This window comes from Phalacrocorax carbo, chromosome Z, assembly GCF_963921805.1.
Source record: "Phalacrocorax carbo chromosome Z, bPhaCar2.1, whole genome shotgun sequence".
NCBI classification, from domain to species: domain Eukaryota; kingdom Metazoa; phylum Chordata; class Aves; order Suliformes; family Phalacrocoracidae; genus Phalacrocorax; species Phalacrocorax carbo.
The window spans coordinates 65,894,277-66,038,455 of NC_087548.1; positions in this window are offsets into that span (position 1 = coordinate 65,894,277).

Below are 144,179 nucleotides of genomic sequence, written 5' to 3' on the forward strand. Positions count from 1 at the left end.
CTAATCCACATAAAAAGATATGTAAAAAGTTCTGGAAAGCTGTGAAAAGAAAGTGGTGATGCAGAGTAAGGGAATGATAAAGGGATAAGGAGCATAGATGTTGAATTTCTAGGAAGAAATTCTGATGCTGCTTAATATAATGCAATTGGCTGTGGTAGGACCCTATTTTCTCCCCTAGACTGATATGAAGGATTGCAAATCTTTGTCTTTCTTTGCAGCATGCAACTGCTTAAGAAGTATAAAAGATATCTTAATAGTAACTTGGGCCTGAATTCAACACAGACAATGTCTACAGAATTAGAAAATATTGCTGCAAGGTTATGTGAACATACTGAGTGAGGATTGTCATTATGTCAAGACATGAGCTTTATGAAATTCTTGCTCCATACAATAGTTTAGAGTGATAAAAATACTGATTTTATTTGTTTATCCATACAACGAGTTGCAGGATAGGAGAATGCCATGAAGATTTTCTAAGACTGCAATAAACATAGACCATATGTACTGCTTAAAATAATTTTATTTCTCAGAGTCTTTTGCTGACCGGTGTACTGAACTATGAAAAATAGGGATGCCACATCAACTCCTACCTATATTACATATGGATGCCTCAAAATAAATTTGTATAAATATTATTGTGCTCATCAGTAGGTTAGTATGTGTCGAATCATCCCTTTATTCAGTCCAGCAAATAGCTCTGATGTAGAGTATATGATGCTATCTCACTTATATATTTATGTCTGCTTAGGAAATGAAATACAACCTTTTTGTGGGATCTGTTCTGACTTGGGAAGCTGTTACATTAAATAAATACTCAAAGCACCAACTAGGTATAAAAACATAAATCAAGTTGACATCAATCAAACATGAAAACATAAATCAAACTGACATGACTTAAATTGCAATACGTAATACATGCAGCCTCAGACTGATTGTAATTCTTTGATGTTCTTTTCTAAATAAAGGGAATTAAGGAGACGTGGCAATCTAGAAAATTTCAGTAGGCAGGAGACTGGAAAGCCTGTATAGAATTTTTACCTGTAGTATTTTCTTTCCACAGGTACATTTTGTTTTGCTAGTGGCTCTTGGCAATAGCTCCAAATCTTAGAATCGTAGAATCATAGAATGGTTTGGGTTGGAAGGGACCTTTAAAGGTCATCCAGTCCAACCTCCCTGCAACGAGCAGGGACATCTTCAACTAGATGAGGTTGCTCAAAGCCCTGTCCAACAAGACCTTGAACATTTCCAGAACTGGGGCATTGACCACCTCTCTGGGCAAACTCTTCCAGTGTTTCACCACCCTTATCATAAAAAATGTCTTCCTTATATCTAGCCTGAATCTACCCTCCATTACCCCTTGTCCTATCCCTACAGGCCCTACTAAAAAGTCTGTCCCCATCTTTGTTACAATCCCCCTTTAAATAGTGAAGGGCCACAAAGATCTGCCCACAGCCTTCTCTTCTCCTGGCTGAAGAATCCCAACTATCTCACCTTTTCTTTATAGGAGAGGTGTTCCATCCCTCTGATAATCTTTGTGCCCCCCCTCTGGACCCGCTCCAACAGCTCCATATCTTTTTTGTATGGAGGACTCCAGACTTGGATGCAGTACTCAAGGTGGGGTCTCACCAGAGTGGAGTAGATGGGCTCCTTCTTTGTCTGAAGGATATATTAATCCATAGGTGCACAGATTTGATAAATATTTAAAAGACAACCTGTCACTCACAGTCTATATCATAAGAATTCTTTACAGTTACAGTTACAGTACAGTTAGATTTGGCTGTACTTCTCATTTAAAAAGTTGAAAAGTCTGTCAAAGACACTACAGTTGTATCTATTTATAGTAATAGCATTAGCACAAAGGAAAAAATCACTCAAAAAATAAAAATAAAAACCCCCTTCAATAATCCCCCTTAGTTTTCTATTCTGTTATTGTGACAGTTTGTGTTTGGCACAATCCTGTCTGTGACATCATTTTTATTTGATGATTCAACCTATACAAAGCATTTTAAGGGAGTATGTATATATCTAGAATTGTAGGAGTATGTATGGTCTTACTAATGGGTTAGAGTTGAAGTTTTAAAATGTTTTCCCTTGTAAGGTATCATTTTAATGTTGGAAGGCCTGGTACTTAAGACTAGTTTTAGGCAGCACAGTTCAATGGCTGGTAAAAGTGCTCAGAAAGCTCAGGTTTCAATGCCATCTCTGTCTCTCTTTTGATTTAGAGGCTTGATAACTCATCTCTGTTCCACTTTTCACAGCCTGGATGCCTTGCCTATTTACATGATAAGGTATTATATATGAAGACTGTCTTAGTAGTCCTAATTTCAGTTGAAGATATAAAATTATATGGCAAAATCTGGTTTATGGCCAGCAGACCAATGATCCTATTCAAATGGTGAGTGTGTGAGTACTAGTTAAAATGAGATCCCAGGAAAACCGTGTGTGCAGTGGGACTGTGTTCTCACTGATTTTGTATGCTCGCATGGGGGACATGATCATACAAGGTCTTTGGCTGCAGTTGTCTCATACAAGATTTTCTACATTCAGCTAAAGGTTCAGTGACTTAATCAAGTAATTTTTTTTTTTGTGCACAGAGACAAGTATATTTGCAAGTAGAGTGGAAGATTTTTTTTGTCAGAATTTGCTTTGTGAACAAGACCTACGTATCTCGCAATTTTACTAGATTTATAATATTTTGCTCTGTTTTCCTCTCAGTAAAGACCAAAATTTATTCCCCCTGAAATGCTTTGCTTTTAGGCAGCCTCCTAAGCTGCCAATATCTAGGCAAGACACATCTTTTTGAAAGTTTATTTGAACTGTGTAAAAGGAAACTGACAAAATACATGCATGACAGTATCTCAGATTGCTTTTATATGATAAGGACATCAGACATTATCTCACACTAAACAATGCCTTCCACTTTAAAATGCTGGGAGGTGGAAAGAAAGTATATGAAGTGGGGAAGATATATGAATTAAATAAAGGAGCACTGCAAGTGTATTTTGTCTACTTTTTTGTCATTTAGAAATTATAGTATAGGAAAGTAACAACAAAAACCACCTAAAATTACACCTGTCATGTACAAAAACATGAATTAATGTGGTAGATTATACATGTGCATAATAAAATTCAGGCTTAAGCTAATGCTGTGCCATCTGGAGCCCAGCCATTTCTGTCAGAATATTTGTCTCCAAATGCTTTAGGTTTTACTTCACTTTGCTCTTTCCTTCCTAAAAGAAATAATTCAAAGTTACTGCAAGCACTCTCTAAACCTCAGAATGTAGGGAAGTCTGTCTTGTCTTGCAATAATTAATTGCTGTCCACATCTGGCCTGTAAACCAAGGTTAAAGTGTCAAAAGTGTCATGGTGTTTGGTAGCCTGTTTACTGGAGTATGAGCATGTGATAAAAAGCATTGCTGAGAAATACTAGCAAGTAAGGTATTAAAAGATGCAACTTACTCTAAATTCAGGTTGGTACTTATGGGGAGTATCAGCCTGCACGTGACCTTAGAGATTCCCCTAAGCTTTGAGTTTTCTGGCACAGAAATGTGCTTGCAGCTTAGCGGATAACAGTCATTCTTGTCTTCATATTTCTTTGTAGAAATGAATATTCATGTAAAAGCTGAGGTCTTAATGGTATGTTTTTAGAGTAGAAAGGGAAAAAAGGTACATTTAGTGGCAAAAATATCTTTATGGGAAGTTCAGCTCTGTCAAATTCAGTTTACTATTTCTGCACACTGCCATGATCCTAGATGTACAATAAATGTAAATCCAACTTAAATATGTTAACCCTGTGTAAGGAGAGGTAGGAATGCCTGGAAACTGATTAAAATGCTCTGCTGGAAGACTGCTGGTCCTTCTGCAGTTTAAAGTCACAGAGTATTAGCGATAATTCGTGCTATGGATGTAAATTCTCTCCAGAATTTACAACAAAGAAGAGCTGTGTATACCTTGACCTTTCTTCTTAATTTTTTTTTATATACTTCCTAATATGTGTTCCTTCCCTACCCTGCATCATCCTGTCCTTAGGGGGACAAAACAATTTGTATATAGTGCAGTAGACAATAATTCTGTATGGATATTTTCTAGTTCTTTAGCTTCCACTACAAAAGTAGTACTTAGTCAAAATCTCTTATAAGAAGATAAAAATGAAAGAAAAAAATATATTTTATCAATATTAAAGTATTTTATACACAGATGGATAAATTCAGCTTCTTTTTCGCTTCTTTGAATTAGAACATAAGTCCTCTAGAGCTGACATTTATTTGAGAAAATTATTCATTCAGATAAAATGTATAGTTTGAGGTGGCTTTCAGGACACAATAATGTCAAGTTACCCTTATTGCTCTTACTTGCCAGATAGTTGCTAGACAAACTTTTTTTTTGTTTTCCAGAACTCTTCAAAGCACAATCACTTTTAATATATGGTGGCTCTGTATTATGTCTAGCTTTTACTCTATTGTCTTGTAATAAAGATATAAAGAAAAAATAAAATATTTTAAATGTATTTTCAGTTGAAATCAAGATCATTATTCAGAGTATAAGTCATGAGGACTGGTGAATGTTCGTCTGTGTTCTGCTTTCCTTTTTAGAAATGGTGTGTTCCTGAGCAATGAACTACTAAACTAACTTTGGGTTTGATTGACCTCTAAGTGAACAGAGGTCCAACTTCAGAATCCACCTGATAAAGGCTACAAAGGTCTTCCCATTTTTTTCCTTAATTTCCATTAATTTCCTTAATTCCAAAGAATTAATTTCCTTAGTTAAAATTTTTTCCTTAAATTATAAAATATTAGATTTTAATTTAATACATTTAGTCTTTTAGTCCACTCAGTCTTAACACTTTTCCTATGGACAAAATATCCACTAGCAAAATGCCAGTGTTTGCATTCATGTTGATAATTAACATGATCAAACTCTTCCCTCTTCCATCACTTCTTAGTACCTGTTTCCTGCTTAAGCAGGTGTTCCATCAGCGTAGAAGACTCAAGTGCCAGGTAAGAAAAGTTCACTTTTCCATTTTCCATTTCCTAATTTCTCCAAGTTACTTAATGAATAACATAATTATTTTTAGTCTTCGATGGCACAGACTGGCTTTAGAGAGTCCAACCATGTATTACTTCCACCTGTGGCCAAATCATCTCATGTGCATATGTGATGAGATACCTCTTTCATCAATAATATGTACTCTGAATTCTAATCCTTACTTTTAAATTTGGTACAAGTCTACAAATAGTTTGTCCATGACAGTAGTTGTCTAGTTTGGCTGTTTCTGACTGAAGAAGGGGCTTCAGCTCATCCCACAACATGCCTTGTCTGCTCTCCCAGAGAAAGAGCCTTAAAGTTCAGCTGTAGTCCAGCTGCCAGCTTCTCCTGCTTGTGGTCCCAATGCACAGGAGAGTCCTGGCAGATCTAGGCATCAACCTTTGCTATGATCTCTGTTGCTAAGTTAATGTGCACCTCAGTCATATTTAGCAAGCCGCTAGAAGGTCAAGGACTAAAGCAGTAGCAATTTGATTTCCAGTGTCCATTGCCTAAGCCATCTCATTAATCAAGCGTTCTGCTGCCATCACTGATTTATTACTGCCAAAATTCACTTAGAAGTTCTCAGAACTAAGCAGGTTTTCCTAACAGCAGTGACCCAGTGCCTGGTTAGTTGACTACTGCTCTAGTAAAGTAGGACCCACGCACCTGAAACGCTTAGCTGGCATATATCCATTCCTATGAAAATTACTGTGTGTCTGTAATGGCTCTATGATTTCTCCTGTCCTAGGCAATTGCTTGAAGGAAGACTGCAGTCCCCTAATTCTGTTACTTTCCCTCTGTCCATTTTATTTTCAGTGTTTTTAACTGAAGATCACCATTGATAAAGGGACATTTCCTATCCAGACAGTGCATTCAATCTAGTCCTTATATCCATTTGCTGAGATTACCCCAGAAATACACAAACAAAAAAAGGGTACAATATTAGGAGTTGGAACTTGTGGTAAAAAGTACATTGCATGTATGCTACCTGTGACTTTATTAACGTTTGGGCTGTATCACATAACTTGCTAAGACCCACTATCAAATATTGTCCAATAGAGATACCAGTTCTGATAAATACAATATAATTCAAAATGCAGTGGAATATGTAATTCAGAATCTTAGTCTGGATTTGGATTCTTAGTTCTTAATAGAATTCTCTCTCCAATGAGAAGTAAACCAAATCTCAATGTCCTCCCTACTCCCCCAAATGCCTTGATGTCTCAAAGTGGATTTGAGAATCACAGCCTATTGACCATTGACTCTTGAGTTGCTGCATATGTCAAGCTTCCTTCTGGAAATGCTAAAATAGGTTTTTATTAAAATTACTCTTCAATCGGTGTGAGATTAATTGAAATTATTTCAGTAGCATGAGGTTCCACTCTGAACTGCTAAATGAATTATTCTGTTAACTCTTTGCTTAGTTTAATCTATAGGTTGCAATGAATTAATAATTCAGAGCTCTTCTTGAATACTACAGAAATTGCTTCATCTTTAAGCCAAAAGCTATCATGAAAATTATCTGGTTTTGAAGTTGCCACTGCTATTGATTTCCTTCCAGGATGAGCACTGAGCATTTTTTGCTTAGCTTTCTAATAATCTGATGAGATGTTACTCCATGACAGGGAACACCATAGTTTTCTTCATTAGCTTCTCATACAAACATTTCTGAAAAGTTCAAATGCTCAGCAACTTAATTCACAAATTCTCCTTGATTGACTAGTTTGTTAAATCTTGCAGAGAATTCTGATGGAGTTTAGAAACAATATATTTTTAGAAGCTACACAATATGCCATCTAGCAGCAATACTAATAATTTTCTATTAATTTACAGTTTCAAGCTAGATTCTTATTGAAGAGACTAAAGATTTACCTTTTTTTTTTCTACATTTTTATTTTTCCAGTATAAGAACTGGAGGTGAACATGTAAATGAAGTGGTGATAAAGGCAAGATGAGCTAAAGGAGATGATAATTCACACAAAATGGCACTAAGTTGTCTGTTCTTGGCAAAGGGGTCAAAAAGCCGGCAACCTGTTTCCCTAGTGAGAATAGGAAGGGAGGGCAATTGTCATGGACCAAAAAAAAGTTTCAGGTTGAGGAATTTCAGTTGATTTAATTTGTTACCAAATTAAATCAGTACAGTACAAACTACTGATTTGATGTTGAGAAATAAAAACAAATAAACGAACACACATTGGCTTCCCTCTGGACACCTCTCCTTCCCCCTTTCTGGTTTCCAGTCATCTGAAGACAGGTCCTGAGGCACAACATGTGATGCTACAGCCTTTACTTGGATTTTCTGGGCTGGTTTATTGTGAGTGAGGCCACTCAGTTGATAAAGAGATAGGCTTTCTTGGCTGAGGTTATGATAAGGATGGGGACATGGGTGATAGCCTGGGCAAGTCTGCCAGAAGAAAATACTGCTGTGCTGTATCCTCTGCTGTATGTTGTATGCATACTTCAACTTGGAGGTACACTCAGGACCCCAGCAAGCCTGTTATTTTTCTATATATTTATTTATTTGTAAGTAGTTATAGATGCTTAGATATGTTTGGTATAATTTTCATTACTGGGTACCTTTGGACATTGTATTCAGTCACTGGTAGGTCCAATGGTCTCAGTTTGAGTAAACGTGCTCATGAATTTTCACTCATACAAGCCCATTCCATAGACATATGCTTCTGGCCAATATCTGGGACAGAATATGAGGCCTTTTGTGTAAAAAAAATAGTCAATTGCTCTTCTCTTTTACCTGTTACTTCTGACAATAAGTTACTGAGAGGCTGAAACCACTTAAAATGCAGTCAGTGTACAATATTTTTTTACTTGAATGGAAATTTGGAATATTTAAAAAAAAAAAAATTTCCAGAGCCCAAGCTCTGAAGAGGTGTATATGAAATACACAGGGTGCCTGGCTCAGTGCCAGAGGGAGGCTGGGCACATGAGGATGGACTGAGCTCAGGCTATGCCCTTTACCATGTTCAGTATCTACCTGTGTCTGCAAAAGAGCAAATCATCACTGATGTCAGGGACTCAGTGAGGGTAAGATTGGTGCAGGAGCATTGGGGCTTGTGTTGCTGTTGCTCTTTTTTGGGTATTCTGCAAGTCTGAAAACCAGAGACATATAACACACAATGGTGCTACTGAAATTATTGTACTAACAACTCTTAAACTTTAGGAGGAAATATTTCTTCTATAATACTGCTGCTTAGCTGCTACTTTTATGGCCCTTTTGTATTACTTGCCCCACTCCCAGATACACATGCAGGTTTCTAAATCTTCCCATTCTGAACAAGGACCTTCATTTTCTTCATGGAAATGTTCAATAATGATAAAAAATGTTCACAATACAAGCTAAGCAATTTTGCTCATAACTTGCCCTCAGAGAAGGAGGCTACAATATTAACTGCTGATTCATTTTATGTAGAAGTAAGCTAAACCATTTACTGGAAATGACTGCTTTGTTGAAGCGGTTTTAATAGTAATTTAAATATATTAAAACAGCAATACTATGAGGGTCATTAATGAAAAGGGTTATGCTTTTACATGGAGTCTTACACATTTTTGCTCATCTTCCTGATTAATGGACTTCTGCGCTAGCCTTTTGCCCCTTAATATATTGCTCTTTTCCAATTTCAGACATTTTAATACTCAGTTTGCTAGTTCTGTATTATTTAGGGAAATTAGACAGTTGAGTTTCTTGCCCTCTGAGACTCTCATTTATTACTGATCTGTTTGTTGGATCACTAAGCAGAATTTGGAAATGCGGTCTTACAGAGCTATGCAGTAGGAAGGTAAAGGTTTATAGCAGATTGGGTTCAAATTACATTCATATAAGTAATTATCAAGTATCACTTAGAGAAAAGGAGTCTTTTTGTTTGTTTGTTTCTTGCCCTTCTGTAGGTAATTTGAAATCAACAAAAATTTATAACTTAGGGAGATCTCAGAACTATTAAATGATTTTATTTTGAGGCAAAATGGCAGTTTGCATGAGCTTTTTGGAATTTTATGTGGCCAAGCTCTTCAGTGAGTCCAGGTGTAATGAAAATGCCCATATGGGCATCACAGAGTGGTAGGGGTTGGAAGGGACCTCTGGAGATCATCTTGTCCAACCCCCCTGCTTGAGCAGGCACACCCAGAGCAGGGGGCACAGGAACGCATCCAGGCGGGGTTTGAATGTCTCCAGGGAAGGAGACCTCACAGCCTCCCTGGGCAGCCTGTGCCACTGCTCTGGCACCCTCACAGGGAAGAAGTTTTTTCTCATGTTTAGCTGGAACTTCCTGTGTTCCATCTTGTGCCCATTGCCCCTTGTCCTGTCTTTGGGCACTGTTGAAAAGAGCCTAGTCCCATCATCCTAACACCCACCCTTTAGGTATTTGTAGGTATTGATGAAAACCCCCCTCAGTCTTCTCTGCTCCAGGCTGAACAAACCCAAGTCTCTCAGCCTTTCCTCATATGGGAGATGCTCCAGCCCCCTGATCATCTTGATAGCTCTCCCCTGGACTTGCTCAAGCAGTTTCACGTCCTTCTTATGCTGGGGGTTCAAAATTGGGCACAGTACTCCAGATGTGGCCTCACTAGGGCAGAGCAGATGAGGAGGATAACCTCCCTCAAACTGCTGGCCACACTCCTTTTAATGCAGCCCAGGATACCATTGGCCTTCTTGGCCACAAGGGCACAGTGCTGGCTCATGATTAACCTGCAGTCCACCAGCACTCCCAGGTCCTTCTCAACAGAGCCACTTTCCAGCAGGTGAACCCCCAGCCTGCACCGGTGCATGGGGTTGTTCCTCCCCAGGTGCAGGACCTTGCACTTGCTCATGTTGAATTTCATGAGGTTCCCCTGGGCCCAGCTCTCCAGCCTGTCCAGGTCTCATTGCATGGCAGCATAAGTTGTGATTTGATTGATTTACTTAGAAGGGTCTCCCTCCTCCCACCCCCCAAATATTTTTCATCCAACAGGATATTAAAAACATTATTTTTGCAAAAGAGATGAAATAAAATCTTCGAGCTGTTGCCAGGAATTTGAGCCCTCCACCAAATATATTATACCACTGTTTCCATTTGCACTTTTAAAACCTAATCTTGCTAGTGTACTTGGTGTATGTGGCATTTGGTTGTGGGAGCAAGTGGAAGCAGTTTTCAGACCAAGGTGAAATACTTGCTCTACTCTCTGTATTCTCTCCCTTTCTTGTATCTCTTCTCTTCCTCCCCCTATCTCTTATAAGTAGGTAAACTTCACTGGTAGTGAAGAAGGCTGGAATTAACCACAAAAAGGGTTTCAATGCTGCTGCAGTGTTGAGGGGAGAGGTGCTGGACAGTGTCTGGGCCTGCAGAGCCCACAGTTCCCTCCCTTCAGCAGGGAGGAGTATCATGGGTTCAACAGTGGTTTTTTCCATCTATATGAATATGCTATCTCCTGGACCCAAAGGGTTATCATTAAGCATTTGAAATGTGTGGACACCCTAGAAAATGAAGGGGTAGCAACTACATTAGAAAAAGCACTCCTACAACAGCAGTAGCAAGTAACTTTCTAGCAACTACTGTGCAAGGTAAGACTGCGTGGAAAGTAAAAAAAAACAAACTCAATTTTCACATCTGCAAGGATACGGATGAAGAGATTTTCAAAGGGACTGGAATCAGGTGTCTGACTTCAGATACTTCACAGGGACAGATTTTAAGCCAGTGTGTACTTTATTGTAAAGTCAAGTTTAAGCAGCATATAATCTTGATTGCCCTCATGGTTAAACAGACTGATGTCCATGATAACTCTGGCTCAAGCAGTTACCTGTCTCACATTCTGTAACTCTATAAAATAAAATGTACTTTGCTTTTGTAAAACAGCTTCTTTCTAGTTATTTCTGTTGGTACTTGAATGATCAATAGCAAGTCCTCATGTCCAGGTGTTTGTTGGACCAGTTTGTGATAATGAAACAGGTATTTGATGAATTTGGTAAAAGAGTTTAGGCGTGTTCAGGATTTTCATGACATACTGAGCCCCCAACATTTATAGCAGTATTGCTCATAGATGAGGTTTCTTATGAAAAGTGTCCTGTCTGTCACAAGCCCAAGATTATCCTAGATGATCTTTCTTACCTCCCCAGGAATATGAATTAACCCTCTAAATGACAAGTAGAGATAATGTAGAGTAGTTGCAAAAAATGCCTTAGATTTTCTACTGTACACTTTGTGGTTACCTGTGTTTCAAATGTCCATTTTGGGTAACTTGCAGATGTTCCTAGTAAGATGGTTACAATGTCAGCATGCATTTCTGCTGAAAGCCTTAATGTAAAATAATCCTGTCTTTCAACTTGGATATATATGAGTTCAGTGAGTGGACAGAAAGAAGGAAGAACAGAAGGAAAATAAGTGATTATGACTGAGGCAAACTTTAAATTGTATGTATGCATGAATCTCAGAGAATTAATAACATGAATAACATTAGGATTGTTTTGTTATTCTTAATGTTATGACAAGACAATTAATTGTTGTAGGTGAGATTGTACTGTTGCCTCAGTAATAAGTACAAAGTATTAGAATGCGGGCTTGGCATTCCCCTAAGAATTTGTGCTGTATGAGTGCTCCCAGGAATTGTACTGATTGTAGGATAAAGTGCCTTTTAAAGTTCTTTTTGAAGCTTACATTTACTGAAACCCCAGCAAAGCTTGTGTGATATTCTCATACTCCTTCAAACAGGTATTTCAGTTTCACGTTGAGTCAACTAAGAAGATATTTGGAGTTATTGACAGGCAAGCAACTCTGTAAATCAATTCGAACCAGTTCATATCATTGCCAGCCTATATTGGGCAAGGTCTTTCTGCTGCAAATGTGATACAGAATGAAGCAATATTCCTTCAGATGGAATGAAAATTTTAAAAAGGCAGATTTTCACCACTTAGAAGGGGAACAAAATAACTCAAAGTGGCAATGTTATTTATGGTTTAATCCAGAGGAAGGCAAAATGTTCTAATGATTTAAAATAACAGCTTTTGGTATTTACATATACAGAACAGTTAGTGACTTGTTCCTCTATTTCCTGTAAGAGCCACATGAAAACTCATATAGATTTTGATAAGTGATCTGAGTGCTAAAATGTGCTTTAAAAAGTGAAATTTATACAATTAAAATGCATTTTACATAGATTTTATATCCATTAAGAGCATTAATGATGTAATAGAATACCATAGGATGTAATGCAATAAGCATGCATATTTTTCGGTGTTTAAAACTCATTAGAGTGAAGCAATGGCTTCTCTAGTTGGCCTATTAAATTAAACACAGTCAGAGTAAGCGTTGTCCAGAAATCACACAGGAATCTGGAACTGTTTGATTTGAATATTATTGGTGTGTCTGCAAGTCATTCAGACCCTGATCTTTAAATTTTTGTACTTTATTTCCTAAGGCTTCTATTTTTCCAGTAATTCAAATGAAGTTAAGTAATGATTAGCTTTGGGAGAATATGTTAATATTTTCCTCAAGCTCAGGGTAAACATGTTACGCAGGGTTCTGCTCTCAATTTTTTGTTGGTTGTTTTTTTTCTCCCTTCTCCTCCTCCTTAATTCAGTTAAATATGTAAAAGAAAAAAATTGAATTTTCACCTATGTCACTTCAGTACTTAGTGAAAAAATGGGAGTGTATTAGTGCTAGAAAAGTATGTGAAATAATGTATTTAAGGTTTTTATATATTTCACATGCATGAGACCCCTTAATACCTTGCTTTGCCAACAAATCTGTGGATCAGATCCCAACTTTAAGGATCAGGCCCTGAATGATAAACTTGTACACGGTGTATGTATAAAATTGAAGTGTTGCTTAGTGCTGAGAAAAAACCTGAAGATACAATATTTGGAGAACACTGGTATTTCCTGCCTTTGAATTGTCAGACTGATATTTACTGACACATATATTCTACAAGACAGGCAGAGACAGTGGTTTATTATGACTGATGTGGAAAGCCTTTACTCCCTTCATTTTTCAGTTTCTGTGTGTAATAAATCTCTTTTACATCTTCACTTTTTTTTGCTTCTTGTTCATTGCTGAAATGAACTGGCGCATTAAGTTTTCCAGCAGTTTACTGTGTTATTGCTGATTCTTGCTCTGATCTAATCCCTGCTTCCTTGATTTTGATGGCATTAGAAATAAAATCTGCTTCCTTACTCATTAACGTTACCTTGGGTTTCCCAGAAAGGTCAAATTAAAAATAAAATCAAAAAACCAAACCCTCTATAATTAGAAAATGTCTCCTGACCATGTAATAAGTACACTTTGTGAGCACCCTTAGGCAGATGTTATTTTAAATACTTCCTCTGCCTCAAATTTTTATTTTCAGAAGGTATGTATTAAAATGAACTATCCAGGAAGGTGGAGTCTGGATTCCTTACAATTGCATTGGCCATCAGAGGTGTGAGGAGTGTTTTAAATGTGCATTATATAGGGGAGACATTTGGCAAGCAAACCTTTATAAAAGGTAGCAGAAGATAGCAGTTAGTGTATTACAGAGGGTTTAGCGACCGTGGGCAAAGGGAGCTGGTGTCTGTTTTGGCACACCTCTCCGTGCCTTTGTTCCAGCTCCTTTCCTTCACCTGACATTAAAGTTTGTAACCTTTTTGGGAGAAGGGTGGTTCATACTTTGCTATTATATAATGCTTTGCCCAGTGTGATATAACTTGTATTAAGCTATTTATTTTCTACATCTTCGGTATGCAAAGGTGTAATCTGTATTAAGGCATGTGACTATGTGTGTGTACAAATGTATCACACACACTTCTACTTACCTATGTATGTGTATTTATAGAAACCCATACACACGTAATAGCCAACACCTATTTGACACTTTTTCAAACAGTTTTTTGAACAGAGGTAAACGTCTCCAGAGACTAGAAGGCTTATATGCTCATAAAATTACTCATAAAGCCATCAGGTCAGAGGTATTTATATGGTTTTATGTTTTGAAAAATCTTATCGAGTTTATGAGAATGTGAAGATGACTTCAGTTAGAATCCTTATAGACAGAAATTTAGTATTAATGCTGTCACAGTTACAGACTTGTCACGTACCTGTTTTAGAAAAATTCACAGTGAAGTACCAACAAAAAATATGGGTTTTAGTATTTGTAATATTGATATTTGTGTTTGTGACATCTACTTGTGCCAAGACTTAAGGATGACTTATGGGAATATGAACAGTTATTTTCAGTGTCCAAATACCCAAAATCGTTCATATCAGGTCTTTACTTTAGAAATAGCGGTTTTGTTTTACGAGGTTTATGGAACATATAGCTCCCCTTGAAGCCGGTTTCGTTAATGATTATTTTTAATATATATGAATAGCATATAAGTAAAATATATGAATACATTGTTGAGGCCCTGACATAATGAACTCTCTGTAACAATTGAGTCTTTTTCAGTAAAAGAAAAATTAGCTTTTTATCCCTCCAAAAAATTTCCAACAAAACGTCACTATTGTTAGTTTGTGGTGTTTTACAGACAAGTTTTTTGATAAATTCTCAGCATCTCCAGAATGGGTATGTAATCTCTCACAGGGACAAATTTTGGAAGGGTGAATGAAGACCCTTGTTAACTCCCAGCTAACTGTTTGACTGGCTGTGTCAAACAGCCAGTTAGATGCATCAGCTATCAAAGATTTCAGACCAAGTAAAATTAGAGCAATTTTGGTAGCTACAGGGTGCTTTAGAAATGTGATTTGAGATACAGATGTTTATGGAGATGGCTGAGTAGGGACAGTCTATCAGTTGAGGTAGGAGAAATAAGGTGTGATGGGAAATAAAGCCTTTTTACTGCTGCAAAAGGGAAGGAGGTTGTGCCTTTTGACTGCTACTTTTCTGTTTAAAAGAAATGAGGGCTTGGATAAAACTCTTTGGATTTTTTTATATAAAATTTAATTCTTTTCATGCTGAGGGGATGAGTCACTCAGCTGAACAGACAGAGAGAGTGTAAAGGGGAAAAGCATCCTCTGAGAAGGCATCGCAACAAGTAAGTGCCATGTGATGGACTGGGAAGCTCTTGATTTTAGTTTAGTTATTAACGATTGATAAAGCTCTATCTTATTCAACCAAACCCCACTAAGTTCTTAAAAGCTAGTGTAAAAATAAGAGGGCATAGTGTAACTAAGCTGTTGAATTCAACTCATGACTACAGGGCAAACTTGGGTAGAAACATAAGCTCAGATTTTTTAAATATTTGTAGCCCAGTGATGGCTTGGTGAAATACTTGTTGGCAATTGTTCTGCTCAGGTTTGCTGCTTTAGGGCTTTGGTCCTCCTCAGAAGTTTAATTTCTATTACAGCAGTAGGTGCTGAAAGGTATTGTACAAATGCACAGGAAGAGTCAGACACTGTTTGTGTTTGGGGAAAAAAATTCTGCTTGACGCAGAGGGAGAAAGATGCTAAGAAAACTAAAATTACTTCTGTAAGTGCTCTCTCTCCCAGCAAGATGAATGAAGATTAAATGGCTCCAGAGATTATCCTTCCCCTGCAGCTCTCCCTCCTGCTTCTTTCTCAAGTAGTCCAAGCTGAGTTGCTGACAGAGCAGCTGTTGAAGCTTGACATATCAGTAATAAAGCCAATTCTGCCCTGAGGTGTTGAAAAGGGTGCAGAAGAGACATACTAACTGATTTTTTCACCTGACCTGACGGTGAGGAGGGGTGGGAAGCTGTGGCTGCTCTGGTTTGTTGTGTTTTTTTTTTTTTCTTCTCTTTGTGAATCAGGGAGTGTTGGTTGGTCTTACTCAGGTTTGGTGTTACATCGCAATTAGGCTCCTGAACACGAGTTTGTCCATTCCCTTGGTCAGTAGAGATGTCTTTTTGTGGTTAACTTCCAATACTTATGCATGTATCAGTACTCTTATAATGTGATATTATCTAACTTCCAACTCCACAACTCCTCTTATTTTCACGGTATGTATGTGTAGCCTTACTTAAAAGGTAACTTCACACGTAGGGTAAAGCAAAACTTGCTCTCCCCAGCCTTTTATACTTCCGTAGGCAAACTTAATTCTTTAGGATGAAGTAATCTCTTAGGTGTTTTGAGCTGTGACTAAAATAACAAAATGAAACAGTATAACTCTTTGAGTCAAGTCAATTCTTCTAGTGCCTACTGAACAGCTTATAAATAGCCAGCTCACCATGTATTTAGTACATGAGATAGCGGGTTATGCTTCTACACAAGCAAGGCTGCCAGTCTATACTGTCCCTAAATTACTTTTCACAGTCTAAGCTGGGCTATTGTCCTCTGTTAATTTGTTAACTGCTGAACTGAAGCTGCTGGGCATGGACCTGTGTGAGTTCTCCTGTACCAGTGCGGCTGCTGGTAAGCAATAAACCGGTGGGTGAGGAAGAGATCTGAGGACTGTAAAATCTTGAACCAGAATTTGCTGTTAGCCTGTAAAATGCTGTCTTAAATTATTCTGTGTTAACAATACGAAAATCTTCCTCCAGGATGCTGTATGTCTTCCTGGGCCCTGTGCAGAGCTGCCCTGCCTCACCAAGAAGGGAAGCCAGGCACCTTCTTCTACTGCTGTGATGGAGCCTGGGTGTGTGTAGGTACAGAGTGCTGTGACGTACAGTGGAATTTTCTCCCAAATGTGCAAAAAGTGATTGATCTTTAACAAAGATCAATTAAAAAAAATTACCGGAAAGCTTTTTCAGACTCTTTTATTGCTTAGGATTTGAATTGCTTTTGTTTGCATTGGTCTCCAAAGAAATATTATTGCTTCCCTTAGCTAGAAATCAATTGTTGTGTGAACATTGACATTATAATTATTTTTAAAATTATTCAACTGAATAAACTTACAGTAGTTTTGACTTCTGACTGTCCTTTGAAAGTCATGGGAATGAACGTTGAAAGTAAGTTTATTTTGGACTTAAAGTGAAAACTTATTAAAAACTAACCTTACTCCTAAATATCAGATAATCCAGTTATATTAGAGTCTCACAATCACTTTAATCCAATACTGTTGCTAAAAGTTATAATCCTGATCCTTTCCCTGCTTACAGGGGATCACTTCTCCCCTCTGCGCAGACATTTCCCTATGCCTGCACAACTCAGTGTTTATTCAAACCACATGAAGGAAGCAAGGCACATTAAGAGGAGAACAGCTTATCCTCCCACGGCTTTAAGTTATTTCAGTTCAGCTAACTTTTGTATATTTGGCCTAAAAAATACTCATGCTGTCATAGAAAGGGAAGGGAGAGGGAAAGCAGTGTGAGAATGAAGAAATGAAGACAGAACGGGTCTGCTGTTTATGGTGGCAGCAGCTTGCGCTGTGTTAAAATTGTTGAGGTGACATGAAACTGTAGGCTGGTAATGTTCTATCATGAAACTATCATCCTCTGTCCATAGAGTGTGGACACGAAGACTTGATCTGTGTGCAGATGTTTAATTCTTGCTGAAATTTATCTGATTTCTTGTTTTTCCGTGTGACTGTTATTGCAAACACAAGAATATTATGTAATGTTTAAATACAAATCAAGGTGGTTGGGTGTTGTGAATGATTTGAGATACTTCTATGAGTATGAGGTTTCTCAAATATTCAGGTATTTTTTATCTTACCTCACGATTTCTTGTTAAAAAAAATTAAAGAACTGATGAGCTAATCTTCAAACAGTATGCTAAGCAGAACTAGTCCTTATATCTTTCTGTGTGATGTGGTCTTTTCCAATTTCCTGTGATTCTTTAGTAATTTCTTAGTAACAACCATAGCATTTAAACTACAGTTTGTTAAAGAGTATCACTGAAGAAACGGTGGAAAAAGATGCTGCCCCTATTTTTTTTTCTTTCTTACTTACTGAGTATTTAATATTCTTGTAGAGATCTGAAATTATTTATCCAGTCTCATAGCAGGTGTCTAGCCCTCAAGTTTTCAATATAGGAAAACGTGACAGTTTTCAAGCTAAATGAGCCAGAGCTAGCATAAACTGTTTAAATACCTGTGGCACAAAAGAGATTGAGTTAGAACTGGTGCCCAAAAATACATATCTTTTAATTCACATATGTCCTAATACTGGAGTACCCGGGCAGCCCTCTCCAGACATAGTTAAATGCCCAGAAAGTATTGCAATAGAACTTGGTGGACCTCTCCATGAATAGGATGAATGTCATGAAGTCTGATAGGAGTAAAGAAAAAAATCAGTGGAAGTCTTCCATGACTCCAACACCATTTTCTCTGATGTCCTACCAGCACGAAGCATAATGTTATGCAAAGCATGGCAACATCATTTAAAAACTAGAGCAATACCGGTTTTTTTTGTGTACTTCATATTGTGATTTTGAGTATTTGTGAACTAGCTTCCCTTTTTAATACTGCTTAAAATGTTACAATTTTTTAGCCAACTTCCCCTATCAGGAATGTTTAATACATTTTCTTTTATATTTCTATTAAGTTATGAAGTATTGCTTTGCTCCTCGGTCAAGGAAAAAAGAGGAATTTTTCATTTTTTGAGAATTTGAAAAAACTTGGAGTCTACTGCACTCAATGCTTTTTCTTTTTTTTTTTTCTACTTCTCATTTTGTTTAGTTTCCTGCAGCCTTAGTTATAATACTGCCTTAGCTGTAACAAGCAAAGAAGAGCTGCCCATTAGAATAATAAGCAGTGTTGCAAACACAACTCTAACGGTGCACAGGAATTCAGTTAGACAGAGAGAGTGATTGGCAGAAAGCAAGACAAAATGGATCTTACTGTGTGTGCTTACACAGGCCCAGCACTTACACACCTGAAAATGTCTCACATTTACATTATGTCTTCCAGCTGAAGCCCTCCTGTAGTTCATGATCCTCCTAAAAACCTGGATAGTATAGTTTAGGTTTTTTCCTTTGTTTTCCTATTAACTTCACACTTTTACCAGCTGTCTAGGGATTGCTTCAATGGGATGCTACATAAAGGTGCATTAGTCTGTGAAAATGTTAAGAGAAAATTTTGAGAAACTTGCATCAGGAACAGCAGTGACTTGCACTTAGGTAAGCCCTTTCGTTGAGGATCATCCCAAAGAACTTTTAAAAATTTAGGACTTGACTTGCCTATCTGAGCTGTGCTGAGTGAACAGCCTCCTGTGTTTCTGTGAACTTTGAATGTCTTGTCTGCTAGGGAAATAGTCAGCATGTGCAGAGAGGTAATGTTCCATTGCAGTGTAAGGAACTCTATTTAAAAATCTTGCCTTGCAATTTAAGACTGCACAGTAGTTGCTCTGGTTTAACAGCAAACATTTATTGCTAAAAGGGAGGAAATATATTATGTTCAGTAGAACCACCAGGAGATGGATTTGGTAATCAAGCTTGATATTTGCGTAGGTTATGTGGCTTATGTACTTTGTTCAGCAAAAATATGTGACTTTACACAGTTGTTATGTATTAATCCATTCAAAGATTACTGCTAGAATTGCAATGGCTAAGGACAACTGGGTGCTGCCATGTTAAGGTGTGATACAATAAAAAGGTGATGATTGAGCTTCTATTGCAGTTTTGCTGTATGCTTTCGAGTTTATAGACAGGTAGACTGTCATAAATAACTCTCATCAACAACATCATGTATTTTCCTTGACTTATGTTTTTCTACTGAATGATTTAGTCTACATTTGATCATCTGTGTTGATCAGTTATGGAAGCATTTTGGGGTGACAATTATCTTTTCATGTTGCTGGTATATATCATGCTGATCCACTACTTTTAGGAGGCAGTTAACATACAGCTTTTTAAGCCAGTAAGCTGTATGAGTTAAATATTGCATCAAACTTCTAGTAACACTTGATCTGTAATATCACTACTGCTGGATTAATGTATTAGACCTCAGTGCTGTAACAATATTGATGCATACCAAAAGAGTATTTGGAATGAAACTACGAAGAACTAAAGGCTCAGTTCCGAAATTCCTGGAAGGCATAAAAACCATTTTGCCCTAGTGCATATGACTGTGAATCAGACATAAAACTGACGTTCATTGCTGTTCTTGGCTAGTTAAGAGGGCATACCAGGGACTTTCCTATATATGCAGGTATAGGGTAATGCTTGTGGTGGGTTGACCTTGTCTGGCTGCCAGGTGCCCACTAAGCTGCTTTATCACTCCCCGTCCATCAACAAGCCAGTTGGTGAAAATACAATCAAAAAGCTCATGGGTCAATATAAAGACAGGGACATCACCCACCAATTACCATAATGGGCAAAACAGACTAGACTTGGGGATATTAATTTAATTTATTGCCAGCTAATTGAACAGAGTAGGATAGTGAGAAATAAGAACAAAACTAAAGACACCTTCCCCCACCCCTCCTTCTTTGCAGGCTCAGCTTCATTCCTGACTTTTCTACCTCCTCCCTCTGAGCAGCACAGGAGGATGGGGGTTCAAGTCAGCCCAAAATGTTTCCTTTCTGTTGCTCCTTCCTCCTCACACTTTTCTCCTGCTCCAGTGTGGGGTCCTTCCCATGGAAGACAATTCTTCCCATGGAAGGCAGTCCTTCATGAACTTCTAAAATAGGTGTCACTCCCGCAGGCTGCAGTTCTTCATGAACTGCTCCACTGTGGGTCCTCTCCACAGGGTGCAGACCTTCAGGAACAGACTGCTTCAGCGTGGGTCCCCCACGGGTTCACAGGTCCTGTCAGAAAACCTGCTTCTGCATGCGCTTTCCATGTGGTCACAGATTCCTTCAGGGCACATTCACCTCCACCAGTGGGGTTCCCCACAGGCTGCAGTATGGACACCTGCTCCACCGTGGACCTGCATGGGCTATAGGGGAACAACCTGCACCACCATGATCTTCTCCAGGGGCTACAGGGAACTCTCTGCTTTGGTGCCTGGAGCTGCTTCCCCCTTCTTCTTCAGTGACATTGGTGTATGCATAGTTGTTTCTATCCCATTTTCTCACTGCTCTCTCACAGCTGTTGCACAGAATTTTTTAATCCTTTCTTAAATATGTTATCACAGATGTGCTACCACCATAGCTGATGGGCCAGTAGCAGGTCCATCCTTGACCTGGCTGGACCGGCTCTGTCTGAGAGCTTCTGCTGTCTTCACAGAGATGCTGCTCCTACAGCACCTCTGCTACTAATACCTTGCAACAGAAACCCCATAAAATGCTCTACAAAAAATTAGCTAGATTATTGCGTAGAGGACAGCACAAGTGGAGGTTATCATGACTCAAATGAGATACATGGTTTATGCAAAGAAGACATGTACAAAATCTGTGAGCTATTCCTGCAAGGATAATGTAGGCCTCCTCTGTGAACATGGATTGCGTGTGCCAGATGAAGGAATCATACAAACATAGAATGGTTTGTGTTGGAAGGGACCTTTAAAGGTCATCTAGTCCAACCCTGCTGCCATAGGCAGGGACATCCATTGCTATATCAGGCTGCTCTAAGCCCTGTCCAACCTCACGTTGAAGGCTTGCAATGATGGGGCATCAACAGTTTCTCTGGACACTCTGTGGAGACTCACAAAAGTGGAATAGAGGGGGAGAATCACCTCCCTTGACCTGCTAGCCACACTTCTTTTGATGCAGCCCAGGACACAATTGCCTTTCTGGGCTGCAAGCACACATTGCTGGCTCATGTCAGTTCTTCATCCACCAGTACCCCTAAGTCCTTCTCTGCAGGGCTGCTCTCAATCCCTTCATCCCCCAGCCTGTACTGATACTGGGGGTTGCCGTGACCTAGGTGCAGGACCTTGCACCTGGTGTTGTTGAACCTCATGAGGTTTACATGGGCCCACGCCTCAAGCCTGTGAAGGTCCATCTGAGATGGTGGGATGGCATTCCTTTCCTCAGGTGAATCAACTGCACCCCTCAGCAAACTTGCTCCCAATGTCTATGTTGTTGATGAAGAAATTAAATGGTACTGGTCCCAGTGTGGACCTTGAGGGTTGTCACTTGCTTGGGTATGGATTGATCAATTGACTCTATCTCTTTGAATGTGGCCACCCATCCAATTTCTTATCCATTTAACAGTCCATCCACCAATCCCATATGTCACCTATTTAGAGGTAAGAATGTTGTGGGGGACTGTATCAAAGGCTTTACAGAAGCTGAGGTAGATGGCATCCGTAGCTCTTCTCTTGACCTCTGATGCAGTCACTCTATTGCAGGTGGCCACTAGATTAGTCAGGCATGATTTACCCTTGGTAAACTATGTTGGCTGTTACAGAGGGTAAATGGAGCCTTACAGAGGAAGTGAGTGGCAGACAAAAGGAGAGTGTCCAGTGCTGTTAGCACCATCTCATACTTTTGGATTCTTTAAGTCCCACAGCACAGTTGTGGCCTGACTATTGAACAAGTCCTCACCCTCACTCCAGTATAGCTGGCTTGAAAAAACAATGTTCTGCACATGCCATTTGACCTCTGTATCTTATAGGTTCTTGAAAATTATTAAAGAGCAAAGGATATACCTTGATTGTACCAGGTACCATGCAAACAATCCATACTTACTTTCTTAGAGCTTCATCCACAGAAGTTAATGAAACGCCTTCTGCCTGAGAAAATGAAAAACTGGATCTCAGCAAGGCAAATAAATATATCAATGAATGCTTCAAGAGTAGGGGTTAGAGGAATGGGAGGTTGGGTGAAACGGCAGGCCTGAGAAGAAAGAGATGACATAGAAACTCTAAATGTAAGACTGAGTTTATGTGTGTAACTTAGGCATAACTATTCATGATCTTTCTCAACAAAAACCAATAAATCCTGAGCTCTTTCAGCATTGGGTTCTCTGCTAAGTGGGAATTATGTCCTGCAAGTTAACTTGGTCATATGTACTGTGTTCACCAGCACCTATCATCCACCTGTTCTTTGAATAAAGTTGCCTGAGAAGATTCTTATATTGAAACGGTTGCTACCTTTATGCTCAAAATTCTTTTTGTTAACAAAAGAAATTTACTTATTAAAGTGATTGTGGATTCTCTAGTAATGTAGAATGTAACCACATGCATGGCTTCCTGCAAAGAGCAAATAAAGATGGGATATTAATTTTACACATAGCTCTGAGGCAAAAATATTGAAATAGTTGGCAGTGGTGTTTAGACTTTGAGATCAAATGGACTAGTTTGGAAAGAACATGGAAGAAGAGGTCATCATTCTATAGGTAGGAAATGCCTGTCAATGTTCAAGAAGCCCTAGGGAACCTCTCATGAAAAAGTCAGTGGGTGGTGGATATACACAGCCCCCAGAAAACCTCACCAAACCCTAATCCAGGAAGTATTCTTGCCTTTTTAGGTAGTTGTAGGTCAATATTAGGCCAATCTTAGGCAAAGAGAAAGACATGGAAGAGTTTTTTGCAGCTTCAGAGCATAGTTGCTGTTGTACCAAAACACCAAACTGAATTGGAAGAAGCGGGCACTGGTAGTAAAGACTGCTAAGTACTATGCAATGTAGTCTGGAAATCATGGAAGATTACATGGTCTGGTAAACATGTATTGTACTAAAACCCCCAAAACCTCTAGTAAAAATAAAAAAGATGCTATTAGGCAACCTTAACCTTGATTGGATGATTTTAGAGATAGCCATAGAAATCCTGTGAAGGGATTCAGGACGTGTGACTTCAGGTGTGGCCGTTTTGGCTCATAACCAAGATTTACCTGTCTTCCTCCTCCAGGTGGATTGATGGCATGCAGGGAGAGGGCATTTGCTTAGAAATTGTAACTGTAAATTTACATTACACTGGAATATTAAGATATTACACTTTGGGACAGCAAAAATGCTTATTTCAATATCCTTTTAAACACTGTATCTCTGGCATGACCCCACCATAATGTGATTCTCTTATGTTATCTCATTCTGGGCAAATAATATACTCACTGTAAAAATAAAGCTTTTATGGTAACAAACTCTTTAGATAATACAAGTGTGTAAGACACACAGAGTCCTTGTTGAAGTAATTGAAAGGATTTTTATTTTTGTTTGGGACTGTTTGTTTCCTCCTGTAACTTTTAATTAATGCTGCTGTTACCTCTTTTGACCTGTATACTTTTCAAACTGTCATGCGACAAAGATGACTTTGCAGTTTTATGAACCGGTAATTGGGAATCAATGTGCTTTAAACTGTGGGCAGAAAATGTAATAAACAATCTAGTCTACGGGGACAAAGGATTATTTGTTAATAGTATAAAAAGGTCAGTGCTACAGTAATTAAATTAAACCTGCAAGGCATTCTAAGCAATACATTGGAATTGTACTATCACAGAAAGAAATAAGGTGCTTGACAATTATATTCTATTGAATCTACCATGGGTCATGTCCTATGTAAATGAACATGTTTAAATAGCTTTCTGTTTTAACACTTGATCTTAAATCTGCAATATTTGTTCTTCTATTATGCAATGCTGTAAAGTCCTGACTAGCTCAGAAATTAACAGTATTCAGCCCTTCGCAGAGCCAGATTAAGAGACAGCCCATATTCCTCTAGTTCACACTGTGTCCATGAAGTCTTGCAGCCTTACACCTGTGTAGTCTTGCACCAGAAGCTTGATCTTGTTTGCACTGAAAAGCAACTGAGGATCATCCTTTTGGTGGAAGTGGTGAGCATCAGCAGTTACACCCAGTAGATTCTCAGGATTATTTCTGCTGGAATTAAGCTGGATGTGATGTGCTATAATAAACAGCAAATTCAATATGAAATACTGCTGGAGCACTTGAGACTGCTGTGTTCCTTGGATTTTGTGTTTACTGCTGATCTACATGTGATAGAAATAAAAAGTGTGATCACCAAAGTAACTTAATGAACTGCAGCATGGATTGTTATGAGTGCAAGATTTTCTTTCTTTGTGCATTTAATACAAAGTTGCACAGTTCTGCAGTTCAGCTGTAGCAGTAAACTGTAGCTCTTCTACGTTCTCTGGACCTTAAAAGAGCACCTCAGGAAACAGATATAATTAATCTTGGGATAAAAACTGTGTGAGATAATTAATTTACTTTTAATTAGTAATAACTTCTTAGTTAAGTTCATTACTGCTGACAACTACTTTATATTAATGAAGACTTTAATCTGAAAAATAAAATCAGAATACATTATTTGGCCAGCCAGCCCAGAAAAATGGAAGATAGCTGAGGCACACGTTCAAATAGTCCATGTTACATGGATTGGGATTTTTTTCTGATGGCAGTGGGAGAGCTCAGTTCTTGGCTATATCATGGCCATGCTTCTGAGTTTCTGAGAAATTCACTGATCCAACACCTACAACATAGCACCAGTTTCTTTTTCTAGCACATCTGGATTTCATTGATAGGGGGAATAGTTTGAGAATAAGTTACATTTTGGCTTTGAGTTTTCCAAGACTTGATGGTGAGAGCTCGACATTAAAGACTTACGCTCTGAGGTGAGTTTTTTTGTTTCCCTTTATGAAGAGTAGGAGTAAAAAATTTTGTCTCACTCTTTAGTAAAGATCAATGAACAGAAGACAGTGGGAGGAAAAAGTGCTATATAAAATCTAGGTGGTACAGCTATCAAACCTGAGGTTTCGATTGCTTAATTGGTTTCAGTTTAGCAAATGAGATCTCAAATTGGTTGCATATTATCTGTGAATCTTGAAGTATGTTTGTGTGCACAACTCAGAAGATTTCAGGTCCTGGATTTTAGAGGAGAGAGCTAACATCAAAGTGACTGGCCATTATAATGGACAAAAAAGAGGTTGCATACACAAGGTTTGGGAGCTTTGGAAAAAAGGGCTGGTCTGCTCAGCGTGCAGCTGTCTATAACTAGGCAATAATGAAATCCTGAGGACGTTGTACATCAGCTGTTAGTTAGCATACCAGTCACGGACAGATTCATAATTGTGGAGAAATCTCTCAGAAAACAGATAATTGGCTTTGAATTTCTTAAAGCAGACAGGAGTCTCCTGAACGCTGGGTAAGTTGTGGTTTTTTGGTTTTTTTTTTCCTTTTTCTCCTACTGCATTTTTTTATACTCCTCTTATGATAAAACCTCTATATGTTTCTCTGATAAAACAGCTGTCTATATTCAAATTCCATAGGCTTCTGAGGGATAGGGAAGAAGTGAGAGGGATTACTAATTAAAAAGACATTAAAACCTTTCAGTTACAAGTTGAGTAGGATTTAAGTCCATGAGAACAAAAAGGAACGCAAATTCAGAACACCTTTAAATGTGCTATTTTGAAGCTTTTCCTTTTTCTTGTTATGTGATAGTATATTGGTTCCTAAATGCCAAAGCGTAATGTAAATATTGGAGCCAAGCTGGTGTAGCTTTGATTTTAACTCCTGTCAATTTTTATTTTTCTCTGTAGAAGGGAAATGTTTGGCGATAGTGGATTTCACTGCTCCTTCTGTCAGTAGTTGCTGCTGGAAGACCTTGAAAATGATGGATTGTGTTTTCCATTGTTCATAGTACTGTGCGAGAATGGTAGGCATGACGTAGATGTGTGATGCCAGGATAGTATTCCCGATGCCATATATAACATCGTGAAAAGCAACAGAAAACCAAAAGAGAATTAAAGTACATGACAGGCAATTAGAGCTGGCATAATTGAGAATGCACAGAAATCTGCCCAGTTTAAGGTGTGAGGTATCAGCCTCTGAATTGCAATTGATTACTTTTTTTAAGGCAGTGGTGTGGCAGACTGGGGAAAAGATGTTTCAGAATGATGTCATGTTTACAATACCTATTTAAAATGTAGTAAATAGACTGAAGTGGGAAATGTTAGCAACATCAACAGAAAGTCTATGAGCCCAGGTGTGTGGGTAGCATGTGCTTTTAAATGCATGCATGGGAACATATTGGGTATGGGTTGGCAATGTGTGCTTGCAGCCCAGAACGGCAATTGTACCCTGGTCTGCATAAAAAGACGGGCGGCCAGCAGGTCAGGGGAGGTGATTCTCCCCCTCTACTCTGCTCTTGTGAGACCCCACCTGGAGTACTGCATCCAGCTCTGGGACCTGTCACAGAGGGTCCAGCAGATGGTCATGAAAATGATCAGAGGGCTGGAACACCTCTCCAATGAAGAAAAGCTGAATGTTGAGATTGCTCAGCCTGGAGAAGAGAAGGCTTCAAGGAGACCTTTTTGTGGCCTTTCAATACTTAAATGGGGTTTATAAGAAAGACAGAGAGAGACTTTTTACCAAGGCCTGCAGTGACAGACAAGGGGCGATGGTTTTAACCTGAAAGGGAGTCAGTTTACATTGGATATAAGGAAGAAATTTTTTACAGTGAGGGCGGTGAGACACTGGAAGAGTTTGCCCAGAGAAGTTGTGTATGTCCCATCATAGGAAATGTTCAAGGTCGTGTTGGACAGGGCTTTGAGCAACCTGATCTAGTGAAGGATGTTGTTGCCCATTGCAGGGGGGTTGGACTGGATGATGTTTAAAGGTCCCTTCCAATGCAAACCATTCTATGATTCTAATAATTTGGGTGTTTATAAGGTTTCAAAAGATACATGTTTTTTCTACCAACCTGCAGTGACAGCTCAAGAAGCAAGATAAGCTATTCTGAGTTGGCTTCTTGGTAGATAAAGCTAGCGTTGGCTGCTTGGTAGATAAAGTAGGGCTACCAAGCTCAATCTCTATCCTATACTAAAGCACTTTGGCAAAGGCACCCCAATGTGTAGTGTTTTATTATACGTCATAGAATCATAGACTATTTCAAGTTGGAAAGAGCCCATGAAGATCATCAAGTCCAACTGTTTCCTGTTTCAACAGGAAACAAACACATGTAGGAGGGTGGAAAAATTAACTTTTTTTCTTGACATTCTGTGATTGAGATGCAAGCAACAGAATTGTCTTGCTGATACTAATACTACTGGTTTATAATCTGATTCTTGATTGTGTGATACTGTAGAAGAAAAGATATTCTCCTGGACTGCGTATTTTTAGAAGGTAGCTGAGACAACAATTTTGTAAATTTTTTTTTCTTTTTGGGAAATGTGTGTATTCATGACATGAACAACCCTGTACCAAAGTCTTTCCTCAGTAACCTGATAGTTACTTTGACATATCAAGGTGGCATACAGCAGTTTTAATTTCTAAGATATTTTGGTCTTAGACTATAATATGGTATCAGAAGGAAACGGATACAAAGAATGCAGAAAGCTGTCATTGCAGTAAAACAGAATGTGGAATTCAAATGTCTGAACATTTACAGAGAGATGAAAATTACACAGCAAAAAATACCCATCTCTTATCTCCGTGGATGAAGTTACTGTGCACATAAAAATCTTTGATTATTTACATTCGACTTTGCTTGGGAAACAGCAGCAGGTACAGGCAATGTGGCTGTGGTTAGGAAGACTTGTCTGCAGGAGTGGTTCTGCTGCTTCACTGTTGCATATTCTCTGATGTATAACCATCAGAAGAGATCAGCAAGTTAGGCTCATTAGAAATTTATTCTTGACTGGGATGTTTTCCTGATTATTGTACCAAGACATAGAATAATGTGATGTTTCTATTTATACTGGAGTTTTCGTAGTGAAAAAATGGGAAGATTTTTCAGACATTGCTAGAAATCATTGTCATACAAACTATTGAATGTAAATGATTCACTTGCAACTATATAAAATTTTATTCCTATTTTGGAGGTCTTACAGACTACTAGCCCTTTACTAGTTAAGAAATATGAGCATCCTCTAGAAAAATCACATATTCTAACATAATTGTTATTTTTACCTTTTCTGTATCAAAATTATCCTAGGCAGCATGGTAAGTGAAAATGTTTTTTTAAGTCTTTTCTCAGAATTTATGTGGAAAACTTTGGCTGACAGTTAGTGACTATTTTTGAAAGGTTTGCTACAGAGCAGAAGCTATCTCCTCTCACAGTTCCTCAATAAATTCTGGTTTTCTTATATAACTAGGAATGTATTCATATGCTTTATTTGCTCTGTTTTCTCATCCTACCACAGCTTTACAGAGGTAGATCATATAATCTGCCACAAACAAAACCCCATCTTGTCATGTGAGTGTCCTGGAGTAGAAACACTTAGTGTGTATTATGTTGCATTGAAGGTTAGCCTGACTCTGTATTAATACCTTTGTCATGTGGTAACACTGTAGCTGGAAACACACACAATTACATGCATACTGCTGTTTAAAATTAAAATTTGCTTAACTCAAATATATTATTAAAAAAAATTTTTTCTTCTGATTCCTGAGTTGCAGCAGCAACACGTGGCTTATAACAAATAAAAAGCAATGTCTTCTTCCTATGGAAGGTGAGGAAGGACTTGCTGAAGATGAGTACTGGCATTGATCATACACATAACCCTAACACAGAGTGTGTAAGTACATGGATGCCCCCTGAAATTTCCCAAGCACATTTATCTGTCATTGACATTACATTATATACTACTATCTAATGCCCCAAATTGCTGTTCCTGTTTAATCATATGAACTGCTCTAGGCATCAACTTGTTCAAAAGAAAATTAGGTTTTGCCATTACAAAGTAGCATTTGTCTCTTCTAATAAGAATGGGTTTTTCTGGTATTGGCCTACATAAATGTAACAAATCTACATAGCTGTTTTAGGAGATTGCCATGACTGGAGAACCTGGAAACAGCAGGGATACACCCTAGGCAATCCTAATCTATAAATACAGGCTTACTTATTATTCTCTAGGGGCTTTTGGGAAAACATCTAACTCTTGGGTTCTAATTAATGTTTAAATCTTCAGGTGTTTAATGCAGTGAAGACCAAGAAAACTGCAAACACCAATGAACTAGAAAAAGAAAAACCAAAACCACAAAGAAACTTCCACTAGAATATACTTGTGAAAGTAAAGGTACCATCTGTAGAGAAATAAGATGATGCCTGAAGTGAGAAAACTGTGAACACTTTCACTTTTTTTCATGCATGTCTTTGTAGAAGATCTGAAGATTTTAATTCTGAAGAAAATTTAATACTTCTGAACTATAATAATATCTGATTTTTGGTCTCTTATTCACATGTTATTAATCTTCATGACTTACCTAATCTGTTTTCTTTGAGCAGAGAGAGAATACTGTAGTTGTCCTTAGAGGAATGAGTACCGTCAATGCGTGGAAGCTGAAGCCAGATAAAACTCTGATTCAAGCGTGGATTCTATGTATTTAATAGTGACAATTGTTTACTATTGAAACAAAGTATCTAGGACAGCATTGCTCAAATTATTGAGCTTAGTACAAAGCAAAACAAATTACTTCCAAGGACTTGGAAATCACAGGTGAATTAAGAGTGTCTCCTGATTTTGTGAAGCTCCACATTATGTAGTGATATTATTACTGATTGGCTGGTATTCTGATTTTTGTCTTATCAAAATATTTTCAGATGAATCAGTATTCAAGGTTGTATGCAATCTCCAGGCAATGAGATCAGATGAGTGCAGAGTATTTTTTGACCAAAGAGTTGATCCAAACTCACATTCATTTTTCTTAATGCTGCAGACTTCTTGGAAACATATTTGCAGTGATGCGTGAGGCCAGACTTGTATTATGTACCATACCACTCAGTTGAGTCACATCACATCAAAAGTTACAAAATATAATAGCAAAGCCTCACCTCAAGAAAATATGGGGTATCAAGCATGTCAGGATAGACAGATAAATTTAGAATACTTAGTTGGCTGAAGAGTTAAATCAAACACATGTTCAGGAATAAAAACAAGTTCTCCCTGAGGCTTTACTGTAATAGTCCTACACCTCTGAATATGAGTGAACTAACCTAATCACCAGATGACAATCAGCATCCACTTAGAAAGTAGTCTGCCTTTTCTCTCTTCTTTCCCTACTATTACCTTTTCTTTGATTCTATTTCAGTGGTTGCTAGACTACCCAGTAGTGTAGTGTCAGTACTTTTTTCACTGTGAACCTATACTTGTGTCAGCCTGACCATACGCAAAACAACACAGACACAGAGATCACTCTTGTCCTGTGTTCCATTGTTTTAGTTCTTGATTAAATTTACAGTCCATTCCTACTCAGTTCCACTGTCTGTTAGTTACCACTTGAGTTTGCTACTCTATAGTGAAAGGCACTTGCAAGATCTTCCACCCTTCACTTCTTCCATTTCTTGATGCTGTAGACAAAACAGCTAATTGATTTAGGTAGTAACATCAGGGAAGGCTTGGAAAATCCTGCATTTTTCTAGTAAGCAGTAAAAATAAAGTCTATTTAAATTTTAAAGGTAAGGCAGTGATTTTTCTTTTCCTTTTTTTTTTTTTTTTTTTAAAAACTGCTGACCCAATTATTCTCAAACTGATCTGACTTTTGAAATTCCTCTCTAAAGTTTGGCAACAAGCCACTTTGGCAGCTAGTTTAGTGAAGGGATAATTATTTTATAGAGCTATAGTACAAGTTACACATTCAGTCTTTTCTGAAAAGACAACATGACAGACAGATATAATAGGAGAACCTCTAATAGGTAGTCATTTAAGTTGCGGCAACTGTGTAACAACTTTGAAGCAATCTTACCAGGATGTTCAGATAGTGTGAAATTTACCCTTTAACGTATCAACGTACTGTAGTTAAATCCTTGATACAACTGTCTACAGTTTATCAAAGAAAATTCCACAAGTATCACCTGTGGTTAATGTTTATAGCCTTAAATTCCTTCTTTTATTTAACATTAGCATGAGACTTTAGGTGGTCTATTACAGTATTATAGCTAGTGTTCTAACATCCTAAGACTTACTTAACAACTGTAGATGTACTTGGTTTAGTTCTGCCAGATTAAAGTACACTGGGATAGAGCTAAACTCTGTTGTGTAAGTATATTTGCATCCTTGATCAGGGTGAAAGGATTAATAACAAATAGAATATTGCTAAAAAATTGAAATACTGGCATATCCCCCATTTTAAAATTTGCATCTCGAAAGAAAGCACATTTGATGATAAACATTCTTGATGTTGCAGGCTTCTTGGAAACATATTTGCAGTGACGCATGAGGCCAAATAGCTGCCTTGTAATGTACCATACCACTTGACTGAGTTACATCGCATAAAATGTTATGAAATCTAACAGTAAATCTTCACCTCAAGCAAATAGGGGATTATTAAACATTTCAGGTAGACAGCTTGTTGCCCAATGTCCACCCAAAATGACTTCTCTTAAAATAGGCTAACAAACACCTTTAATTTACAGCACCTGAGAGTAAATATTTTCTTTCCCATTACATTCTCTAGCTGATTCATTTTTCTTGCACGGAGCACTGATTCTTGGCAAGCAAACTCATTTACCAGCAGACATTCAGACAGAAAATTATTGACTGATTTTTTCAGTTACCTTCCTCTGTGTGAATGCAGCAGCAGCCCAGCAAAGGTTACCTTCAATTTATGCTTGCATCATGGCATTTCAACATCCTCCACTTGCGAATGCAGTTAGCAATAAATGGGGAATGAATAGTGAAGTAATGAAAGTCTAGACTTCTGGTGGTGCTTCAACTTTTACTGACGCATGCTTACTTTCATTTCAAGTTATGGCAAAACATATGTCCTGTGAAAGGCATCCCATTCACCATGCATGTGTGAAAAAGATTTTTGCCCAAATCCATTAGCCGAATAGTTCTCTGGGTAAGCTTACCTAAGCTAGCCCTTTACTGCTGGAAATTATGCCTGTTCTTCACCAAAGTACATACTTTGGTGAACAGCTTAAGCATCTCCAAGGTGCTGCAGCTGGGTATGTAGTAAAGGAGAGGCAGCTCTTTCATTAGAGGAATTATATTAAAGAGATGGTGTGAAGGCGTTTCAGTATTTTGTAGGACTAGCAATTTATCTTTTTCATTTGTCTGTCTTCCTAAAATACTCTACCTTCAATAGTGATATTGATATGAACACCAACTGCCGGTAAATGAAAGGTTTGAGATCAGATTAGCAGCATACATCCTCTGTATCGCATGCAAGCAGGCAAGCGGTGCCGGTAATTGCTTTCTGAATTAGACATTTCTATGCACAGAAACAAATTAATGCAGCAACAGAGAGACTACAATTCAATAAAACTGCAAATTTTTCTCTAGTTGGTCAATAAGATATCAATTATCATACCTTAACGCAGGTCAATGAACTTAAATTTTATTGGAACTGAGGTATTTAGATTTAGAATTACAAAGTATTTAGTGCCAACACATTTCTATTACTCAAACCATAGCTTGACTTCTTGTATGGGATTACTAGGCTGATCAGCTGAGCATGTCCAGCCAAATAATAATTTTCGGGATATCTGCAATTTCAGTGATATTGCTGATAGCAAATCAAATTTCATTGGCCCTTGTTACATCGTGTTAACTGAACTGCCTTTATGAATAAGTCTAGTCTTACAGTCCAGGTCAGGTTTACATGCACTGGTTCAATTTTCTTTTAAAAGAGAAAGCTTATATTTCCTGTATTCTGGCTTTTACCTCAAAGTATTCAAAGGCTGTTTAAATAAATGAATCATTTATTAATTTCTTTGGTCCCCTTGTCACTTCCCCCATTGCATGAAACAATTGAGGTAATCAAGTGTTTAACAATTGACTTTTTTGTTTGTTTGTTTTATTCAGTAACTATAAAAGTCTGTGTTAGGTGGCTTTCAAATTATTTGGTTGTTGAATAATTCAGCCTTAACTACAGTAGAGTTGCAGAACTGCTTCCAGTAGTAATGAAACAGGGAGTTATTAATGGAAGGTGCTAGATGAGGAGGGTAATTGGACAAAATTACTTTTAATTCTTCAAATCTGGAGCTGGCTCTCAGGGAAATATTAGCATTCATCCTGATTTTCCTATTGGGGTAAGAGAAACTCAGAAAATGGTTGTGGGTGTTTGTGGTGGTGCAGGCTCCTGGACCACTCTGGGATCCCAGAATAAACCCTATTGTGCCATTATCTTGGTCATAATGACTTGGGCACCAGGCAGTCTCTGTCTATGCCTGGGACATCTGCTCCCTGGCTTGTGTACTAGAATTGTGGCCAGAATGTAAAATATTGACCATTGCCAATCATCTCGATCCTATAACTAGTGATCCAAAAGGGTGACCCTTTGAGGCCTCCAGGACCACAGAGGGCCCTGTGACACTGTATCTCCCCCTGGGTTGGGATGTCTCGCAGGGTAGATTTCGCGAGGATTGAAGTATCTTCTTGTGATGATTTCATGAGGACTCAAAGGCTTGTTTTTGTGAGGCTCACTGGCTGTGCACTGATGAATGACAGCACATAAAAGTGAGTAATTTATGAAACTCACAAAAAGGGAAATTTTTTTCACAAGTTAACCTTGAGGCGTGTGTGTGTGTGTGTGTGTGTGCAATTTGACTATATACATATATTATCCCTATTCACATAAACAGTTGACCAAGTCTGAGACTAAAATTGGACCTAGCTGCACCTAGACTTCTAGAACAGAAGTGGGGCTATTCTGAACCTTGTGACTCAATGAGAGGGTTCTCCTTATCCCCTGCATCTACGATCCCTCTGTGAATCATTCTAACTTGAGCATGACTGAACTTTCCTTTGTGCACTTCTTCCATATAAGTAATCAAGTCAACATTGCCATTCTCAAATCTTTAACTAAGTTACTGTGTTGATTGTAAAAAATTCCATCAAATTGCCATTTTAAATTGCCTGGTGTTGTTAAGAATTATACAACCTAATACTGTGATTTATCTCAAAAATATTAAGAAATCTTAAATTGTTAACCAAAGGTGTGTAACAAATCATATTCCTGACAATCTGGTGCAGTCAGCCATATCCACAGATCTGTATTTGCGACAATTTGGTGTAGCTGGACAGTGTTGTGTAGTTAGTTTTTTGTTGTTTGTTTGTTTGTTTGTTTTGGTTTGGTTTGGGGTTTTTTTTGTAATTTCAGCTACTAACTTTGAAAGACTACTTTGACTCCCTAAAGGAAAAGAGGGAAAATACAAAGTAAACAACAATTCATTTCAGAAAGATTTTGGTGAAGTGCTGACAAACTACCCTGGAACGTGTAAAATGATGACTCATATTGGGTTGGGCAGTGCAATGGTCTATCTAGTGTCAGAACTGTGGCACTACCCTTATTTAATGACACAAATCATGGAATTGAGCCTATGTCTGTTACATAAGGCCTCAATGCTCAGCCCTGAGCAGAGCCCTTGGCCTGTACAATGAGAATTCCTGGCAAAATATCTATAGCTTCCTTACAGTGTGTGGGGATGAGGGGAGGGATCCTAGCAACAAGGATTTGAGTCTTTTAATACAAAAACTTCTTACAGGGAAATTATTATCTAAGCGGTGCCTAAAATCTTTAAATGTCTGCATGTAACAGCTGTGTACAATCTTAATTTTTTTACTGGAGTGCTGTGGCCCCTATGGTACAAGCTACTGGCAATCTTACTGAGATCAGCTTTTTAGTCTGCAAGTGTAACATAAATGGGAACTAATTACACAATGGCTGTATGTCTTTGTTTCTTTCAGTCAGGAAAAATGCCTTTCAGAATTGACATGTAATAGTCCCAATGTGGATTGTAGTGGTTTGGGCAAGTTCCTCTGAACTGCCACATGCAAGCGTGTATACCCGACTATAACTGAATTTTTTTAATTTGTCCTTTCTAAGCCAGGGGTGGATGTGTGGGGTGGAATAGCCTCCTGTGGCACAAATGCTACAAATTTCTTCAAAGAGCATTACTGTTTCCTGAGTCTGAATACTGATGGGTAGGGTGGCATGAGGGAGATAATGTATTGTAAATCTTCTGGTAGCAGTATACTCTTTTGTTCTTGGGAATATTTTTTTTAATCTTTACAGAATTTGTGGACCCACTGTACTTGCTGCAACTTGTGGGAAGATACTCAAAGGAGGAAAAGACTTCATTGTGTCTGACCATCAAATATAGGCTTATAGTCCTCATTGCTGTAAAATTTGGAGAATCTGCTGGTAGAAGTCCTCTTCTGCCTCACCAAACAGTGGTAAAGACATTCTTTTACTTTCAACCTCTAAAGGCATATGCTGGTACTGGTCGCCCTAGCTGCTTGTCGGTAGGTCTCAATGACAGTTATGTCATTTGTGCCTTTCTTTGTTTCTAGCATTTTAAAACAGATGCAATTGTAGCTTTCTGGTGTAAGATGAAACTGAGGTCAGAGTGGTTGCTCTGGATGCACCATATCTCTTTCCCTTTGGCATTGGCTCCAAAGAATTACTGCATTTTTCTTTAGTTCATATTTGGTTTTGTCATATTACAATGAGAATGGTAAGGAGAGGAAGGACCTCAAAAAGTCATTTACATCTATTTTTCTACTCTTTTGCTCAACTTACTGGCGGTCTGGCCATATCAGGTAACTGAGCCAGGGGATTTGGGTTGTGCTAAAGATTCATGGCTGTTCCCACCTGCTTTTCGTCTGGTACCTTGGCTGTACCCTGCTTAAGGAGAAGCTCACTTCTAAAGTAGTGTTTCACTTTACTCTTGCTGCAGCTTTGTAATGTGTAATCAGACTTTGTTCAGGGTCTCCAGATAAATCATTTAAAGGAATTGTTTCTTACTGTTCTGCATATATTCTGGTCTTCTCACTGTAAAAGGACATAATATTTGTACAAAAGCTCAATCATAAACAGAAGAACATTTTAATCTGACTAAAATTAACCACATTTAGCCATAGAGCAATAAATAGAAGAACATGCTGTGTGCCTTATGTAAAGTCAGCTGTCAGCTTTATTATTCAGTAAATTTTTGTGGGGTGTCTGCAAGAACAGATGAAATTTGTATTTTTCAGTGTACTTAAACTGTTACAAATGCAAGTTTCAATAGAAAGGCTAAATTTTGAGGAATAATTGTGGGAACTCTATCTGTATAAGAATCTGTACAAATGAATGTTTCTGACTCAAACTTTCCCTCATGAAGAGAAATTAAATTATAATTCACACGTTATTAGAGCCTAATGTACTAAATACTTGAGAAACTTAAGGATTCACAGATACTAAATGAACAAGGAAGGAAAATAACAGACTGCAGACTGCATGTAAAGAAGTTCTAGAGCTGCTAGCACAGTGTTCAGTAGAAAAGTATTTCTGAGGAAAAGCAGTTTGCCAGCACAGGGACCATTTGTTTGTTTTTCTGGTGGCTGGTCCACTTGAAATTGCAGTTGCTTTTTAATCTTCTTCATTAGTCACCATCCATTCCCAATATTTGTATAGACAAGTCTTTGCCTGTACACAGCAGGATATACACATTGCACATGGTTCCACTGACTTCCAGGGAAGGAGTCACTATGTGCAAGATTAACATGGATCTACTAATTTTCTGTTTACCTGTGTATTTATTAAATTAATTTAGAATGTCCTTGGGTAACATACTCTTTAACCATGCTACAACATGCTTTTAAACAGGAGCCAAAAAACAAAATACTGCACCAATGTGATATCTAAAAATACTAACTCTCAAAAATAAAGATCATGATTTCTCAGTTTTTCCCATCCCCCCTACTTACCCTGTATAAAATTTTGATTGAAAAAAACCAAGGGCATTTTTGCCTCTATTTTTGAGGTCCATCCAGAAAGTGCATGCTGCTGGACACCCATGTGACTTGGTAAATTTCTTCAAGCTTTTGTTAGAAAACATATGACTAGTCAATACAATTTTTTTTAGAGCAGCAGAAATATGCTCTGTTTTCAACCTGAGTGATCTTAGAAACTGGATAAATCCAGCCAGCAACAGGTATTTATTTCTTTGAAAGAACACTTTGAAAAGGAAAAAGTATAGAGTGTGCTGATTGGCATCAAGGTAGTTGCAGCATTTGCACCAAATACAGAAAAACTCTATTTGTATAAACAAATGGGCAATATTTCTGTTCACAAATGTTATTTAAACAGTCCTTGATATCAGTAAGTCAGAATACACTTAGTTAATGTCCATTATGGAAGCACAAAGATATTTGCCTTTGTGTGTCTCCTCTCAATATTGGGTAATAGCCTTGTGCCATGTTCTGTCTATATTTTACAGCAAAAGTATTCTGAAGTTCTTAACCTTTTGTTGCTTTGCCACACTGTGTGGCAAAACTCTAGGTGTTGTGGTAGCCTGTAAAATTTTAAAAAACAGCAATAAAAAGGTACAACAGCATATCCACAAAAGCAGGACATGAAACAGCAGTTGTGAAGATGGGCATGCCTCATGTTGTTTTGGAGAAAGAAGTCTCATCAGTCCTTTAAATGAAAAAGAGCAGGTATCAGATGTTAGAATGTTTTGAGTAAGACAGCTGTCTGCAGGTTTTGGTGGAGGACCTAGCAAGAGATCAGAAGCTGTCCTTAGTGGAGCATTGGTCTTAGTGTGCCCATGTTAGCTATCTTTCAACATCTTTCTTTAAAAATGTGTAAACCCAGTTTCTCTGCTATGTCTTTAATAGGAGAATATTAATCTACATGAAAGCAGTGCTACAGGGCCTGTATTATACAAGGTTGTCAAGTGAATAAATGCTTATGTCTGGATCCTAACTGGTAGAATGTCTTACTGCAGAACAGTTTGCTTTTACCATCATGATTTTGCTTCTAATAAAACAAAAAGATTTTTAAAAGAAAATTAAGCTTAAAACTAAAAACTCAAACATAATTCCTGAGCTGTCGTCTTAGAATGAGAAAATTTAATTTTGTGGTACAAAAGTAATGGCTCCTCACATGTGATAATCTAATTTGGGGGCCTAGGTTAATGAATATTTCTTTAATTCTTTTTTTCTTACAGTACTATTTGGTTTTGCTCTCCTTTAAATGACAAAGTTTTATTAGCTGTACTTTAGTCCTGTGATGAAAATTAGCGAGACTCTTAAGTGTTGATACAGAAATAAGATTTTAAAATTTATTATCCCCCTACTTGCTCCACTCCAAAAAAGAATCAGATGGGTGTCACTTTTGTAGCTTCTTTTGAGCTTTAGTTTTTCTTTCTTCCAAGGATACAGAAAATATCTTATTGTAAATTTCTCGACTTTTACTGTACACCAATGTTTTTGGAAAAGTTATAGTAATGAACAGTACACTGATACTGCAACTGCTTGTATTTAAAATGTGGTTGGGGTAAGCTCCCATTACTTGTAATGGTGAGGAAATGGTATATCTCTGAATCTCTGTAGTTTCAATGACAGAGTGTTTTTTTGTGGGTGTCTGTTTCTTTTTGTCAAATATCATTGGCTTTTAGTGAATTGTTTTTTGTGGTTTTAAAATTATGTTAATAGATAAATGTATTTCTTTCTATTTTGAAACAGCACTGTACCTTTGCATCACGTTCTGCAGTAGTTTAAAAATATGTAACTTGTTTAAATGCCTCAAAGTGTCAACAGATCAGTAAGCCTTCAATATTTATAGTATTATGTATGCAGATAAATTAACTCAGATTTAACAGGAAAGCAGTTAAGAATTTTATAGAAGGACTGAATTTGGAGTTTACTATTTATTCTTTGCTCTACAGATTTTGTAGGTTTTGTTCCTGTGCTTGAGTCCATTCATTTATATGACAATCAAATGTCTGTCAAACATGATGCAGTCCCAAAGTCCTTTGTAACAATCATTTATTCATTAACAGATATGCTATACATGGAACATGTTAGTTTTACTTGCAAATATACTAAAACATAGAGGAAGAATTTAGTTAAATAGATATGTCCTTTCTATTGTTAGGCAATGAAGCTGATTAACTGGTCTAAAATTTCATTCCTATTGGAGAAATAGTTCATGTGGTGAAATCACTCCCGTCATCCAAAAATATGTAGTGCATTTTAGAGACCCTAGTAATCCAAGGAAAGCTTGTGACTAGGCTGATAAACTTAAGCTTCAACAAGAGAAGGTGACTGCACCATTAAAGTGTTGATCAGGTAGAATGATGTTCAGTAATCTATTTTGATTATCTGTAGTAGTCTTGTCAGGTAGATCCACAGAAGGAGAGAAATGCGCATGAAAAAAAGCAAATTTCAATTTCTTTTTTCAGCTCACTGGGAAGCTGTGAAGTTAAATATCCAACAAGAAATGCCAGTTAAAATTGAGTGAATATATGTAGCACTGTGTTGAATATAATGCCATAAGGATTTTCAGATATATTACACATCTTCCTAAACCTCTTAATAACCAGACCAAAGAGAAACAGCATAATTTTTTTAACTTAGAAAAGTATATGATTAGTATATGCATTTGAGTGGTGTATGAAGCTTTTTTTTTTTTTTGTAAGAGTGTGTGTCTAATATTGATATTTAAATCTGCATTTATGCACATAATCAGCTAAACTAATATTAATGGAATACTGAACATTCAAAGGTCCTGTGATTTTATTACTTCTATCTGCTTTAACTCTCTATATTTGAGAAGCAGTGTTCAGTTTTGTATCAGCCAGCAAAGGATTATTCTTTCTCTTTGAAGAAATCAGATTTGAGAAATTTACCTATTCAGTAGTATTACAGTTTTATTAAACAGCAGAAAACCAGAAGAAATAATGTCTCTATTTCAGAATAATTTATTTCTGTATAAAACAGTGCTTTTTCTGTCAGGAAGGAGATTATAAAGTAAGCTAGTTAGAACAAGAGATTACTTTATAAACACATTGCAAGGCATATTATAGACCTTTTAAAGTCCAGAAAAATAACTACTCTTGAGTCATAACTTTCTTGTTCAAGGAATGACAATTCTTGTGTGATGAAGATCTGTGTGTTTGTATTCTCCTATGTTTTTTTGCAATTTGGTTCAGATGGGTTACCATTGACACTTTGTCTTTTTTCTCTTCCTCACAGATACTTCCAACTCTACCAAGCATAAAAAGTGAGGCAGGACTCAGATAAAATAGCATGTGTTTTGTTTGTTTGTTTGGTGGTTGTTGTTTTTTTTTTCTTTTTGACCAGAGAGGTTTTCTTGTGTAGGCTGATTAAGAAACTGCTATAGAAAACAAAGTATCACTGTCTCCTTTTTATCTTTGCCCTTAAGGAAGGAACACATCATAGCTGTGATTGCACCTGCAAGTGCAGCTGTGTCAATTCCATTTCATAAATGTGAGCATACATTTAGCTTTGAGAACCTTGAAAATATCTGTAGAAAAAGGGTATGTTAAAACATTAAAGAATATGCCAGATTCCGATCTCTTTCCTTCTTCCCTCATTCACAGATAGCGTGTATTGATTTAATTTAGAGTGACCTATAGACTGAAATTCCTGAAGCATGCCTGTGCATGCTGGAGAGACAGAGGGTAGATTCAAGACCTACTGAATCCTGGGGCAGATATAGTTTTCATGCAGACAATTTCACTCAAAACCCGAGAGAATTAGCTGAAAATGTTTCTCCCTTTGCTGTTGCAAATGCTAATCAGTGGTCAGTCGTCTCTTTGTTAACATACCAGGCCATCTCAAGCTAGCTGATGAGCTAGATTCTCAGTGAGAATTAAGTAAGTGGTGGCCTCCCACTGCCCTATCAATACCAAAAGGAATCTTCAACTAAATAGCAAGTGCAAGAAATCACATGTTAAAATGAAATTTTATCTTTGGACAAATGTACAAATATTTCGTTCACAAGTTAAACTGTGACCCACAAACCTTACAGGAAGTTGTATGTGTAACTTGTTTAATGCTTGGGAAATCTCATAGCCATATTAAAATTAGATGATACCTGAAAATCTGTCTAAGTTTATAAATATTGGAATGTGCTCTGAAGACCATTAAACTTGATCAGTGGTAGGGCAAGTGAAATGTATTTCAAGTGCAAGTGCCATATTTCATTATTTATGTGTCTTTTAAAGGTATCTTTTCAGAATCCTCCTCACATTTTAATAAGACCATTAACTGATAATCTGCCACAAAGTCTTAAGACTAGTTAACATTTTGCAGGTTGGAACCAACACCTTCAAATTAAGTCTAGGTCAGTGCAGGCTGCAGAACTCTGGGAAATAATGGGCTTCCTCTCTGAAGCACTGCTTAATAACTGAGCTGCTGCCAACAACTTCTGTACTGCCTTCAGCGTCATTAATTTATGAAGTGAGACTTTGGACTGTAGGCATGGTGAGGGGAGGAAGCAGAGTTCAATGCTGGGGTGGCAAAAACATAGATGGTTGTGTCAGAAAGATCTTTGACTCAGCATAAGCTTTAAAAAATATTGTTGCCTATAGAATGAGTATCCAGCAATGTCACTCACAGTGAATTCACACAAAAGAGGGTAGATATATCCCCCCACATGAATATATTATCATAGTTCCTTGTAGAATCCATTTTCTTCCTCTGATTCTTCCTCCAAAAAGTCACACTTATGTGAGCTGAGAATCAGCCAGCTCTTCCTTGTCAAATCTCACCCTTTTAAGAACATACATCTTGTCACATTATTTTGCCAGCAGACACAGCTTGCTTTGCTTAATTTAAGGTGTGTAAGATTCATATGCATTTGACATCACATTCATGATGTACATGCAATAGCCCTGTTTAAACATATAAGTACAGATATCTACATTGCTGCAAGCTCTGGTTCTATTCCAAACCATTTGGTTTCATGTGGCTTCCTTTCTTCTTGAAGTCAAATGGGTGAGCTTTTGTCTGCTGTACTATGACACAAAGATGTGTCCAGCATCTGTTTCTTTAATCTGAACAGTAACCTGTCATCCCATATACTCATGGGAGTGTTCAGATAAACATGTTACTCTAGATTAATGCAAAATTTAATATACAGTGTTCTCCTGTACCCTCACCTTGATGCACTGTACTTTGATTATTATGGAATCTAGGTTCTTCATCAAGACTATTTGAAAATCCCATGTACCACAATATTATTAATGTCATCTTAACTATCAAATAAAAAAAAATAAAAGAAAAAAGAAAAAGGAAAAATATTTTCACTTTTTGTACCAAGTAAAATTTTTCATTGAGTTGGTAATAAAGTCTCTTCTACTCCCTACATCAGCTATAATGTGCTAGACAAAATCCATAATGTGGATTAGATATCTCAGTTACAATTAGCTTGACACAGACCCTATTGCTGACTTTTGCCGTATCCTGGAACTTGACGAAGAATTTGGCCAATACTCTTATAATGGTTCTAACTACAAAAGCTTAACTACACTGATGTAATCTCCCACTGTGCCATCAGGACAATCCTCTAGTATAAAAGTGGCTCTTTAAACTAAGCAGAATTTTCTGTCAGTTACCATAACTCAAGCTGAAAAGGATCTCTTTATCCTGGAGTAAATGTTCACAGAAGTATTTATTGACTTAAAGATGGTAGTATGCCAGAGTTAAATTACTACAAGCTGAAGGGGATAAAGCTTCACTTAATATTTTTAATCTTTGCCATTTCTTAGCAACGTGTACACCATCATTGTTAAGACCTGTATCTGTGAAGAGTTGTCCCAAAGGAATACTGTTTTCAAAATGCTTGTGGCATTTGCTCTTGCTGGTACAAATACTAATTCAGGTTGTTATGAATAGCGGCTAACTGAAAACCTTGCTTACACCTGTGAATTCAGATAATTTCCAACCTATTATACAGTATGGGCAACTCCTCCGTAGTATATGAGAGAACGTGCCATGAAGAGAACTTTTTGGATACCTCCCTACTGTCATCTCTATCCTTCAAGTTTCCCATATGTTCATTAACCTTTTTGTGAAATCTTTGTAGTAGTTTGTCTCCAAGCACAAGGTGGCACTTCACATTTCCCCTTGCTTTCAAAGTCTCCATGTTCTAATATTATATAACTTGATGTTAAAGTCTTACTTGATTTTATTTGGATAAAATAAAAATTAAAGATCCATTTTATGTAACTGTAGTGTACTGTGGTCTGCCTGTATCCAGAAGTGACTTTTTTTTTTTCTTTTTGCTGGCTGACTTTAAAGAGAGAGCCATATTTCTTATACTTTTTGCTATACTTTGCCTGTTTTCTTTTATTTAAATTCTATCTTGTCCCAGACAGTTCATATTACATTTTTTTAAAAAAAGTGTGAAACATTCTGGGCTCTGTAACACTTACCTATGTCAATCAATACTTTATAATGTCAAGCACTAATATTGAAATTCTGAGTTGTACATAGGCAATATAAGCAGCATATTAATTATTTGTAACACCATTAAAATGTGAAAGAATTGCTGCTGGTCACCCTTCTTTGTGATATACATTTTCTAATGAAATCTATTTTAAGAACTTATTTTAGCATTCCATCATAGAAATTAAAAGGCAAAACCTCTTGAAAGAAGACCTCTGGGTAATGTTATTCAGAGTACAGAATATGAAATCGGGCCTTAAGAAACAAGAAGCTCACCAAAGGTGTCAGCTGAACCAGAAAAACAAGGCTCTCACTTGTTCTCCAGAGTCTATTCCAGTTTACTTTTTAATGCATTTAGCTGTTAAGCCTATGAAGAAACCTTGAAAGTAAGTGTAATTATATAATTACTGTCCATCTGAATTTTTATGGAAGCTGAATACTTGCTCCAAAGTGGCACTGTCAAAATTATTTTTTAATGACAAATATGGACAACTTAGGTAAAGATTTGCAATAGTCTAGTATGAAAATTATGCGTCTTAACATTTATTGTGAACTTTAATTAAGGACATTTATTTAAATAAACTTCTGAAGATATTCCATATTTTGGAAAATTGTGTATTGTTAGAGTGTCATTGTGCATCATTTTCAAATGCAAAAGTGAAATGAAGCTTATACAAATGCACAGCTCCATAAATCACCTTGGTTACAGCTCACATAGGACAATATGTCAGCCTCTTCTTACTGTCTCAAACCCAAAATTTTTCTTGTGATGGAATATTTCACAGTAAGAAGTGACACTTTTAAGAAAGTGTTCATGCAAAATCAGCTCCCTTTTTTTTGCAAAATCTTGTTCAAGAAACAATATTCTGAAGTGTTAAACGTCCATTTAATTTCAACAGATTACCACTTGTATGTGAATAGGTCATATTTCTGACTTGTTATAAACAAGCTCACCAAAGCGTGCAAGAAGAAAGAGGCCGTGATATTAGTATTTGTCCTGTTTCAGAAGAAATACACTATTGGCTTGCTCTTTGACAACATTTGGGAAAGTTTAAAGGAGTGTGAATACTTTCCATTTAAAACCCTTTTAGATTCAGTTACTGTTCTTAATATATGTAGTATTTAACCTATAAAAAACTAATTTGCTTTCAGTAAAATATTGCCGTCCAAAATAGCTTGATAACATAAATATACATCAGAGTACAACCATAAAGGTTGATATGATCAAACCATTTAGCCACAGATGCATGCGTAATACTCATAAAACTGTGCTTAAAAATTCTTCCTTTATAAAAATTGCCTGCTTCACTTACCTATGTGTGTATTAGCATTGCTTTACTGAGTTAAAGCAGTAAAGTATATATTTAAAAGGTGAATTAATTGCTTTAAAGCCCAGTGTTGATATAGTTGTCCTGAGTGTACAGAAAAACTTCGACAAAAGTTATTGATTGATAAATTATCTAAACACATATGGTAACTAGACGGGTACAGAAATAACACAAATTAGTAAAAATGTAATCACATAGGAAATCAATTATGCAATCACATACTTGTATTATGACTGAGAAGAAAACCTCATTTTGGGGTATTGTCTAAATACTGATTCTTTCTGAAAGTTTACTTGAAGCTCAGTCAAAACTGATTTAGCAAACAGTATGTCCTGGTTTTATTAATAAACTGTTTGTGAAATAAATGTGTTGCAGATGTGATGGGTTGACATTGGCTGGCTGCCAGGTGCCCACAAAGCCTCTCAATCACTCCCCCTCCTCAACAGGATGGGGGAGCAATAAGATGAAAAGCTCATGAGTAGAGATAAAGGCAGTTGAAAGAAGAAAAGCAAAGGCAGCACATGGAAGCAAAGCAAAGCGAAAAGATTTATTCTCTACTTCCCCTTAGCAGGTGAATCCCAGCCATTTCCTGGGAAGTAGGGCCCCAGGATGCATAGTGGTTGTTTCAGAAAACAAATACCATAACAAGTTCCTCACCACCCTCTTCTTTTAGCTTTTATGGCTGAGAAGATGTCATATGGTATGGAATGTCCCTTTGGTCAGTTAGGGTCAGCTGTCCTGGCTATGTCTTCTCCCAGCCTCTAGCTCATCCCTAGCCCACTGGCCTTTGGGGTTTGCAGGGTGAAGGGTGAAGAAACAGTCCTGACGCTCTGCGAGCACTGCTCAGCAGTAGCTCAAACATTGTGTTACAAACTGATCTAGCCGCAAATATAACACACAGCACCATGAGGGCTGCTATGAATCATAGAATCATAGATTCATTTATGTTGGAAAAGACCTTAAGATCATCAGATCCAACTGTTAATCTAGCACTGTCAAATCCACCACTAAACCATGTCCCTAAGTACCACACCTACATGTCTTTTAAATACCTCCTGGTATGGTGACTCAACCACTTCCCTGGGCAGCCTGTTCCAGTGCTTGAATACCCTTTCAGTAAAGAAATATTTCCTAATATCCAATCTAAACCTCCCCTGGTGCAACTTGAGGCCATTTCCTTTCATCCTAACACTTGCTACGTGGGAGAAGAGACCAACCCCCGCCCCACTACAACCTCCTTTCAGGTAGTTGTAGAGAGCTATAACATTTCCCCTCAGCCGCCTTTTGTCCAGGCTAAACAACCCCAGTTGCCTCAGCTACTCCTCATAGGACTTGTGCTCTAGACCCTTCACCAGTTTCATTGCTCTTCTTGTCGTGAGGGTTCCAAAACTGAACACAGTATTCGAGGTGCAGCCTTGCCAGTGCTGAGTACAAAGGGACAACCACTTCCCTACTCCTGCTGGCCACACTGTTCCTGGTACAAGCCAGGATGCTGTTGGCCTTCTTGGCCGTCTGAGCACACTGCTGGCTTATGTTCAGCTGGCTGTCAACCAGCACCCCCAGGTCCTTCTCTGCTGGGCAGCTCTCCAGCCACTCTTCCCCAAGCCCGTAGTGTTGCATGGGGTTGTTTTGACCCAAGTGCAGGACCTGGCACTTGGCCTTGTTGAACCTCATACAGTTGACCTTGGCCAATCAATCCAGCCTCTCCAGGTCCCTCTGTAGAGCCTTCCTACTCTCCAGCAGATCGACACTTCCACCCAGCTTGGTGTCATCTGCAAACTTACTGAGGGTGCACTCGATCCCCTCATCCAGGTCATTGATAAAGATATTAAACAAGCCTGGCCCCAACACTGAGCCCTGGGGAACCCCACTCGTGACCAGCTGCCAACTGGATTTAACTTCATTCACCACCACTCTTTGGGCTCTGCCATCGAGCCAGTTCTTTACCCAGTGAAGAGTACACCCATCCAAGCCATGAACAGCCAGTTTCTCCAGGAGAATGCTGTGGGAATCTAGGTAAAAAACGTCCACAGCCTTCCCCTCATCCACTAAGCAGTCATCTTGCCATAAAAGGAGATCAGGTTGCTGAAAGTTAACTCCATCCCAGCCAGACCCAATACAAAATAGAGAATATATGGAGATAAAAGTTTTTTTAAAAATTCTAGATTACATTAGGTCTCAGACTCAAAACTTTTCTTGATTTTATTTAATTTTATCTTTTTATTTTTAATCTGAGGCAAAGAATATATATATTTTGGATTTTTCAAATTCAGTTTTGGAATTTTAAAATGCTGTGCATAGAAATTTTATTCAAGTCTAAAGAGTTCCTTAAGTACTTATTCTTATGGCCTATATTTATAGGAGATTTGTTGCATGAAATTAATATAATTATTAATGTTTTATCATGGTTTAAGATCAGTGTAGTTCTTTTTTTCCTGGTATTTCCAGGAATTCGTTCAATGATATGCTTTTAGATATAGGACCCCATTTACCTGTTTCCATCTGGCTGGTTTCTTCATTTCTCTGGAGGAAAATGATAAACACCCATCTCTCTAGTTGGATTTCAATACCTCCAGATTTTGAAAGCATTGCCTTGAACGTCATAATTTTCTTAAAAGGAAGCTTCTTTTCAAAGGATTAAAAATAAAAGAAAATAGCAAAAATAAATACTACTGGAAGGATTGTCTTGCAGCAAAGCACTTGAACTTTAGATTTCCATCTGTTTTGAAGAGGTTACATAGGGAACTGGGCAGAGCTGTAGATTTACTTTGTAAATATTTGGTACTAGTGACTGACTCTTCCTGCACCACTGATCAATGAGTAGTTTTGTGGGGCTCTGATCTAGGTCCAACTATTTTTATACTACCAAAATTGCACAGGAAAGTATTTGACTTCTGGTTGCTTGAGCTGAATCTGACAGCAGTTTAAATGTCTGTGGGCTTAGTGGCAAATAAGTATGAAAACGATCGGTACAGAAGATGAAAGCAAACGAAATAAATCTGCTGAGCAGAAAATGTTTACAGAGTCAGTATTAGTGAATTTTGGCACAAAACAAATGTTGCTCATGTTACAACATTATAGACATAACAAAGACTGGTTTGTGGTGTTACCCTTGAGATGTTGGAGTGCATCTGGCCTGAGTTCTTCATCCAGAAGTTTTTTTTGGCTGAATGCTGTATAACAAAAATGCAAGTAAAGTGCTACAATGATTCCTACCTTAGGTTTTGTATGCTTATATATCTGTGAGTGATAATATATGCACATTAATAGTTATAAATAAACACTGTAAAACCTAAATGACTGTCATGTCTAAGTCCTGTGATGTTTTCCAGGATGTAAGAATATTCACTGTGTTGAAAACAGATGACTTGAATGATTAGGTGCAACACCCAACTGCTAATATAACAGAAGCTTTTTTCTCTGATTTGCTAAGAGAATTTAGCAAAGACTGCTAAAGTATTTATAATTTGGTCTGTACACTAAGCTCTATGTAAAATTTTCTAGTTTTTTAATTCTTTCTTCCACGTCACTTCAATTACTGAGAGAGTAAACATTATTATAATATTGTCTAATATACCTCTCTTTTCTAGACAATATAGCTTTAACGACTTCCCTTTCCCAGAATGTGGCTTCCATTTTGGTGGCTGTGATTATAGCGGAGATTGTATTTCAGTCAGTAACTGCTGGCTCAGATGGCTAAGTTTTGGGTCCATGGTTCATTACATGCCAGTAAATCAAGCACTGCAAAACAGTTTGAGAATTTATTAAAAAAAAAAAAAAAATTGAACCTGCAAAAGAAGGAAAGCTACTAATTGAAAAATTAAGTCAAAATATATAGTACTCTCTATTGTTGACAGTGGCTGGAAACTCAGTCATGGAAATGAAAATCTATTCTGCTCTTCGCTGAAAATAGCTGTTCCCTTTTATTCTTCTCTCTTTTTATTTGAGTGACCGTCTGCATCTAGGCTAGTTGAGTTCCCCCAACACTGTGAATGTTGTAGCTGTGTGATGACAATGTATAAACCGTGCATAGCCAGGCTGCCTTGGTAGATTCTTTTAGAGCACATTTGAGCAGCTGTGGACCTGAGGCTGCAAAAATTATGGAGCAGACCTCAGAACTGATCTGGAGAAACAGGGACAAAATTCCTCAAAATTATAGTATGAAAAAGGGAGCAGAAAAACTTAAAATTCGCATTATTTGTTGAATTATGCTTCCTACATAGCATGATTAATGAACTATCTGGAGCACCTAGAAATGCTAAAATAAGTTCTTTTTTAAAAAATTATCTTTCAAAGAAAAGGTTGTGTTAGTAGATTTCAGTCTCAGAAAGTTGGTCTGGTAGGCAAACTTCATGACAGTGCCTCCATTACAGCAACTTCACTTGTCTCAGCAAACTTTCAATACCTACCTATTACTTGCAGTGTACCCACAGCAACGCACTGCTGATTGTAAACAGCAAACTGTTGAGGCAGGCTTAAGGAATATTCAGGGGAAATATTTATGGAGAAATAGTTCTAAGATTAGTGATATATCTGCAGTACTAAAATATCCAAGACAGTTTACATCTTTTGAACGAGCTGAGAGTGTAACACAGTCAATGTGACAAAGGTGAAAACAACAAAACCCTTGCTCCTAAATTGGAGAGATATGGGATTGATGGATCAACTGTTGGATAAAAATTTTTTTGGATGGTCATGTCCAAAGCGTTCCGGTCAACTTCTCAGTGGCCAAGCAGAAACCAATAATGAGTGGTGTCCCTCAAAAGTCCGTACTGGGACCAATACCATTTAATTTCTTCATCAACAACATAGATAGTGGGATTGAGTGCACCCTCAGCAGATTTGTAGATGATATCAAACTGATGGGTGCAGTCGATTCACCTGAGGAAAGGAATGCCATCCCACCATCTCAGATGGACCTTCACAGGCTTGAGGCGTGGGCCCATGTAAACCTCATGAGGTTCAACAACACCAGGTGCAAGGTCCTGCACCTAGGTCACGGCAACCCCCAGTATCAGTACAGGCTGGGGGATGAAGGGATTGAGAGCAGCCCTGCAGAGAAGGACTTAGGGGTACTGGTGGATGAAGAACTGACATGAGCCAGCAATGTGTGCTTGCAGCCCAGAAAGGCAATTGTGTCCTGGGCTGCATCAAAAGAAGTGTGGCTAGCAGGTCAAGGGAGGTGATTCTCCCCCTCTATTCCACTTTTGTGAGTCTCCACAGAGTGTCCAGAGAAACTGTTGATGCCCCATCATTGCAAGCCTTCAACGTGAGGTTGGACAGGGCTTAGAGCAGCCTGATATAGCAATGGATGTCCCTGCCTATGGCAGCAGGGTTGGACTAGATGACCTTTAAAGGTCCCTTCCAACACAAACCATTCTATGACTTTATGAAAATGTTAGTTCTTGGTATCATTTCCCAAGTGTCATATTGATATGTCCTGTCTAATTTTGGAATGTAATGCTATGATCGTTAGTTTGCTTTATTTTAACAAGTTTCTGCCACAGCATTAAGTAAAACTACAGGTGCATTTTAAATCCTGCTTTGGCAAGAAAAATCCTCATTATGTGTAGGTAATTATTTGATTTACTAAAAATAATTTGCCTTTGCAGCGAAAAAGGAGAATAGCAAACCTGTGCCTTGGGAAAAAATTTTAAATTATGTACCCTTACTCTTGAAATTGGAAAACTTTGCACCAAATCAAATGAAATACGAAAATTAAGACTTCAAGTCAACATATATGAAAAGAAAACAAGTCTCTGTAATTATACGTCATGAGTTGTAAAAGACTGGGGTTTTTGTTTGAAGAAAACCATACAGACCTTTAAAAAATACACTAATAGAATTTATGAAGCTTTTCTTTCCACAGTTTATTTCTTCCTACCCCATTTCTTTCTCTACTGAGAACATCCCGGAGTCATTATCTATTCACTCCTTAATCATAACTTTCAATCTAGTCTACTATTGAAAAGAAGCAAGACCTTCACCCACTGCAGCACTCTGTGAGATGATGTGGACTCTCTAATGTCACTGTTTTGAGCTGAAGACCACATACTGTCCTTGCAGCTGCAAAGAAGAAATAATCTTCTTTCTCCCTAGGAGATAATTTGAAAAATGCAGCAAAACTAAATCATGGCGATTATGGCTGTTATTTTGTTAGCAATGGTAGTTCACAAGTAACACAATGGAATTGGTCAATGTGTGTAGGACAGTAATGAAATATCTAATGGGAGCAGAGGGTCTGTTCAAGTATGTTGGTTTATTTTGCATCTTGCCAGGGGAAATGTTGGGCTCTTGCTCAGCTTGTCATGCTTAAATTTGACAGAATTTTTTTCCTTTATTTTTATTTTTCTTGAAACAGAAGAAAAATGTGACATGACCATATTTAAATGAAGTCTTCTTCAATTTAATGAGATGCACTGCATAAATTAAATAATTCTGAAAAGAATCTCATGCAGCTTGTGCCCAGCAGCCAGTCTCTTTGTAGGGTTGCAGAGTAGATGATGTACTGTAAGACCACACCTCAGCTTTCCTGCAGAAAATGGCCGTGCTCTAGGACAAAAGCAGTTTCCTGCAGTGATCCCAAAGGAGAAGTGTGGCAAGTTTCGCTGAAGCTCTCTGGTCAGGCAAGTGTGTTCCCCAACATTTTTGTACACCGAACTGCTGTTCAGTGGAATGCACTTCCACTGTTACATATCTTAGAGAATATCTTAAGGAGTGAGGATAATCAAGATAGCCAAGGTCCTCTGCAGAAAGCTTTAGTAAATCATCTAGTGAGGATGGCCTAGTTGCTTTTTGCTTATGTTAAAACTACACTTAAACTAGATCAGACTAAAAATGTACAAACTAAAACCACTTCACGCTATCCAAGAGAAACAACATATTTATCAGTATGTATAAAATAAAGAAAGGCAGGAAGGACAGCAGTAAATGTGGATGTGTTTCTCTGGGGTTTGTGAGTTGAGTCAGCTTAATAAGCAGCTGAAACAGCAGCACAGAGAGAGCAGACCCCATGCAGACAGGAAAAGAGCAAGAGTTCCACTTTACAGTGTCACGGATCTGCTTGCCATCTTCTGTAAAACCAGTTGAGTTGCACAGACTGTCCTGATAGAAATTCCGTCTTTCAGCATAACTTATGCTTCAGGTACTACCTACTAGCAAGGGCAGTTTGCAAAGCTTGAGTACCCATCTCCCCATCTGTCTGGATGCACTGAAGGAACAAATATTTCTCTACTAAAATCTATTTATCATAAAACCTCCTTATCATAATGGTATTCTACCTTTCTTCTTAATTGAAAATAAAGCATCATTTCACTTCTCTGTATACTTAAAAAACATGTTGCTAGATGAGACAAGGTTTGTAAGTAAAGGTAATTTCTTATTAATAGTCATGTGATATAGCTAGAAAAATCAGGAAAGCTTATGGGCACATAAACACTTTTACAAGATCTAAGTATCATTTTCTGCATTTTACTTCGTAACTGACATATTTTTACCTGAAAAAGCATAAAATCTTCCATATTCCACTCCTCTTTGGTTATTTTTTTAATGTCTCAAAAAACCCCCAAAGAACTGTGCTTTTGTTCTGCATTCAGTTGTGGGTTATCATAGAAATTCATGTGTCTTATTACTGGTACTTCATTAAGCAAAGCCCTAGTCATAGACCTGACTGGAGCTATTTTTCTGAGGTGACATCTTTTCTAAAGTTTACAATAAGAATTAGGGGGATCTGTCTGTGTTTAACATACTAGCCCAATATATTTTACTCAAATGGTTGTAGATACAGTTTCCTCTGTGTCTATAACTCCACGTGTATATTCACCTATCTGCTGTTACATAGCCCAGGCTATTTATTAGGTGTATGATTTTGTACCTGAAGTAGCAAGATTTAGATTATATTTCACCCTGTAGGGTGCAATGAATACTTATCAGCCAATGTATGGAAATGAAACTAATTTTCACTCTTTCTAGTAGTGAGTTGTGCTTACTACTGTTATTTGCTTTTTGATGTAATTGTATTAATGATTTCACTGATTTTGTTCTGTGTTCTACAAACCGAGGGGTCAGTTTGCTTCTGCTTTGGTCCAGATTTTCTGGGTTGATAGTACATCTAATGGTAGCTTTTAGAGTTTGTATGCAGAGTGTAGAAGTGATGAAGCTGAATAAACAGCTAAAACTGAAAAGTAATGTGGTGCTAACATGGAATTTAAATTTAGAACGCTTTGCATGAACTCTCTAGATGCAGTCATCCTGTGGCTGCTGCGTACCAATGTACCACCTGGTGGTGCTGAAAATGCTAAGAAAATACCAGGGGGAAGCCAATATGATTTAATTTTTCAGTGCTTCATCTAATAGCTGTTCTGTGGGCAAAAAAAAAAATGAGGACAGAATTCTCCTGAATGCCACAGGAAAAAAGAAATGTAGTCTGTTCAATATACATATAAACTTTGCCAGATCTAAATCCCTGAGCCATTTCTTTGAAGAGTCAGATCTGTTTTCCACTGCTTGAGTTTTTATTGCCAGAGTAACTACTGGCCAATTATTCTGAAACTGATCTGTTTAATCTGAGAGTTGCAGGTTTATTTCATAAATTAGGTTTCTAAAGAAAGTCTGTGTTATTGTTCTCAATTCAACAAATAGAGAGAAGACTGTTTTGTAACTGGAGGATCAGTTGTGTTTCCAGGGGCCATGAAGGACAAGATGGCGTATTTTATTTGTAGTCTCCATAAAAGAATTTTTTGTGGATTATATAAAATGGTCACAAAATAACTTAAAACTATGGGTTTATATATGCTTGCATTATATGCTCTTGTGTTGATGATACATTTGGAAAAAGAATAGAATTTAGAGATGTTCATACTATATATAACTTACTCCTGAAGTGCTCCAGTGACAAACTCATTTGACTAGGTGCAGTTATGCAGAGCCACTGAGATAATGTGAGATTTTTACAGATTATTTTACAGCGCAGTGAATGCACACTTTATTTATTAATTACTTTATTTAAAAGTAAATGTTCAGACATTCAGATTCTTACCTTGTTTCATAGCATCTGTGGGTATTAGTCTGTAACACTCATCAGTAATGACTAAAAAGACCTTTGTTGTTGGACTTTTTTGTTTCACAGATAAATAAAATAAATGCAGGGAGGAAGTGAAGTGTGGGATGGATTGAATACCTGCCAAACTTACTGGTAGAGTACTGGTAAAACTGAATTGTAAACTCTCTCAGTATGAGTGGTTACATGAAAATAAAGCTGTTAAAATAAATGATGTATGACTGATTTGACAAATACGTTGAATTTTCAAATTTATAGAAATAAATAGGTGATTCAGAATACAGTCAAGATGGATGAATTAAACTCTTTTAAGCATGTCCCAATTTTATGATGAGATTCCTTGAAGGGAACTGGTAACACTGTAATCTATCAAAATACCTAGTCTCTGATTTTTGTACAATACATAATATCAGGTGTAAAATGTGGTCTGGAAATATCCTGAATAGGAGAGCAATTAAAAGCTCCATCATGGTTCAAAGTGGTCAGAAATATGGAGAACTAAATGAGAGGGCTTAAATTTTACAACTCTGTATATGTGACAACAATCACTACCAGTAAGAGAGACAATAAGCAGGTAGCCTTTTCTTAAAATCTTTTAATAGATTAACAGACAGAATACATTAACTCTGCATGTCTTATATATTTCCGACTGTGAACTGGTTTCTTAAAGAAACAGTAGGCAAAACCATAGATTGGGTAATATATACTAAATGCAAATAATAATAAAATTGATAGTAAGTTGTAGAGGACATAATTCTGGCCTGGTCAAAGTGGATGCTGCTGAGGGTCTGGGAAAAGATCTCATGTCTTCTGATAGTCTGGAATTAAAACTGGATAGAGAAATTAGAATTTGCTGGTTTGGGTTGTTAGATTAATGCCAATTGTCTCTTGTCTGGAAAGCTGGTTCTGCAGGCTGAACGGTGCCTTATACTGTAGGCGATTACAGAGAAACCAAACAGTATTTGAAAATAAGCTTGAAGAGAAAAGTGGTGTGGATAAAGTTGTTTGAAAACAAACCTCAATGTCATGGAAGCTGGGCAAATGTGTAAGTGTGTATTATTTAAATTTGGTTTGCTATTGACTAAATGAAAACAAAACCAGTTAAATCAAAAGCACCCAGAGCTGTAGCTGCAACCATGGAGGTGTTACCCTGTCCAAGAATGTTGTTTTCAATAAACAGTTGTAGGTTGCAGCAGAGCTGTGAATTTTGAGCAAATTTAAATGTTCTTGCAGCTTACATGTGGAGAAAGGGAGAACCAAGGTTCTTGGAGCAGGTAAAGAGGGGGATAGAGAGAAAGGGGGCTTTTGGGTCCTAGGGTCCTTGAAGCATGACGCATGCTCATAGTCCCAGTAACCTGCCTGGGGTTTCTGCCCTGAACGTCTGCTGCTTTTCTTTTTTCTGTTTAATGTGGTCATTTTCCTTGCTTGTAAGGGTGTACTTCTACCACAAGCAGCAATGGCCATCAACAAGTTGTCCCTAGGCGTCCGTTTTCAACCTTGTTTGTAGTTTCAAGGCCTTTGCTATTATCCTGTGCTTGAACCCTACATCATAGGAAGAAGTACCTGGCACAAAGCTTCAGTTTGCACAAGTTCTCATATTAAGTTGATAACAAGCCTAACAAGCCAGGACTGGGGAGAGCAAATTCAGCAGATGGCTAAGTTAGCCTAAGGTCTGTGGCATGTTGCTATCAATAGCAATAATATTTTAATGGGCAAAACCACAATTTTTTTTAGATTACTACTCAAAAAGTGTATTAGACCTCTATCAAATTCTCAGCTTTCAGTCACTCCGCAGTATCATCAGTTAAGCTAAAAGCAAGGCCATTATATACCATAGGTGTATAGTTCCATTAGAATGTAGAATTGATCCATTCTCCTTCTATAAATTTTTCATGGGCTATTTCATATTCATATCTTTTTTCTTCAAGGAATTTTCAAGTTTTTTGAGAGGATATGTTGACACTTTAAAATCTGTGAAAACACGGCACTCAGTTTCTGTAAAGTACGGCTTGGAGACATTATACTTCAATTTTGGAGTGAAAATGGTTGAATGGAACTTCACAAAATAAATTAGTATTTATTTTAACATTTAACTTTCTTGGATATGGTTCAGGCTGCCATGCTTCCGTAAAGTATGAGGCAGTTTTTTTTCACATAAGCATTTAAAGTGGTTTTTATCTATTTATAGCAACTGTGAATATCCATACAACAAAGCAGACACTTATATTGGTAGATGAAATAACTCTCACTAAAGACCAAGGGATCCTGACTTTTGAAGTGGCTAATACCTTTCTCTACAACTTCTTCTTTTAGTACTAACCAAACAACAACTATGTGTGTATGTGAATTTATCTATTATGTGTTCTGTTACAGAGGCAGTCCAAAATGATAAATCAATAACTTTTATTTTACTTTATTTTATAATTTTTTGTTTGGTTGGTTGGTTTGGTTTGGTTTGACTTGGTGTTATTTTGTTTTATTTTGCTTTGCTTTGCTTTATTTTATTTATTCTTCCCTTTTGTTTCAATTGTTATTGTTGAATCTTGCTGTTAAGTCATAGTCAAAGTATCTCTTGTTCTGCATCATGGGTATAGGAACCATGGTGTGGGTCTTGAAACTAGGCTAATCAGTGACAAAAGACTAAATAAGCACAGTTGTTTCTTTTTGTGAGAAAATATAGAAGTCTACTCAAAGTTTTAGTTGTATTTATAACACTTAGAGCTATTTCTAAGTAAATATATGCAGTCTTAGTAAAATAAAATTGCAAGCAAACAAACCATTAGAGATAGATGACAGCACACTCCACTGCACAAGAAACAGAATTATCTGTTAACCTCCTTACATAGGAAATGATTAACGAACTTTGGTTAAAGAAGAAACTAATCCTGTGGAACAATTTTGCAAAGGCCAAAATCATAAAAAGAGGGATATTCATTTAACATTACCATTATTCACTGATAATGCATAAAAAGTGCCTCATGTCAGATGATATCTGTAATTTAATATTTTACAGAAGGATAAAGCTGAATTATTCACTGCTTTTAATATGTGAGGTCTTAATTTATTTTTTCAAGTGTTTCAAGTGTTAGATTAATAATCTAAACAGGTTATCTCTTCCCAACTTCTATTAAAACAATCCTTAAGTCACAAAGCAAGATCAAATGAACATTAGTGTTATTGTTGTGTGTTCCTTGCAAAATTATTAAAATTTATGGCTTTTAAAATACGGTCATAATCTCATATAGCTAATGTGGTGGAAGTATAGTGTTATTCAGACTTTGTTAATCTGAAACCTAAAAGAAGAATATGTGTGTCATCACTAAAGACCACAAGCTGGAGCCTGTGGATGTCATCCTGGTGCTCAGTACCATGAAAGGATTCTTTTAATATAATTTAACCCTTAATGAACCAGAACTAGTTCAAGGAGCTTCTTTCTTTCCTTCAAAAAAGTAATTTTGCGAACAGTTTTATTTTATACGTGCTGGTAGGTCTAAACGATTTGAAATCAGAGCTGTTCTTACACATACGCTTACATGACAGCTGTCTTGCTGAACAGCATCAAGTAGTAAATTTAATGGCCATGATCTTTTAATTGTGGCATTCTTCATAGCACTAGCTGAAGGCAGTAGTACTTGAGGGATCAGACACAGAAAGTTTGTAGGGATCAAGCCTCACACTGACCTGAGAACCAGTTGTGATTTAATACTGTAATAGTGCATGAACTGAGCAGAAGAAACATGCACGGTAGCTTGCTTGGTGCTGTTTTCTGCACACAAATAAACCTGGATATTTATTAACTGCAATATTTAAATATGCAGCATTGTTTGTTGTGTATCCCAGATACAAGACCCCAAACTCTGTCCAGTTCCCCTTCTTCTGTTTCTCTGTCTTTCTTCCTTCTTTGTTCCTCCCACTATGCCGGTAATGCCATCCTTTATCATTCCACTTATGTTCTTTATCTATAAACATTTTCTGGTTTGTTTTTTCCCCCCCCTCTTTATCTCAAAGGGTCATGAACTAATTTCTTTAAAACCATAGCAGTTTTGGACAAACACATATGGAAATTAGGAAGAGGCACTAATACTATGCATAACTAGGGAATTTATTTTCTTGTAATACAGATACAGATGGGCTTCAAAAGTATTAAACATGACATTCCATTTATTAAGTACAGGGTTTTGAAATTTGGAACTCAGCTGATTGAGAGAGCTGTAAACATAAGCCAGTTGGTTGAGTTTTCCACCACCAGTTTCCTCTTACTGATAACTGATAAAAGTCTCATTGGAACTTGCATAAGCTTTTGGTGACTTTATTCCATTAGACAATACGTCCTAATGCCCTAGTACTAGGGCAGTATCACTTCTGTATGCGACCTGGGAATAGTAAGGAGGATGCTTCTGAGGACAGCACCCAATCTACTTTAACTTGCATTAGTCAAATCTTATGCTACCATTCACGCATTATTAAAAATTGTTACAATATTAAATTCTCCCAATTCTTTGATAACAGAATTAGATATTTAAATCACTTCTGAGGCAGTGGGGGTTCACTTAAACCTTTTGTCATTTAAAAGATTTCCTGAAGTAACTTTAAATTGCAAGAGCTTGTGTTATCCACAAATCCTTTGAAAAAGTATTTTTTTTCTCGATCAATTGCTGTGATTATCATGAGTTCATTAATAAAAATAGTGAACAGTCCTTCAAGGATTCTGTAACTTATGCTGCATATTTGGCAAAAATAGCAATGATAAATACAATTATGTCTTCTATGTAGTTGCACAAAACTACTTTAGAAGGATGGAAATTCTGCCACTTGACATTTAGGCAAAACAAGGTAGCTTGAAATTCCATTTTTTTCATCTTGCATACAGTCTTGATAATATAGACTTTTATGTAATTGTGAATAGTTAAACAATTTCAGCTAAAACTTTCTCTGAAATTCATGAGATAGACAATTTCTCTGAAAAATTTCACCGTCAAGGCTGAAGCAGTAACTTGGCCAAGTAATAGGCAACTGAAAAGAATTTCTTCGAATGGGAAATACCTTGTAGGCTTAATAAGAAATCATGTTGAAATCTTTATTGATGATGACTCGCCACAGTATGCTGACTTCAAAAATACTTCTTGGAAAAAGGATCCTGTAGAGGGAGCCAGATCCCACCCTTAACAGCTCAAATAGTCAGAGAACCACTGAGATTAGAACTTTCCCCTGGAAAGGAAAACAAGCTTAGCCACGGTCAATGGGAACAAAATAAAGTAAGCTTAAATGATATTTAAATTACCAGATTCTACTGACAGAAATCTCTATGGATTTACAATTAGAAGACTGTATATTTAGGTTAATCTTCACGTAGGTCTTGTGCCCCCTTAAGAAATACTACCGTAAAGCACTATTTCCACACTTCTACTGTGTTTAAGCTATGCAAAGATGCATGAAGAAGAAATTCCACTGCTTATTTTCTCTTGACTGTTATTCCTTAAATAGGATCTGTACTCAAATGACTAAAATAATTTTGTGGATATAAGACATCTTCAAAGGCATGAAAAATAGGTTTGAAACTGTTACTTGACCTTCTGATTATCTTTTCAGCAGAACTCATAGAAGACCTGATCACTCTAATGGCTTGGCAAACTGCTTTTAATTTAAGCTGGATATTTCCAAGCAATGGAAGCATATCTCTGTCACTGACTTGAAGTGCAGATTCCCAAAGATATTTAGAAGCTTAATGGCTGTTGGTATCAATGAAAGCCAGGTATTTCAATTCCATTAGCAGTCTCTGATTCAAGAGACTGCTTCCTTTAATAAAATCATAAATACTGGAGCAGAAATGTGTTTTTAAATGCACACACAAATTACATTATATCTACTGGCTGAATTCAGGTTTTTATAATGCTTGTAGGTAAATTATCTTCCTTCATATTTTCCCTTTTATTTTCCCCCAAAGATGTTAGAATCAATATTTAATCTGTATGTTCAACATTCTTGATTTTGCAGATGCAGGTAACATTTCTCAAAACAAATAGAGAAAATGGAAGTTGGAAATGAAAGGTAAAATCTTTTACCTCAACAGTAGTTTAACTCTTTTAGCCAGAACTTCCACAAAAAAAGAAGACATGATGGATAATTTAAACATTAAATGAAAGAATTGAATCCCAATGATTTATGTAAATGTTACAACAACTATAAAGCAGGATGTGTACTAATTGGAACTTGTATTTCTGAAATAGTAGAATGTCTTGGCATGTACTTTTGAATTACTGTGTATTGCAGTTAGCAGAATGATACTGACACAGATATTTTGACCAACAAATTTCTGTGCATGACAGTGGAGTTTAGCAGGATGTTGACTTTCATCTTCAGCTTTTGGAGAATTTTAAAATAAGTGCTGACTGGCTGTTTGACCTGGTATTTTTATAGGCAATTGCACAAGTCCTTTAAAGATGAAACGTGGTAAGTGAGCAGTATGGTAATGTAACAGAAACAAATCAGGTTTTTTGAGTGGTATTTTACCACTCAATGACTGATGGATATCAAGGCTTGCTTTTTGTCACAAGATGTACAGGTCTGTGTACTAGTACTGACAGATCTTGTAAAAAACTCTTCTGAACATGGAGGTGGCTCCAGCAGAGGTCTCAGATCTGAACCACAAAAGACGGAGCACATTTGGATCAATGGCTAAAGGACACAATAATTAGGGAGAATGAAAAACCTGAAAAAAAACATGCTGGCTGGTCATAGACCTTTCTTACTTGACAAACTGCTAGCTTCCAGCAGTACACAGACCCATTGTACTTGTTCGTCAGGATAAATCTAAGGCAGTGTTTGGATCCATCTTAGTTTTAGGATATATTTTCTGTTTTAATCCTAAGCGATATCTAAAATTCAATGTGAGGACTGCTTATGCTGTGCCAAGGAAATGACCATTTGTTGATATTATGGTTTACATATTATGGTCTTTCAGCTGCAGTATCATGATGCAAAGGAATTGGTTGTGCATAGGGTTATTGTTAGGAGGCTGATCACCGGTGAATTTTGACTGTATACAGAAAGATAGCCTGAACCATAATTCTATCTTCTAGAATTACTTGAATCTTCATCCAGAGTAAATTGCCCCAGAAAAAGCCTTTACCTTACATTTTAATGGCAGCTTCTGTTCCAACCTTGAAAGGATTTGGAGTGGTAGGTACTTTGGTACAAACATGACCACTTTAGCAATCAAGCTGATGTTGCTTAATCCAAAATAATATATAACAACATGTAAATAATATAAAACAATCATTTAAATTTAATATAAATTCTATCATATTGTTTCCCTTTAAGTTACAATTCTATAGACAAGATTTTTACTTCAAGTAGTTCTTTAGAGTACAATATTGCACATTTAGGAAAACATACAATTTTTTGCAGAGAACTGTAATTATGTTCAATCCAAATCTATCCTCTCACAGTTTAAAACCATTGTCCCTTTTCCTGTTTCTACAGACCCTAGTAAAAAGTTTCTCTCAATTTTTCTTATAAGCCCCCTTTGAGTACGGAAAACCACAGTAAGGTCTCCCTGGAGCCTTCTTTTCTCTAGGCTGAGCGACAAAAACACTCTCAGCCTTTTTTCATTGGAGAGGTGCTCTAGCCCTCTGGTCATTTTCATGGCCCGTCTCTGGAAATGCTCCAACAGGACCTTGTCTTTCCTGTGCTGGGGACCCCAGAGCTGGATGCAGCACTCCAGGTAGGGTCTTACCAGAGCAGAGCAGAGGGGCAGAATCACCTCCCTTGACCTGCTGGCCATGCTGCTTTTGATGCAGCCCAGGACACAATTGCCTTTCTAGGGTATGAGAGCATGTTGCCGGCTCATGTCCAATTCTTCATCCACCAGTATCCCAAAGACCTTCTCTTCAGGGCTGCTCTCAATCCCTTCGTGCCCCAGACTGTACTGATACTGGGGGTTGCCCCCGTACAGGTGGGGACTCAGGTGAAGGAACTTGCAGTTGTCCTTGTTGAACTTCATGAGATTTACATGAGGTTACTCCTCAAGCCTGACAAGGTCACTCAAGCAAATCGGCTGCATGTGTCAGCTTGACATCATCCGCAAACTTGCTGAGGATGCACCCAATCCCCCTGTTTATGTCATTGATGAAGGGACTGGCTGGCACCAGAGACTGATGCCAGCAATGGAATTTTGGTTTTTTTGATCATGGGGCAGTTTACATGGCACCAGGCCTGCGGGAGACAGATGGGGCTCACCTGTCGCAAAGGGGGAAAAGGATTCTGGCTCAGGAGTTAGCAGGCCTCGTTGAGAAGGCTTTAAACTAGACACGAAGGGGTATGGGGATAAAACCAGGCTTGCTAGGGCTGAGCCTGGGGGTGGCATGCCTGTGTTGGAGAAGAGATCAATAGATCAACTGAAGTGTATTTATACCAATGCACGCAACATGGGCAATAAACAGGAGGAGCTGGAAGCCATTGCGTGCCAGGGAAACTATGATGCGGTTGCCATCATGGAAACATGGCGGGATGACTCACACAACTGCAGTGCTACAATGGATGGCTACAAGCTCTTTAGAAGGGACAGGCAAGGAAGGAGAGGTGGAGGGGTAGCCTTGTATGTTGGAGAGTATTTTGACTATCTAGAACTCAGTGACGGCAATGATAAGGTTGAGTGCTTATGGGAAAGGATCGGGGGAAGGCCAATAAGGCAGATATCCTGGTGGGAGTCTGTTATAGACCACCCAGCCAGGATGAGGAGACAGATGAAGTACTCTACAAGCGGTTGGCTGAAGTCTCACAGTCTCTAGCCCTTGTTCTCACGGGAGACTTCAACTTACCAGATATCTGCTGGAAGTACAACACAGCAGAGAGAAAGCAGTCTCGGGGGTTCCTGGAGTCTGTGGGAGATAACTTCCTGACGCAGCTGGTAAGCGAGCCAACCAGGGGAGGTGTCCCGCTGGACCTGCTGTTTGCGAACAGGGAAGGCCTGGTGGGTGAGGTGGTGGTCAGAGGGTGTCTTGGGCTCAGCGACCATGGCATGACAGAGTTTTCAATTCTTGGAGAAGTAAGGAAGGGGGTCAGCAAAACCACTACCCTGGACTTCAGAAGGGCAGACTTTGGATTGTTAAGGAGTCTGGTACAGAGTCCCTTGGGAGGCAGTCCTGAAGGGCAAAGGAGTCCAGGAAGGCTGGATGTTTTTAAAGAAGGAAGTCTCAAAGGCACAGGAGCAGGCCGTCCCCGTGTGCCGGAAGTTGAGCAGGTGGGGAAGAAGACCGGCTTGGCTGAATAGTGAACTTTGGCTGGAACTCAAGAAAAAAAGGAGAGCTTACTGCCTTTGGAAGAAGGGGTAGGTGACTCAGGAGGACTACAAGGATGTTGTGAGGTTATGCAGGGAAAAGATTAGAAAGGCGAAGGCCCAGCTGGAACTTAAATTGGTCGCCACCATTAAAGATAACAAAATATGTTTTTATAAATATATCAGTGACAAAAGGAGGGCCAGGGAGAATCTCCCTCCTTTGTTGGATGCGGAAGGTAACCTTGCCATGAAAGATGAGGAGAAGGCTGAGGTACTTAACGCTTTCTTTGCCTCAGTCTTTAATAGTCAGGCTGGTCATCCTCAGGGTTGTCAGGCCCCTGTGCTGGGGGATGGGGACAGTATGCAGAATGAAGTCCCAGTTGTTCACAAGGTGGGAGTCACCGAACTGCTTCTTCACCTGGATGTTCACAAGTCCATGAGGCTGGATGGGATCCACCCAAGGATACTGAGAGACCTGGCAGAGGAGCTCGCCAAGCCACTTTCCATCTTTTATCAGCAGTCCTGGTCAACCGGGGAGGTCCCAGATGACTGGAAGCTAGCGAATGTGACACCCCTCTACAAGAAGGTTCGGAAGAAGGATCCAGGGAACTACAGGCCTGTCAGCCTGACCTTGGTGCTGGGAAAGGTCATGGAGCAGATCACCTTGAATGCCATTATGCAGCACATGTGGGACGGGACAACCAGGGGATGGGGCTCAGCCAGCATGGGTTTATGAAAGGGAGGTCCTGCCTCACTAACCTGGTCTCCTTCTATGATAAGGTGACCCACTTAGTGGATGAGGGGAAGGCTGTGGACATTGTCTACTTGGACTTTAGTAAGGCCTTCGACACTGCCTCCCACAGCATTTCCTAGAGAAGCTGGCTGCTTACGGCTTGGACAAGTGCACTCTGCGCTGGGTTAAAAACTGGCTCGATGGCAGAGCCCAAAGAGTGGTGGTGAATGGAGTTAAATCCAGTTGGCAGCTGGTCACGAGTGGGGTTCCCCAGGGCTCAGTGTTGGGGCCAGGCTTGTTTAATATCTTTATCAATGACCTGGATGAGGGGATCGAGTGCACCCTCAGTAAGTTTGCAGATGACACCAAGCTGGGTGGAAGTGTTGATCTGCTGGAGAGTAGGAAGGTTCTACAGAGGGACCTGGAGAGGCTGGATTGATTGGCCAAGGTCAACTGTATGAGGTTCAACAAGGCCAAGTGCCAGGTCCTGCACTTGGGTCAAAACAACCCCATGCAACACTACGGGCTTGGGGAAGAGTGGCTGGAGAGCTGCCCAGCAGAGAAGGACCTGGGGGTGCTGGTTGACAGCCAGCTGAACATAAGCCAGCAGTGTGCTCAGACGGCCAAGAAGGCCAACAGCATCCTGGCTTGTACCAGGAACAGTGTGGCCAGCAGGAGTAGGGAAGTGGTTGTCCCTTTGTACTCAGCACTGGCAAGGCTGCACCTCGAATACTGTGTTCAGTTTTGGAACCCTCACGACAAGAAGGACATCGAGGTGCTGGAGCGTGTCTGGAGAAGGGCAACGAAGCTGGCAAAGGGTCTCGAGAGCAAACTTTACGAGGAACGCCTGAGGGATTTGGGGTTGTTTAGTCTAGAGAAGAGGAGGCTGAGGGGAAACCTTATTGGTCTCTACAACTACCTGAAAGGAGGTTGTAGCGGGGCGGGAGTTGGTCTCTCCTCCCTGGTAACAAGCGATAGGACAAGAGGAAATGGCCTCAAACTGCTCCAGGGGAAGTTTAGGTTGGATATTAGGAAAAACTTCTCCACTGAAAGGGTTGTCAAACATTGGAACAGGCTGCCCAGGGAGGTGGTTGAGTCTTCATCCCTGGAGGTGCTTAAAAGAAGGGAATATGTGGTGCTTGAGGATATGGTTTAGTGGTGGACTTGGCAGTGATAGGTTCGTGGATGGACTCAATGATCTTAAGGGTCTTTTCCAACCTTAATGATTCTATGATTCTTTGATTCTATTAAATAGTATTGGTCCCAGTAAGGACCGTGAAGGACAGCCCTCGGTGGTGGTTTCCACTTGGCCATTGACTACATTGACTATAACTCTCTGGACATGGTTAACCAGCCAGTTTCTTATCTGTCTAACAGTACATCTGTCAAACCCATATCTCTCCAATTTAGTGGCAAGAATGTTGTGGATGGACCTCATCAAGGGCCTTACAGAAGTTGAAGTAGATGACACCCATAACTCTTTCCTTCTCCGCTGATGAAGTCACTCCATTGCAGAAGGCCACTAGGTTAGTCAGGCACAATTTCCCCTTGTTGAAGCTTTGTTGGCAGTCTTTAATTTCCTCCCTGTCTTCCATATGGTTCAACATAACTTCCAGGAGGATCTGCTGCACGATCATACCAGTCACAGAGGTGAGGCTGATTGGTCAGTAATTTTCAGGGTCCTATTTTTTAGCTCTTCTTAAAAATGGGCATGGTGTTTTTGTGGTCACTGGGGACTTCTGAGGACCATGACTTTTGAAATAGGACTGAGAATGGCTTAGCAACTGCATCAGCCAATTAACCGGACTTCTGTTTATGTACCCATAAAATTTTCAGGAATCTTGTAGGAAAGTAATTATATATTGAGCTTTCCTACAGTGCTTAATTTGAGTGAGTTTACCAGGGTACCTAAAAGTGACGTGTACATATACAGGCACACAGAAAGACACCAAATGCATAAGCCTGTTTTTTGTAAGGATCCAGATTAAAAATGTATTACAAGAAGTTTGTGGGGAAAATGTTCACACAGTCTTCACTAGCCAAAAATAATAGGTTTTGCTTTTCTGGTTTTTCCTTCTTTATTTGAAGCAGCAACATATGTTCTTTTTGACTTTTCCACCTTCGAGAAGAGTATGGACAACTTTATATGCAGTGTCATTTCACAAAATTCCCTCTTAGCCCTGTGTGTAAAACTGCCAGTAAAGGCACTAAAAAATCAGTTGACAGCTGTTGCTACTCTTGTTACCTGCTATAATTCAAATAAATGCACTGCATTTTTAAAGAACAAAAACTGGCCTCATATTTTTCTCACTTAGTTTGAATTGACTAACATGGATTAGGGGCTGAGGTCATAGTATCTCTTGAAAAATTATATGCTCAAATAGATCCAAAGTGTAAAGTATACTAAAATGTGGATGGCTATTATGTTTATGGTACTTTTAACTGGGTTCTTGTATCAGGGAAATTGCATATGTGCCCTTACTTTGTATTTGCATAATTTGTGTTTCATCTCCATATGTATGTTCTCTATATAACTGGCAACCCACTGTAGTGATCTAAAAACATTTCTTCCCCTATCTATATCTCATTTCTGGAAATAAAAGAACATCTTCTTTTTCCTTTAAAATTTATTGATGAACTTCTCTAGGATTTTTTCTGTAGTCTGATGTAATTGCTAGAGAAAAGTAGGTTTTGTAGGATTACTTCTTTGTGCTCTGCCCAGTGATACTATTTGGCATATTTGAACATTACAACACTCCTGCTTTCAGAAATACATATTTGTGAATGCTCGCTTTCTTCGTAAAGTCAAGTAATTGGCTTATGATTCTCTCTGTTATGAACCACTTGAGTGTGTATGTTAATTAATTTTTGATTCTGTGATATTTGATAAATGAGTAATTTGTGAAATGATTAATTAACCAATAACAACTGAGTTATTGATTAGGTCCTGATAGAAATAGAGCATTGCCATGGCAAGGTGAAAGCATTTCCCTGGTGTGATTATCTCCTAAACTATTCTGTTGTTCTACATTATGTAAAATTTTGATGTCTTTTAAAGATATCAATTTTTTTATCAGCTGTTAAAAAGATGAAGCTAGTAAGCTTAAAATAATTATTTCTCTATAGAGAAGTAATCAGCAACATTTTAAATCTTAAAGCACACATCTCTGGAAGGGTATAAAGTATCAAGCCTTCTTACCTTTGTGTCTGTCAATGATGACAAGAAAAATGAAACTGTATGAACAAGAGTTGAGAACTGAGTTTGATATTTCGAACTGACATTGATATTGCAGACACTCCTGTCTGCAGATTTGGAAGCACTTACATAAATTCTGATAAGTGCATCTACCCAGCCTGAACACATTTGGAATGATGCTATTGTCTTACATAATTACTTCTCATTGAGGCAGTAGGAAGTCACTTGGAAAGAATAATCCTGCTGAGAACTTGGCTGGAAGGAGATTACATAGGAGCAAATTTTTGCCTCTGATTTCTGCTTACCAAAATGTCCATGGGAGAGAGGTGTGCCTACCTTCTATTAATTTTGGCCTCAGTTGAATGTAGGTTTTAAGTACTGTAGAGTTGCTCCTTATTGAGTGTTTTCCTTCTTTCGTTTAGTACACCAGTTTAGAAGTAGGACTGTTAAAACTTCTCAGCTGAAACATGCCTGCATCGAGATCAAGTGGACCCTCTGAGCAGACTATCTATCAAGAGCTTATAGTTGATATCCCAGGGATGGAAAGGTTGCTGTGCTTCTAGATTTATATGTGCTGTGAGGGGATCTGTAGGCATGGATATTGTTCGTGAATTTTTTATGTTTGGCTTCAGTGCTAATCCATTCCAGTTGTTCCCTCTTCCCTATAATTGTGTGTCTTACTCTCTGCCTTTATTTTTCCAATAGGTATCATGGTGCCAGATCATGCCTCAACATCGAATATTTGAAGCTGGTAAAGAGGAATGTGCCTCTGTAATTCTGAAAATATTAAATGTTAAGATCTTGATTTTGGAACCTGTATAATGAAAAAAACCCACAACTTGATTGCTTGTAATATATTTTTCTTCATTATGTAATATATGAGACATGTAAATATCCACTAAAAATATTCATCTTGTCTGTTGATAACTTGTAGATGGAATAGTGTTTTGAAAAGCAGTGACATGATGATGTTTTGCTATATAAAGTGAAGTTTAAAATGTTTGATTTAATTTATATTATTTTATCTTTTTGTTAATTTCTGTAAACAATTCCATTACTGCCTTGGAAGTAATTAATCAGTGAGTGGATAATTTCCCATTCATCCTTATAGCAAAGAAGAACTATTGGAATCATTTCAATGTCTTCCTGTTTCTGAAGCCTCAGGGCCATGCTCTTTTCAAGCAAATCCCTAATTATTTTCTCAATTGAAAGCAGTACTTGTACATTAAAAGCAAAATGCAAAGCTTTTATTATACTTTCAGTCTTTCATTTTAGCTTAAATATGGAATCTTGCAATACAGTGCTATTTAATTTGCTGACACAGTCCAGTAATCCACCTCATTACTATGATAGCTATGTTATATTAATTACTATGATGCTATTACATCAATCCTGTTACTGTTGCTATACCTACTATTACTGTATGCTTACACAGCTCTCGTGGCAGCCAGTATTTCTTGTTCATAGAGCCATACTGGAATGATCTTCTTTGGCCCTACCTCTTGCTGGTATATTTGATAGTCTGCACTAAGCAATGAATAAATTCCTTATTTGTGAGCTGTAATAAGCTGTACATTAACAATTACTTCCTGTTTTCACAGAATCACAGAATGGTAGGGGTTGGAAGGGACCTCTGGAGATCATCTCATCCAACCCCCCTGCTTGAGCAGGCACACCCAGAGCAGGGGGCACAGGAATGTGTTCAGGCAGGGTTTGAATGTCTCCAGGGAAGGGACTCCACATCCTCCCTGGGCAGCCTGTGCCACTGCTCTGTCACCCTCACAGGAAAGAAGTTTTTTCTCATATTTAGCTGGAACTTCCTGTGTTCCATATTGTGCCCATTTCCCCTTGTCCTGCCAATGACAGCCATTGGGCACTATTGAAAAGAGCCTAGTCCCATCATCCTGACACACACTCTTTAGATATTTATAGGTATTGGTGAAATCCCCCCTCAGTCTTCTCTTCTCCAGGCTGAACAAACCCAGGTCTCTCAGCCTTTCCTCATATGGGAGACGCTCCAGCCCCCTGATCATTTTGGTAGCTCTCCGCTGGACTTGCTCAAGCAGTTTCACGTCCTTCTTATGCTGGGGGTTCAAAATTGGGCACAGTACTCCAGATGTGGCCTCACTAGGGCAGAGCAGATGAGGAGGATAACCTCTCTCGACCTGTTGTCCACACTCCTTTTAATGCAGCCCAGGATACCGTTGGCCTTCTTGGCCACAAGGGCACAGTGCTGGCTCAGGGTCAGCTTGCTGTCCACCAGCACTCCCAGGTCCTTCTCAGCAGAGCAGCTCAACAGTAGTTCAGCCCCCAGCCTGTACTGGTGATGGGGTTGCTCCTACCCAGGTGCAGGACCTTGCACTTGCTCTTTTTGAATTTCATTCAGTTCCCGTGGGCCCAGCTCTCCAGCCTGTCCAGGTCTGGTTGGATGGCAGCACAGCCTGCTGGTGTATCAGCCCCTCCTCCCAGCTTGGAATCATCAGCAAACTTGCTGAGGTTACATCATCCCATCATCCAGGTCATTGATGACATATTGAACAGGACTGGACTCAGCACTGACCTCTAGGGAACACCACTAGTTATGGGCCTCCAACCAGACTCTACCAGTTCTCTGTCCACCTCACTGTCCACTCATCCAACCCACACTTCCTTAGCTTGCCTGTGAGGATGCTGTGGGAGACAGTGTTGAATGCCTTACTGAAGTCAAGGCAAACAACATCCACTGCTCTCCCTTCAACGACCCAGCCAGTCACACCATCATAGAAGGCTCTCAGATTGGTCAAGCATGATCTTCCCTTGGTGAATCCATGTTGACTACTTCTGATAACCTTTTTTTTTGATCCATGCTTCTCAGTTCACCTCCTGGAGTGCAAAAGCTGTGCATGGTGACTAATGTCATGACTGGCAATCTATGTAGTCAATTTCCACTCTTTGGCTTTTAACAACCAAGTTCTTCAGTAACCAAGTTGTGGCCTCAGAGAAAGATCTAAGACCATATTTAACTTCTGTTCTCTCCTGCAATTTTTTCTTGTCTTAATTTTCATCTCTGAGAATTTCTGTGTGTATTTCTAGTTCCACTATAAGCTTGTGAAGTTGTCCTTCTGTAATATACCCAGCAGCTCTAAACACATCAACAGATCTCTACAATGAAGCTCTTCTGGTACTGGAGCCCCTCTCAGTCTATAGGCTTGTGAATTCTGATGTGGAAATTTAAAGGCCATGCCAGAGTTTGCTTGTCATTGCATTCTAAGCTCTCCCTGCATACAGCATAATCCAAACATCTTAAATACAGCAGAATAATGCCCATGAGTCCGAATTAATATTTAAGAGTACACTCCCAAACTTTTATTTCAGGTGAAGAGGTCAGTGGTGCCACAATATGAAAACATTTACCTTTCTTTTTACTAGCTTTTCTTAGAAGAAAAGGTTCCTGCAGGCTGAATTTGTAATTGGAACTTGCTTTCAGTTGACTTTGCTTAATGTTGCTGTATAAATATTGATTCCTCCTTCCCATTAGTTATGCAACCAGTGGATGAAGTAAAGAATGGTTCTTGAAATAGGGATGGTTGATAACTCTGCCTCACAGCTGCAGGAGAAGGATTTTAGATTGAATACAAGAAAGAACTGTAAAATAAACTCCAACAAATAACCATATTAGTAGAAAACCAGAATGGCAAATGGTAAGCCCTTAAAATATATGGGCACAGTATATTTAAAATAAATATAGAGTGATTGCAGTGTCAAAAGATAGATGATTAAATTAGTCCACATCACAAAATCTTGCATTACAACTGTGACTGCTGGATATCAGTAGAAGGCTTATTGGGTCAAAGAATAGAAAGTTTAACAAATATAGGCCTAATCACAAAAAATAGACTGAGTATTAGAGACATTTCACAGCAAATGTCAGTGACAAAATGAATACCGTAACACAGAAAGGGTCTCCAATTAAGATGGGTATTTGTCATAATAAAAACAAAGGGTATGGTTCAATCATGAATGGGTTTGTGGTAAGGCAGGAAAAGCTTACCATTAAAAAAAAAAAAGGGTAAAGTTGGTATTTTGAAACAGGAGGCTTGTGGATACCAGCAACTGCCCACACATTTTTCATTGCATGTCTTCACAGTAGAGTGGGTTAAGAAATGCCGATGGTACTCTTTCCAGTGGTTTTGCCTTCCTTCATCAGATTACGGGTTATGTTTACTTGATTTTTACCGTCACAAAAGCTGAATAAAATAATTTTTCAATGCTTTTTCTTCAGTGGGTTTAATGGGCTTTTCAACCTGTTACATTCTTTGCTCTTGATCATAACATATAGTTCAAACTACACCAATTCTTGGCATACCAATAATTTTGCTTTATGACTGAATTTTGCAGTGTTTCAGTAAATGTTTTGCATTAAACAAAAGGGTTTATACAATGAAACACAGGGGATAGCTGCTCATATCCTCCAGCTTCCTCTTTTAAAATACATGCTTTATCTGTCAGGGTAGTTCTCCCTGACAACTTATTTCATGAGTCAGACACCAAAAAAAACCCGGTCAAGGAGAAAGTCAGGGAGAGCAGTGATGATTAAGGACAAATATCTAGAGAAGTCAGGATTTGTTGTAGATAGGGTGTGTCATTTAAAAATGTCAAATTGAACTGCAGGGGAGATGGGCAGGAAGCTTACCAAGGCAAACCATTTTCCATGTCCAGACTGCATGGCAAAGAAGACACATGTTGCGCCAAGGAAAGAGTTTAGTGGCAGTATCAAAAGAATTGCTTCTCTAATTGATGTAATAGAAACCTTTCCCCATCCTTAGAAAACCAGTGTCACTTAAGGAGAATAGGAATGGTGTCTACTCTACACAGACAGGAAACAGAACATTAAAAAAAATATGTACCATGAAAGATTAAAAATGTGCAGTTTGTGAAGTTTGGGCCTTATCTACTGCCTTAGTAGAGAGCTGTTCTACTTTCAAGGTGCTTTCAGATAATTTCAGAAACAATAATATATCCACCACCTTCAGAAATGTCCAGTTAGGCAGTGTGGGAGTCCTGAGGATCCCCACTAGTGAGTATTGCTGCCAAGTCTGCTTTACCAGCAAAGAAGCTATTACCCAAAATTTTCACTTCTGTCACTCAAGCTGCAAGTGGTTATCTGTGCTGGTAGTCATACATGCCAAGTGATTCAGTCACAAACACAAAGAACATGTAGCCAATTTTCCCCATAGTTTGTTAGGATTTCTTGTGTACCTAAAATTAGCATTTAAATTCTCTTTTAGGCACATAAACACATGGGCTCATTTTCAATCCTGCTGGGTTCTCGTATGTTTGTCTTAAATTCTCTGTGTGTTAAGCAGGCTTAAAAATCGGCCATAACTTATCTATTTAGAAAGGAAAATCAAAGCTAATCTATGGGAATTTTAAATTAATATAATCACAATAATTATTTTATTTTGCCATTCATGTTTAAAATTGTTTTACATAATCTGATTGCAGTTTCTATTCCCTTTGTTTTTACTATACACATCATGGAGGCATCAGCATATCAAAATATTCTGTCATTTCAGCCTCTGCAGACATGCATGGATTTCAGTTCATGACTGCTTATTTATGATCATTGAAGATGAATTTAGTATTCAACTTCCAGAATTCTGAAGTTGGAAAATAAAGCTAACAGAAACTGAAAAGAAGTATTTCACAATGCAATACAAGATAATCATGCCTGGAACTTGACTGATTAGTTGTTTTTGCTATGAGTTCACTCAACGCTAAAGATGAAGTACATTTGCCTAAAGTAGATAATAAAACTCTCAGATCAGAGATATTATAGTTTTTATTTATTTGAAATTGTATCACCACTTAGTGTTGAAAACAAACAGAATACAAATCCACCACATGCATGCATTTCCTTTGGGTATTTTTTTATACATACCTTTTTAATCTAACAAGCAAGGACACATTACTGGTCAGTGCATGGAAGGCAGTCTAGTTTCTTACCACACTTACAATACAAAAGCCTTATTGATAGACACACAAAGAAAAAATAATGCATTTTATTAACATTATTGATGGACAATATATTAATAAGAGGAAAAATTGGTTTGTGTGGATCAGGAATGATCAAGACAGGAAATACATTATTTCAAAATCAGTGAAAATTGCAAATCAGTGAAAAGGTGTCTTCTTTCCGTTATGGAGTTTCATCACACCTTGACGAATGTAGAGGGATGAAGCAGACTTGGCAAGATGAAGAACTCTATCTATCAAAAGGTGAAAATAAAGACTTTTATTATGTGAGGGTTTTTAAATTCCATTTAATAGCCCTCCTTCCATTTTTTGCAATAACTGTATAGGTCAATAAATGTATTGCAAGATTTATGCAGCTATGACAAACTTACAGATGGTCTTGATAAAACATTACAAAAAAGCTTAATATTTCCACAATGGAAAATAACAAAATGTTTCAGAATACAGGGATGGGTTTAATGTATGAGTAAAAGAGTAAAAATGTTATGGATACCTCAGAGATTTTTTTTTTTATTTTTAACTTCTAGGAACCAAAAAGTTCAAATTTTATTTTCTTTTTCTCTGTTTAATGTCAATTATATTGGGCTTGTGCATAAACATTTGAAGATGTTGACATGTTTGATAGGCTTTAGAGATTTTTCTATTTTACATTCTGACTTCAAGCAGTTCTGTTAGATTATACATACCTTTTTTTTTCATCTTCTGGATCAATATATTCTGTATATATTGAAAGATAGTGGGGTATTTTACATTTAAGCACAAGCTTTGACTTTCTTAAATGTTTAAGATTTATTTAGTCCTGGTTCAGCTTATAACATTTTGATGTTTCATCAGTCTGGTTTATCTGAGATGCTGGTAAATTTTACAGATTTTCCATTTTCTAAGTTTAAATGTTTCCACTTATCCTGTGTTAGTGGAAAGTTCTACACGTATTGGGGAGTAGTAAAACTCGGTAATGTTGCAGCCTTCACCAATTGTAGCATACTACTCATCACAGCCTTCTCAAACTGGTGTCATGCTGAATATATTTATCTCAAATGAAGACTGAGAAAAAATACAGGGCAGGATCAGATAATGGATTTATTCTCCACATATTTGGATTTCCAGACTTCTGAGAATCAGATGTTTCAAAATCAGTAAATGGCTGTCCAGAGCTTCAAGGCAGAAAGTGGCCGCCTACTTTATTGTGGTTGGATGGTCTCCAAAGAGATCTGAAAGTTGTTTTCATGATTGACTGTATTATAGATAGTATAAAACCATAGGGGTTTTTTTACATAACAATATTAATCTAAAATTACAAGTCAACATCTAATAATGGATTTAGTATGCACAGGTGAAAAAAACAGAGCTTTACAGCTGATACTGAAAACAGTTTTTTGTCATTGTTTCTGCACATAGCAAAGAGAAACTTTTGAGAAATTGGAGTTTGGAAACTGAGAGTTGTGTGATAGCTATGATTATCCATATTCAAGAACCGACTAGTGAAAAAAAAAAACTTGCTAAAACTGTCTAATCATATATTTAAGGGCTAGTTTTGTTAAAGAAATCTTTTTGAATTATTAGCAGAAAAGTAACTCAGCAAGAGATATGCTAGTGCACCAGCATGAAACTGAAAAGTGAAACAAAACAGTTATAGATTATTTTCAGTTTAAATACAATCCCTAGAACCAAATTAATTGAGTAATAATCCCTGGGCTATATGCATTGTGCCATTTATACAATATTTTCTTGAAGAAGGGTAAATTTTTGAAAGTGGTTGAGGTAAGTAATGACATGGAACTGTTGGAGCGGGTCCAGAGGAGGCCACAAAAATGATCCAAGGGCTGGAGCACCTTTCCTATGAGGACAGGCTGAAAGAGTTGGGGTTGTTCAGCCTGGAGAAGGGAAGAATGCCAGGAGACCTTATTGCAGCCTTTCAGCACCTAAAGGGGGACTATAGGAAGGAAGAGGACAATCTCTTTAGCAAGGCCTATTGTGACAGGACAAGGGGTAATGGTTTTAAACTAAAAGAGGGTAGATTTAAACTGGATATAAGGAAAAAATTTGTTGCACAGTTTTCCCAGAGAGGTGGTAGATGCCTCAACCCTGGAGACATTCCAGGTCAGGTTGGCTGGGACTCTGAGCAACCTGATCTAGTTGAAGATGTCCCTGGCCACTGCAGGGGGTTTGGACTAGATGACCTCTAAAGGTCCCTTCCAACCCGAACTGTTCTGTGATTCTGTGATTCTATGATTCTAAGCTCTTCAGAAGAGCAAGGCCAGTGAAGAGAGCTCCTTAAGCCCCGCACCTGAAGATCTGAGAGCCTTGTATTTATTTCTAAATATTTTTTCTAGGCATCCTATCCTTCTTTCTGATTTACCAGCTTTCACCATATTACTGCCCGATTAAATACTTCATGACATAGTTTTATTAACTCCCAAACCATCAATAATGAAAAGATGGAATGGTCCATCTGCCAGTGATACCAGAAGCAGAGGATTGCTTCTGATATGTATATACTATTTTCCAATGATTTTTTCTTCAAGTGCTGAGATCCTAAGTAAGGTCAAACCCTATATTAATTTCCTAAGATGAACCAATGGTTAAATAATAAAATTGTTTTCCTGAAGAGTTATGGAAAGAAAATTCAAAATTAACTGTACAGAAAATAATCTTATTTAAGTATTATGAGAGACAACTTTTTTTTTTTCTAGAAAGTAGATTCATGTTCTGTTTCCTCTGTTTTGTTCTTTCTTGTTGAGGAACTTCTGTAGAGAGACAGTAAGTGGACTAAAGCATAGAATAATTAAAGTGCTCAATTCTAGAAGGACAAATGTGTCAAAAGATTTCTGCTTACCAAAACTGTGAGATGTCTCAAAGCTTCAGTGAAGAGTGGTGTTATATTCCAGTCTGAGAAATCTTCTGAACAGTTAAACTTAACTTGTGCCTTTGGAACTTCAGTCAGTCAATTAAATCTCAAGATGACAGTGGAAATAAGAGCAGGTCTGTCATTGTAAGGCTCAGAAGTGGAGGTGGGCCAAAACTTAACCTTTCTGAACTTGAAGAAAAGCAGAGTAAGATAATTTCATTTATCTCTGTTTCTAAATGAACAGCTGTGGAAATGGTAAAACAAGGAAAACCAAAAAAATTCTAGACTATGTATACTGAATACAGTCTGTAAAATATGATGTATGCCTATGGTCCCCAGGGACAGCATAAGAATTAATTGCCAGTTCCCCTTGTTCATCTCCAGAGCAAATTGTCATCCAGACCTGCTGTTAGTTTCTTTCTGTGGAGTATACAGTTGTCCAACTACCTTTTTTTTAAAAAGTGGATTTCTGGTAACAGCTTAGTTTCTGTCCTATGGTTTCATCCCTCATGCAAACTTGTGCCTTTTCATATGTTTAATATGTTATGATAGGTAACCACATTGTCATGACAGCAAAATTGTTTAAGATTAAAAAAAACACAACCTTTTGTAGATAATTTCTGAAAATTATCTGATCATTATGAATATGACATTTGAAAGTGGCATGAGAGATCCTTTATTAGCTCTCTCTTAAAAGGGCTGGCATGATTTGGTAAAGTACCACTTTTTCTTACAACAGTTCATTACCCATTCTTTGTGGGTGATAAAGCTAAAAGAAAATGAAAGTTCAAATAACTTTTCTTGCATGTTATTTCACGAAAGCTTTTTAAAAGCTGACTGTAATGGATTCAGCCTTAAAGTTATGTCAGAAGAAATAAGAAATTTGGCTTCATGAATTACTCATACAAAAAATAAAGTGAAATCAGAGCTTATAAATTACTTATAAAAGCAAGCCTAAAATCAATAAATTGCCTGTAATGCATACAGAAGCAGTTTCTCCAAGACTATAACATGCTGACATCATGATTTTTTTGTGAATGAGAGCTGTACAAGACTATTAGCCTGAAACTACAAAATTACTTATCCTTAGGGTTTATTTAAAAACGTCATTTAAATCTCTGCATTTGGTTGAGAATAAAAAATACATTGTGAAATGCAGACAGATGTCCATACCAAGGAACTAAGAAAACATTGTAGAGTGTAGTTCATAACACAAGCGTCCCTGGAGTTTCCAATTATTTCTAGGTTAAAAATAATTTATGCATAATATTCAATGCTAACTAAAACTTGCAAGATGAGAAAGAGGCTAAATGCTAATTCGAATGTTTAATGTACTAAAATTAAATTCCAAATTGAGGACTATCCATCATCCATCTGCCAGAGGGATAAGTAGCGTTTGTATACAAAACCATTTGCAAATAAAGAAAGTTGGCTTAATGTACTGAGTCTATCTCCTTCAAGAAGAAAAAAAAAGCCAGTACTTGAAATTCAGTTTCTTGGTGGCCAGACAGCTGCTTTAATAATATTGTGGGCCAAGGAAAGTTTACAGTTTCTGAATTTGTTAATATTTATGCACCTAAGTTGGCATCTTTATGCTGTTATATTTGTGGATGAACATTAAATACTGCAACAGTCAAAGCTAATAAATGAAAACAGTAGTATTCTGTCCTAGTGTAAACTTTGAGCAAGAAATGTTATACTGGCAAAGCAGATGATCTTAGTGAGAACTGTAACTATTCCCTTCTGTTTTCTTACAACAGGGGAACTTGAGAAAGCTGGGTAGCTTCAGACGTATTTGAGAGAAGGATTCTCGGCTGTGCTTATGGACAGAACAGAGGTGCAAAATAGGAAATTCCACCCAACTGCCACCGGAATTTTTGTCATGTAGTGCTCACTGCATTGCTTTCCTTGACCATAGTTTACCTCCATTTACTTGAATGATAAATGCTATTAACATATCCCACACTTTCTACAACAGCTTGGTGGGTAATGGTAAATAAGCAATGAATATTCCATGCAAGAGTTTGTGAACATGTCCCTTTATATGTGCTTTTGTAGGGTTAATTTTGGAAACCTTCATTAATAATTGTTCTATGGAGTACTACGCATAATAACAGAACTTATTTCAGTATTCAATTGGACATTAGTATCAGTAAGCAGGAATTAGTAAGAACTGCACTCCAGCAGAACCAAACAAAAAGCAATGCAACGTTCAGGGAAGAATTTGCAGCAGGGCAGCTGAGAAAATCAAATCCTATTAATTACATGGATGAAATTTGCTCTCTTACTCCACTGGATATGCAGGGTAATTGTCTTCACAATACTAAAATGGATAAAATTGGATCCAGCGCACTGCGTTTGAACAGTAAGCTTTTCCTGGTAAACACTTCTGTGCATTTTCAGGAATGTGTTTTTAGTTCCATTTACAGAAATACCTCAACCACCACCAGTATGAAAATTTCTCCAATGTAGGCAGGACCATAAATAACTTGTTTTTATTTCCATATATTTTTAATGTAATAATTGGAACAATAGAATTCAGAGCAACAATTTTCATATAGAAAAAGGCAACTCAGGAAGAAAAAACCTCATTGATCAAATAGAATGAGTACTATATCTAGAAAATAACCACCTGTGTAGACTCTCTTATATCTTGCAGCTGTCAAAGTCACCAGCAATCAATTAGCAATTGGATGCAGCAATATTTTGCAGCATTATTATTCACTTCTCAGTGCAGAATGTTGCATTCAGCTGCTTACACACTCACTCACAGCTGGCTTGCACGAGCTGTGCAAGCTTTCAATTTAAGAAAAATGCATTAATAGAAAGTTTGACCACACAATGAACAAAACAAATAAAAAGGTATAAATGAATGCCAGTACCTGCCACAAACTGAGCATGTAACAAGGAAGCAGAGTTATGTGATGATGATTTTAAACTGTTCAATACATTATACAAAAAAGACACAGAGATTAGATTTTCCAGTAAGCTTGACTAGTACATCATACTTTAAAAAAAATGATGAGGCTTTTATTATTTGTTTATTCTGGAAGTCCATTCTTTTGGGTTTCTAAAACACCCAAGTTGAGTGATCTTAAATTCTAAGAAAAATGCAGGCTTGAGAAAGGAAATAAAGAATAAAAAATTTACAAAATACAGAATAATACAAAACAAAGAATGCAAAAAACTATTAGGCAAATTAATTAAATCTAAATTCATAATAAAAAGAGGACACCCTTGAAGAGGATCATAATTGTGGACGATTGTGTGTAAGAGCTGTACACATCTGATCTGGAATATAGGGGAGTATGGCTTATGGCATGAAAGTGATTATATGAAGACCTTTTAAACAAGAAAAGCAAGCTTCAGAAACTTGATAGGTGTTAATATGTAAAAGTTACACAAAGGTGAACAAGAGAGGATGTATTTCAAAAATCAACACAACCTTGTGACCTTTACATTGTTCTCTGTGAGAACAATGAACATTAGTTAAAAATTCTAGCTGTTGAACTTTTTAAAAGATCTACCATACAGCCTGAGAAAAAAAAAAGCATAACTACTTAGGAATTCAGAGTTTTGCTATCCAGGTAAATGGTTCTGGTTTTCTTTCCAATGTGTTCCTCAACAACATACGAGTAAACCCCTCAGAATACACACAAGGCTTTCCATTTTTTTCTTAGGATTTTTTTACCTCACAGCATTTGGTAGGTATAAGTATAGAAAATATTTTGCTGCATTTCTTCCAATTTTCTTTAACATGGAAAAAATGTATCTTTTCGCTTTTCTGTCTAGCAGATGTAAGAATATTTGTGGTTGAGTGCAAGTCATAATAAATGTTGAAAGCTGTAAACCCTGTCAAAGGATCTATGCATCAGTGAGTCACCTCTTTCTCACATGTTGATGATAGTGATGTTACTAAAAGCTTGGGCTGCTGGAGCTCCTAAGTCTTGCCTTTTCTTTTACTTGATTCAAGATTTCCTGGAGAAGAGTTTAAGAATAGTTGTCCTTAAGGAGTTACTCATCTATTACGGCTTGAAGTGCAAAAGATGTGAATATTGGTGTTAAACTCTTTGGTAACTTTTAAAACGTTGTTTTCTCTCTTTTCATTGTTCCTTGATGGACAAGTTAATGAGACACAGCTCAGAAGTATTTAAAATGTTCTAATTTCACCTCTTTTGCAAACTATTTTTGTAATTAAATAACAGCAACAATAACAACAACAAAATTACAGGAAACATGGAGACGGAGATAGAGAAATTAGTTCTTGTTAGTCCCTGTACTGTACCTACTGTGACTGTAACAGCTAGCACGGTTACGGAACTGGCAACTCATTTACATGTTGCTGATGTGCTATTATATTAAGAAAGTCACAGAATAAATTATTTTAAAATAGTACATGTAAGGATTTAAACAGGAAAAGTAGATACTTAGGTTAGTATAAGTAATTGAAGCATGTTTCTAAGTGCTAACATATGTAAACTTCTATTTTGAGATGTAAAAGGCTTATTTCTTACAGGAAAGAAGATAAAGAGTTTTACTTTGACCACAGAGCTAGTTGTCACTTACTAATATTCTTGGGTACATTTTTCAGTCACTTTGGCAATTTGTCGTTGACTAAAGTTGCATATCATTGCAGAATCAGGCACTTACAGAAAAACTTTTGAATTGCTCCCAGTACATCTCATGCATAACAGAAGTCTACTTCTCTGTTAAAAAACAGAAAAATCCCAGCTTGAACTGAAAGTGTTTTAATTTTAGTCACATCAATCATGATTAAAAGCTATGAAAACCCCAAAAGTTTCTTATTTTTCTTGCAGATTTCAGCATAATTTCTTACAAAAGTATTCACCACATGAAAATGAATGTATCCTCTTGCCTTGTAATTTAATCCTTATTCTTAACTCTTCTGATTTAAGTATATTTTAAAAGAATTTTCTAATTGTTAAATTGTTAACAAATTTCTGATGACTGTTAAAAGGTAAGACTTAGATGACAGCACAAAATGCAATTGAATCTATGAAATCTTTTCTGTGAAATGTCTTATCACATGCTACTTAAAAGCAGGGCTATGCTGAGCAGCGTCAGTTTCTAGTGATCTAACCTTGGTGATGATTAAGATCATTAAGTGGCAGTTAGTGTACAGCTAAAGCTAAATTCATTTTGGATATGGTCAGAAGGGATTTCATGAGACAGTACTGTTAAAACGTAGGAAGCTCTTTGCATTCACTGACTTTCTTGCTGCTCCCTTACTCTCCAGACTGCATATCCCTTCAGAGCAGATAGGCAGCCTTTTATCCAGGCCTGACTCTGGAGGGATTGTGCATGATTGTCACAAAAGAAAAAGGAAAAAAAAGAAATACCTTTGAAATATTACTTGATAACAGTGTTGCAAGAGTTGAAATCCTTTCTGCATGCTGATTCAACACGCATGTGCAGTACAAACTCAGTTCTGGGCAGCATCTAATACATGACTGTCTTAATGCTAACTATCACACATGTAAGATCATCTGCAACGCTGTTATGGAATTGCCACAAGTTGCTGGAAGTTCCTGTGTGTAACTCCTGCCTTAATAATTATCATTTAAAGTTGTCCTAAAATCCTAGAAAGTCAAAGGCAACACAGGGAAGAAGAGCACTGGAAGACTTAATTAAAATGTCCCTGCCTTTGCAACACAGGTGAAATACAGCACTTTTTAGTGATATTGTACACTCCTAAGCAGCAGAGCAAAGACTAAAGTTACATTAGCGATTGCATTTCTGTAAATATAAATAGACGTTTAAGCAATGACTGTAGAAGGATGTGAAGTGAGACAAATTATGGCTAATTAATTTGCACAAGGCCACTTTTAGGAAGCTGTGAACTAAGAAGAAAGTTAAAATATCTCATTTCCCTTAACTAAATACAGGGACAATAAGAAGCAATGGATGTGGGGTAGAAAGTGTTTGTTGAGGAAGGATGACTAATCAGTGTGGTTATTCTTCCCTAACCTAACAAATTCTGTGGGATTTGCTTCTCAGAGGCCCTTATGGCCTTTGTCCTTCACTTGTAAACTGTACCATGTGGCAGTTTGTCTATGCAAAAAACCCATCTTGCACTTCCACAGACCTCCTAGAACTGTTGTCTCTAGACTCAACTTTACTGAGGCTCAGAAAGGGGAATCTGGATTTTTAATCTCTTGTTGATTGTAGTAATTCTTTATGCAGCTGCTGTGGCATTTCATAATAATATAATATGACCTGCAGTTACTCTTGCTGTCTGTAAATCAGATCTGTCAGATGCCTACTATTAACTTTAGTGAGTAAACAACAGAGTTTATTGAAGAAATTACTCTACATTGTACCCATAAATGAGTGCTGTGCTTTCAAAGGTTATTTTAGGCAAATTATTTTGAGGTAACTCATCAAATTATTAGAGAAGAGGCAGGTTAGCTAAATACATATTTAAATCATGTTGAGAAACAATAAATCCAAATGCTTCTGGCTTCAATATGATACAAAGGCTGCATTTAGATAAGCTCTTACGGAAAAACAGCATCCATGAAGCTGAAAAGATGCTAAATATTATATCCTGTGGTAATATTCATAGAGGTATTCAGAATGCAGAGGTCTGATCTGACTAGAACTGTGGACTTGGGTAGCTGAAATGGAGTACCAATTTGGCAAATAAATGTCTTTGGGCTGTGTTAAAAAAGAATAGCTATGATGCTATTGCCCCTTCCACTTTCATCTGTGGTTAAAAAAGAAATTTGCCAATAAAGGAGTGAGAGGCAGCTTCATCAAGATCAGCATTGGTGTTCTGATAGTTAGGGAAAGCCATCTGCTGGCCAAATCTGGCACTGGGAATTCACAAAATGTTCCAAGTAATCCTTCTAATAAACACCCCAAGCTTGTTCTGAGTATTTAAATCATGGGATGCCTTTTTAATTTTTTTTTTTTTTGTGTTCATGATTCAAGTAGTGCCTTATTAGTAGAATTATACAGGAGAATAATTTACCCTGTTAAAGCTAAAAGCTATCAAATGGCTTTGGAACAAGTTACTGCATTATATACAGAAGAATCAAACAATATTTTTGAAAGAAAAAACATTAATTTCTCTGTAAAGTTATAATATTTAACATTAGAAAAAATTGTTTTGTGATTAGTTGCAGCCTTACATCATTTCAAGCTACATGGGTACTAAGTATGTCAGAATTACTGAGTAATTTTTTTGACACTTCTGCCATTTGGTTTGTCAAAGAGAGAATGAGAGACGCATGCAGAAAAATAATTTCTTTGAAGTTTGTATAAATCACTGAATTCTTAACAACTCTTGAATGAAGATGATTTGGGTACCCTTTTTTATATTTTTTAAAATCTTTTTTATTGGAAAAATATTATAAACCCAGGGTATATATGGGATACAAATAATCATTAAACAATTCTAATAGGATTAACAATCTATGGTTTTTTTAAGGACATAGATGACTGGACATCCTTTGTAAGGGGTGGTTACATACAGTATGAGTCAGGTTAGGTGGCTGAGAAATTTGGAGAAGAAATATTTTAAGCAAACCAAAAGGGCTGGGATGATGTGTGAACTTCTGCTTAGGGCAAAAGCCTGGGAGTTAGAAGGTCTTGCCTCCCTGCAAACCCTAAAAACGCTTACTCTTGATGTGTCTGTATCTCCAGCAGATGATCTTTTTCTTTTAAACTTGCTGAAATATTGAGGTGAAAAAGATAGAAGAATATTATGTTCACAGATTCTAAATTACTTGTGAAAGCTACCATAATCTTACATCTTAGAAGTGGATTAATCTGAATGAAGGAATTATATCACTCCAGAGGACATTTGCTGACACTTCTCCTAGTTTCAACTCTTTTCCAGAAACAGTACATGACAAGAACATAGGCAAAGTTCACATCAGGTGTGTTGGTACAACAATGGTGTCAGGAGCATGATTTGGTATGCTTGAATGAATTAATTACTGTTAGGAGATGAGTTTTGAGGAATTTTTACTACCATTGGTAGTCTCAAGCAGGAGAAAAAGTTGAAAAACAAAATTAAAGATGCTTTGTCTCAGCCATGTAATTCCTCCAAAATATAGAAATACCTTCTTATAGTACAGGTTTTATGTTCCAGATGCTTACCAAACATCCTGTAAATGTAATTCAGAACATTACTGAAATAGTGTCATAAAATATTTTTTGTCTTTTACTAATTTCTCTATTTTTAATTGAATAAATCCATTTCAGTGAGGGTCTTGGAGGAAAACTTTTGAAATACATACTTGCTCACCTAATAACTATTTTTCCCATTTTTAATATAAAATTTATTCTACTTTACAATGGATCAGCCTGAGTCTATTTACAAGTAGTTCAACAGTGTGGTTTTCATGTGTGGCTTAATAAAATAAGCATGTCTATCAGAATAGATATTAAGAAGAACTCCACTTTGCTTGGAAAACTTGTGTATGACTTCTTCAAAATAGCAGGTGGTTCAGAAAAGTAGTAGAATAAATGTTCTTGAAGGTAAATTGTGTGCCTTTGTAATAATTTCTTACTATAAATAGTTTCCTCTCTACTACAAATAGATTTCTATCTCTGTGTGTCCAATATAGAATTTTTATTAATTATAATTTATTAGAAATTTATAGTACCTGAGTACCTATGCTTCACCCTCAGCCAGCTGAAATGCTTTTATTGAACAATTAAACTTGTTCTTCAGCCTTGATGAAAAATATTTCAATAGGAGTGTTGTAACTGTAACAAAATTAAAAACTAGTATGAATTCAAAAGGTCCAATTTTAGTTGACCTTTCTCTGAAATCACGCAGGTGAAATGACACACACCGAACATTCTGCTTTGTATTTTCTTTCTTCAAGCCAGCCTTGTATTTTTTTTTTATCTGAGTCTTAGAAACACAAAATAATTAGAGTTGGAAGGGACCTCAGGATGTCAGCAGGTCTCACTTATCTGCTCACAACTGAGCTTACTTCACCAGTGACTCAAGCTACTTAGGTCATTGTATAGTTGATTTTTTAATAACTCCAATTTATTTTTTTTTAATGCTTCTCTTAAAACATGACACCTTTTTTTTGTACCTCTTTTGTCCCTAAAGAAACAGGTTTACTATTATCCACAATAAATAACACAGTCAACAACAAATGGACTTTAGTGGAACCTTTTCAATATTCCTGATTAGTGGCTTCAAAATAACTTGTCTAAGGTATTATTTGGGGCATATCTGGACAAAAGATGCATATAGGCAAAACTTCAGTTTTTGTCTAGTCCGAGCTGGCAGAATGTGGTGGTCCACTGAAAATCTTTTACAGCTGAAGAAACAGATGTGATCCATTAAAACGATATGTTTGTGTTTACTTAGCATCCAAGTACAAGGAGATTTTCAGTAAAACAGAGTTTATTAGTACAAAGTAACTTCTGAAAATGAGATTTGAGATCCAAAGTCACTTAGGAATTTCTGAAAAAATTACTCTACTTCATATATCCTAAATTTGTGAATATGAATGAGACTGTTAGGAAGTGGCTGAAGGAGTTACAATGAAACGACTTATATACTATGAGAGCATTCACTGAGCTCTGAATCTTACTCATTCTTTTCTGTGAAGTTAACTAAAAAATGTTGAAAAATAACTGAAATAGAAAAGAAAAAGAGGACTTCTAAAAGTCTTTCTTTTTTCTTTATGATCAAACTCAGTTGTACCCTACTCCATTATGTAACTTTTTTTTAACAGTGATGTAATCTTTTTATTTTTTTATACGCTGTGAGCATTTGTTTTTAATTAATGCAAAATAATGTTACAGGTAATACAGCAGCCCATTGGAAGTGCTCCTGTTGCACAGCTGTCTATGTGAACTTTGATCTTGGAGAAAGCTAAAGAAATTGTCTTCTCCGTACTAGTGTCTCCTCTAGGGTTAAATGGTTTATTTAGTATTAGTGTAGAGACGACAGACATTTATAAAGCTAGTTCCCTGACCCAAGGACCTTAGCTATGCAGAAAGGGAATTTATTGCTTGCTTCCTTTATTCATGCCTACTTCAGGGTTTTACTGTTTGCGAAGTTGAACTTCAGATATTTCTTTGTTTTTCCAGGTTTACTGCTTGCATAACTACTTTAGTTCTTCCTTTCCGATGTGTAGAAAAACATAGTAGCTTCTATCCATAAACAGAATTCATCTACAAATAAACAATATATTAATAGTTTTAAAAATCTTATTTATGATTGATTTTTAAACCATCCTCAAGCATAGGACTTTTGTTAAAAGAAATTTAGCAACTTTATAAGCCAGGATCAGAGTCCCTTTATACCACCAACATTGCATTCTTAAACTTTTTCAGCAAACCATATGGTAAATGTAGATAAGGACCAATACTACTATCTTCCCACACAGGGTGACTTCCATAATCACTGGAACTGGTAGAAGGTTGGGTTTCCAGAGATACTGGCAGTCTAGAGAGTCACATGTAGCTCTTGAGGTGTTTAAAAGTATAAGGCTGTCTGTGTTGTGCTAGAGCAAGGACCCATCCAGTCCAATACACTTCTCCAAGGACAGGGATATGCTTAAGACCAGAAGAATAAGATGAGGAACACTTTTCCTCTAGTATGTTTTCTAGTGTGCTGTAGTTTAAGAAGTTTTACCTGTAGTAGTACATGATCAATTTCTAGCCTACAAAGTCCCACTGAAAGCAGTGTGATGGGTCTTTACTGGTGTGGTCCAGCCCTGCCTTCCACCAGCCAAGGAGCTGCACAAGCTGTAGGGGCAGACAGGGGCAGAACCCAGGTCATGACATTGAGCACCTCTAATTTTTTTGACTTACTTGGATAACGCAGTTAGTTGGGTCAACTTATTTAGGTTCCCAATCTATTTTTCACTGCATTAATTAGAGAATGGCATTATACAAGAAGTTCATAAAACAATGGTATTCTATTGTGGCTATTGAATGATGTGCTCCACTGAGATGCTTTTAGAATTTGTGTAAATGTAAGTATTGGGAAGTAGGTGCGTGTGCTTGCATGTGCAGGGTCAAATATCTAGCTCTATGAGGTGGCTGATACCTGGAGAAACTTCTGGGTATGTACATGTAGCTCACTGGCATAGCTGAAACCACATATCACAGAATCACAGAATCACAGGTTGGAAGGGACATATGCTTTTTTTTTTTTTTTTTTAAATACTGTACATTTGATGATAATGTATACTGTATAAATATTCATACTTTTTGTAACTCTGCTACAGTATGTTACTCAGAATCTCTTCATACTGAAAATAACTTGGGCTAAACTACTTTTATTCTAGTGCTTCATCTACTCAGCGTTTGAATTTATATCATTCACTACAAAACAATTTTTCCCTTGGATCCACCTAGTTTGGATCACTAATAAGTCGCAAGAGTTCTTTGACACATTTCTTCATATCAGCCATTTACTTTTCAATATACACAATTAAGCCTCTCTCATGACAATCTGTTGTCATTCAGCCTCTCAGTATGCTATCATGAAATGAAAAGCAAAACAACACTGAATTCCAGTGACGCTCGTGATTGTTATCCTATTGCAAAACTGTTTCTGCTTGTCAAAACATGACATATTGACTGCCCAATTTTCAGAAGAGCAAATTCCACTGTGAAGACATATGTTGTTTTGTGCCTCTTAATAGTGGAATATGTATAAGTGTGCCTTGTTTGGATATTCGTTACTATAATTTATGACTCCCCAAAAGTGGAACTGGTGAAAGGATATGCTGAGGATTATTGAAGTGAGGGAGACCTGATACTCTGTCAAGTAGTAAGTGAAAGTTTACTGGGTATACTTTCCTAAGCAGAGCTGAACTCCTAGGGCTGAGCCCACAGCACATAAATCCTATACACCTTCTTTTTTTTATGCAAATAAACTGTATGTGGTGACAAACAGTGCTATTGAAAAAACACCAGAGATAAAATTAAAGCTGATATCTGAGTGTTTTATTTAGGCTTAAGTTCTGTCAGTCATCCTACCCTTCTCAAATCCCCATCTCAGGACTGAAAACACCAATGTCTTGTGGGCTGAAAACAAGATTAACAGACCAGAAATTCTGCTGCAGCTCTGATCTTCACTGAGCCCTCCTTCCTTAAGGCTTTGTTGCACAGGTAAGGGAGAAAACTGTCTTGATATGATGCTTATAAAACTGTTCCAAGTTTTGCCTTGTAACTTAAAAATACATTTTTCCTGTTATGTACCTCTGGAGGAGGGCATGAAATACCTAGCGAAAAATACTTTAAGTATTGACATTTGTCCCAATTAGTTGCATTTTCAACTAATAATGAGCACCCATGGCCATTTCAAGAGCTTCTAGATAAGTTGAGGGAGAAATGCCACTCTACATACAGAACTTCATCTATGAGTTGCTCTATATCCCCATATGAAATTCTTGAAGATTTCAGAAAAGACATTTTTTCACACAAATTACAAGACTTGGCAGTGACTTAAATACCCGAGATTTTCCCATTTGGGTCTACTTTGGGAAATGTTTTCATAATTTATGAACTGGGATCATTTTGTCCCTGTAGGTCTCTTTATAAATGTTTGGTTTCACTCATGCATAGACACTGCTCTTGGCATACAGAGACAGAACTACACTACATTACTTCACCATCTTACATCTTCCTGTAAAGGTTATCTAACTTTCTCATCAGGAAGATTTTGTAAATGCAAGGTTGTTCTGCAGCAAAGAAATAATTCTGCTATCAATCACCTTTGCTCCACACTGCTTGTGTAAGGGAGGTTGTATCTAAAGGAAAGGGGAGATTGACTGAGAATGGCAGATGCCTCACTGCTATACTTTTCAGTAATGTCTCTTTATACACCAGCTGCTTGCAACTCACAAAATATGACATAAGTAAAAGGAATCTTCATATTATTTATTTTCCATTTTAATTTCTTTAGGCTGTTTTTGGAATAGATTTGAAATTGAAAATAGAAGTATATGCTATTAGCTGTAAAAGCAGCAGATGACTGAAAAGAGGTATTATTATCACCACATTTAAAAGAAAATAATATTAATGTTGAATTTTGGGCATCCTAACCTACTTCAGTAGGGTAAAGGAAAACTGTATAGTCATTTAGCATTAATTAAAATTACTAAAGTTGAATTATATTCCAATGGACTCTTTTTCAGAAACTTCAAACAATAATATTCTAGTTTTATTTAACTATCATAAAGCAAAAAGGATTTTTAAAATAAATATATTTTCAGAATTTGTATGGGATACTTCTGTCTTTGACAGGTAGTTATCCTCCCACACAGTCACTTACACATAGCAGAGTATATAACATTTCCACTATATCGCTTTTATCATTCAGTGATATAGCTGGAATACTGAATGAGAGAAAAAAATTTAACAGTTCCTTGCCTCGTAATAAGAAAGTCTGCTTCTTTTCCTGACATTTTCAACATGCTTCTGGAGGAACTGTTGAAAATACTTAGCCTAAAGATTAACTTCTCTGGAAATTTGCAGTATGTAAATACATTCACTGTAGCTATACCTTTGGTTTTCATCATAAAAACAGCAATGAATATTCTATTCCAAGACTAGTTCACTGAGGCTAAAGACACTAATAGCAGCAATATTAGGTCACAGTACTTACCATCCAAAAATCTAGGTGATTCTCTATATTAAACCCGCTTTGGGCCTGGCTTTTATCTGAAAAATGCAGCCTGAAGTACAAGGGAAAACTGAACTGTGATTTAAAAAAAACCCAAAACCAAAACCAAACAATGCTCTAGAAAAGCACAACTAACTTCACTTCAGTATAGGTTTTTATCCCTAGGAAAAAATTGCATCAGTGTGGAGATCAGATTTTTAAAATTTCATAGTTCATTTATGGTTCATATAAGGGACGTTTTAAATCTCTATTGTATTGTCCTACTATTTTTAACACTTTCCAACATGGCAATCGCCCACCTTATTCTGACTTCTCTGCAGGCCAATATTTAGAGATGTAACCTGTCTGCACTCATTCATTCCATATATAGCATCACAGAGACTTCAGTTAAACCATCTGTTTTCACAACAACCTGAAATAAAGTTGCACCAGTAGTGTCTTGCTCCTGCAGAGACTATGTTTTAGCTCCTATTCTTGTAACACTTACAGAAATTGGTTTTCATTTCCCTAATACCTTTGAAGACTTTTGTCCCCAGCAATATAAGGGATATTTTCCTGGGAGAATGTCTTTTATACACAAAAGAACTTCCCCACTTTACAGTAATAAGAAGAATCTGTACAAGGAAAAACAGGCACAAAAGTTGTAATCATGGCAAGAAAAAAGTGGAAATTAAAATTAGGATTGTCCACACTTATCAAAACACATTTAAACCCCACCGGACCAGGAGACATTTTTGACACTGTGAAGAGCCACTATTATAAAAAACAAACAAAAAATCAACAACACCACCAAAAACAAAAACAAGCAAACAAACAAAGGAAAAAAAAAAAAAAAAGCCAAAAGCTACAGAGAGGCTGGAAAACACACCTTCATCCTGTTTATTCCTAGAGGAACAAAGCTATGGAATCACTTTGTTAATCTGCCAGGGCCCTGCAGCTAACTTTTGAACAAAACTGGCCCATTTCAATCTGGCATACATCAAAAGAGATTAAATTCTCATTAATTTACTTTTCACTAAAAGACATCAAAGGATATATAGACAAAGAATGGTGTTATAAACACAACAGAAAAAGCTGAAAATGGATCTCTTGCCTTCTGAGACAGAACAGAAAATAACATTTTCTTCTGCTTAGATACTCTAGGGCTTAATGAATCATAAACTATTCGGTATTATTTCATGCAAAACACTTCTGTCATTTGCTGGGATGTAATAAGTTCATACTACAGAAAAGACCATTATCCACAAAACAAATCTGTTGAAAAGTAGATTTCAGTGGTTCTGGTGCTTATGGATTCTTCCGCCTTCCTCCTCCTCCTCCCCCGTCCCGCTCTAGGAGATTACCGCTACTCAAACTCCATTAAGTGGAAGAGGCTAAACAATATTACAGTAGCATTTAGAAGATTAGGAATCTGCTATCTGTGAGGATTTAAATTTCAATTCTAATTCAGCTTTATAAAGTATTTCTTTTGGTAGAGGACACACAAAACAACCCATGGATTATCAGAGGAGAAGATCTCAAGTTCTTGTGTTTATACTGTACAATTGGTTAGAGGAAGAAATAAATCGACTGGTGAAAGAACATTTCATACAGGAAGAATTCAAAATAGAGCAAAAAATCTGTGATGAAAAAATTTCAGATATAGATGAGTCTGATTAAAGAGCAACTTTATTTGGATAGTTAGAATGGAATAACAGTATTGCTAGTTGGACAGAATTTCCTCATTCTGGAACATGTGGAGTCAAAGCACACACTCCAGACTGGAAGCTAAGGGACTTTCCAGCAACATTTGGATTACCTAGGTCAAGTCCTTTCATTTGTCAGATTCAGCCAGCTAGACTGAAACAATGTCCTTCTCTCTCTTCTCAACCTTTCCAAATGTAAAATCTTAGTTTTTGATCTGAAAATGGCCATTTTCTTATAATTCTGATATGTTGACATAACTCATAAAATTATGATTTTATTTCAATGCAGATCAAAACTGAATTCTGAATATTGAAAAACTAATATAAAATAACATTATTTCTCCCATTTTCAGTCTTATTGTGTTACAGGATAAAAGATGATAGGTGCTTGTCAGGTTTTTCTTTTGTAGTAACTCCTGAACTGCAATTTATTTATTTATTTGTCATGCTTTCCCTCATTGTATAAAATACATACAAACCTGAGTTTTTGAAAAATGAAACAGAAGCAGTGGCACAGTGCAGACATAAATAGATTAACAACTTTTTTCAGCAACCATTGCCATTACCATTAATACAACAGCACTTAGAATTACGACAATACAGTTCATTCTGAATGCAGATCAGAACAGGATCTGGACCAGGAAAGTACATAAGAACTTGCAGTTCTGCTCAGATGATTGCTTCTGCACAATTAAGCTTAAGTATTGCTTTACTCTATCAGTATTCAGTGTTTACTGAAGAGAAACAGTTTTTAGTTCTTTAACTACTATTCAAGTACATACCAAACATAACATTTTTGTGTTTTACACTTTTTAACATAAATGGCTTCAGGCTCCAAAATTTTAAGTTTTAATTGCATTTTATTGATTGTCACATTCTATCATACTTAGTTTTAAATTAATAGAGTTGGGTAATTAACTACATTTCGCAGATGACTGCAATGGTTTATATTGTTGTTTTTATATACTATAGCTCTGCAAACCAGTGTTTTCAATTACAGGGATGCTCTTTCAAGAGGAACTGTAATAACACCGCACCTAACCAATTTTTTTTTTCTCTCTGAAAATAATTCTTTCAATAAAACATGAAAATGTATATAGACATTGGAAAATCTGATGGGAAAAATATTTACTAAATGCCTGTGCAGATATAGAATCATTATTGCTCATGGTGACTTTTCTATAAAGGCAATCATAGAAAAGGCTTTTCTATAGCTTTTCGTCTTTTCCAGTGTGATGCATACGACCAGTAGGGGAGTTAAAAAAAATTATGGTTGAATCTTGGATCACTGCTTAAAAACAACAACAACAACAAAAACCCAAAGAAAATCTCAAAGTATGTACAAAAGAGAAACAAAAATAGAGAGAAATTTGTTTTGGTCAGCTCATTACCATGATGTTCCTTTTTGTTTTTTTTTTTTTTGCTTATGGAAAATAATGTCATAACATGCCTGTTTACAGGGCCTTGGTAAGGAAAGCGACCATTGTTTTTTTTCATTGAATTTGTGTTTTGAAAAAACCCTGAACTGAAAGAAACATCAGATGACTGACTTAGGCTAGCTATTTTCTTGCCAGAGAAGGACAGACTCACTCTCTCTTGTTCTAGAATGTGGTTCTGCTCTATACCTCTCTGTCCTAGAGAAGCAGTAGAGGTGATGGAGATGCAAGACCTGAGCTCCACATCCTGCTGATCCATAATCACTTCATAGTGCTCCTGGAAGGTAAAAACAAGGTGAAGATGAAGGCGAAGAACAATAAAATATTTATAAACAGTAGTTTCAAAGTGCTATCTTCTTAAACATAATAGCATTGTTTTGTGAAATTCTAGGTAGGTTTTGTACGTTGGGACTGTATTGCTGGGAAGGCAAGAATAGCTGGTTGGTGTTATAGGAGACTTTTACTTCCCTGTTAACAAGGGAAAGACGGTGATGAATCACATCAGGGGACAAAACCACTCTGATTCTAAACCTCTGAATTGTCAAAGAATGCCAAGTTTCTTATCTATATCAGCCTTACACATGGCTCTGCATGTACAACTGGTCATTGACATGTTTCACTGCCTCCTCCTCCTGACCTTAGATGGTATTACTGATACTGACTCTTCAAACCAGATAGTTGGGTAAACTAGTATCAGCTGTGTGTTTCTATCCTTTTCCAGGCTGTTTGTATTCCTCTAAATTGTCAGCAAACTGGTGGGCAGAGCAAGGCTGTGATGATTAGAATGGAGATATAACTACTAAAGTAAAGAAAATGGAACAGAATCTCTGTGGAACTGTCACTTAAGAAGTCATCCAAAACCAGATCTTCCATTATCAGTGTAGTTAGAATGGCCAGGAGATACTGAGATGGAATGAACTCCTTTTCTTCTACCTCATCTTTTCCTGACTTGAAAAATTTGAAAACCATGAGTTAGCATTCAGTGTATACTGCTTCAGTATGCTACGCTAACCACTGTCGTTACTGATTTAAAAGAAAAACTAATGACCATTGCTGACTCCATAAATAAAGATTCAAACACAGACTATTTCTTTAAGGATGAAAAAAGATGCTTAGCTGTATTTTCAGTAGCTAAAATATAATGGGAAAAGGAAACTGTTTATTTCCTTCTTTAGTCATCATGGAACATACAACCCCCGATACCAATACAGGCTGCAGGATGAAGAGATTGAGAGCAGCCCTGCAGAGAAGGATTTGGGGTTACTCATGGACGAAAAGCTGGACAGGAACCAACAATGTGTGCTTGCAGCCCACAAGGCCAACCGTTTCCTGGGCTGCATCAAAAGAAGCATGGCCAGTAGTTCAAGGGAGGTGATTCTGCCTGTCTGCTCTGCTCTGGTGAGACCCCACCTGGAACACTGAGTCAACAGTCCTCAGCACAGGAAGGAAATGGAGCTGTTGGAGTGGGTCCAGAGGAGGCCACAAAAATGATCCAAGGGCTGGAGCACCTCTCCTATGAGCCAGGCTGAAAGAGTTGGGGTTGTTCAGCCTAGAGAAGAGAAGGCTGCAGGGAGACCTTATTGCAGCCTTTCAGTACTTAAATGGGGATGATAGGAAGGATGGGGACAATCTCTTCAGCAAGGCCTGTCATGACAGGACAAGGGGTAATGGTTTTAAACTACAGGAGGGTAGATTTAAACTGGATATAAGGAAAAAAATTTTTACAATGTGGGTGGTGAAACAGTGGAACAGGTTTCCCAGAGAGGTGGTAGATGCCTCAACCCTAGAGACATTCCAGGTCAGGTTGGCTGGGACTCTGAGCAACCTGATCTAGTTGAAGATGTCCCTGGTCACTGCAGGGGGTTTGGACTAGATGACCTCTAAAGGTCCCTTCCAACCTAATCCATTCTATGATTCATTCTGTGCTAAATCTATGTAGCTGTTAAAATATAATAGAAACTAATATTCAAGAGAAGCACAAAGACCCAGCATCAACCCAGCCAGTCACACCATCATAGAAGGCTCTCAGGTTGGTCAAGCATGATCTCCCCCTGGTGAATCCATATTGACTACTTCTGATAACGTTCTTTTCCTCTACATGCCCAGAGGTGACCTCCAGGGTGAGCTGTTCCATCACCTTTCCAGGGGTGGAGGTGAGGCTGACTGGCCTATATTGTCCCAGGTCCTCCTTCTTGCCCTTTTTGAAGACTGGAGTGATGTTTGCTTTCCTCCAGCCCTGGGACACCTCTCCTGTCCTCCACGGCCTTTCAAAGATGATGGAGAGTGGCTCAGCAAGAACATCCGCCAGCTCCCTCAGCGCTCGTGGGTGCGTCCCATCGGGGCCCGTGGATTTGCGAGGACCCGGTTTGCCTAGGTGATCTCTGACCCAATCCTTCTCAATTGATGGTAAGTCTTCCTTTCTCCAGGATTTTCTTCTCTCTTCTGGGGTCTGGGATGCCTGAGGGCCAGCCTTAGCAGTAAGGACTGAAGCAGAGACGGCATTCAGTAACTCCACCTTCTCTGCAGCCTGTGTCACAAGAGCTCCAACCTTGTTCTGCACTGGGCCCACTGTATCCTCAGTCTTCCTTCTACTGCTGATGTATTTGAAGAAGCCTTTCTGGATCATGCATGGCTCACTGTGTTGTTTTTCCAGCAAATATCAGGGTGGCTGAAGTTCCCCATGAGAACCAGGGCCTGCAATTGTGAGGCTACCTCCAGCTGTCTGTAGAAGGCTTCATCAACTATCTCTTCCTGAATGGGTGGCCTGTAGTAAACACCCATAACAGTGGCCATATTTGGCTGTCCCTTAATTCTTACCCACAAGCTTTCACCTTGTTCTTCCTCCACTGCAAGGCAGAGCTCAAGGCATTCCAGTTGCTCCCTCACATAAAGAGCAACTCCCCCACCTCGCCTTGCTGGTCTGTGTCTCCTGAAAAGCCTGTAGCCATCCATGACCACATTCAAGTCATGCGAGCTGTCCCACCATGTCTCTGTGACTGCAGTGAGATTGTGGCCCTGTGACCACACACAGACCTCTAATTCCTCCTGTTTATTCCCCGTGTTGATGTGTTGCTGTCCAGGCATTTCAGAGATGTAATACTGCATACAGGTTTCCCTGGAGGGGTGTACGAGGACCAGCTATTGCCATGCACACCCTTGAGGTTGTTGGTCTTCTGGTTATCATCTCGTGAAGCAGCCAAGGCACATTTGTTGCTGCTCTGGGTGGCCTGGCTTATTCCCCTGTTGGATGTGATGGCATTAGCATTGTCACTTTGGCCCCTACCCCAAGTCCCTCAGTTTAAAGCCCACCCCACTAAGTTTATCTCCTTGGAAGCTGCTAAAGTTTCATATTCATTGTTGGTGGTGACAGTGGAGGGTGGGGGCTGAAGTGGAGCCCTGCTTTTGTGGGTCATCAGGGTCCAAGTCACTTCGTTTCAGTGGTGTCCGCTACAAGAATGTGGTTCTGGAATCACCTATCTATGTCTGCCTTGGCTCCACTAATTCTGCGCAGTCTTCTAACTGTCTCCTGCAACTCAGCCACCTGGTGCAACAGATCATCAACCTGTGAGCACCTTGTGCAGGTACTTGCCTTTACACCAGGAGAAAGGTTGGGGCACTTGTTACAACCTACCACCCGTACTGAAGCCTCCTTCCTTACCAGTTCTACCTCAGTGGATGCACCAGACATCTTTGGGGCTTTCTCTGTGGGAACACTGGTTTTAGCTCTAAGGTGAGTGCCCACCATCCTGGCAGAGACCAAGAGCACTTCCCTGGGCTGTGGGCCTACAAGCGGGATGCAGCACCCTCCCTGCTCGCCCTGCCTGCGAAAACTGCTGTACCATGCCTTGACTGATGTGCCACACCCTGTTTGCCTGTTATTACTTGTGGCAATATTATTTTTTCTCTCTCAAATAGTTGTGCTTCCTTAAGTAAGAATGCATTTTCTACTTTCACAGATGGTAATAAATTAAACATGTCTTAAATTGGTACCCAGAAATTTTAAAAAACGGGTTAGCAGGAAAACACATCAAGAAGATGGATGGTCTGAAATAGTTTAGTTTAGACCGTATGCTAAGAGGTTTATAATAAAGCATTTCAGGCAAAAATGTTAAGTGGAGACAAGGAATCAATGTAAAGAATGTCAGCTCATAATTAAATACAGTACTTTATCAGTCCTTTAGCCTATGTTATTCCAATAAGAATGTGTCTTGTAGTGTACCCTTTCTGCTGTTAAAGGTTGTATAATTTGATGTGTTGCGAATTGGATGTTTTTAGTTGCAAAGTTTCCCATCTTACTGTCTACTGAGAAGTTTGTATTTGGCTATGGGTTGTAATGGTGAAGCTAGCTGATTTTACAGTATTCTTTTGTAACATGCAGTGAAATCTAATTTGATGGACACAAGAAATTACCATTTTAATACACTTTTAAATAACTACAAAGGACGTGGCAGAAAATCTGAAGCAAAGAGAATGAACATTTCTCATTCATCTGACAAGATATTTTACTTTGTGTGTGTGTGTTTCTCATTAGTGAGAAACCAGAGAAACAAAATGTGCATGTTTCTTTTGATCAGTCAAGGATCCTTCATTATTTGCTTTTTAAAGTTTACTTATTTTTGTAATTAGCAAGTTACTTTTATTTTTTATAAAAATATATTTCATATAGCATAAAATATATTTAATAGATTAATAAGATTATTGTAGTATATTATATCTATATATCTATGTATATATAACATATAATATTATAATAAAATATAAAATAATTAAAAATAAATTTAATTCATTAAATTAAATTAGTTAATAATTAAGCTTAATTTGCTCTTACTTTTAAAAGTAGAACTAGCCTTGGAAAGGTAGTGATCAGATGCCGCACACAGAAAGAAGTGCCAGTGCCTTATGGTTTGGAGTGGTGTCTCTCATGTTACAGCATATGTTAGCTATAAATAGACACTGTCATATGTATTCTTTTTTTTTTTTGACATTCCTTTTATTCTCAGGGACTGTCATTATAATAAGTTTGGATTCAATAACCTTGAAACCAGTGGAAAGATGATTCCTCGTTTCACCAGCAATGGGACTAGTTTTCTGATTAAATAAAATTGTCAGTGAATGTTTTTAAGATCTTTTGGAGAATAAAGAAAATCATACACATAGGTATAATTTGCTGTTTCATTTTGTATTTTACAGATTTTTCTCTTTTACATTTTTTATAGTCTGGGAATGTAATTTTGATTTAGTACTCTGTTTTGCGTAATATAATGCAAATATATATCCAAACTGAGACAAAATGTTGTTGGGAATTTTACTTCACAAAGGTTAACAGATCATTGCACACATCGTTAAAGCACTGATAATTGGCAGACTTTAAGATAGTAACTCTTATTTGCAATGGAAGTCACAAAAAGAATGCCAGGGAGAGAAAAAAACTGAAGAAATACAAAATACTAAAATGAAGAAAACAGTCTGAGTAAAACAGGTTTTGTTTATTACTTAAGAGTTGTTGCAGGATGCTGCTGGACAAAGTGAAAAATATTTAATTGATGGTATGTTAAATGAAACAGTTATGAACAAAGAGAGATTTGAATGAAATTGTTTTTCTACCTCTGTCTCAAAACAGCAGAGAATGTGCTTTCATTCCCTTGAAAGACGGGATGGTGACACACATGATAGTGAAGAAAGTTGCCCTTACATGTGTACATGTTAAATGAATGTGGTGGAGGCAGAGCAGAAAGTGCAATTACCCACATATTTATGTGCCTCCACCTGCCTGGCAGGTCGGCTCACTGCCAAAGAGCTTCTAAGCACAATGCCTAGAAGTTGTGTTGGACTAGAGCTTCAGTACTGCAATTGAGAAAGATAATGCTGATCCCTGTTCTCAGAAGTTCTACACTGATGTTGAACAGGATTTGGTAGAATATTTCTCATGTGCAGAAGCATTGTTTTCTAGGTAAAGATTTTGAGACACATGAAGCAAATATGACAGCATTACAGGAACAGTTTAGAACACCAGATTACAGGCTTGTCCTTTTCTGCTTTTCCTGTTTTCCTCATTATTTTTACCTTGTACTGTGCAGAATCAAACTTGGTAGTTGCACATCAAAAATGTGGAAAACAGACCCTGCACAAGATTTAAATGCAAACTTATATCTAGCTATAGTTGTTCCCATATATGAAAAATTAAGAGAGAGTGACCTGGAAAATAAAAAATTCTGGAGCAGGTGTCACAGGAACTTGTCATGTTGCATAAACATACGTATTTGTGAGATTTCAGGGGGCTGTTTCATAGTGCTTTGTGATTTAAACAAAGCATAGATTTGATGCTGCAATTCACATACTGTATTTCATAAACTGATCCCACAACTTTCTCTGCTAAGACAAAGTCTGTGTAAGACTGTATTTTTTTTATTCAGCTTTCCTCTTGTATTTAAGTTATGAATTCTGAAAATTCCTAAAGAAAAGCTGGATTTTGGCTGTGGAATTTCCTCTGGGAGTTCAATACGACCATGATCTGAGGCTGCTTTATAGGAATGCAGAATCCCAGAGCACTATTTTGGCCTCTGGGTCTTTTTTCGCCCCATATATTCTTGCCTGAAAAAATGTTGTCCCTTTACAAGGTGACTCCTCTCTTTTTTCTAGAATGAATTGGGAAGTTATTTCTTGTGTGCAATCTCACTAAGAAGTTCTTTGAGTTCAAGATTATATTCGGAATTCTTATGCAGGAAGATGCTGTGTGTAGTACAGAATTTGAAATGCTTTAGCTTGCTCTCTGGCCTGTGTGCCCTGGTAAAACTATAGACTCCAATACGTGTGTATTCCCAAGTGCTGTACAAAGTTCTCAGATACTTAAATGAGAGTTTAGGTGCTGCAAAGCACTGAAGAATCCAAGTCCTTTTGTCAGTGTAGCTCTAAAATCCTCCATTTATGTTCATAACTTTCTATCTTGTGAGCCAGAGGCATCTTTTATCCATTCACATTAAAAAATAGGATTTAAACTTTATTTACTCTAATATTCCACTCTGATACAGCTACTTTTGGTAAATATATACTTGCAAAACAACACTTTTTTTCATCTGGATATGATCTCCTTTGTACTAAAGGATTACATGTCATTTTATTGTCACTCTCATTTTCTAGGCAGTTTATTTACCACTAAACTTTATGGAATGAACAGTGGGACACCAGAGCCTTACAAATTGCTTTAAATGGTCAGCTACAATTTTTGTAGAGAATTCTAGAGGAATTACAGGACTCTAATAATGTGTCTCCAAGTGAATAAAAAAACGTTAATGTTTTTCAAATGAGCGGGAAATATAGAGGACTAAGTAGACTAGCAAAATAGAACATTGAATTACTGGCAAGATTACATGAAATAGTGTGTATTAAAAATTTTTATTCTGGAGAAAAATAGGACCTGCTGAGTGGTTTTTGACACATGATGCAGAAATATTAGAGCAGTTATATCTTGTCAGAATAGAATTTTGCCTCCAGTAATATTCCAATATTACCTCTTCATGATTCACCTTTGGTGAATCAAGTTGTGGAAAGGGTGAAACGATATATCTAGAAAATGACTTAAAATTTACTTGCACGTCTCTCTGGGTATATAGTACAAATTTATTTTAGGCACCACATTTTTAGTATGGTAACAAGCTATCAGAAATTTAGAAAAACTTAGTAGTTCTGGGTTTTTTTGTAATAGGGAGTGAAAGGCTGCACCTCTGATTAAGGATGGAAAGAACAGGAGTCAAGGTCTTATCAATCATTTATCTTTACCTGTGTGTGTGGAAAAGACGTTATGAGTACTTATCCAATGGCAGACTAGGTAGCCATCAAATTGTATGGACAGAGAAACATATGAGTACATTGCATTCTAGTAGAAGAGTTACATACTGATAAGATTTCATGTTGGAACCAGTGAGAAGAAGTACCTTTATATATGGAATCATGTCGAATTTCTAGCATCAGGTACCAAACACTGAGTTAGGCTAATAAAAAAAGCTAAGGCACTTTAGTGTTGTTTCTTTTCATCAGTAAATTCACAACCAGTTCTGATCTACAGAATATTGGTTCCTTATGTCTGCATGCTTGGAACTAAGGGAGATACTTGCCCACTCAGTCTTATTTTTAAGACTGCAATAGATAATAATAATTGTGTTTGTTTATAGCACATACATTTGTTTCCGCCTAGAGAGCTGACCAGGTAGCTTGGATGCATGTGCCTGAAGAGCATTACAACAGATAAACATTTCTTCCTCTGTAGTGTAAGATTTTGACTGATCTTGGGGAAAGGAATGACATTTTTCTTGTGATCTAGGACACACTGAAGTTTGAAAACATCCAAACCTAGGAAAAAAAACCTGCCTATTGCAGCTCTTTCTCCCCTGTGTGATTTCAGGCATAATGTTAGTGAATCATAGGCTTCCAGTTAAGATCTTTATAATCCTGCTTCCAGAGTTGACAGAAGGCCTGGCCTTACCAGCAGCTAAGGGATCAGACTAATGATGTTCTCAGCTTTCTTTGAAAAAGTGTATTAGATGAAAAAGATTATTAGATACATGTTTGTTAGCATCCTCAGTGACTCAGTCTAAGAGTTTATCTTTACTTGCATGCTAATCACAGTGGGACTAGAAATGCGTGTAATGGCATAAATCAAAGTTTATATGTATAAGAAAACGACAATTTCACAAGTAAATACAATGTATGAGCTGATGTTACTTCCTGAAAGGCTGGAAAGACAAATGGAATAAGGGTCCTTTGAAGCAGAGAATGTTGATGGGATTTACTTTTTTATTTTTAGAAGATGTTGTTCTTAATGCATTTTTTGGTGTCCTTACTCCTAAGCTTTCACAACATGTGAGTTTTTCCTAGTCTTTTACTACTCTCTGGACTTTATCAAAGGAGCCAGAGCCATGCAACAAAGTCTCAAAGTTTGGGCCTGGGTGGCAGCAAATTCTTTTTTTATAAGAATCAGGAAATCTAGTTTCCATCTGTCTAACAGCATCCTCCTCTGTAACACTGCACAACAGGGACTGCCAGAACTAACTCTTGTGATGTAATACATGCAAGAAGAACTTGACCTTTCTCTACTCATAACCTTCTTTAGGATAAACTGGCCCTGGTCCTCCAGCCTCTCCTTACAGGGCCAATGCTCCAGTCCTGACCACCTCGATGGCCCTCTGCAGAGCTGAGTCTGGTTTATTGGTGTCTTTCTTGTACCAGTGGGCCAAAAATTGGACCACTAGGCATGGTTTTAAGAGTGCAGAATGGAGGGGGATGATCCTTTCCTGTTAGCCACCTTTGTTGCAAAGCCATGCTGCTGGCTTGACATAGCTATGGAAATCCTGGTTGTGAGTACAGAACAAGTTTCATCTCATGGGCTAAAATAAGAAAACACAACTCTCTCAAAATCTTCAGTTTTTTCCTTACAGAGACTACTAAACTGGTAATCAGTGGTCTCACACTTGAGAAACTTTTTGTGAATCATCTTTTGGTGGAGAACACTGGCATTTAATTCCTGGCATTTGGACAGTTAAAGGTAAGTGTACGAAAAAGTGTAGGGCCATATATTTTACAATATATGTATTAATCTTGTACAGTTTTCTAACAATGTTTCTGCTCAAGATTAAAAATACTTGTCTATTCTACTTGCCTAACTTCATCCACCATCAGTAACACTGACTGGTTTTAAAAGTCAGTGTGTGGAATCTAAAAAAATATTGCCACATGCCTGTGAAAAATTTAGTGCCTTAACTTCTTGGCAGTGCATATTACAACTTTTACTGTATCCTGAGATGTCTAACTTATTTATGAGGTTGCCATGGGCAGGCTGGGTGCCTTATTCTTCCAGCTTGGCACAGTCTGGTTTAAATACAAGTAGCCTGGGAATGAAATATATTTTTATACAAAAATTACTGGCTTCCTCGGGATCCCTAACTCATACATTTTATATTCTCTACAAAGTAGGTACTATTAGCAGTGAACTAATTAGACACCTCATTTTACTAAAATCTGCTCTGTAATGTATGTGCCATCTGTTCACTTAATTCTAAGAAAAACAGACTGTAATTCAGCTCTGTAATTATGCCACCAATCATTTCAGTTAGTTCATAGTTGTCTTCTTTTTGTAAAAGTGCATCAAAATAAAAGGACATAGTTAAGTTCATTTGAACAAAAAGTATTGATGACAGTGTCACATGAAAAGTTCTAATTCTATGGATATCCTTCCCATACATTCGTCAATCTACAATAACCTTTATTCTCAAGGCAGTTTGGAACTACATCTCAATGACCATTTCTCAGTCCCTCATTATCTGCGATAGTGATCTCATAGCATGAGAAGAGCAAGTTACTTGTATGCCGTACTAATTACAGGCCCAGTCAAGGAATTAAATCCAGATTCAGCACTACATTAGAAACGTCTCAGAAATTATGCAAAATGTTGATAACACACTGATGTTTCAGCTACTGCTGAGCAGTACTTACACTGAGACTAGGCCTTTTCCTGCTTCTCACACTGCCCCACCAGTGAGCAAGCTGGGGGCGCACAAGAAATTGGGAGGGGACACAGCTGGGACAGCTGATCCCAATGGACCAATGGAATATTCCATACCATATGACGGCATACACAGTATATAAACTGGTGGAAAAGATCCACTGCTCAGGAACTGGCTGGTCATTGGTCAGTGAGTGGTGAGCAATTGCATTGAGCACCACTTATTTTGTATATTTTATAATGATTATTATTAATTTCCCCTTCTTTTCTGTCCTATTAAATTGTCTTTATCTCAACCCATGAGTTTTAATTTTTTTTCCATTCTCTTCCCACCCCACTGGCAGGGAGTAAGCGCATGGCTGTGTGGTGTTTAGCTGCCTGCTGGGTTAAACAACAACAACAACATTTTTGGCACCCAACGTGGGGCTCAAATGGTTGAGGTAACAACAGATCTGACCAGAATGTGTTAAAACAGATTTGTTATTAGTATTCATTATTAGGTTAGTAGTTGCTGGAGCAATGGTATTTGCTCTCAGAGTTGCTGCTCTTGTTCTCCAAGTTGTGTTATATAACACCTCACTTGCTCTATATGTTCCCTATTGTGCTGTTTATCATCTCTGGAGGCTGGATTAAGGTTGTTATTTTGCTTTACTGGGTAACACTGGCTTATGATATAATAAAATTGCTGGTTGTGAGACTAATCTGGTGTTTGTACTCAGCATTGCCGTCATCTCTGTACTTTGGGAACTATCTTTTGGAAACTATTAATAATTATACTCTTTGTCTTTTCTCCTTGGAGAACCAATCAATGGGGGAGACATGAGGAAGACTTTCCCCCACTCCTTCATGTTCCCCTTCTCCAGGTTAGTTACAATATCTCTTGAGAATTTTGAATATCCTTGGGATGTTTAAACTAGTATGTTTCAGGTCTTGTTGAAGGTTCAACAACTATTTAAGAACACCACCCAGAGATCTGCCCTGAGGCCGGATAGTTATGAGTGTCAGAGTGTATGGAATAGTTCAGGCAAGTATCTAGGGCAGTGGGAACCTCCAGTGTTTTGGAACTTTGCCCCCAAACAAGTGCAAAATCCTGAAAAACTAGTAAAGTATTTGGAAGAAGTATGCTGTCACCCTGGCAATTCCAGAGAGACACAAATCACTGCAACATGCTGAGGCCTGGGCCTTGCCTACTGAGCCTCGTTCAACACTATTCAGTACCCTCAGGGGGAAGACAAGGTCTCTGGACCTGATGACAAAGTGACAAGCACTCTGTCCACTCCAACCCTCATGACAGGCACTGCAGCTGAACCAGAGAACCAACCTGTGCTGGTATGAGTTATGCCTATACACAAGAAGAAATACTGGAAGCCAAAGTTAGCTTGTTTAGTAAGGAAAGAAACTCTTCCCCTACTAAGGAAAGAAGTGGATAAGGGATACTGCTTTGAAGCAGCGCCACCATGAGAACAGGAGGAGGAAGAGGGAGAACTCATAAATGAGGCAATAATCACCCAATCCCTATCCATGAGTAAGCTGTGACAGATGCAAAAAAATTCAGCTGTCATCCAGTCAAACACATTGTCACCTGGCTGCTCCAATGCTGTGATAATGGCCAGTAGCCTGGAATTAGAGGGTAGGGAAGCCAAAGAGTTGTGATCGCATTCCGGGAAGGGGTCATTGACAAACTGTTTGGAAAAGGGGCACAAGTCCTCAGCCTCTGGAGGTAACTCCTGACAGGTGTGAAGGAAAGGTATCTCTTCAATGAAGATGTCATATATCACACAGGCAAGTGGACTACCATGGGAAGGTGTATCCACTACCTCAGGGCATTAGCTGTGCTAGAGGTGATTTATGATGACCTGGACAACAAGCAGTCATCCAAAGATCCAGATAAAGTCAAGTACATGAGACCATGTGGCAGAAGTTGGTACAGAAGTTGGTACAGAATGTAACAGCATTGTATGTCAATTTATTGTCAGTAATGACCTGCAAAGATGGAGCAGGACAAATGGTGGATGAACTGGCTGGCCAACTTCAGCAATATAAAGAAAGCCTCTCTTCCTCCCTATGGCCCTGCATCTTGGCTGTGGAGAAAGTGTCCTGGAGGTTCCAACAATTCAAAAAGGATATGATACACCCTACTCCCTACCTGTATGGACCAGTATCCCAGCTATTAGGAGTAAGAATTCCTCTGCTCAAGACAGGGGATATAGTGGGTGTACACTATGGGTCACCTTGTGGTTTTATCTGTGTGACCATGGAGAGGACATGAGGAAATGGGATGGAAAATCTACCTTGACCCTAGAGGCACAGGTATATGAGTTGCAAGGAAAAACAATTACTCAGGGGGTTCTTCCAGGAAAATTGCTGCTACAGTTTCCAGTGGACAATTCCCCACACAGAGTAGAAGGGTTGATTTTACTCCTGATCTTAATAAAGGGATTTCTGGTTTGCATTTACAAGAAGTGAGTTGTGAATACTGCAATCGGAGTAGAGAGGCCCTGCTCCAGCCAGGTGGAGGAAAGGTACAACCAGGTTTACTGAACTGTGTGGATCTGATGGCCTGGCATGTCCGACCCACAGAAGTATAAAGCTTTAGTGGACACTGGTGCACAGTGCACCCTAATGCCATCAAACTATATAGGGGCAGAACCCATCAGCATTGCTGGAGTGACAGGGGGATCCCAAGAGCTAACTGTATTGGAGGCCAAAGTGAGCCTAACCAGGAATGAGTGGCAAAAGCACCCCATTGTGACTGGCCCCGAGGCTCCGTGCATCCTTGGCATAGACTATCTCAGGAGAGGGTATTTCAAGGACCCAAAAGGGTACAGGTGGGCTTTTGGTGTAGCTGCCTTGGAGATGGAGGAAATTAAACAGCTGTCTACCTTGCCTGGCCTCTCGAAGGACCCTTCTGTTGTGGTGATGCTGAAGGTCAAAGAACAACAGGTGCTGATCGAGACTCCCTGATTCCCATCCATGAGCTCACTCACTGACTGGAGAGCCAAGGAGTCATCAGTAACACCTGCTCACCCTTTACCAGTCCCATACGGCCAGTGCGGAGGTCTAATGCAGAGTGGAGGCTAACAGTAGACTATCGTGGCCTGAATGAAGTCATGCTGCCACTGAGTGGCGGTGTGCACATGCTAGAACTTCAATACGAACTGGAGTCAAAGGCAGCCAGGTGGTATGCCACAATCGATATCGCTAATGCATTCTCCTCAGTCCCTCTGGCAGCAGAGTGCAGGCCACAGTTTGCTTTCACTTGGAGGGGCGTCCAGTACACCTGGAATCGACTGCCCCAGGGGTGGAAACACAGTCCTACCACTTGCCATGGACTGATTCAGACTGCACTGGAACAGGGAAGAGCTCTCAAACAGCTACAATACATTGATGACATCATTGTGTGGGGCAATACAGCAGAAGAGATTTTTGAGAAAGGGAAGAATATATTCCAAATCCTTCTGAAACCCAGTTTTGCCATTAAAAATAGTAAGGTCAAGGGACCCTTACAGGACATCCAGTTTTTAGGGATATGATGGCAAGATGGACATCATCAGATTCCAATGGATGTGATCAACAATACAACCACTATGTCTTCACCAACTAGCAAAAAGGAAACACAACCTTGCTTAGACATTTTGAGTTTTGGGAGAATGCATATTCCAAATTACAGTCTGATTGTAAGCCCTCTATAAGTGACCTGGAAGAAGAATAATTTCAAACGGGCCCCTGAGCAACAACAGGCCTTTGAACAAATTAAACAGGAGATAGTTCATACAGTAGCCCTTGGGCCAGTCTAGGCAGGACAAGATGTAAAGAAAGTGCTCTACGCCACAACCGGGGAGAATGGCCCTACCTGGAGCCTCTGGCAAAAATCACCAAGGGAGACTTGAGGTCAGCCCCTAGGGTTTTGGAGTTGTGGATGCAGGTGGTCCGAAGCACAGAGAAGACATTAAACTACAACAGAACTGGCATTAAACCATAATGTTAAACCACAACAGAAGCATAGGGAGGTATGTAATTAAAATATCAAATTTGTGCCATTATCTAACATGAGACCCCCATCAGTGGTTACAGCCAACCAGTCAATTAATTTTCTAAACCTTCAGGATTCTCAAAACCCATTTTTTTCCCCTTCTTACATATTTCTATTCCAAGGACATTATGAATTTTAACAATTTGAATTTTTCTTACAGTTATCTGATTTATTCGTAGTTAGGGTGGTACATGCCTTTGTTCTTCTCACAATTTTGTTCAAGCAGTTCTCCTACCTTCCTGCTGTTTATCTCTTTTCATTTATTAATAGTAATCAGTAAACATACCATATCTATCCAGTAGTTTTCTCTGGTAGACCACAGTCCTCTCGGTAATCTAGAAGATCTGCTGTCACTTGTAGTCACATTTTATAGGACAGGTTCTTTCTTTTCTTTATTATCCTAACATAAGTCACCTGGACTCATTACAGTTTGAATTTTTCTTTATTAAATAAAATATCCAGGGGTAAAATTAAGGCAAATAGAACTTCAAAGGGATATGACCTGAATTATATGCAATATTTAAATGACGTTTCACTGCTAAGAGACATAAAAGAAGAAAAAATAACCCTTGTTTGTCTGGTACTTAGTTTGCATTCTTTCAACATGAAACACAGTAGTAAAATATTTTTAGCTGTTTCAGCAGTGTAACACATGTAAAGAGAGACTTCATTTAACTGAACTCTTCCAAAAAGTAGTTAGTTGTTGTTTGGGTTTTTTTGTATTTCTTTTTTGTGTGTGTGTGACAGGAAGCTTGTCTTTTCATTTGTTTGATAGCCTCTGGGAAGTTCTCCTTATATTTACACTAAATCCCATGATGGCAATTTTATTACTTTTTCCAAAAATCGGTTATGTATTCTTTTGCTACTCTTAAAACATCTCTGCCCTTACAGAAAAATTACTTGCACAGGCTAGCATTTCCATCACTTGCTTTTCATAGCAGCTTTTAAAAGGTTGACATTTTGTTCTTGAATCTCAGCTTTACGCAGCAGAATATGGGTTATTAGATAAATAAAACTACTTTTATTATTTAATTTGTGTCCTAACTGTAGCCATTGTTGCAATTATTAAAGCCAAACAAATAATTTATTCAATTACTTTATTAATATTTCAGTTTATGGACTATTTCTGAAGAGACAGAGTCTCATTTTTTATAAAATATTCAGCTTTATTTCAGTAACCTCTTATAAAGTATATTACACTGCAGTTTTTATGAATATTTAAAATTAAAACTTCATTGCTTGGTAGAATAGATCAGACGTATTGGATAATACCTGTGTAAAATTTGACTGCTGCTAATCTTTGCAGATGATCAGCTTGAAAGGTTTGCTTGCAGTGTGTCTTTTGGTCAGTAAAGTTTATTTTAATTCAAAGAGCAAAGTGGCAAAAGCACAGTTATAGTAAATTTGTCTTAGGCCAGTCTGGTATTGACGAATGTCTGGCATAGCTACACCCCTCAGTGATTTAGAAAAACTTCATAAAAACATAAGTGGACATGGCTGAAAGTGTTTTACTTTGTTGGCCATATGTCCATTGCTACTGTTATTACATCATCTTGGATTATGGAAGAGGTAGGGTGAAACAGCAGGTAGACATAATGTCACTGGTGACATCTTGACAGCTGAAGGTGTGACTGCTCATTGCAGGAAGTTTGGACTAGATGACCTTTAAAGGTCACTTCCAACCCAAACCATTCTATGATTCTATGATCTGTCCCTCATTCTTACACATGAACTTCAAGCTGATTCAGTCTAGGACCCTCAAGGTCTCTGCCATTCTTAGGTCTTGTTAACACAGATTCATTGTTATGATAACCATAGCTATATCACCATTGGTTTGTAACTCACTGGTGGTTGAAGAGTTAAAAATGTGGATATTCAGTATTCAGTTCTATCTATCCAGAAAATCTCAGTTAAATAGAACTAACACCCTGAGTACTTTTAACAACTTTTTTAATTTGCCTTAATTCTGTTTTGACTTCATGTAGCTATTTGATGTGTACAATTATTTATTTTCATGGACTGATCCTCATTTACACCAGCTGATTTCAGCTGTGGCTCTCCATTACTCTATCCTTTGCTGCCTATTGATTTTTAATTAATATTCCAGTTCAAGAAAAGTTTTTCCTTTTCCCTAGGATACTTTTACCTTATATCACAGATGTGCACATGCACATGCACACAAGCGCGTGCACATGTGCAAATATATGAGAAATATTTTGTCCTTATTTTTGTCCATTTAAAACATTTCAATCTTTATTCCAGAGAAATAAATTTATCAAGCCTCCCTTGCCTCTTCTTTCATAGTTAACTCTTATAGCATACTTCTGAATTGCATCTCTTCTGTGGAGTGATGTCAAGTAACATCTCTGTTCAAAAGCTTCCACTACAATGCTGATAAAAGCTTTGATAATATGCAGACGAGAATAAAGTTTTTCAAAGAAATTAACAAAGAATAAAGAAATAAAAGTAATAAGTAAGGCTTAAGGCTAGCAAAATCCACAGACTCCAAAAATTATAGAAGTAGTACCATCAAGCCTATATCAGGCAATTCAGGAGTTATATGCAAGATGATGACTTCTAGTTGAAAAATAGTGCTGTACCCAGAAAGTTTGCACAAAATCAAAGCAAAATGTCTCACAAAATTCTGCATTAAGAAAAAGAGGTTGCTTGGTTTCTTTTCTAAGTTTTAGTCAAAACTCTTTTCACTATTTCATAGAGGAGGTTAGGACGATGTATTTAGATTATGGCACTAAGAAATATCTCCTGATTTTTATTTTTTTAGTATTTGCCATTTTGTCACTGAGAATTACTTTTTTAAAGAACTACTCTAGACAAAACCTTGGTACTGGCCTCTAATTTAATTCTTAGGCATCTAATGAGTACAAAATAATGGGTAGCAAATGTATGTGCTGCCAGCATGAATTTTTGTAAAATCTGGAAGACTGAGGGCTATGGGAGATTTACCTCTGGACCTTTTGTCTAACCCTTGCCATTTTAGGAATAATGATGGTATAGAAGATTGGTCTTTAAGAATGGTTTTGCAGTTATTGAGGATTCATAAGAGCTTGTGCTTCTTGTGAAGGGTGTAATTGCCCTTAAATTTTTATTGAATTTGTAATTATCCCACTCAGCATTATCTAGTGTTAGATAAGAAGAAAGGACAAATGCTTTTGATCACAGTGGCAATTTTACATAAAAAGAATAGCTGATGAGTATTCCATGCTTAAAGAAAATGGGTTGAATATAAATGAGCAATTGAACGTATTACTTCAACATACTCCATTTTGGAGTGTCCCAAATTATTGATTTCAGATCAGTGACTCCATCATGCACATTACATGTACTCAAGACCTCATTAATTATTAGTTTGCAAAGTTGCATCAATCAATGTGGTAAGAACAAAACTGCTTTGGCAAAATAACAGCAAATCAGACTTAATTTGCAGGTTAAGTAAGAGCCCAGCTGATCTTTACAGACAGTGCATCTCAAGGACAGAGCTATACATCAGTAAGATTCCCTGATATATTTCAGACCCCAAAAGCACATAAGTAAGGCTAAGAAATCTTATTTTACTATTTACCTGAAGTAAACTTCATCAGGTAGCAAACTAAAATATATTTTATATTTCAGATTCCACCCCCCCAAATAAAGGGCAGAAGAGGACAGAAAAGTAAGAATATTTATCTATTTAGTCATAAATTCTCTTGTATTTTGCTGTCATAATATAGTTCCAGTCATGCTCCACACACTGTCAGCTGTTTTCTGCCTTCTCTTATTTAGAAACAAGGGAACAAAGTGCACGTGGCTGTCCAGGGCAACCAGGTGACATGGGTTATACTTGTTATTGTAGTAGGTGTTTACATCTCAGGGACTTTGATGTTTCCGAGTTGAACAGTGATTTTGAGAATATGACCTTTTTGCCCCAGAACACTTCCCCAGGCACCAGAGATTTAGTTGAAAATCTACTAAAGATATATATAATTTAATTTTTTTTTTCTTAACAGTGACGAAACATAATGAAAGTACTTCATACAACTAGTGTTCACAGTAACCCTTTCATCTGGACTAAACAGAAATGCTGACACATCCTGATATTTTCTTTTTATCTGTTATACTGAAAACCTGTGAGGTACATATTCTTATGGATAAATCATGTCCATACTCATTCACTAAAAAGAAATAATCCTAATCATCCATCATTATATGCAGTTGAATAAAGAAAGGATTTGCGAGTGATGTTTCATGTTGGTATTACATAACTAAGGGAGGAATGCATATTACATGTCTAATAAACATTATTACCAGAGAAACAATATTTATTTAAGCTCCAATTTTGCATATGATTGGAGTTGCTGCCACCACGGTTCTGATTCTGATTTTTCTGCATGTTAGTTAGAACCAGATCTACTAAGGCAGCGAGCAAATACTTGTGTAAAGTGCATGTGAAAGAATCTTACAAGGGCCAAGATTTGATCTCTTCTTTGAGTGCCTTCTTTCTGAATCTATTTCTACAAAAGGTATAATTCTGGTAGACATTTCTCTTACATGACAGAAATTCTCTCATTCTTATTTTTTCCCCTCTTCATGTCTATCTCATTTGCCCCATTTGTCCTCAGACATTATCTCTATTAGTGAATTTTTCAGCTTCCAATTCTGCTATTGTCCTGCTGGCTGCCATGGTAAACTCACTTGTCTTACATTTTGTTGCTGTATTTCTGTAGCTTGCTCTATGCTTCTGAAGGCCCCTCCTTACATTGCACTGCAATTGGCTTTGACCCTGGTCTCTAAATAACCAGTCTAAACTATTGTAATTTTCACCTTTCTTGATCACAGAAAAGAAATGCCTTCCTCATTTTTTGTAATGAAGATATTATACCAATTTAACTTAAGTAGTCCATGTGGTGGTTTAGGCATACTTAGCTGAACCTTGTATTTCTTACATACCCCTAGGGATTTTTTACACCCTGTTATCTCAGCTGTGGAAATAGTTTGCCACAGAATACTTCAGGTGTCACCTGCTCTTCAGTCCAGCTGAACATGCCAGTTAAGAGAACATGGATATTCAGTGAGCCCATTAAGACCCTTGCCTACAGGATTTATTTCCAGCTCAGCCTCTAAATTGGGGTAGTAGTTAGTAGTGCTAGTGAAAGTTAGTAGTGCTTTTACATCTTGGCTAATACAGTCCAGTCAGGGGATTGGATAACTCCGCTCCGGTGTTAGCTGAGAGCATCACAAGTGCCATTATCTTCCTTGTTCACCATGCACTTCAGCTGCAGAGAAGAGAAAGAGGAAAAGGTTGCCCATATGCTACTTCTCTGGGAGCTTCACAAAGAACAGGACTGAAATTTGACTGAAGCTGCAAACGTCAGGGGGACTGTCCTGCAAGTACTTCTTCACTGAAGACCCAGTGGCAGTGGGATGGAAGGAAAACTGGAAACTGGGAAGTAAACCAGCTACAGTGCCAAAAGCTTTATTCTTGGCATCTTCTTACATGTGCTACATCTGCTAGAGTGCAATGCAGGTTCCAGGTACACAGCATTTGTTACCACTCAAGACTGATGTGCTGAGGTACTTGCTTCAAGGAGTTTTGGGTGTAACATTGGTTGTGTAAATCTTTCAGACCTATGTTAACTTTCCTGCAGGAGGCAGGTTAAACAACTGTTAATTTTTGGAAAGGAGTCAGAATTTTAAATGCATATGACAGCCTCTTATAGTATTTTCCCTAGTGAAAGTTTTATTTGCAGTTAGATAACATTTAGGAACATTTACCATTTACAGCATGGCTGCTTTTTCTGTAATAAAACCATCTGACAATTAGTGAGAATTTTCCAAGGAAATAAATATTATTTCTAGGTGTGCACACTAAAATATGGAAGAAGTTTAGTTTAATGACTCAAGTCTTTGGAAAGAAGTTATTTTCCCTCCAAACCCCATTCCTAATTCACTTAGCTTAAGATAAATTTATTTTGCTTTTCTGACAATTCTTTAGAATAATTTTAAAATCTCACTGCATTTTGAAAGCAAGAATCAGCAACTCACAAATAAGTCTATTTTTTAAAGTAAAACAGACACTGGAAACAAACTGGGAACAGAGCCTTTAAATTTGGCCTTACTGATTGAGAAATCATTAAAAAAGGCTGATAATTTCAGATTAGGTGTGTAAACCCCACTACAGTCAAAGCCAAAATTCTCATTGTCATCAAAGGAAGTAGAATGGGGACCATTGTAAAGTCTAGGATAAAACCAAAACTGACAGAGAAATAAAAGGAGGATGTCAGCTAATGCACCCCCCTTTATATTCACTGTGTTAATCACAGGTATTGTACTCAAGAATAACACCAAAGACTGTTAAGGTTCAGTCAGTGATTAAGAAAAACAGAAGTTAACTTTGCCTATCTAACCTTTATTAAACTCCAAGACAGCAAGATACAGTACAGTCTTTTAATCACATGGTTACAGAAGTCATGTGCCCTGAAGCCCTGCCCCACCCTGTGACTATGTTTCTACAGTGTTTTATGTATATCTGTCAACTTCCAGTGCCTTGGTTTCCTTCCAAAGGGATACACTGTCAGAGGATGAGTTGCAAAACAGTCCCACAGCTGTGAATGAGACTTTAGGTCACACACTGGAGTGCACTGTACCAGAAAACAGAGGTATATGTTTTTTGATCTTTTATGTGGCTGCACTAAAGACATGTAATGCATACTGCTCAGTTAACCAATGCTTTATCTTTCCCTGATGGTTAAAAGGGCAGATTAAAACATAGTGTTCTGACCTTAATTGGAGATATAATTATTCTTTTTTATTAAATATACTTCTTTGTTATGTCATGAATAGTGTTTGTGATGTGAGGGAATGATATAATCCCTGCATTGCAGACGACAATTTCTGTAGCCAAATGGAAAACTGAAGCACAAACAAGAAAAGAGTTTGGAATCTTTCTAAACACATTTGCAGCTGTATTTAAAACACAAATATCTGTGTGTTTTGTTGAGGTTTGTTGTTTGTTTTTTTTTTTGTTTTTTTTTTTAATCAGAGAATGTGACACTGTGAAACACTTTCAGTTGTGAAAGCACAAGTCCTGATGACTTTGGTAGCAAACATGAATGAATCAATACTCCTCCAATTTATATCACAAGAGAACAAATTACATCACCGGAATAAGAGAGGCATGCATTTAGTGGCCACATGTGCGAAGTATGGTACAAGTAACTTGCTTGTTGTGAAGCAAAACCTTGTGCTATTTGTGTAGAATCACATAAATGCTTGTCGTGTATTTGCATCTAATCCCATCATTCAAACATTATTTAATCATCTCAGCTATGACGCTTCCCTCTCTCTCTTGTATTACATTAATTTACTATAAACTTCCCAGCCTCTGCAAAAACCAAGAGATTGTATTGTATTTTCTTTTAATGTATTTTGGTATAGATTATTTTAAGCTAATAATAATACTAAAAACTCCATGATATATTTCTAGATGTAATCATAATGACTGCACCTGCCAGTAGGACCAGAGCATTTAGTTGTATGTTGTTTGAACTAGGAGAGGAAATTATAACCATATCTGACAGCCGTCCACTATTCTTTTCTTTTCCTTTTGCTTTAATGATTATTTTTTCCTTTACACATGTGTGTATAAGCAAGGTGGTAATGGTTGAAGTAATTGAGAGTACATAAAAAATATATTCCCTGCTGTGAAGTGTAATGCCATCTTCTAGTCCAAAGCAAACAGGAAACAAACAGTATATGGATTGTTCAGTTCAGTCAGCTGTTAGTAATGTGATAAGGTTTCTCAGGTTCTCTGTAACAAAAATATTTTTATGTATACAGGCCAGGTAAGTGGAGAAGCTATAAAAGACTGAAACATACTTGGTTTTGCTGAGTGCACTGGATTTGTGCAAGGCAGTTCGCAGCAGGTCTCATAAGAGGCTTCAGCAAACCCAGCAGAGAAAGCTCACCTATTTTAGAAGGTCAGCTACCTCTAGGCAAGTGCAAACTGTGATATCATTTTATAGACTTGCCATTAGGCAAATATCAAGCAGATTTTTCAAGACAGCAGCTAAAGCAAATCACTGACATTAAAAGAAACAAAAAACCCCAAAACCTACACCTTGAAGAGGAATGGGAGCACTTTGTGGATGAAATGAGGTGTACGATAGTGCTTTTTCCTTGTCACTTTATCCCATTTCAGTTCTATTTCTATTATACAAATAGACTTCCATTAGTTGTACTTCATTATAACTACATTGTACTTTCCATGCTTCATTGTGTTTCTTTTAGGTAAAATGGAAAGAGCCTGGTCCAGACCGTGACTAAATTTAGTGTTAGGAAGTCTCTGCAGCAGCTTCAAAGGCCACTTTGGATCAGTACCTTGAAAATTTAAATATATTCTGTTTAATAGTAAAAATTGAAATTTTAGATTTCAGCCTATCCTGAAATGATTTAGCTTTGTTTTTTATTTTTCTCATTGTTTTCTGCTTTATCTCAAATCTTATAAAGTAATTACCAATTAAAAGAGTGCTGGAGAAAAAACCTAAAAGGCCATCATAACTTGAGTTCACTATTTCCTTTAGAAAACTAGCATTTTGGGTGTGCCACACTTTGCAAGAATCTTCAATGATTACTCTAAGATTTAATTTGTGTGGAGTATTTCCATTTATATTGGTCGAATTCACATTCTGAATAGCCACTTCCTTCTTGCTGAGGTATACTGTCTTGCAGACTTCATTAACTGTTAAAAAACTAACCAAAAAAAAATAACAACCAGATGTGTAGTGACTTGCCTCCTGGCAGCCAAGTTGAAAAGACAAAACCTATTTTAAAAAAAGTATTAGTCAGGTCCCTATTTCTATTGAACAGGGTATCCTTATCACCCCCTTTCAAAAAATCAGGCTTATTCTTCTTGCTGTGTGGTCCATTCTAATCTACCCGAGCCTCAATGTTTCACTGAAGATAGAGTGAATGAGGCAAAAATATTCTTAAAACGGGCAACACAGGAGAAAAAGTTTCTAATCCTGAAGTATCCCCGTTTTTGTTTCCTTAGCCCACACGATATTAAGAGTGAGAGCAGCTTTTCTTGGAAAACTTAGATCAACCTCTGAACTTACAGGGTTGCCTTAATCATGTTGTACTTGCAATGCTCTCTAGGAAGCATCTTGAAATACATGTTATTCTACCAAATGCCCTATCTATCTACTGACTTTGAACAACAGGGTTGCTATTTGCTTGAGGCCATTCATTTTGCCCTTTGTAAAAATATACCTTCTTTAACTGCCTGTGGGCCTCTAACTTATGAAATACCTGCTTTGAACAAGGCAGTGACATGCAACAGCAGTTGGTGATTTGTGTTGAGATGTTTCTCATTACACTTCAGAGTAGAATGCCGGAAAAGATTGCATTGCTATGCTGGTCATTTGCATAGATATTCTGTGTTCTTCTAGCAGATCATTAACCCAGAGGAACCTCTGAAAAGACAACACTCAGACAAACAACACTGTAAAGATTCTCTGATGTAATTGTTTTGCACGTTCCTCATTTATGATAACAATACCACTTCTTAATTGTTAGCTGTAGGAAAAGGACATGAAGAAATAAATTAATTTTAGAAAATTTTATTTGCTTTTTTTCCCTTTGTGCTTTTAACAGACTCTTTAAAGGTCATGCAGACCTTTGACTGGTCAAACCATTGGCACATCTATTAAGCTGTTCAGTTCTTTAATTTTTATTTAAAGGTACAGCGTAGTATGATTGTTTTTTTCACTCATAAAGTCATTAATGTTTCTGTCATTATTTTTTCAATCAATTTAGTCACATTCATTAATTTAAATTATTGTATTGACAACACATGTCAGCCCAGGGAAGCCTACTTTTGCTCTTGAGTGTTCTTATCAAGATAATTCATACTCACAAAAGACAACTTCAGTGAGAATAAAATCCAACCAGACCTTAATAAGAATCAAGCTTTTTATTTCAGTTCTACCATCTGTGCTGAAGGAAGAATATACAGGCTATTTCTGTCACATGAAAAGCCCAACACTTAAAATTACGTATTTATTTTTGAGAAAGGAAGCAGAGGTTGGTATTGAAAGGACATGTATGAATTACTGAAGAACTCTAAATAAATCTTTGGGTGTATATATCCTAAGGGTCTAGTAAAATTTCCATCATTTTGAAGCTCATCATACTAACTGTGCAGCTAAGGTAGGCCAACACTATTCTTTTGTCAGATGCATTACTATGCACCAAACCCTTTGTGTAATTATCTGCACTGACTTCATGAGCAACTAATGCTGTAGCAAACAGGAAATCACTGTTTTAACAAATGCTGATTATTGAGGTCCATATGGAAACAATGTGGTGACATGAAATTGTGTATGATCTACAGGAGATCAAGCTTTAAAAATGTGTGAATCTGTTAAATGTGTTTTGATTCAGTTATTGATTTGCACCTAAATAAGTCTCATGGAGGAGAACAGGACTTCCAAGATATCTGTACAAGCCAATATATTAAAGATGGTTTTCTCCTCTGTTTCCTTGTTTTGTGTTTCAGTTCACATTCTTTTCAAGTGTGGATATGATGTCTAATTATAAGCTTTGTTATAATTTCTATTTATACCAGTAACAGGTTTTTGATGTCATATTCTGGTAGCAGTGTCACAGACTGGAAACATTACTGTCGTGGTTCAGCCCCAGGCGGCAACTAAACACCACGCAGCCGCTCGCTCACTCCCCCCACCCCTGTGGGATGGGGGAGAGAATCGGAAGAGCAAAAGCACAAAAAAACTGTGGGTTGAGATAAGAAGAGTTTAATAATTACAATAAAGTAATAATAATAATAATTATAATAATAACAATAATGATATAATAAAAAGGAAAAGGGAAAAAGGGAAAAAACCAGAAACACAAACAATACAACTGTTCACCACCTGCCAACCAATGCTGTCAGTCCCTGAGCTGCGATTGCTGCTTCCCTCCCCTGGCCAGCCCCTCCCAGTTAACCTACTGGGCATGATGTTACATGATATGGAATATCCCTTTGGCCAGCTTGAATCTGCCCCCTCCCCTCCCGGCTTCTTGCGCACCCGGCAGAGCATGGGAAGCTGGAAAAGTCCCTGACTAGTACAAGCACTGCCCGGCAACAACCAAACATCTGTGTGTTATCAACATTGTTTTCATGCTAAGTCCAAAGCACAGAACTGTGCCAGCAGCAGTGAAGAAAATTAACTCCAACCCAGCTAAAACCATGACAATTACCTTGCTAAAAAATCACTTGCTTCTTCATCACAAATTACATAAGATGTAGTGTGAGTTTCCTTTGTGTTTATTACAATAATAGTTGATGGAGCAACTAATCCTGGAAACCATTTCCAAGTATGGGAAGGACAAGAAAGTGACTGGGCCAGCATGGATTTGCAATGGGGAAATCATGCTTAATCAACAACAGCCTTTTACAATTTGCTGGCTAGCTTGGTGGATGAGGGGAAAGCAGTGGATATTGTTTACCTTGACTTTAGTAAGGTGTTTGACACAGTATCCCATATCATCCTCACAAACAACTGACAAAGTACAGGTTAGATAAATGAAGAATAAGGTGGCTTGAAAACTGGCTGAATAGCTGGGCCCGAGGGTGTTATGATCAGTGGCACAAAGTCCAATTAAAGGCAAGTAACTAATGTTTTACCCCAGGGTTGATATGGAGCCAGTACTGTTTAATCTCATCATTAGTGACCTGGACAATGGGCTCAACAAATTTGCAGATGACTCAAAACTGGAAGGAGTGGAGGGTACACCAGATGGTTGTACTGCCATTCAGAGGGATCTGGACAGGCTGGAGAACTGGACTGAGAGGAATCACATGAAGTTCAGCAAAGGGAAATGCAAAGGCCTGCATCTGTGGAGAAATAATCCCAAGCACCAATACACACTGGGAGTCAAATGGCTGGAAAGTGGTTTTACAGAGAGGGACTTGGGGTTCCCAATGGACACCAAGCTGACTATGAGCCTGCAATGTGCTCACATGGCCAAGAAGACCAGCAGCTGTCTGGGCTGCATTAGTAAGAGCACTGCCAGCATGCTGAATAAGGGGATCCTTCCCCTCTACTCAACACTGGTGAGGCCAAACTTGCAGTCCTGGCTCTAGACCTGGGCTCTCCAGTATAAGACAGTTATAGACTTATTGGAGCAAGTCTATGCCAGAGACACAAAGATGATTATGAACAGAGGCTGAGAGAGCTGGGACCATTTAGCCTGGAGAAGGCTCAGGAGGGTCTTTATAACCACCTGATGGGGGAGAATGAGATGAATGAGCCAGACTCTTCTCAGCAGAAATGAAACTTTTATTTTTCAATTAAGCAAAGCCAGCAATTAACCTATAGAGAAGGAAAGAGATATGCAAATCTTGAAAACCTCAAAAGAAAGCAGAAGCAATATATAAATCTTTTGGAAAATATTGACCATGTGTTTTGTCCATGTGGCATTGACCACTAACACATTTCATCAATCTTCTATTATTATTAAAATATATGTCTTCTGTAGATTGCAGATTAGAGGCATTTGAAGTATGCCAGTGACATTTCTAGACTTCTCTTCCCATTTCTTTTTAAAGATATTTTTAACAAATACAATCAGTACAAATATTAGCATCTGTTTGCTTAGTACCAAAAACTAAATAAATGTAAAATAAGAGATAAGGTTGAAGCTAAAAGTGTTACATTCTGACAAATAACGCAGTTCACACTGCAGTGGTTATGAATCAGGCTGTTTATTTCAGGGATCTGAACTTTATGATGACTGAGAACTATTTTGGTGCTTTAAGATCTGTGGATGTCTGAGATGATTCAATCAGCTGTGACATGACACGTAAAAATTAAAACATTTCAGACAATATACGGCAACTTCTTGGAGCTCAGCCAGGAATGTTACTAAGTGTGTTACATTGAGAATTTTCCTTTTCAGAAATGTGAACAAGTTAGTGTAGAGTAAAATCACAAAATAAACATTTTTTTTTTCACACAAAAATGGAAATGCACTGCATTGGAATAAAAAGGAGTCTAAACTTAAAAGTAAAATAATTTTAATTTCATAAGCAGGCAGTATATCTAAAAATCATTTGCTTCTTTCACCCTCTTGAGCATAAATTGCTTTTCTAAGAAGAAAGGACTCATGGGTCAAAAAGCTGCAGTATACATAAACAATAGATGTTGATTCATGAACACTGCAGACATGTTCCCTAAACAAGTAATAGTGTATTCAGTTTATGATTAATAAACTGACAATCATGTAAACAAGACAATTATATAACATCTTACAGGTGACTGAATGAGTATTACACTGCATTCTGAATGCAGAGATAAAGATATGGTGACAAATATTATCTGCAGTTTGCCTTCATCACAAGATAGCAGTTCAGAAGGAATTGCAGATAGGTTTATTAATTTATTAAAACTCACTGAAAAAACACCTCTCCCTGTCTCAAGTTTTATGAGAACATGCTTGGAACAATAGTTTCTCTGTCTGCCAGTTTAGGCAAAGCAAAGATGAATGAGTGATTTTAAAGCTTTTGCAGGCATTTATGGTTTGACAGCTCACAGCAACATAGAATTCGTAGGAATGTCAGTTTTACTGAACCGTTGCCTGAAATGGCAGGATTGGTGACTTCTCATTGTAGTGCTTAGATGTCATAAATTTTAGGCACCAGCCTGTACATCACCACAGATTTAAGAAACAAGCTCCAGGTCTCTAGTGTTGGGGCAGCACCCTAGAAATAAGAGATTTAGTCCATAGTGATTGAGATAGTGTCATTTTCTTGAATTTGAGATTACTTTGATAATCTCAGGTTGCACAGACTGCCAATTTCTGATTAAATTAATTTGCTTGACACGAATGGTGCAATTTACCCGTGCAATTTACCCATGTTTCATGAACAACACATTTTAGCCACCAAGTCAGTTACTGAATAACCAAAAAGTTCAGGGTCCATCTTAATGACAATTTTAGGCTTTGTAGGGAAGGATATGGGTGAAATGAAGCTCAAGACAGAACAAAAAATGCCAGCCTGGTACTTCTGTTTTGGTAGCTCACACACACTAACAGTAAGTTAACAATTCGTATTCTTTTACATACTTTAAGTTCCCTATTGCTAGCGTAATTACTTACATTTACAGTTCTACATAGAGTGCTGGTTCCCAAGCCATGGTCCAATAGCTCATTAAATCACCTCTCTGCATAACCATATCAATAGCATTAGCAGATAGGGTTTGTTTCCAGTCAAAAGGCTGATCGTAGAGTCATGGCAGACCACAGTTCATTCTGTGAAATGACAGGAGTCATTGATCTGAAATCCTTGACTTAAATTTAAATACTACTGAATATATATTATGGAGTATCTGTCTTATTTGACTTCGGTGCAATTAACTGAGTACATAAAGTATGAACTTCTTGTTCTCCACCTCATGTATTAAGGACATTACTCTTTGTGTAGTACACAGTGAGACTTAGGATTGTTTTGTATCATCTCAATTTAGTGCTTTTATCTGATTAACTGTGAAACAAAATGCAGCCTGCGCATTGGTGTAAAGTTCCCTTCCAAGAAAAAAAGATTATACATACCACTCCTACCAAAAGAAAACCCTCAAAAACCCAGAATAGCAGCCAAGAAAAACAAAACAAAACAAAACAGAAGAAACTATATTTGACTTTATCAACATGCAGACTTTCAGACTGATTTAGGGTGAATGGAAAAGGTTTTGAGAAAGCAGGATTTGTTGCTTCATTCCCACAAATGCATTCTGAAAAGATTTTTCAGAGTTATCAGTGGCAGACTTATTCCAAAAAGAGTTAGAAAAAAAACATGTATGGAGCTGAAAACAAAAACCCAAATGACGTAACTGTTTTTAGAGTAATCATATAAGATCATTCTGAAGTTTGATAATGAGGAATCAATGAAGTCATACTAGGAAAATATGACCCATAAGATACTAGGGTTTTCAAACACCAGTAAAAAGATGTTATCTGAAAGTCTACTGGCACTTTGATTCACTAAAGAAAGTGTAAATCCATTACATTAATTAAATTTAATTTCTGAGGAATAGAGCTTTACCATGCAAAAGGTGTGTAAAACATTCTTCTAGGAAATCACTCTGTGTGTATACCACACACTCTTTCAACTGTTAAAAGAAAAAAAATGTGTTCTGAGTAGTCTGAACACTTTCCATTTCATTAATCATAAAAGAAAGCAATTAACAATACTGAGTGTTAGAAAAACTATATTCATTAAACGTACATTATATTCTTGTTAAAAACATGGACCATGTAACTTGTTATTTTAGATGTGTGATACTGTCACTCTGCAAAGGCACACTTTATATTTCACAGAATCACAGAATCCCAGGTTGGAAGGGACCTCAGGGATCATCTAGTCCAACCTTTCCAGGAAGAGCACAGTCTAGACAAGGGGGCCCAGCACCCTGTCCAGATGACTCTTGAAGGTGTCCAACGTGGCCGAGTCAACCACTTCCCTGGGGAGATTATTCCAATGGTGACTGTCCTCACTGTGAAAAGTTTCCCTCTGGTGTCCAGTCGGAATCTCCCCAAGAGCAACTTGTGTCCATTCCCCCTTGTCCTCTCATGGGACTCCGTGTAAAAAGGGAGTCTCCGTCTTCTTTGTAGCTACCCCTTAAGTACTGGTACGTGGTGATGAGATCCCCTCTGAGCCTCCTTTTCTCAAGGCTGAACAAACCCAGCCCTCCCAGCCTATCCTCACATGGCAGCCTTCCCAGTCCTTTGATCATCTTGGTGGCCCTTCTCTGGACCCCTTCCAGCCTGTCCACATCATTTCTGTATAGCGGGGACCAGAACTGTACACAGGACTCCAGGTGTGGCCTGACAAGCACTGTGTAAAGTGGGATAATGACTTCTTTATCTCTGCTGGTGATGCCCTTTTTGATGCAACCCAGCACCCTGTTGGCCTTCTTGGCCGCAGCAGCACACTGTTCGCTCATGTTGAGCTTTCTGTCCACCAGCACCCCCAGGTCCCTTTCCACAGAGCTGCTCTCCAGCCAGGTGGATCCCAGCCTGTGCTGCACTCCCGGATTATGTTTTCCCAGGTGCAGGACCTTGCACTTGTCCTTGTTGAACTTCATAAGGTTCTTGTTGGCCCACTCTTAAAGTCCACCCAGATCTCCCTGCAGAGCAGCTCTCCCTTCTGGAGTGTCTACTTCCCCACTCCATCAGGCTACACCTGATCCCATTTTCCAGATCACTTATAAAGATGTTGAATAACATTGGGGCCAGTATGGATCCCTGGGGGACCCCGCTTGTGACAGGTTGCCGGTTTGAAAAAGAGCTATTTACCACAACCCTTTGGGTGCGGCCTGTCAGCCAGTTCCCCACCCACTGCACGGACCACTATTTATTTAAATATATTTTGTCATATTTTCTACAAGCATGCATATTTTGTATAAACTGAGATTTTTGCTTTCAACTTCTATGAAAAAATAATTTACATCCTTTTTTTTATTGCATCCATCGTGTTTCTCCTTTGGAGGTGTCTCTGAACTTAACAATTACATTGTTATAAACTCCAAGGAGTTAAACTTTCCCAATAACATATATGAAAACAAATTACTTTGCAGTTGCTAAAGTATTCCTCTGAGAAGAGAATGCAAATCCTTTACCTTAAAACTGCCAAGGAGTCTTTACGGTTAAATAATGCTGCATGTAATAATTCTGTTTAGCCCAGAGACTGGTGAAAACATGGGATTAGTTAATTGGTAGGGTGCAAATACATTTTTTATAGAATATGCATACTTTCATATGCCTGGTGTTCCCTACTGGTTCTAACCTGTATCTCTGCTGGGAGACGCTGCAATCTCCATTGAAGAATCAAGAACTCTCACTCATTCAGGCCTACTTCCTTTTCCTGTAGTCTTAACCCTACAAATTCAGTGTTGAAACACAACAGATTTGAGTCTAAAAATAAGCTTCTAAATTGGCAGAGATTTTAAAATAGTACCCTTGAGTCAATTATTTGTGATATTATGAATAAGAAATATTTTCTGGCATAAGCTCCCAGAAAAACTACTTCTTGGCAGCTTTAATGCTCAGATACCTCATAAAATATACTGGGTCACATGTCTGCTCCCCAGATTGGGCTGAACACATTCAGCTTGAATCATAGTTTTACCCTTTTGGGTCTCAACAAACTGGTGCCCACGACAGACTTTTAAGTTTGCACTTAAAAGGTATTTAGGCAAAAGCCAATCAAGTGCCACTTTACAAATCTAACTCTGTAAGTCAGATCACTGTGAAAAAATCTGGGAGACACCTAAGCCCATACAGTCCCTACTTCACATCTGATTCTCAGGTGAAGACACCATTCTCATTCTCCTCTTTGATCTGCCAACATCTTTGTCTGTGTTTCTCCAGCCTGCTTCTGATCTCCTAACCCTGGCTCCATGCATGTTGTGAAGCATTACCCCAGTGGCATTCATCTGGAGGCCTCAAATCTGCACTATTCTGTAGCCCTCTGGATTTGAGTGGACATGTCTCACCATACCTAGTGGAGGTAGCTTAAGTTCCTGTGTAATAACCTTACAGGAACGCCCCAAAGATGCACCTCCATTGTGAACAAACCTCCTTTTCAATTTCATCAGAACAAGAAAGAAGGTGGGGATGGAAGCCAGTAGACATAAATTCAAATTCCTATTTGGTTTGGATGGGTAAACTTTACTTATCACTAGGAGTGGATGTTTGATGCCTCATAATCCTGAATATTCATGCCAAGCAGAGGCAGGAAATAATCTTCTCATGCATCCTGATTACCGATTACTCATCCCACTAACAGATCCTGGCTAGCACACAGGTAAAGTACAACCAATCCTGCTTTGTAGTACTGGCTGATTATCAACTTTAGGTAGGAACAGATGATCCGTAGTGTCTTGTCCCTATAAGACGGTGGGAATCAGGCACCAAAATGTTCCCAAAGTACAGTGCACCAGACCATTTTGCACAGGACCAAACTGGTATCTTGTCCCTGTGCCAAGAGATTCCTGGCATTCTGTTGAGCGCTAGTTAGAGTTAGATTGCTGCTGCACAGGGCCACGTGCTGCCGTGTCTCATCAGTGGGTGTTCAGAGCCAGGAGCTGCTGGTTTTGTGCAGAGTTAAAATAATTACCCATGCATTAATAATGCCTGTAGCTGTTTTTCTTCCACCCATTCATTGCAGTGAAAACCTTTGGACTGGTTTTGGCTACAACTATTGTGATGTTCAAAAACTAGTTATTTCTGCTGTACAGATAAGTATTATCTTTTCAAACAGAATGACCACAGATGACAGACAATAGCTTGTACGACTCACAAGCATTTGGATAGCCCATTTGAAATTCTGTTATATTAAAATACTCACAAGACAAATCGCTTCTGTCTGCAAACAAAATTATCATATATCTTCTTGAATTGATTCATGAATTGTTTTTTTTTAAAATATCACATTGGCTCTACTTATTCTAATAAAATTAGATTTCAGACATTTCTACTGTTGTTTACCTCTACCCTTGAAAAATTGATGTTCAAACTTCTAGTGACTGTGCTGGAATATAACCCATAAAATTCTGCTTTGAAAAAGAACAAATTAACCAACACTATAAAAGGAACATGAACAAGAAAATATTTTAAAGTCCACTTCTCTGTTCTAACTCTTGCTATTGATGTACCACAGTTTTAATGTAATCAAGTATTTTAAATGGAACACAAAAAGCATGAAATCATGGCTGGGATTCTGGGGATGGAATTACATATGAAAAAATTTCACAAGGCACAAACTATGCTGTGAAAAATTTAAGACTTTCTAATGCAGGGATGTGATAAGCTCATATTTAACATGATGTCTAGGGTTTATAGTGCTTAAAGCAGTTTTCCAAAAAACCTCCTCTCAAATTATAATAAAGTGTAGTTTACACTAACAATTATGTTTGATGTTGTAATCATGCTACACTAGTTACTTCCATTTGAAAGCACTGCAAAACGTGGGTTATGGGGATTCACTTAGTCTGTTATATTGAGAACAGTACAATATTTTATTTGGGGGGACCTGAATTGATTTCATGTTGGATAAGAAGATAAAATAGTGTAAACTTTTCTTGTACCTCTGGTTTAATTCTGAAGGAGTCATTTGTGGTGATCTTAATTTCCCTATAGCAACAATGGAAATCCAAAAAGACAAAAAGAAGACTTTCAAACTTTCTAATACTTTGTCATTAAAAAGCCAATAATAAAGATGGACACTCACAGACCAGGAATCCTTACTTTTACTTAATTTTCCTCTTAAGTGCAGCTGTATCTAGAGTTTTCCTCATCTAAAGACACAGAAAACACTAGTAAGAAAATACAAGTTGTGTATTTTCTCAATTAATTGTAAAAAAATATGCTTTATGTAAAACTTTATAGGTTTTACATATACCTATATGTATAGGCACTTCATTATACAGGTGAGCTGCACCCAAGCTCTTCAATCAACATACATTTCCTATACTCATGTTGGCCCACCACAATTAAATATAGGTAGATAAGTCTATGGTACAAACTCATGCAATAGATAATTGCTTATTGTATGCAACAGCAGTGTAGAATTGTCGTGGTTTAGCGGCAGCTCAGCCCCACACAGCCGCTCGCTCACTCCCCACCGGTAGATGGGGGAGAGAATCAGAAGGGTAACGCTCGTGGGTTGGGATAAGAACAGTTTAATAATTAAAATTAAAAGAAAACAACAGTAGAAATGCAATGTAAAGGAGAACAGCGAGAGGCGCAAAGCCCCGGGGGGGGGGGGGGGGGGAGGGGAGGGGAGGGGAGGGGAGAGGGGGAGGGGAGGGGGGGGAGGGGAGAGGGGGAGGGGAGAGGGGGGAGGGGAGAGGGGGGAGGGGAGAGGGGGAGGGGAGAGGGGGAACGAACTGCCCGCGCCGCAGCCGCGCGCCGCGCGCCGCCCGCCGACCCGACGCCGCGCCGCCGCCTCCGCGCTCCCGCTGCAGCTGCCCCCACCTCAATATATTGGTCATGGTGTCACATGGTATAGAATGAACCTGCCATTGGCCAGTCGGGGTCAGCCGCCCCCACCATGGCCCTGCCCCTCCCAGCTCCCCCCACCACGCGGCAGAGCGCGGGAAGCTGGAAAGGTAGCTGACCCCCACAGTGAGGAGAATTAACCCTTCTCAGCCAAAACCAGCACAAGAATACAAGGTAAGTTTTCAGTTTGGGTTATGGATGTGCGTTCTGTAGAAAAGGAAAGAGGGTGAGAAGATGTGATGAACTTCATTACCAGGTATTATGAGGACCTTCAAAGTGCAGTGTGAACATATGTGCTATGGGTTACATAGGTGAAGCTGAGGTTTTTGTGGGCAACTAAGCTTCTACACACAAAGATTATTTAGAAATCTTTACCTCTAATTCTGTAAAATACTATTCACGTAAAGTGTTTGTATTCTATATTAAAACTACAGGCTAGACCTTTCCAAAGCGTGCAGGCAGAACAATGAAATCAACATTTGCTCTATGGAATGTGTAAGTCTGTGAGGAGTTGAAAATGAAACTGATGAAAATATATAAGTAAAGACTTTAAGCCTTTTCATTTTACTGTAGCTACTAAAGGCAGGTTCAGCTACTTTCTGTGTTATTAAAAATAACAGCGGACAATAATGGAGGATGCTTTCTAATCAGATTGAAATGAAAAATCAGGATGGCTGTGATTTGTACATTAATATAATTGTTGTACCAAGAATTGCCATTTTTCTTTTTGTAGAACTGAGTGTTTAAAATGCATGTTTACCTTAAAAGATAAAAAAATTGCATCCTAATTTGAGAAAATTTCCAATATCTTTTTTTCTAGGAAAAGAATAGATTTTTACAGAGACCTTGTTTAAAAGCACGTTGTGGCATTTTTGTACATAAAAAGTGTATTGCTGACAGTAACAGCACCAAAATTTCACCCTGAAGCATTTTAATATTATATTATATCTGTTGCTAATTTAAAACAATTACATATCTTTGTTTTTAGTTTTCAAAACCTGGCACAGAATAATTTAAAATAAATTATCAGCTGATAACTTAAGAGGACTTGAAAGAAAAGGAAGACTTACAGTACAACCATTGAAATCCTCAACAACAGTGAAATTTGTAAACATACTTTATTCCAGCTTCATCATGTAGCTTCAAAATACAGCAGATGACCCTATTCTCTCCTTTTCCATGCTTCCACATAGACATATATTTAATATGTGTATTTCAGTGGCATATTTTCCCAGCAACAACATGAGAACAGCCATCCTTTTTCATGGTGAGGTCTACGGGCCAAATGAGTGAACAGAAAGTGATCACATATTTAGTGATTGTTCATTAAGCTCTGTGAAAAAATTTAGCAGAGACTACATTAGGGTACAGGCATATGAAGAAGCTATTGCATAGTAGGCTAGAGTATGAGTTTATTAGGTACCAATTCTTTCATAACAGCTACCTATCCACATATCATATTCAACTACAAATGCAGATGGCTCACCCCTCTGACATTAAGAAAGCCAGAGCAAATTGCCTCACATTTGCAGTAAAAACAAACAGCTATGAATCATGGAATAATTAACCAGTGAAAATTTGGTTTCCATCCATACTTTGGACTCCATACAACACTTTTTTTTTTTTTTCACTAACTTCAAAAAGAGAAATGACGACTTCCTTTCTGTCCTGTTTCTGGACCAATTAAAGGTACTTTTTCAGGAAAAATTAGTACTTCTCCCTATGTGTTTCTGCTGTGGTGTGTTATGCTCCTTGGATTTTACCTTTCTTTAACCAAAAATTTTTATTCTAATCTCAGGACTGTTGACTATTGGTGACTTTTATCTGTGAGAATCAGATATGCCTTCATGTGAAAATTACACCAAAATTCAGATTATATTGCTCTCTGTTTTCACATGAGTGGGTAGTTGTACAGGGGTCTGAAAATTAAATTTCAAAAGCTAAATACAATATAAATTCATATAGTAATAAAGCCCTCTAGTTAGTCAGCATGAACTATTGTAACTGAACACAGTACAGTTTGAATCTTAATTATACTTCTTTCAGTTATAAAATTTCACATCACTAATGAGAATGCAATTTACATAATAAGTGTACAAAAGGAACGTAAGTAACAAAAATGTATATACCTGAATGTTTCTAAATCCCTAATGCTTGGCAAAATGTAAATTAATATTGAAATAATAGCTTCCAGCCATCATATGCTGACTAGTACAGACTATATTCAGGGAGTTAAGCCTTAATTTTTTATGTATGTCCCTTGAAAGAGAAGAACAGGTACATCTGAGGGTAAGAATTATAAATAAAACTACTTGAAAAATTGTTCTAATGTAACAAGATTGTCTGGGCATTTTGGGGTTTGATTTATTTTTCTCCAATGAAACAAATTTTTATAGCAGTACACCAAGTAAAAGAGTATGTAACATTTGAGTATTCAGAGCTATACAGTTTCAGGAATGTTTTTATGAAAAAGTGTAAATATTGCATTTTTATTTTAAAGTTAATTGCTTTTCTGTAGTCTTCATTTGACCATTTCAGTAATAACTTTCCATTCCTCTCTCTTTAAATTTATCATTGCTTGCATACTCTACAGTAGGTGGCTTAACTTAGAACCTCTCTGAGAAGAGCAGTGAATTAGTCTAATGCAAACTGAAAGATCACAAAGAAAATGGTGCAGCTGGGAGCTTATTGTCATGTGGAAAGGGATGATCCTATAAGACATCTATTAATTTATTTATCTCTACAAATAGAAGGATGACCTTATAATTTAGGGCATTAGTTAAAAATGGAGGGAAGTGACTTCTGAGGATAAACCAGAAAATATTTTTGGATTAGGATACAAATAGTCCGTGCACAGAGGAATGCTGCACTTGTTCAGCTGTGCAAGTGCATGTTCAACCAAGCAGTTCTTGTGTTTCTGAACGATGGAGCCAACTTGCATCATCTGCAACCTAACTGCATTTGACTATGGATATATATGTGACAATTAAACAGCGTAGTCGCACTGAAATATAGAGAGATAACAAATTTTTGATCTGGGACAGGAAATAGAAAGGAAGTAGGAGAGGGTTTAGAATAGAAAACCTCTTATAGCCTTAGAAAAATGGATTATGAATAGCTTTGTCAGCAAAAAACATAGCAGATTAATCTTGCATGGTCCATTCAGCAAACTAGACAGTTCATTCTCTTTTCTGAAGTTTCCTGTATAATCTGCATCACATGCTTCTTATCAGGGGGCTCCATTACTATGTATGTAGAGCAATTATAGAAGAAACCTAGTGAGAGGAGTGATGTTGTTCAGAGGAGCAGTATGTCCATTGCCAACAGTTTTTTTTCTAAGAGGCTATGAAAGTAGCACTGCATTTTTCACAATAGTTCATTCTTAGAATTCTTCCTCTCCCTTTGGAGAAGACTTTAAGAAGAAAAATAACCTTCTTTTTTGTAATTTTGTTTTGTTTTTAATTTGGAGGGTAATAAGGTGATTGGTTTAGTCTTAATCACACTTCAAAAGTTTTAGCTGCATAAGTTATAAAATATTCATTCTTATACACACACAGATTGTCCCATGGTATGGAAGAGCCAAGTTTGTATCACAGTTAACTCCTGGAGGCAGGCACCAAGGTTATTACCTGCTAACAGGATGGTATAATAGTATCTCTTCCATGTCTTGAAAAAGTGATCTATATTGGTATGTCTTAAAGATTTCTTGAGAAAAGTTAAAGAACACTTACCACGGAATTAAATCTTCTCAGGATTTGTAAAGTCAGATACTGACTAGCAGGTCACTGACTGGATAGGCTGAATCATGCATTACTATCCTTGCTGGCAGCCTGGTCCTTCATGATGAGTCATGTTCTAAGGAGGACGTGGGTGGGATCACAGCATCACACTCACTGATGAAAAATAGCTCTTCTGTGTACTTTCCAATTTCCAAATGTGTAAAGGTCACGGATCCACTTGGTCTTCCAATAGAGCAGGTACTGTGCTATGTCCAGGGAGAGTTTGAAGTAGTCTGTGGTGGGGACGGTAAAAGAATACAGTAAATTAAAATTAATAAAGAAAATTCCTTCAGCCAGGGAGCAGAAACTTTCTTTCCAACCCAATACTCTATCAAAAATGTAGTTGAGCACAGCAAAGAAGGAACAAATCATATCCTAGCTATGTCTGTTAGCTAAACCAAGACAGTGAGGGCAATGATTAGAACTTAGTATAAGAACTGTCCTAGAGTAAGGAAAAAGCAGAGAATGAAAGCGACTTCACACTTGTGAGATTGTGTGTGGGATACTGGTACACTTGGAGCATGCCAGTGCAGGAAGGGCACTGACAAACTGAGTAAAGTCCAGCAGAACACCACCAGACTGGTCACAGAGTTGAAGCACATGATGTAGAAGGAGAGTCTGAAAGGTACATCTGGTTATTGTGAGGTAGGCAAAGATAAGGGCAGAGTTGTGATTCTTCCTGCTGTCTACAACTTCCTGATAAGCAGTTACAGTGAAGTCAAGAGCCAGACTCTTCTGGGAAGTGCATAGGGGAAGGACAAGAGACAACCGACATGAATTGCAGTAAAGGAAAATTAACTAAATATTTGGGCACGTCGGGGGGAGAATTGTGGAGAGGGTGGTTAAGCACAGGAACAGATTAGCAGCAGACACAGTGGAATTTCCATCACCAGAGATGTTCTGTCTCAACAGGACAAGGTGATGAGCAACCTGCTCTAACCTGGAAGTTAGTCTTGATCTGAGATGAGGGTTGGACCTGATGATTTCAAAGTTCACTTCTGACCAGAGCCATTCTCTGATTAGCCTACTGCTGTAGATAACTTTTTTTAATCGACTAGTGTAGATAAAATGTTGACCCTCTTAAAATACTGAAATCCTCCATATGGTTATATTATTAAAATCACATGCTGAAAAAGTAATTTTAAGAAAAATAATTGTCAGAGCATAAAATACCTGAAGGACATTGGGAAATATTTTTAAAGTAGATATGATTTTTATGCAAAAGAAATAAAAAGTCACAAATGAGAACTCCTCTGCATAATGAGATATTTTAGTAGAATACATCCTGTTGGCACAAAATAAAATGCAACATATTGGCACAAAGAAAGTAATCATTGATTAAACACTGTGCAGGCTGTCAGGATCTCATTAGGAAAGATATTTTGTATGCTTCATTAGTCTGTGCATAGCATCAACCTCCATGCTTCCCTCTACGTGTTCTGGTAGTTTTGAGAAGCAATGAAAACCTCTTTCACCTGTTACGTTAATAATGACACTACAGCATTTTTACAATTGTGTCGACATGTACATTTCCAACAGCAGCTGATAGAGCATAAAGATGGTAAGGCTGGGATTTGATTTGCTGCCATCTGTTATGCTTCTAGGAAGATTACATCCATGTCTGTATTTAGTAGTAGTGAGGGTTGTGCCACTTTGCCATCCTCGGTTTGTGCAACATATCTGTATGTATACCTGTATCTAACTGGCTTCAGTACTGCCTTCCCAGATTGCCTGGCTGTTATGAAAAGAATCCCCCACTCATAGAGAGGAAAGCACTGAAGGATCTTAAGAAGAATGTGTTTTCCTCTGGAGGGGGAGGACCATGTACCAAGTGAAAGTTAAATATGGTCAAGCATAACATGCTTGAATAACATCTTGAATAAAATACAAGTTTAGTAGAGTGCATGCCATAATAACCACAATGCACCCCTTCTGCATTGCTTTAGAATTTAAAAAGTTTTTGCAGGAACTCCTGTTTTCTAAAACCTTCGTGGTGATTGGTCTCACTACAATCTCCAAAAGAAGACCCAAAATGCAAGTACCTTTATTAAATCCCAAGCCCTCCCACCAGCTGAGATAATGTTCCATTTAATTTCCATAGAAGGACTTAAAATTAACCTTTAAATCATGTCTTGTGGTTAGCAAAAAGCAATTTTCAGTGAATTAAATAATCTGAATTATTATATGTCGTTACAGAGGCGCACAACTGTAAGAAGAAAAATTATGAGCACCTCACTGAGGACAGAGGGACTCCAGGAAGTCTTTAGCATTTTGGCGCCCTTAGGAAGGATGGGGAGGAGTTCTGAAGTGTTTGCCTCTCTTAAATAATTACCTACTACTTTTTACTGAGAAAGAGAAATTTAGAAATTAGAGATAAATGGTCATTAAAAATTATATGCTCTGTTAAACTTCCTTCAATAGCAACAGATATTATTCTGTTGTTTATTCAGTTTTGAAAAAATGCATTCAAATGCTCTACATCCTCTACAAACTCTGCAGTCTAGGTTTTTTTTTTTATCTAATGTCTTTCATATAGACAAGTTTTCTGGTATGGGGCTTACCCTATTTTTCAAAAATAATGTTAGATATTCATTCACACTACTCTACGTTAGGGATTTCATCAGAAAATAAAGTTTACATAGTCATCCTAAACAACATATGGCTTCAACTTCAGTGTTCAGACATCTGCAGAAGAAAGTTATCTTAACAATAGTTTGTGTATTTTAATTTCACTTAACCGAATAAAGCATATCTTTATTTTGTACTCAGCATTCTTGTACAGGAATTGTTTTCATTCAGAAAAATAAGGTGAAAGTTTGAGTTGTCATAGTTTGATATTTGCCACTATCTGCAGTTTAGTCACATGCAAGTACAGCCTGGATTAATTTCACAGAAATTGCCTATTTCATTTGCTTCCTAGGAGTGTCAAACACATATCAGTCATGCTACATTAAGTTCTAGTCATTTTTGGCTGTTCATTTTTAAAATATGTTCTGTTCTCTGTATTGGATTTTGTGCAAAACATTTTTACTTTTACGTGCTATAGACTTCATATAACATCGTAGTAGAAGATGCTGAAACAATGATTACTGGGGAAGGTCTGAGGCTTTTTCGTATTCAAAAAATACTGTGGTTAGTAAGCTAGTCAACTATACTAAGATTCATAGGTCAATGTACTTTTTCAGTTTTTGTTTCTGTTTCTGTTTATGAAAATATCCACATTCTCTTACTAAGGATAGGAAAAGCAGACAAGTTGCAGAATCTGATACCTTTTTTTTTTTTTAGGATTATTTTGGTTTCCTGGAGAAATGAGGATTATACAGTCACACTCTTTTGAGTTCTGAATATTTCCCTCTGTCATTACCACCCTAATAACTTTTGAATCCTTTTTCAACCGATCAAGATGTTCGAATGTATGAATGTTCCAACTATATGATGTTTATGTAACTTGTAGAAGCCATCATACCGATTGGGAGTGAGGCCCAGATGTGTGTCTGGTGAGACACATGCTGAAACTTGGGTATTTTTTCAGCTAGTATTTGTTCTGTTTGACCTACTGGCTAATTATCAGTTGTACTTATGACAGTCACTGTCTTTCACTCAGGTAATAGAAAATTTGTGGAAAAAGGATCAATTGGTGAGGAACTGCAATGGGTCGTTGAAGGATTTTTGCTGTAACTATAGTAATACCAGTTGTTAAGCTGGCTAGTTAAAAATAGCTTTACACTATGAAGCATTTATTTTGTCAGTGAGTAGCAGACACACTTCCTATGCTGCTTCTCTGTCCAAGGTGGCATGGTGCATCAGCCAATCTTTGAGCCTCAGAACCTGATGCAACACAGTTGGATTATTAATTAATGTTTCTCAAAAGGATGTGCATAAACGATTTAATAACTTTGAAACATCCTTTGTTTATTTGTCTAGAAGTGAATAATTGCCATGGAGACCGCTTTAAAGCTTTTATGCCTTGAATAAACAACTGTTATGAATAGCTGAGATTCTTTTGTCAGTCAAAAGTCAAAGTTTCTTGCCATTGAAGCCTCTTGTATGTTACGTATTTTTAAGGCCAACCTAGTTTTAATATTTTTTCTGTAAATATAAAAATTCTGTAACATGCCACCCATGACAAATACTTTTGTCACTGAACAACATTTTTCAACATAGTGAGTGGGTCAGATTCCTACATGACCGTAGGCACACAGCTTACATTTAATTTTAAAGTACATGTATTAATTTGTATCACTGAAAGTTCACATATCAGAAGATTAAACTGAGCTCAGTGAAAAATATACAGAATTTGAGTTAGGGAATTTAGTAAATTATTTATTTTTATTGATTCCTCTTTTTATTCTCATGCCTTTATCTAATTTCTTTGGCCATTCTTCCTTCATAGGAAAGCATTGGCTTTTGCTCATGTTTTCGAAGGTAAAAAATATGGGAAATGCCTGAAAACTTTATTTTGAAAATTTATTACAATGCATGACTGTGTCCCTGGAATCATGAGTTTGTTAGGCTTTTATGATTATTTCTGATAAGTGGTATGTGAAGTTTGTTCCTTGAGCTCTGACGCATTCATTCCTTTTGCTTGATACAGAAAGCCAGATGTTCATATTTTTTACAGGAAGTGTTTTTCGATGCTGTGCCTTGGGTGGAAATTATCTGCACAAAGAAAGGAGCAGCTATTAACCACATTCCATTCCCCTTCATTGTTTTTAAATCAGCTTCCTGATGCTGTCATTTTATGATGCTGTGCATCGATAATTCTTATTTCATTTTAAAATGCTAATTAGAACAAACAAGCTTTCCTGTCATTTATTTTGCAGGTGAATATATTTTAATTATGTGGAAAGAAAATGGTAATTGCCAGGAATAAATGTACTGTGCTGTTTCTGAGGCAGTCTGGCCTTTCAAGAAGGTGAATGAAATAGACAGAAACACAGTGCCTTTCAGAAATATAAATAAGTAGGTTTTGCCTGTATTCATGTAAATTCATATCTGAAATTAAAAAATATACACATTTTAGCTGCAATTTTTTTATTTTAACTTGAAATTAATTAAATAATTGAGAGAATCACCTGATTTGGATACTACAAATAAAAGAAAAACAAACAGTTTTGGAGGCCTACTGCAATGATTCAGCCAAAGGCTAGAAAGTTGATTTAACCTTAATTTGATCTTGGTTATAGGCTGTCATTGTATCTCACTAAATGTGTATTCAGACAAGGACAGCAGTCACAATTTTTACCCATTAGTGCATAAGCAGTAATACAACACTTCTTCTACATATTTATATATGTTTGTGTGTGCATGTAAATCTGTCTGTAACTTAGTTACTTTCATAAAATTTACTTGCACATATAGAATAACATAGCATAGCAGAGCACAGTATAGAATTGAACAGGATATTTCAGTTGCAAGGGACCTACAAAAAACATCTAGTCCAACTGCCTGACCACTTCAGAGCGGACCAAAAGTTAAAACATGTTATTAAGGGCATTGTCCAAATGTCTCTTAAGCACTGACAGGCTTGGGGCATCAACCACCTCTCTAGGAAGCGTGTTCCAGTGTTTGACCACCCTCTCAGTAAAGAAATGCATCTAGATATCTAGTCTAAACCTCCACTGGCACAGCTTTGAACCATTCCCACACGGCCTGCCACTGGATACCACAGAGAAGAGCGCAGCACCTCCCTCTCCTCTTCCCCTTCTCAGGAAACTAGAGAGGGCAATGAGGTCACCCCTCAGCTTCCTTTTCTCCAAACTAGGTGAACGCAGAATAATCAGCTGCTCCTCACAGGACATGCCTTCCAGCCCTTCCAGTAGCTTTGCTGCCCTCTTCTGGACACATCTCAGTACCGTCATGTCCTTAAGTTGTGGGGCCCAGAACTGTAGCCAATACTAAAGGTGAGGCCACACTAATGCTAAGAAGACTTTTTATGTTGAAGTGCAGAAGAAAACGTGTAAGAAATATGACTCAAGGTTCACAAATTTCTCTTTGATCAGAGCAGCTAGCATTAAAACAAACCAAAAAAAAAAAGCAAAAAAAAGACCCTGAAAGATTTTGACAATGCTTGTTTCCCATATGAATTTTATGTGCTTAACAGAAGCTGTCTTAATCTTTTCCCAAATTGATCTTTTCTTCTGGAAAAAAGAAGTGCATATGTTTTGCTCTTTCCAAGAAGCTGCAGAAGGTTTTTTGTTTTGGATTTTTTTTTAAACGTCTATTCACATTCTTTTTTGTCTTTTTTTTTTTTTTTTGCATTTTTAAATAAATAGAGACATTACTGCCCTCAGTAACTCCAATACAAACTTTATTTGAATTTTACTAACATGATATAGTAACTGAGAAGACTATTGTGAAGTCTCCAGCTATGATTCTATCTGTTTCTATCTGTGCACTGGATGACATAAAATACAGATTCCCAGTGGGTCCACATCATCTATTTTCAGTACTTTTTTCTTCTAGGGTTTTGTACAGAATACTTATTAGAGGTAGGCTGACCATGAAGTATGAAAACATTTGAGACTTGTCTACCAAAGCCAGCAGTGAAATTAGATACTGAATGAGGGGACAGGCTGAGTATTCACAGAACAACAAATCAACAGAGTGAGGAACACAGCAGACTCTTTGGGAAGGAATATCTGCCTCCTCTTTTTTTTTTCATAAAGGTCAGAGGACCACAGTGAATGCAAAAACATACGCTTGGAAATAATGTTTTTGTATGTACCCCTTTGAAGATGTTCAGATGAATACGACTGGGAGAGTCCAGGAGGAAAGAGGAAAACAGAAGCAGGAGAGGACTGTGAAACATAAGTCAAACTGAATGTGTAAGTTAGATGGTGCTTAAAGATTTTGAGTACTTTTTGCATGATCAGTTTGTGTCTTATAAGTTATATCAAGGTGAAGGAGAAAACCATATACCCTACAAGGCAGCTGGTGCAAATACAGAAATTTCAATTCTACATTTTCCAGTTTTTCAGACTCTCAGTAGATGTTTCTTGTAAGCATTGATGGGTAGTATTATATCAGGAATTATCAGTGTCTTCATATGAAATCTGTTACACTACTTGGAATTTCCACTAGTAGCTTAATGCACTGAAAGGAATTTTCAGGCTTCAGGTAAATATTTTGATAACTTACTTGGACAGGCAGAGAGGTAGAAACATTGTTTTGCTGACAAGATGGAAGGAAAAGAAACTTTTTGAATAATGGCCATCTCATTAGTGATCTAAAATTTGCTTTGTACTTACAAATTAAAATCTTACATCTATTTAAAAGACTCTTTTTCAGCTTCTTCTGCTATATTTTCATTGTGAAAAACATATACACAAGCTTTCTTTAATTACATCTAAGCACAGCTCACAAATTTCAAATTGCAAAAATAATTAAATTAGAAAGAAGGTTCTATGAGTGGACAAAAAGAAAAGGCTGTAACAGACTGGAGGATGAAAGTATCAGATTCTTAGTATAATTATTTCCCATATTAGTATTCAGTCAAAGTAAAGAAAGAATGAAAAAAAATCACTGAAAATATTAAAGGAAGACTTCACACGCATTTTTTCAAAGCTGCCACCTTTTTTTTTTTTATAATTTTTGCCATGTCTCTTGCTTTAGGGATTTCATGTTAATGAGACTGCTGTGCGCTGTAATTTTTTTTTCTTCTTCTCCTCATAATAGCATTAAAAAGCATCAAGAATAATGGATTGCCAGGGTATTAGGAGCACTATATTTCCCTTATGCTTCGGTGGATGATAAATGATTACATCATATTAATTTAACATTTTATTTAATTCTTCTTAATCTGTTCATAATTGGGTTACTATAGCAGAAGTTAGTCATTACAGGTTAACTGATCAGTTTACTCCCTTACCAGAACTATACTGGGCTCAAGTGGCTTGCTGCTGGAACCCAGCCAGAATTATTAGCCCAAATAACAAAATGAAGGGGAATACATACCTTTTCTTTAAGGCCAGCCTTTGATTTGACAGGAAGATTCTGAGATTGACACATAAGATGCCTAGTGTCCATCATCAGGACAGGGGGAAAAAAGCCAATTAACTTCTCTGTGTCTGCAAAATATAGTGGGAATCCTTCCTAGAACAAGCTGTATATTTTTCAGTTTTGAAAGAGAAGAGGTGCTTGTAGTTTTGTCACTTAGCGCCTGATTGTTTAATGCATAGTGCAGTCCTGTTGTAGTCAACTGTTTTGATGGTTGTTCTTCTGAGGAGCTTTTCTTACAAAGTAGCTGTTGCTAAGAGTATTTCCCTCACACTAACTGAAATATCTTACCCCTAAAGTAAAAGACTGTGAAATAGATACTAGCAAGAAGGTAGGTAATATTCCAACTCAAAGGCCTAGAGAGGGTGGAAGCAAGGACATGTATCTTGGGAGGAATACAGAGAAATTGCCCAAGCAGCCAGGGATCAGGTTAGGAAAGCTAAAGCTCTGATAGAATTAAATCTGCCTAGGGACAACAAGGACAACAAGAAGAGCTTCTAAAGCTACATCGGTGATAAAAGGAAGACTAGGGGAAATGTGGGTCCTCTCTGGAGGAAGACAGGAGACCTGGTTACCTGGGATATGGAGAAGGCTGAGGTACTGTGTGACCTTTTTTCCTCAGTCTTCACTGGCAAGTGCTTAAGCCACACTGCCCAATTCACAGAAGGCAAAGGCCTGGGAGAATGAACAACTGCCCACTGTAAGAGAAGGTCAGGTTTGAGACCATTTAAGGAACCTGAAGGTGCATAAGTCCATGGAACCTGATGAAATGTATCTTCAGGTCCTGAGGAAACTGGTGGATGAAGTTGCTAAGCCACTATCCATCATATCTGAGAAGTCATGTCAGTCCAGTGAAGAATGGGGGAAACATAATCCCCATTTTTAAAAAGGGAAAAGAAGAAGACCCAGGGAACAACAGGCCAGTCAGTCTCACCTCTGCCCAGCAAGATCATGGAGCTGATTGTCCTGGAAACTATGGTAAGGCACATGGAAATAGGGAAGTGATTGGTGACAGCCAACATGGCTGCACTAAGGGCAAATCATGCCTCACAAATTTGGTGGCCTTCTACAATGGGGTTACAGCATTGGTGGGTAAGGGAAGAGCAACAGATGTCATCTACCTGGACTTGTGCAAAGCATTTGATGCTGTCCCACAAAACATCCTTGTCTCTAAATTGGAGAGACATGGATTTGATGGATGGACCACTTGGTGCATAAGGAATTGGCTGGATGGTCACACTCAAAGAGATGGTCACATCTCTTTCATTATTTTCCTTTTCATTATTATTATTATTATCATCATCATCATAAGAGTCATTATTATTATAATAATTATTATTATCATAACCATTATTACTATTTTATTTTAATTATTAAGCTGTTCTTATCTCAACCCATGAGTTTTCTTGCTTTTGCTTTTCTAATTCTCTCCCCCATCCCACTGGGGCTGGGGAGAGTGAGTGAATGGCTGTGTGGTGCTTAGCTGCTGACTGGGGCTAAACTACAACAATACAACCCCCTTACATTTTTTTATATATATATATATATGTCTCTCTCTATATATATACACTGTTTCCATGGAGAAAGGCTAGTCTGATCCAAAGGTGTTGATCTTTTTCAGGTTAGACAACCACCTTGCACCTACATGTGATTATTACCACTTTGCAGATTGGGCACCTGACAGACAGCATGTTAGATTATCTGAATCTTTCAAATAGTTGCAGACTTCTATCTTAGTTTTACTGTTTTTACGCAATTATACCAGAGACAGATAATACAAAATATTTCACTTCCTACCTGAAACAGGGTAGTCTTGTGGTGTATCTCCATGCAAAGCAAACAGAATGAATTGCGTTTTTCTTTCAAATCAAGCAGGTTTGTAGTAACTTGGATGTAAGGGAAATAGGATATATTTCTCAAATATGTTTCTCGTACAGGCCTGTCATTTGTTATTTTGAGACAAACTCAATACCTCCCCATTTCCAATATCAACAGAAGGTCTTTGTGGGTCCACTTTAAATTAACAAAGAATATGCTTCAGGTAGTCAACATCAAAAGCACTAAAGGTATTGTGACAAAAAGGAACAGAGGATATTGAGGACAGATTGTTTTAGTTAACAGTTCTGTTAACCAAACAAGTAATTATTTAGATCCAGAACTGAACCAGCTCCTTCTTTTAAAAAGGATTTAGTACTTAATCATTATCAAACTTTTCTCTGTGTTGGGGAGTACACCATTTAAAATATGTCATAGTTTATATTCCTTCTCGGGTTCTCTGGCTTACATCAAGTCCAAATAACCATAAAGCAACTTATACTGGCAGGGAAATGTAGTTCTTTGACCTTGTGTAGGAACTTCTATGCAATTTTGTGCTTACTACACTCTTTTGTAGACTATTTAAAAAATATTCAACATAACTACCATAAATGTGTAATCAGAGATACCGATTACTCCAATTCCTCTCAAAGGAAATAATCTTGCTTTAGCTTAATTTTACAGCAGGGCACGTGTTGTTTAAGGTAAACCGTTCTACACAAGACTAGTCATTTAGATCTGTACCAGTAAGACAACTACATGCAGACAGCTGACGAGGGTCATGTGCATTTGGTTAATGTATACACACAGAGCTGAGGCTACTGCATGTCCCAGGTGTTTTGGTCTCTTTCCTATATGGGCATTTCTGTGGGTGGTAGGGGGCAGAAGGAGAAGCATTTAACCATTTTGGTGGGGCATTTTGGAAGCTTGTTTAGAACAGCGACTCTGACCAGGCTGACCGATATCTTGCTAATTCTGACTGCACAAGTGCTATTGTTTGGCCAGTCTTTCATGCACAATGATGTCCTGTGCAGGGACAGCAAGCCTTGACACAGCCATGTCACACAAAAATCACCAAGCGTGTGCTATAGAAGTCCATGCAGCCTTTCTGAAGAGAAAGGTGGGATCCTTGTGTGAGTCTATGGATGGTTAGGATTTTAAGTCAGAACCTGATATTGTAGGCCAACTGTTTGATCCAGAAAATAAAAAGGTACAGAAGAAGCAAGAACGCCAATTTGGAATCATACCTGTAGTATCACCATCAGTGCGATGCATTTGTGTGACATTTAGGGAGCTGTTAAACAGAAAGGTTGCATACAGATTTTTTCAAACAGTTTGAGAAGAAGCAACATTATAACACAAATCCAGTGTGCATCTATAATAGTAAACATTCATATAACGATTCATTTATTAGGCACTTTTTGAAAAGTGTGCAAAGCATGAAGAATACTACCTGCACTAAAATAATCTGACACAAATAGATGTTATGGAAAGCATTTAGAACTTAAAATAAATATGTTTATGTTTCACCTTTTTAATTTCTACTTTTCTGTTCAAAGTTAATTACTCATATAATAATAAATAGAGCTGATCAAACAATTAGATTTAAGTTTTTGGTTTAGCCAAAAGTATCGTGGACCTGGGAACTGAGAAAATAGATATATTTGTTGATTTCAGCTTCATTTGTGCAAGTGCATATAACTGTACAAGTTTGCAGTTAAAACAGCCCAAAATCTTCTTGAAATTTAGTTGAACTAAAAATAAAGTAGTCAGAATACGTTAAAAATATATCATTGAGAAAGTAGCATTAGGTGCATTTTAATAACTATCACAGACAAAGGGGTTAAATCTTCTATTTTATCAATATTAAATTTGTTGAAAACTGAACATCATCACTACACTTTGGAACCCAGATATGTTAAAGTTTCATTCAGCAAAAAAAATAAGTTTCAACATCTCCCAGAGATTAATATGGTCAAGTAATCTTTGCTGGTTTTATGAGCTAAAATTTTTTGCAAGTTATTTAATATAAGATCTTTCCATAATACTTTCTGCTTTGCTTGGCTGAGGGTTTTCATCAGTTTTAATGAAGAAACTGTCAATTTTGGAAAAAGTTAAACCAAGTGTATTGTGAAAATATTTTTCATACTGTTAAGGTTAGGCAATAAAATTGATAGTGCATTATATAGTGGGGTTAAGGTAAACCAGGAAGTATTGCCAAAACTCTTGGTTACTCCATAATATATGAGGATTGAATTCAACTTAAAAAAATGATGCTGACATAAAAGCCTTTAAAAAAGTGAAGAAAATAAAAAAGATCAATACTGATAAGTAATAAGTTTTATCAGTATTGCTTCTTTTCAGTTTCTTTCTGTTTTAAAGAAAAAAAAAAGAGGAAGAGTTTTTTTATCTTTTTTTATGCCTAAATAAAATGAACCAGTATGACAGAAAATTTCCTTTTAAGGAAAGTTGTGCCTTCATTCCTATACAGGTATCTTTATAGTATACAGCAATGCGTATTTATGTGCCACTAAGACTGTCCCTTTATTATTTCCCTCTATTAAGTGGCTTTGTTAGCTACAGGTCGTATAGATATATCATCCTTACCTAACTGCAGACTGCTGACACTTGTGCTTTCAGTACTCTTCCACATCTGCCCATTTGGGGGATAGCAGGGCAGGAGTTGCACAAGCTTCGTCTCTCAGTTCCGAGTGCAGACTGGGATGCGGCTGGCTGTGCGCATCCCGCTTGGTGGGAGTCAGAGCCATGTGAGCAGCGCTGGCAGGCTCTGCCATTGAGCCCTAGGGATGCACACACCAGAAAAGCTGGCAGGGTACAGGTTAGTGAGAGAAGGAACTGACAAAGCTGAGTGCTTGCTACTGGACTGGAATAAGGAAAAACAACAAATTCCAGTGTCTCCAAAGGGCAAGCATGTGAAAAGATG